At 44.1% G+C, this 122,608-nt stretch overlaps 4 protein-coding genes and 1 non-coding gene across 6 annotated transcripts; 2 read left to right on the top strand and 3 right to left on the bottom strand.

The window, feature by feature from the left end:
• Positions 1-2,492: 2,492 nt before the first annotated feature.
• LOC129063951 (calcium-binding mitochondrial carrier protein SCaMC-1-like) lies at positions 2,493-24,555 on the bottom strand. Its single transcript, XM_054565075.1, has 10 exons — positions 24,373-24,555; positions 20,577-20,703; positions 15,990-16,077; positions 14,971-15,082; positions 11,406-11,564; positions 10,122-10,274; positions 7,369-7,476; positions 5,861-6,028; positions 3,828-3,978; positions 2,493-2,665 (listed from the first exon to the last, which is right to left on the bottom strand). The coding sequence occupies exons 1-10, from the start codon at positions 24,553-24,555 to the stop codon at positions 2,493-2,495; spliced, it is 1,422 nt and encodes a 473-aa protein (XP_054421050.1).
• Positions 24,556-45,279: 20,724 nt separating this feature from the next.
• EEIG2 (EEIG family member 2) lies at positions 45,280-93,011 on the top strand. Of its 2 annotated transcripts, none has more exons than XM_054564737.1 (11): positions 45,280-45,533; positions 65,060-65,180; positions 69,051-69,080; positions 73,639-73,755; positions 76,491-76,537; positions 83,057-83,160; positions 86,086-86,181; positions 86,319-86,508; positions 86,609-86,736; positions 87,525-87,594; positions 91,525-93,011. In XM_054564737.1, the coding sequence occupies exons 1-11, from the start codon at positions 45,394-45,396 to the stop codon at positions 91,565-91,567; spliced, it is 1,086 nt and encodes a 361-aa protein (XP_054420712.1). In that variant the 5' UTR covers positions 45,280-45,393; the 3' UTR covers positions 91,568-93,011. The 2 variants fall into 2 exon arrangements, with proteins under 2 accessions (XP_054420712.1, XP_054420710.1); XM_054564735.1 differs by lacking the exon at positions 91,525-93,011 and adding an exon at positions 90,315-90,648.
• A 6,953-nt stretch (positions 93,012-99,964) lies between these two features.
• HENMT1 (HEN methyltransferase 1) lies at positions 99,965-104,864 on the bottom strand. Its single transcript, XM_054564758.1, has 7 exons — positions 104,847-104,864; positions 103,593-103,718; positions 103,055-103,167; positions 102,218-102,352; positions 101,721-101,900; positions 100,934-101,111; positions 99,965-100,369 (listed from the first exon to the last, which is right to left on the bottom strand). The coding sequence occupies exons 1-7, from the start codon at positions 104,862-104,864 to the stop codon at positions 99,965-99,967; spliced, it is 1,155 nt and encodes a 384-aa protein (XP_054420733.1).
• A 7,642-nt stretch (positions 104,865-112,506) lies between these two features.
• On the top strand, positions 112,507-122,100 carry PRPF38B (pre-mRNA processing factor 38B). Its single transcript, XM_054564686.1, has 6 exons — positions 112,507-113,057; positions 115,830-115,898; positions 116,181-116,332; positions 116,414-116,474; positions 118,958-119,181; positions 119,503-122,100. The coding sequence occupies exons 1-6, from the start codon at positions 112,776-112,778 to the stop codon at positions 120,353-120,355; spliced, it is 1,641 nt and encodes a 546-aa protein (XP_054420661.1). The 5' UTR covers positions 112,507-112,775; the 3' UTR covers positions 120,356-122,100.
• Positions 117,366-117,504, bottom strand: LOC129063984 (small Cajal body-specific RNA 11). The gene has a single exon (XR_008528414.1). It is a non-coding gene; the product is annotated as a small Cajal body-specific RNA 11 (non-coding RNA).
• Positions 122,101-122,608: the final 508 nt, after the last annotated feature.

Genomic DNA, 122,608 nt, shown 5'->3' with positions numbered 1-122,608 from the left:
CTATTTGACATTTTTCCACACAGATTTGTCTATTCCTTCCCACTTATTTATTCGTTCACTTATTTACATCAGTATGGACTCCTGGATATTTATTTCATGTGTTGGGTTATAATCCAATGCCACTTCATTAATTCTGTTGCTCAGATTCTTTTCGCTTTCATGCCTGGAGGCTCCTCTGGTTGGCCCCCGGGCCCCTTGGCTGCCTGCCCATCAATGTGCGTGCACACGTGTGCGTGAGTGCGCTTGGGCTCTTCATACATATTTCCTTCCCGAGTCCTAGAATTGGTTGTTTCTCCAAGGAGCCCTGCTGCCGTTATTGGAGAGTGATGTTAGAAACTCCGTCTGAGAGAGTCGAGAGGCTGTACCCTAAAGAACAATGGGCTAAATCGTCATTTAAGGGATTTTACATAATATCCGGGCCATAGCCAAGGGTAGGGCGGACAGTAGGGCCTTCATGTGATACAGAAGCCCGAGCGGGAGGGCTGGGCACAGTCCTTAAGGAAGAAGGAAGTGCTGAAAGGTCTGTTCAAAGCACTGACCTCTCTAAACTTAGTTCCTCAACTGAAAATTGGGATAATATCCCCAACCCTCCGGTACGAGCAACAGAACCTTTAAAAGTGCTTTGAAATAGTTCCTGGCACATAGCAGGTACTTAATAAATTTTAATTTTTTAATTTAAAAAAAGACAGCACTGGGCTTAGACCTCTGATATAATAATTGGGTCCACCTACTTTAAAGAGAAGCCCTTTTAGAAGAGATAATTTTATAACTCAGGCAATGGTTGTAAGATCCTCATTGTTCTCACTGGCTCTACTATGTCCTCTTTCAGTGGCTTTGTTCTGCTGTCAAGAGCACGCGGCTATCACACGATTCCAAGCTCTCCACGACGCGCCACCGGTCCACGGCCGTGGCCGCACAGCTCACTGTAGCTCCCCAGGCAGCACGTGTTTGAAAATGACCTGGCCCCTTGCAACTTCCCTAATGCCCCACGGACCTCCCCATTTCCCTGTTACTGCGCAGCCCACTCATCCGTTTGCAGGGCTTTGAAAAAGTCTTTCTGCACAACTAGCACCGTCCCTGAAGCTGCTTACACCCCCACTCCTGGACTTCACGTGAGATTTGCCTTCCTCCTTCGGGGGCCTGTGGCTGAGCGTGGCTCAAGTTCCACACTTCCCTCCTCCGACTCCAGGCTCAGGTCCTCTCCCTTGGGGACAAGGTCCCCAGCTCCTCCCCCTGTACCTGGGATGGGTCTTGAGGAAAACACTCCTCAAAAATACCTTCTCTTTGTGCTAATTCCAGATTGATCTTCTCATTACTTATTTGGTTTCCCAGGTCCTTTGATACCAGGGAATGATGTGCCCCAGAGAAGGGATGAAAGTATTCCGGCTCATGGGGAGTATGAAGCTCCACTCTAATTTAATAACTGTGTGTTGTGGTACGTATCTCAATCCAGTGAGTAATTTTTAATTAATCTATCACCAAGAAACGGATCATCTTGAGGAAATAAATAACGGCACATTTTTGGATCAGCCAGACTGAGGCTCAACCCCTGGAGTTAGATTAGCTAGGCAGTCCTTCACTGAGGCACATTGTGGCCAGGCAGCCTATCACCACCATCTGGCCATGCTCACATTTAATTAATTAAATAAGAATTAAATAGTTCCAACAGGGACTAGGATTAATTTTTTTTTCATAAAAGTGAAAAGAGATATTTAAGATGTGAAAGACTGGACTCACTCAACTCCTAAGTTTAATAAGAATTGCTTCAATAAGTATTAAATAATGGATTTAATTTTTAAAGTTCTTCCTCTCAAATTTTTAGTTTTTCTACTCTAAAAGAAAATTTGTTCAATGCTAATTTGTCCTCAATGCTCTCTTGTAACAGCTGAAAATATCAAGAATAAAAATGAACCAAAACTGTTTATATTTACAAAGAAAAGTACCCAGAGAGGTAAAAAATATTTTATCACTTTTTTCATTATCCCATCCACAATCTGATAGAAGGAATCATGAAATAAACTTTCCATTTTGCTTAAAGAAGAGAAATAGACTGATCATTTGCTATACTATTAATTTTAAATGCACTGATTTTTCTCTTAGTGTATAAAACATTTTCAAGCTCAGCTTTTTTAAAAAAAAAAGTTGTTTAACTACAAAAAGGTTAACACAAACTGCTACCACTGACCAAATGTTTCATAATGTTACTATGATATATTTAAACCCAAGGAAAAGAAGTTTCAAGTTAGGGTTCAAGGGAGAGTAGTGGGAAATGTAAACAGCATTCCATGGCTATTAAGGATTTTAAATTATTAAGGAACTTTACCAAAATGATTATTTTACAGATTTTTGTAATAAATAAAATAAAGAGAAAATGTTTTAACAATTATTCGATACTTTTTTCCTCTTAGGAAGAAATCAAGTTCTCTTTACAACCCAGGTATTACCTTACAATTAAGTGATTACAGTAATGACAAAAATTTCACATTTCACATCTAAATTAATCCAAAATACCCTTTCACTTTTTCATAAGTCACACAGCCGATGATTACTGCAGGAAGCACTTTCATGACGTTTGGGGTGAAACCCCTGAAAAATCCCCTTTTTCCTTCTTTGTTATATACATCTTGAATGAGATGGATCATAGTTGTTCCTTTTTCCTCCAGTGCTATGAATTAAAAAAAAAAAAAAGTGTAATTCACTATTTTATCTTTATGCATTGGGACAGTCCAGCGACTACTGGGAATTCACAGGGACTGAGGCTCCTTCAGAGCGCTCCTCTCCCCCTGCCCATAGACAGTCCTGTGCGGGCAACAGTAGTCACCAGGCTCACGTGGCTACTGAAATCCAAATAATAAAAATTAAGTAAAACTAAAAACTCAGTTCCTCAGCGACACAAGCAACAGTTGGTCAGGTGCCCGACAGCCAGGTGAGCCCTATGGCTACCGCACCGATCAGCGTAGATATAAAATCTTCCCATTGCTGCAAGAAAATTCAATGGAAGAGCACTTGAAAGTCTTTAATAAGAGATCTCAAAGGAGCACCGGGAATTGGGTGTGACACTTATTTTGATAGGGGGATGGATAGGTGAAGGGATGGTCAGAGAGATTCCTCTCCTGGACTGCAATATAAATTAAACCCAAAACCCTTCCCAAAAAGAAGGGAGGAAGAGAATGTAAATGAATATCACTTACCAGATGATCCCTTAAAGAGTTTATTCTGGAAGATAATAATAGGATTATGTGAGGGGTATTTTTCCTCCGTGAAAAGTAAAATGGGTATTTTCTTAAAATCTAAATTCCCGACAGTTCCCTTGAGAAGAATGAAGCAGATGCCCTGCCTCCCGTTTCCTATCTCCTCGCCAAGTGGATGGGAAAGCAGAACGATGGCGTTCAACTCCACACGCGTCTAAGTTCCCGAAGCAGGATATGACCGGGACATTGCATGTTCATCTTGGGTCACTGCTGAGCCAATCTGAGGAAAGCAAGCCTTTTCTACTGCTCTGCCTGGCACTTCCTAACTATAAACTCTGGAAAAAGACCATCAGTCGCCAAAGGAAGGTGGAGAGTCCCAAACAGAACTCTGTGGAAGAACTTCACAAAAGGCTTTCCAATAACACAATAAATTCAAGGTCATGCTTTAAAAATCAGAAAGTGAGCTTTCAATTTAGCAATTCTACAGTTTTTCTGATTTTGAAATCATTCATTTCTACTCATTTAAAACGACTTTTTTAACTTAGTTTTTATTGATTCATTAAATAATGATTTTATTAATTATTAATTTATTAACTTCTTAAACGTACTTCTTCGTTTAAAAACAACACCACTCACCTTGAGCCTGCATGCGTGTTCTGATGAGGTTCAGAGGGAAGCTGGCGATCTGACCGCTCGTGTGAGACAATGTGCTACATCCCAGCAAAATCATTATCCCAGGGTCTACAGAGTTGCCTGCATAGTGTTCCAGCCAGTAATTCTTCAAAAGCTGGAAGAGAGGAAGGCGGTAAATCTCCTTTAACTACTATGCAAGTTTAAGTAGAATAAGTTCATTGCTCACACAACTTCAGTAAACGTTAATGAGTAGCTTCTTGAGTGGAGAATTATATTGAGCATTTACATTGATGTGACCTCATTTAATACCCACAGAAACCTGAGAAGTCACTAGTGTTCTCTCCACTGTATGAATTTTGTAAGTGAGGAAACTCGTTCAGAGAGACTAAGTTATCAGGTCACAGAGCTGATCGGTGGGAGCCCAGCTTGGTTGCTTGATTTTAATAACTGTCCTTTCCACAATCTTTATGAACGACTGCCTGCTTCTTGTGCAGAGACGGCTGCCCTGCTGTGCCATCAGGGACAGTGTGTGCAGATGTTTCCAAATAAATCTACTCATACAACCTGTTTATATTCTCCTATGTTTGTGTCTGTGTGGGCTCTGTTTATTTTGGGTTTTGTTTTGCTTGATGGTTTGGTGTGTAATGATATTCAAAGACCCAAGCAAAATTCTGCACAGCCTCAGCGAGATTCACGAGAGGACTGCAGGAAAGACTGCTAATCCACTCTAAGTTAACAAAACCATACTGTCCCAGCTTTTAAGAAAGATTTCTCTTTCCAAATCTGCTTTTCCTTAATGAAAGTAGCTAGATGGAATTATTTCACAATAGTGGGTTTAAAATATCACTAAGTGCTTTTAGAACTGTTCATTTATTCAATTTATTAAATTACATACTGGGCCAATTTACTATGAAATGTACAATTTGATGCTTTTGAAAAAATAAATTTCAAAAATGTCTACTCAGTGTGCATTTATTACAGTATTACAATAATAAAAAGAGAAATATGTAATATCACTCTGGCATGAACGCAAAAGATATTGAAGTATAAAAATAAAAGAATGAAGGGAGGCTAACATTAAACAGGAGCAAAGAAATTGTTTTAATAAGATCACAGAGGCAAGAAAACAAAAAGGAAAAGAAATACATGTTATAATATTCAATACTTTAAACTTTCTTTACAAAGAAAATAAACACATCTTTTAAGTGCTAAATGAAATTGGCTCTCTTTCTCAGGATGCTGGAACCACCTGCCAAAAATACCGCTGAGCTTGTGCCTAGAGCGCTGTCATTCCTGCACTGAGAACGAATGGAAGTGATACTAGTATGCCACATCCTGTCACCTGGTTCTTATGACCAAATGGCACGTTGCTAAGATGATCTGCCTGAAAGGGATACATGGCCATAAAAATAAAATGACTGGCTGAGAGGGGAGTGACCCGGAGGCCTGCCTGCCCAGCCCACGCTCTTAGGGCGGCTGCCCGTCTCCATCCTGCCTCTCCCCCCACCGTGCTCCCCACCACTCCTCTCCTCGCTTCCTGTGTCCACAACTGTGCAATACTATCTGTTTTCTTTATCACAACTGCTCACCAGGTGCTCCAAGGGAGTCGCCAAACCTGAATCCCAGGCCTCTCCCCAGAATAAGTAAATCAGAATATCTTGAGATGCAGCCCAAGAATCTTATTTTTTATCAATCCACATATAGGTAATTCTGTTAAGATCCAGAGCTGAAAACCAATATTTGATCAGCATTTTGGTCTATAATTATTATTACCAAAATACCTCTCTCTCTCTCTCTCTCTCTCTCTCTCACACACACACACACACACACACACAAACACCAAACAAAAAAATTATTATTAGCCTACCAGACAACAAACATATAAATGAAAAGCCAAATAAAACCAGTCAATTCACTTCTTGGTCAGAAGCTACTTCATGAAAAGTCATTTATGACCAGTATTTTAGAATAAAAACTATTATGGTAGCAAATCTTCAAATCGAACACACACTGTCATACTATGAGAACAGACTCACCTCATAGACAGTAAGATCTACGCCTGCGTAAGGTATAATGCCCAGCACGTTAGCGACGTAACCTCTAAAAAAGGTTCTAACACCTTCTCGTTTCAGAAGCTTCTTGCCACAATCAACAATTCCTGAATACTCTCCAGTTTTGCCTATAGCCAGTCTGGTCTTTATAACCTAAATGTGAAAGGATATAATAAAAACACATCGATCAGCTAGCAATCAGGAAAATCCTATTATATCGCAATGTTTACCAATTATCATAGAAATCAAAAAATAAAGCAGCTCTAAACATAATTTTGATTTCATACTAATTGACTCAATAACGAACTGATACAGTATAGAGCTTTTTTATAAAAAAAATTTAACAGGCGAATATAACTAATCATTGTGGCTCTGATTGATACATTCATTAAAACTCCTTTAATGGTCTATAAGGCAGCATGTTCTGAAACAAATTCATTTGAGGCAACATTTTTGCTTCAGAATAAAGCAACGACAGCCAAAATTCAAGTTTAGAAAAAGTATACGGCCATGCTCATGTGGAGACAAACCCTCTGCATGCTTAAATACGTCCTTTAGGAACTACTGTAACAGTGAGGCCCATAAACTGTCGTTTACTGTGACCAGGGCTCAGGTGTCGCTCCTGAAGCAGTGACATGCGGGCTGTGAGGGCCACAGTGACTCCAGCAGGCTGTGATCCGTGTCCCCATGCTCTTCGTACTTCTTCTGCTAGAGCCTCGCTCCTCGTCCTCCTAACTTCCATTAATTTAAGGGGGCTCTCCATAGTATGTTGGGGAAATAACTCTCCAAAGCATCCAGGACTATTTTTAAGTATCAATTTTGTCGGCTGGGCAACCCGCACGTCCTGATGGGGCAGCCCCTGAGCGGCCAGGCGGGAGCCTTTGTTCCAGGGTCTGCTCTGCAGGACCCTGCGCTTCAGACAAGCCTGTTCTGAAAACCCCGTCCCATCCGGTGCAGCGCACTCTCTTCTACCCAGGACATCCGAATGTCCCGACTCTAAGCCAAGCTCCCACGTTCTATTCATGTCTTTCATGGAATCCCTAACTGGAAATAATCTCTGCCCTTTAAATTTCCATCGGTACTTCATGTTGATCTCCCTTCTGGAGTTTTTATCTTCTGTCCTGGACCATCATCATTGGTGTGTGTGTTTTATTCCCGCTTGACTATGAGAAGCTCCGTGACCAAGGCCTGCCTGACTCGTGTCTGGATTTGCAAGAGCACCTGACACCTAGTGGGTGTGCAATATTAATGAGTAAATTAATGAAACAGCAGACAATGAAAATGTTGTCTTCTTGGTACATCTACAACATACCTTTATTCTAAAAAACAACAAAAAATCAACTAAGGCTAATTGATACTTGCTGTGAATTTAAATTCTGTAGCTATAAAATTGTTTTTTGTACAAATTCTTGATCCGGGATTCATTTGTTTCTTAAAAGTTATAATTTGAATTAAAAGCATTACTTTAGTTAAAATTGTATAATAAAACATACCTCCATGGGGTAAATACAGGTCTGAGCAGTCACACCAGCCAATGAACCAGATATAAATCTCTCAATAATTCCTATTTTAGCGCCATCAAAACTAAGCCACTTCTTATACTGTATAAATAAAAGTGTTGGAATATATAATATTACTGAAATGGAATATATAGTGTTTAATTAGTACTATAAAACTATTTTTAAAAAAGCATTCTAGACACCTGATATTAGCATCTAGTAGAATACCTGATTTTATTTATTAGAGAGATGGGAAGGGAGGGAGAAATGGAGGGAGAGAAACACTGATTGGCTGCCTCTCACATGCCCCCTGCTGGGGACCTGGCCTGCAACACAGGTACGTGCCCTGACTGGGAATCGAACCAGCAGCCTTTCAGTTTGCAGGCCGTTGCTCAATCTACTAAGCCACACCAGCCAGGGCTAGAATACTTGACTTTAATTTTTATGCAATTGTCCAAGATCATAAGAACCTTTTCCCTTTTTTCTACAGAATAAGTTAGCAACATTAAGTCACTTAAGCATATTCATGAATGTAGTACTCTTTCATAACAGGCATACAAATGACATGGAGTGGGCAGGGATTGTATCTTTTATCTCTTTTCAGCCCCACCCCTTTCACGAGAAAGGCACTTAATATCTTTCAGTTACTGGGGAATCAGGAAGAGTAACTTAATGCAGAAGTCTCTTTTTGTTACAAGGGACAGCAGTTTACTCTGGTTAGGTCAAGAAACGGGGAGGTTATTGCAAGAGCACATGTGGAAATAAGGAAAACAGAAATCAGTGCAGTGGTCAGGCTTCACAAGAACGAAAGTCGGTCAAGGTTCATGACACCGAAACTGGAAACCCATTTAGAATCCCAGGCAGCCTTAGCAAGCAGCTGATCTTCCCCCCCACCCCCCACCGCCAGGCAAGATGCTTTCCTGTTTATCTTTTCCAGGGGTCTCTCATCAGTGCAACTGAGCTGCTCCCTGAGAACTACCTCTCCAGCTCTCGGACGCGCCGCTCCCCATCAGGGAGCGGGATGGGTTAGGGCGGCAGACACTGCTGACTGCGCCCCGTGCCCGTCTTCTGTTTAGTAACAGAGCCAGCTCAGCTACAAACTGCATTTCCCTCTCCTGCCTTGCAGCTGGGCTGGGTGGCCAAGTGACTCATTTTGGCTAATAAGATGGGAAGGGAAGTTGGGTATACAAATTCTGAGACACCTCCTTAAAGACGCTTGGACTCCTCTTTCCTCCACCTGGGAAATGGCAGGTGGCTGTGACCTCTGAAGCCGTGTTTTGAAGATACCGTTAGCCCTGGACCCCTTGCCTCTGTCGTATTTCAGCTACTGTATTTTGGTATCTCTTCGTTACAACAGCTCAGAATGAACCCTAACGGGTACAGAAATCGGTTACCAGATGTGGGGTGCTGTCATAATTAACACCTAAAAGGCGTGGCCCTGGCTTTGCTGTTAGTGGGACACAGACAGTGCTGTCTAAGGAGCTGGTGTTCTGTCTGATGCTTGGTGGCAGTGCTTGATGACACCGCCTGCTGGGATCACCTGGAAGGCAGACCATGTGCTTTCTGAGACGGAAGTTCCAGGAAAACTGATTGTGAAGTCACAGAATGCTGTCAGTGCTGCCCGCTCGGTGCTGCCTTTAGCAAGATCGAGGAAACGTGAGTAAGGCATCTCTCTACGTTTCTGCCTCAGGGCCTTCTCCAAAGCCAGTTTGCAAGCAGAGGTGGAAGGGAATAGGGCTGGACAGTCAAGAAATGTGGTTTTCCAAGTTGGAAAAGCCACCTGCTTCTGTACACAGAAGGAAGGAAGATTGTCCTAAAGAGCATGCCTGTCTGCAAAATTCAGATTAAGGGTGTTGTCATCTGATTTCAGCCTATTGTTTCAGTTGACATCAATGTAGCCTCCTATAAAGTTAACAGAGAAGGGGAATGACTGAGCGCAGGAGCTAGAAAACAAAATATCCCATGAGAGATTTTTGGATGTGGTTAGTTCACATGATGTTGACTGGAAACAAAAAGACAAGAAGTATAAAAAGGTTTTTTGGGAGGGAAAAAGGTATAGTTAGCAAATCCATAAGCATAGTCTCACAGATCTCTGAAGCAGGCCCCCAAACCTCAGCAGGCAGGCAGCTGGCCGCAGCGGGCACTTCGGGAGCCCCTCACCGCACCTGGGCAGCCCCGGGCAGACTCTCACTGACAGAGCCCATCCGAAGCCTCTCACCTCCCAGCCCTTCTGCCTCGGGGCCTTCTCCAGAGCTTTCAGAGCCAGTCCAGCCCAGAAAATGAGAAACCTGAGATGTGCAGAGAGCATTCTTGGACTCTTATGTGATGCTGATAATTTATACTATTTGAAAATATATAGAGCTCATCTCCAAGTGAATTATTTAAGAAAAACTAAAATCTTAAATCAGATTAACAAATTTTAAATAAACCACTCAAATTGCTCAAAAGAAAACAAATATTGTAATGTTTTTGTGAGGGCTTCTTGCACTATGACATTGAAATTTAAAGAACTACTAATACTCACCAGTTACGATAACATACTGTAATCCATGGAACATCCCTTATAAACAAAAGCAATATGAGAACAAAAAATGATCAAATGAGAAAAAATAAAGCCATTTATATTTAAATTGGCATCTATTGCTTGTGAACACTCTGGTTTTCTCTCTCATGACAGCCTAAATTTTTTCAACATGGAATTTAAAATGTGATCGTTCTTATAAATTCCACAGATAATAGCATTTTACCTGTTCATAGGCCCCAATCTTGATAGCAGTCTCTGGTGCAATTTTAAAAACATTTGCACCATTTCCTCGCCAAAGAGAAAGAATTCCACCTTCTTTTACCATCTGCTCAAACCCACCAATTAACCTCATTTTTCTTGACCCTGAACTATGAACCTAGAAGAAAAGAGAAGAAAGGTACTCCTGGACTAATTGATATGGTTGTGCCTCATCGCCTGGTGCCCAAAAGAGCAAACAGAATCTGTAGACCTTCCAATCTCTCTAGCAACAATGATGGCCACCAGTACGTTGTCAGAAAGCCCCAGAACAAAGAAGGTATGAACCCAAGGACCAAAGTCCCCAAAACTCAGTTGCATGCCGCTCCACATGGCCCGCCCACACAAACTTCGACTGTGGCTTTGAAGCAGCAGCACTGTAATAAAACTACAGAAGAGGCTCAGAGTACAGAGGCTGCAGAATTTGGCCAGGAAAATGGAAGAAGACAAAGAAAAATACCAGGAACAGATTGCCGAGAGATGGAAGCTGTCTGCTTTGACAGCTCCTACCTCTAAATCTGAGTCAGTCATAAGTAAGATTTTCTAAGATCTTAGAAAAGATCAGACATCAATTTAAAATACTATTCATAATCCACTACCGAAAGCCACCATGTTAGAAAAAATCCAAAAAGCAATAAAACACCAAGGTATGTAAATTTAATTACACATTTAAATTCACTAGATTGTGTACTACTAATTTTTGCATCTTTGCATACAAAGTATTTGGCAAATATTAAATTTAATTATTTACAGATTAAACCATGCACTATTTTATAACTACTGTTTATAATCCATTACTCAGTAAAATAAAAGGTAATTAGACAATACTACCTTTAATGAGATAATTCTAAGTAACTTATTTTCCAATTTTTAGAAATATTCTTAGTACTTAAATAGTAGAGTAGAACCATACTATTATGTAGGTGTCAGAGACTAGAAATAATAACTAATAAATTAGATTAATGGTGTCCTATCCTTCTTTAATAGATTTAGTTATATTTCTGAAAAAAACTTCCAATAGAGTGGTTCTGTTATTTCAAATAAAAATGAACTTAAATAGCATGTAAGCATCTTTAAAAAAATTAAGATATCTTTTAATATTGAAAATATTATAAAATAATTTACATTTTCAGAAAAATGTACAACTTTAATGACTAGTATGAAAAGTGCCAAAACATTTCTTTTGAAAATTATCAAGGACTTTTCAAGTTCCTTTAAAGCATAAGGGCCAGTGAACGCGTGCGCTAACCACCTGCATCATGAGTTTCAAGCGGTCAAAAGGCGCCGTGCACGTCCGTGAAACCGCGCCAGCTATTCCTCCTGCCACCAATCGCCGCCACCAGTCTCCAGAACGCTTTTCTTGCTCGGTAAATTCATCTGGGATAGCTATGCTCTCCCCTATGTCAATGATCTGATAAAATGCAAAAACAGAATTAGACGGTAGAAAAAAGTGTGAACACTTGATAAATTAAGAGGATAACTTTTTACAGAGACCAAAAACCACAAGACTTTTTTTCCTAGCTCATCTCCTGTTAATGGAGACTGACTGTGTTCTTAGCACTTGTACTAGACCAAAAGATGTTTAATAATGCATTCACATATAGATTTAATATAAAACCAACTCCCACTGATGAAAGAAATTAAAGAAGAAACAAATAAATAGAAATATATGCTGTGCTTATGGACTGGAAGAATTAATATTGTTAAAATGTCTCTACTACCCAAAGCCATCTAGATTCAATGCGATCCTCAAAATTCCAACAGCATTTTTCACAGAAATACAAAAGAAACCCTAAAGTGCACATGGAACCACAAGACCCTGAACAGCCATAGCAATCCTCAGACAAGAGAACAAAACTGGAGGCATCACACTGCTGCTTTCAAACTGTTCTATAAAGCTATCGTAATTGAAACAGTATGGTAATGGCATACAGATAGATACATAAATTAATGGAACAGAACTGAGAGCCCAGAAATAAACCTTCACATATACAATCAACTAATTTTTGACAACAGGGCCAAGAATAACTGATGGAAAAGGATAGTTAGTCCCTTCAATAAATTGTCCTGGGAAAATTGGGTCATCACATGCAGCAGAATGAGACTGGACCCCATCTCAGACCACTTACAAGAATTAACTTGAAATGGATTAAAGACTTAAATATAAGATCTTAAACCATGAAACTCCTAGAATAAAACACAGCGAAAAAACTCCTTGGCATTGGTCTTAGCAATGGTTTTTTTGGATTTGACACAAAAGTATAATTAACAAAAGCAAAAATTAATAAGTGGTACTACATCAAGCTAAAAACTTCTACAAAGCAAAAGAAATAATCAGCAAAATAAAAAGGCAATCTATGACACAAGAGAAAATATCTACAAATCACATAGCTGATATGGGATTAATATCCAAAATATATAAAAACCTCATACAACGCAATACAACAACGACAAAAACAATCCAATGAAAAAATCGTCAAAAGAACTAAAGAGACATTTTTCCAAGGAAGACATACAATGGCTGACATATATGAAAAGACGTTCCATATCACCAGTCATCAGAGAAATGCAAATCAAAACCACAATGAGTTATCACCTCATACCTGTGAGAATGGCTATTACCTAAAACACAAGAAATAAGTGTTGGCAAGGATGTGAAGAAAAGATGATGTGAATATGCATGCACACACACACACACACACACATACACACACCCCACATATACACGTATATACCCACACAGATATAAACATGTGTGTATATAATATAAACATATATGCATATATAATGTACATGTATACATATTATATATAATATATACACACATATACATATATATCCACAATGGTTTATTATTCGACCATGAGAGAGAGGGAATTCCTGTTACTTCCTTTTTTCTGGAGGGACTTTGAGGGCATTGTGCCAAGTGAAATGAGTCAGATAGAGAAAGACAAATAGTGTGTGATATTACTTGTATGCGGAACCTAAAGAAGCCAAAGTCACAGAAACAGTGGAATGGTGGTTACCGGGAGTGGAGTGGGGAGTGGAGGAAATGGAGAGGTGTCAGTCAAAGGGGCAAAAGCCCAGTTGTGACATGAGTAACTTCTGGGAATCCCACGTACAGCAATGAACAATGTAAGCATGGCGACTCTAGTTAACAATACGACATTTATTATATACTTGAAAGTGGTTAGGAGAGTAAATCTTAAATGTTCTTACCATAAAACAGAAATAGTAATTATGTGAAGTGATGGCGGTGTTAACTAACCCTACTGCGGTAATCATTTCCCAGTGTGTATCCTGTATCATGTTGTACCCCTTCGCTTACACAGTGTTATATATCAATTATATCTCAATAAATAAGAAAAACAAAGATACAAACAATGCAGAGAAAAACACATGTGAACATATAACATTTATATGAAGAAATGTATAAAATGCACTAGGAATCAATGAAATGCACATTAACCCAACAAGATACCACTTTATGCCCAACGGAATGGCAAATATCAGAAAACTGGATAATACCAATTAACAGTAATATGTAGAACAGCAGAAACTTTCCTGCATTGCTGAATGAGCTGGCCTAGCAAGCCATTCTGAGAAATAACACAGCCAGATGGTATTCCAATAAATTAAAACTGGATACCTACCCTAGTAAAATTTATAAATGCATGCTCCTTTTGACTCAGAAATCCAGGAGACATTTTTTAAGATACACAAGAAAAAAGCATTTTTTTGTGGGTAGGGAGCTGGAGAAAACCTACATTTCTATCACTAGGGGAGTGGATGAAGGAAGATGTGTTAAATGCATACTATATAGAAGATAGAAGCAATAAACTAGATGAATGTGTAGCAAATCTTAAAATCATAATGTACTGTGAACAATGTAAGAAGATGTGGCCTTTAGCACAATACTATCCATGAAAATTAAAAGCACACATATGAAACAACACTGTATGATTCCAAAGAATATATACATATCTAAGAACACAGGTGAGACATTAGAATAAGTGTCTATCATAACAAGCAACAGCTACTGAATACACGTTACCTGTTCAGCCCTTTTCTAAATACACTAATTCTCAGAACTCTTACCATTATCTCCAGTACATAATTGAGGAAACTGAGGCAGAGAGGGGTCCTATAACTAGTGGGTGGCAGATATGAGATTCAAACCTAGACAGTCTGACTCCAAAACCTGTGCCCTCAATCCTCCCCGAGTGTGTATGAAGAGGAGGTGAGAAGTCACAAGCAGGTACAGATAGGCAAACGTCATGAACAAAGGACTGGCTTAACCCCCTGCAAAAAAAAAGGGGGGGGGCCTAATTCCAAAATCTCATTCTTTCCTCACAACTCTGAGGCAAGTGGTTATATAAAAAGAGCAGGGAGATGACATATTTGATCCATTCTGATTCTAAAATTTTGAGCCTAATCTGACTTTGCATTTCCCATGACAGAAGCCCAAATTGAGTCCATCGTGAATAAAGAAAAGCACATTATTTTTCTACTTTTCTAGGACAGTGAACTGTAAGAGAATAATTTATTCTCAACACAAAGTAGGTCCCTTTCAGCAAATGGGTGGGTATCTATCTTAAGTTCCAGGTTTTAGCAAACGAAGAAATCGTGGTAGCTGTGTTTGTATGTATAACAGTAAGCTCTTTGCTAAATTAGCAAAACACTATTAGGAGGGACTGCTGTTAGGAGAGACTACTTTAGCCACTGAGGCTGGAAGTATTATAGGGATTATGTGATTGTGAAAACAGCTATGACATTTATGGCAAATAAACATAGAGTAAAATACAAAATAATCTTACAGTAGAACGCTTCCAGAAACCAGCAATTTCATTGATATTTGTTGCCGGATGAAGTAAAAAGTAGTACTTCCATTCATCCCAGTCTATTGTCATTGTTCCATCACTATCAATGCTGAAATTTAAAAGAAAAAAAAATAGTGCTTACACCATTTATCATGAGGTTGGCACCATTGTAAAAAGTAAGTCAATGCCTCTTACACATTTATTGTGGAAGCCACTCCTTCAGGCTTCATGAGTATTGCTGTATTTTCGTATTTGAACAGACTTTAGTGTTTAGAAGAATTGAGAATATAAGTTACACCCAGTGTCCCCTAATGGTAACATCTTACCTTATTATGACACGTTTGCTACAATTAATGAACCGATATTGATACAGCATGATTAACTGAAGTCCCCACTTCGCTCAGCACCCCTTAGTTTTTAAGTAACGCCCCCTCTCTGTTTCGGGGCTTCCATGTCCGCACCCTGTCGCCTCAGGTGCCTCTTGGCTGTGAGAGTTTCTCATGCTGTCCTTGTTTTTAATCAAACTCACATTTTACCATGTGAAATTGAGGATTTACTTAATTTTTAAGCATCTCAAATCAAAAAATACATCAGATGTCGTTTCTTTAAAGTCTGAGTAAAAGGTAGAATTAAGTGAAATGCTTTTTCAATTGTATCTTTCTTAATGAAAATTCGAAGAGACAAAATCCATTCTGCCAACAAAAAGATCAGTACGCCGTTCAGTTCCAGCCAACGAGAAATAATGGATGTAGAATTGATCCTCTCCCTATAAACAATTATGAAACTGTATACAATATACTGTATACATGGCCAGATGCTGAACTATGCGAGACTCCATCAGTCTGACAAAAGTAGTTACTAGAGGGCTGCGCGCTTCATGGGAATTCTGTAACTTAGCAATGTTGGAATAAAGGAAGTAAGGGAGAGAGAGAGGGAGGGAGAGAACAGCTACATTTATAGAAATTAGTTTCTAATGTGGAATATTAAACAAAAATGAAAACTATTAAAAGGCTGACCTTTGCAGAATATTTTTTGCCTGAGCTTCAGAAACATGTACACCCAGTAATTCCAAAGCAGCAATTAGTTCCGAAAGGTCTATTACTCCTTTAAAAAAGTGAAGAAAAAAAAATGTCCAGTTAAAGTACCTGAGAAGATAACAAGGCAAAATATACTTAGAACACAATAGTCTGAAACACTCCATGTGTTTTATAGGCCTATATTCACAGTCCTACATTCACAACCCAAAACCTAAAAAGCTCTAAAACTAAAAGACGTTTTGTCAATTATCCTTTAATGAAAAAGGGCTTTCCATTCCAGAATGAGAAAAATAAAAACAAAATGTAAAACGTTTTGTAAATGTGACAACAAAACCCACTTGGTGGCAAAACATGCCTTTACCTGATGTGAAGTTAATTTTAGTCAATTATTTATCTAATTTAGTGTTATTCTTCCTTTGTTTCACTGAAGGAATATTCATGGACAGTTGACCTTTAAACAACATATGACTGAACTGTATGGGTTCATGTATACACAGGTTTTTTTCAATAAATACAACAGGGGATTCACGTCCATGGGTTTTGTGTCCCCGGGTTCAACCAACCTCTTATTGAAAACAGTATTTTCACACTCCCCACCATGGCTTCACAAGCATGAACCACATGTACTGTTTTCAATCCACAGTTGGTTGGATCTGCGGATGTAAAGGGCCAACTATAGTTAACTTTTTGAAGACTCAAGAGTTATACTCAGATTTTTGACTGCATGGGGGTCAGTGACACCCAAAGCCCTGATGTTTGTCAACTGTATATAATTACACAGTGGTGCCCCAGACCCCACCTGGAGCATTAAATAATATATCATATATGCACTGTATTGCTTTTCTAAAAATTCAAATTCTAAGTTTCTAAACATATCTGGCCCCACGGGTTTCCAAAAAAGAAAAAAAAGATTGTAGATCTATGACAGATCTTGATTATTGTACCTACTTGAAAAAAGTAAAAAGTACCTACTTTACAAAGTAAAAAGCTGTTTCTGAAGATCTGAAAATAAGGCCACTCACTATTTCATAAGGAAAGCTTAAAAGGAAACAATATTCTTAAGACACAACACGACACTCTTTTTAACACAACCACATCCTATGTTAAATAACTCAAATCTAATAATATATTTAATACAAGCCTACTATGCATTTCAATCTCCCATTGCTGGATGTTGTAAGGGAAACATTAAGTACTCCATATCCTCCTCAAAGCCTAAAACACCTATCTAATCATGTCACTCCCCAAGTCCAAAGTATCTTGGGTTCCTCTCTTGGGTCAAACGAATAGTTGAAGATACTCAGTCTTTTAAAATAGGAAGACAACTTTTGTCATGTTAAAAAATTCAACTCTGGTGCCACCTAGTTTAAAAATATGCAATGTCAAAAAGCTACTATAAATTCAGTATATCTTCAATTTGTATTTGATCATGAGTATGCAGGCTGAGCCTGGGTCAACTTGCTGGTTCTTCTCCTGGTCTTGTTCTGGGGTACTCATGAGAATCCAATTCCATGGAGGTTCAACTGCGGCTGGAAATCCAAGATGGCTTCACTCACATGTCTCAGCTCAGATGGGAATGTAGAAGAGTTGGGGACAAGATGCCATCTCTCTGCATATGGTCTTTCCAGATGAGTAGTTAGTCCTCCTTTCTGGTGACTCAGAGTATTCAAGAGGGAGCATTCCAAGAGGACAAGCCCCAGTGTGTAAGGACTTAACAAGGCTTGGTAATGTCCTAATGGCCAAAGCAAGTCCAATGGCCACGCCCAGGTCAATGTGGTTCGGTGCTACACAAGGGCATAAATCCTGGGAGCTGTGACTCATGGGACAGCCAACAGAAAGAAAAATTACTTAATCCTCATTAACACTGGTATTCTCTGAAAAATACAGTTGCTCTGAGAAAGAAGATACAGAAGACAAAGTCGCCAGAACAGACATGGCAGACAGGAAGAGTCCAATAAATGGTAGTTCTTTTCCCACCATTTCCTCAATATCTACAAAACTCCATCTAAAAAGAGAATCTTAACGGAGAAACAATGTTTAATAATTACTTCCTTCACACATTTACGATAGCGTTCCATGGACACTGGCTGAACAGGAGCAGGGGCCCAGGCACTTCTTGGCGAGAGAAGTGAACGGGTCGGCCCACAGGCGCCTCAGCGCCCCCAGCTAGTGAGCCGGGTAATGCACAGGCCCACGGGCATCCTCTCCACCCCACTGACTACGAGGCCCAAAAGCCTCCTGGGGGAGCGGCAGGGGGGGGTGAAAATGGAATTCTGCCTACTATAATGTTTAACACATACAAAAGCGAGAGTCCCAAGAGGACCAATGATGTTGAGAGAGGCAAGAAGGGAAAGGTCTGATGCAGTGAGCCAGATCCAGTAACAGAATTTTGGGGGAAATGTTGGCTCCAAGGTCAATGAGTAACACCTATATCCAAAATCATCCTATTCTAACCAATGTGGAAGCCCTTGCACACTCGGGAGAAAGGGGCTGCATGTTCGCGTGAACTGAAAAGCTGAGCTCTGAGGCCCAAACTATTCTGGTATCCGACTCCGTCTGATTCAGCAACAAACCAAGACAGAGGAATGTATTAGTTCCCCAAGGCAGCTGCAACAAAGGCCACAAGTTCAGCAGCCTTTGTCCCTGTGACCAAATTTCCCCATAAGGTCACATCTAAGGCAGGGAGTAAGACTTCAACACATCTTCGGGGGGGACACAATTCAACCCGTAACAAAGAAGGGTATTTTCTTTCCTGCCCACAAAACCATCCAGGCTGAAATAAACGGGCTGAGCGCCACACCAAGGTAGCCACTGGGGCAGCCGCAACGACGACACCCGGAGCAGGCAGCTCCGTCCGAGCAGGGCCTCCGCAGGGCTGCCGGAGCCTGAGCTCTCAGGCCCATGTGGAGAGCAGCACAGGCAGCAACAGCAGAGCTTCATGCCTATGTTGCAGCTCAGGTGCTCAAAACAAATGAAGCCAATGGGACCTGGGACACTGGCTCTACCAGAGTGGTACCGCTGCAGGACTTCAGGGGTGAGCGGTGATGTCCCGGGTGGGGCAGTTGAGGCAGAAATCAAAGGATCTATATTGCTAATCAGTATGTCAGTATGTTACTCTGGGATTTCCATTCTGCCTCAGAAAGAGCATTCTCTGTTATTACCAACACCTACCAGCACTGGTATGCAATTTTACCAGGGACAATGGTAGCATAATATCTTTACCAGTGGCATCCTAATTTCATCGATTTATCTGACACGGAGGATTTCCAGCTTCCAAATGATGATCAGTAACCATCAACGAGGTAGTGAAATTCTAAAACAGCACAAGAGCGGAACTATTGGTCCTCAGTCAGCAGCAAATGATGACCAAGCCTAACTCACAGATATCACTAAGTAGCACTGCTAATGCTTCTGTGGCTGCTATTTTAGTACAAGGGCCCAGAAAGGCCTGAACTTCCTTCTGGAAAGTGAATGGAAGCTTGAATCGCAGTGGTTGGGCATTAAGGGACATGAAATTTAACCACGTGGGTGGTCAAAGGCCTCAGACATTCAGGTTATGTTTTGTTTTACCCATAAATACATCCGTGGAATCCCTAAATCACTTTCCTAATTCACTTGGAAAATTTTTAATGAACAATAATTAGAATTCACAAAACTTAAAAATTAACATGTTTCTGAAATAGGGTATAATTGGGTTCTGATTATCCCCAGTGGGTTGGCCAGATACAGATGCAGAAGTGGTCGTCTACCCCTACATTTAGTCTCTCAGATTTGAGGGTTTGTACCAAAGAAAAACAGAGCATATACCTTTCCTCTGCAACTCAGCATGGATATTGATCACAGCACTATGTATAAGAGTACAAAATTGGGAACATCCTAAATATCGAACAATATGGGAATGATTAGATAAGTCTACTCATAAATGGAATACTTTAGAGTCATTAAAAACTAGGCTTGTGAAACATATTAAGTGAAGTTGAAATGCTTACATTATAACATTAAAATAACAAAAATAGGACACCAAACTATACAGTGTGACTGCAATTTCATTCAAAGAGAGAAAAAGAAACCGAGAAAAAAAAAAAAACAGACAAAAAGTCTAGAAGAAAACATAAAAATATATTAAAATGCTAAACCTGATCTCTAGGCAGCAGGATTACAAGTAACTTTACTTTCTTTCGGGAGCTTGTCCATGTTTTCTAACTTTCTTGTACATGAAAAATTTTCAAAATCAGTAAGAAAACAATAAATGTCATTTTCAAAACTACCATGATGCTTTCAGCTCATATATTTCAAAAGAGTGGAGAGACCTTCTCACTAAGCCAAGAAACCATAAATTCAGAGGGCAAAATTATTTTACTAAAAAGATGGTAACCACAGAGAAATTATAATACTAATAAATATACTTTATATATTATTCTTAGGAATTAAAAAATACTGCTAAACAAGCAAGAGAATTGAATCTTTGATAGTAGGAGTTAGTTAAAGGCTAGTAAACCTATACTTTCGTACTGACAGTTATTATTCCTGTTAAGCTAATTGTGAATAAAACGCACACATACACACCATCATTATTTTTGTCCAGACTATTAAATGCCAGCCTCATTTTTTTCTCATGGTCTTTAAGGTATTGCATAAATTCTTGAAAGTCCAATCCTGAATCATCATTGGTATCTCCAGCTCTAAAAATGTCCTGCAAGAAAGGAGAAAGCATTGCAGACACATTGCAAGCAAAGCCCCTACTGAACATGGGCGTACTTCACGCGCGCCGATTTCCATCAGCAGCCACTGGCCTAGCTTTTCAGTCACAGCTACAAGGCTAAGGACATTAAGTAATTTTTTTCTTTTTAATTGGTGCAATACTAGAGTCAATAGCCACCATGTCATTCCAAATAACTACGAATGTTAGAAGTATTTACCTGAGGTTATCAATGAATGCTAAGTACCTTAAAAGAATGAAGATTCTAAGACACAAAGGTTTTGCCATTAGAGACCTCACACTCCATTAGTTAAAAGGGATAAAATATGTGAAATTCTGGTATGATCCACAGCTTCATCGCTTCAGACCAAGCCTTGTGAGGTAAGAGCGTATGTTCAAGTCTCACTGTGGTGTTAGGCTTTTGGAAATAAAAAATTAATAATTTTTAAATGCCTATCATCTGTATTTCCATGTCTTGTTCATCTTTATACCGTCAGTGCCTGCCACGAAGTATGGCACAGAAAGGCCCTTAGTATTTGTTGAATTGAAAAATACTGCAAGGTGGGCCCTGAACTAGGTGCTCAGGAAAGAAAGACAAGATACAGCTCTGCCCTGAAGGAAGTTACAGACTAGCAGAGACCGCTCACACAACCAAGGAAAAGCTATTAGGTGACATAATGGGAACGTCCTCAAGGCACAGTGGAATTTCAGGGGATTCGGGAGAGCCGTGGCAGAGGAGAAGTGCTTGAGCTGAGACTTGCAGAGAAAACAGGCATTAACTGGGCAGACAAATGGGAAAAGACATTGCAAGAATACGTGACAGCATTTGCAAGCAGGCAGAACTTATGTAAACCACAGCAGACACAATAATAAGGAAAGTCATAACAACAGCTAATATTTGTTGAGCACTTCTAAGCATTTTATATATAAACTCACTTAATCTTCCTAACAACCCTAAATAGTTTCAATTTTCTAAGGACAAAATACAAGGGAGAAAAGTAGGAGACAAGAGAGGAGGAGATATCATGAGAGGAGTTATAGTCCACAAAGGAATTTCCAATCAATTCCCAATGAGTATTTTCCAATGAGTGGAATATGGTTCTCACATGGAAATAGAATTAAATAACAGTAAGTCACAGTGTGAGAAAATTATCGTGTTTCAATTACCTTTCAATCCTTCTGATAACATCATGGAGAACATCTCAGTTTTGTGCTAATATGCCTCAATACTTGCCAACTTTTTAAAAAATCGGAAGATAAGCCTCAGGTTCACCTTTCTCAGACAATATAGAATGTAGCCAGAAATAAGTAACACTGATTTATTTTTATTTTGTTTAGTTTAGGTTTATTTTTAATGAACTAGTGCTCCAGCTATAGTAGTGTTAAATATTTTTTTAAAAACTCCCTGACATACAAATGAATGTCTTTACTCAAAATAATAGGTAACAGTAGAGTCAGTTCTTGATTACAGCAAACCTCATGAAGTCGGGAAAGATGGCTGTGCGTGACAGCGTTCTACTGATGAGCTCTGAGCAGAGAGGCGCCATGAGCAGTGTTAGAGAGGCCACTGCAGCCGTGGACTTTGGTGGGGGAGAGAAAATATCAAAAAATAAAAAGATTAGCAAGGAGACTCTTGCAAAAATCCAGGGGAGAAATGAGCCTCTGACCTAGGGGGGAAGACGGTAAAATGGCCGCAAGACACCAAAGGTCTTTAGAAAGTGGGCGGTAACTTGATCACAGAGACAACACAGTGGAAGGGAAAGACAGGAACCGAGAACTGTGAAGAGGCTCTTTGGGTTTCCAGGTATACAGTGGGATCTTTCTCCGAGAGCACTCAGATTTGCAAGAAAAAAAGAGTTTGATGCCATCATGTTAATTGGACTAAATGACCATGAAGTAGCAATATGTTGGCGGCCTTGTTAAGATACATGCACTCCAGAGGGTGAGAAATAATAGAGACAATGAAGGTTTGGCGGTGTACCATCTCAGTTAAGTATTTCCAGGACCAGTGGTAGGGAAAATGTTGCATGGAGTTTATAGCAAGCCCCTCAAAAAAGAATCCACAGCGGAAAATTTTAACAGTTCCCAGCATTCTATAGGGCCATGGTAGAAACAGAGTGCTTAACTACGGGACATCAAATGGCCACCTGGCCAGAGGTGCCTATCCTGAGTTGGGTTCTGTCAGACCCAGCACCAAGTCGTAGGTTTTGGTGAGCCCGGCAGCCACCCGTAGGATGGAACAGCACGGCTCCGATCAAACAGAAGCAGAAGCAGAGAGCACGAGCACATCCTCTAGGCCGGTGCTTGCCTTACTCGCCTGCCTGCAGAGCCTCGGTCATCAGGACAACCCAACCAACGGTTAACAAGTGTATACGTTACGCTGCCTCGGACCAAAGATCCTATTACATAACAGAGGGGCTATGTAATGACCACAGGACCCACCAGCCCTCGCAGACAGCACTATCCGGGAGCTCCTGGCCTGCTGCGACAGAATATGTGATCTTCTTCCAAGTGGCAGCTTGGAGATGATCACCTTCCAGAACAGGCTCCCATTCCTGAAGACACAGTTTACACCCTCTGTCGGTGTTCACGCTCCTGTTCCTATATCCCTACCATTCCTCTCTGATTCCTACCTCTCTCTCGGGTTTCTTCTCGGATACCCCTTCTCAGGTTAACAGAGGCCTGAGATACTTGACAGGCTGAGGTGCAGCGTCCTGGAATTCTGGGCTAAGAGAAGGAAGTAGAACCAGAGACTGTTCTAAGAGACAGGGCCAGAGGCAAACTAAAATAAATCCACGTAGATGGTTTGATTAAGTCATGGGTCCAAAGGGACTAAGCAGAGTGGGAGGATATGGGTATGACATAATGAGATAAAAATGAATTCAGAGCAGTAGGTTTTGGAGCACACAACTCTTTACATATCATTATATACCATGATATATATATTTGTGCCTATATAAAAAAAAGTTTTTATTTCCCCAAGAGCACAGGACTCTTAAGGAATTCCCTGAGCCATGCGAGTGTTCGGACTTGACACACACACCTCACGCGTACAGAGCTGAAACAAGCGGGGTAGTATCGGAAGGCTGTTTAGCATTGATAGGAGGGAAATAGGATAACTTTCTCTTGGTATCCTGACACTTCTCTCTAAACAGTTTGTAAACAATCAAGTCAAAGAGAAGGAAGACATCCCTAATTTAGGCGAGGTACTAAACAGTCGGCTGACGTGTAAACCCGTGGATCGAGGTCTGACTCGCCCCAGACCCCGCGGAGCTCAGGAAGGGGCGGCAGCTCCGGGGGCCCATCTGTGCCTGACTCGAGGTGCGAAGGTCCTGATTAAAGAAGCCTTTTACTCCTGCATGCACGAGGGCTAACACAGCTCCTGAAATTCGGGGCGGGCTCAGTAAATGCTGAGTGCCCAGGCACCCACTCAGCATCTCCCAAAGCCCAGGAGAAGGCTGCGGTCACTGCGGACAGTGACTGTCTTACGGAGGCTGGGATCGTGCTTCCAGGGGCTGCATTACTGGCCGTGGGGGGCTCGCAGAAGAGGATTCCACCCCTTCCTACATGGGCCTTTGAAAGAAATTCCAGAAAGGGCGCGTCTGGCTCCCCCTCCACCCAACGTCTGTCCAGATGACCAGTGCCACCTTCTCGGTCAGTCACCTTCTCCGAGTGCAGGCCAAACGTAGAGCTCCAGTTCTTCAGCCCTTCCCGCAGCTCCGTGATGTCCACCACTCCGTCCCCATTGCGGTCAAGGTCTTGGAAGAGGATCTCGTAGTTGAAGTAGTCCTCGTCATCCTGGCAGGCCGCCGTGGGCAGCACGAAGCCCCGCAGCCAGCGCAGCATGGCGCCTCCGGGGCCGGAGGGCGGCGGCGAGGGCCTCAAGGCCGCCTCTCCTCTGGGCGCAAGCGAGGACGTCCCGCCCTCCGGCCTTGCCACCCGCCGCCTCCTCGACGGCGACGGCGACGGCGACGGCGACGGCGACGACGCCAACGCCAGGAGGCTGGTCCCAGCCTCCGGCGCGGCCATGGCAACAGCCCGACCGAAAGGCTGCGGTTCCAGAGCCTCCTGGGGCAAAGGTACAGGCGCCTGGGTGCTCTAGGACACTCAGAAAGGACCCTCAGCCCTGAGGCGTCGTGGGAACCTGGCTGAGCGTCGCGAGAGTTGGCCCACCGGAAGCTGGAATTCAAGGCGCCAAACGCGGCGAACTTCCGGTCCATGGTGGACCCGGAAGCAGAGGGCTCTGAAGTGAAAGGAAGTCTATTCCCCTGGCGGCACCCGCGGAGCGTTCGCGTGTCCAGAGTCAATATATGGAAACTTATTAAATATTGTTTCTCGTAATGAATTTAATCAGTCTCCTCCCAAGAAAATTATTTTTACAAAACCTGGTGTCCCCTCCCCCTTCCCAAACTGTGTGTCTGTACACACACTCCCATCTGTTGCGGGGCCTGATAGTCGCCTAGAGAAGATTGAAGCACAACAGGGGCTTTTTTTGTTTTACTCCAGGGGGTCAGCTGATTAAAGGTACGGCTGTGGACATGAGGATCTTCAGAAAACACAACAATGAGTACTGATGTCATTTATTAAGCTTCATAAGTCTACGCTATAGCAAATGGTTTAAGGTTAAAACGTAGTAGAGACGCCTCCAAGGCATTAGATGAAACCGGAAATGTGAGTAGCAAGTGCGCCCACGGGAATGCCCTGAGGCGGAGCATTCCGGAGCAGGCAGCGCTCCGGAGCTGCAATTCCCCAGCCGGGGGACACCCTTGGGGAGAATGCAGGGTCAGCCATCTGCAGCCAGCCACAGACCTCTGAGGTTCCCAGGAGCTCTTGGAAGTTGGGCACGGGCCACAGGCAGTGGGCTCATTGGGGAGTTCCATGAACGTTGCAATAATGCAAGCAGGCTTTTGGCACGTTTCCATGGCTTGGCCCCCATTGAAGCAAGGTGGTCAAGCCTTCGATGTGTTTCACCGGAGCAGCTCATTGATGGCACACAAATGTATGGAAAGTGTTCCGAAAGCGGGGTGACGGTAAGGACATCATCTGTGCCCTGAGGTGCCCACCCGTATCTCGCTTTTGGGACACCCTCCCGCCCCCCGCAACTGTCCCTGCGGCCTGAACGCACCGCGGCCCACCTCCTCCCCCTGGCCCAGAGGGATGCCCATCCGTCCCCGTGGTGGTCCAGCTCCTGGGAAAGTGCTTCAAAAAGGCTGGCAGAACAGCATCCCTGGCCAGCCATCTGGGCAGCGGGAAGCCCTAAAACAGGCAAGGCACAGTCACCAGGTGCGCAGCGACCCTGAAAAGTGGGAAAGCCCCGGCCCAGGCCCAGCTGCCGCGCTGGATACCAGCTGCCAGAGAGACTGCGAGGGAGAGGCGCCTGCCTGCCGCCCAGCAACTGCCCCTGGAACACGGGCCCCAGCCTGTGGATTCCCAGTCAGGGGACAAGAAGGGCCCTCGCTTGTGAACAACCTGGGTTTCAGATTTGCTTCTGCCCGGTAGCTGCTTGGAACCACCCCCCTCCCCCCTTTTTTTTTCCAGATTACTATTTGGCCGGGGCTTCCCAGAAGCACAATTTTCATTCAAACTCCAAACTGGCTAAGGATAGTTCCATGGTTATACACTTTTATGGGAAATTTTTTTCAGTTTTGTGCTTACAGCTAAGGTGGCTATAGATCAGCAGCCATGGGGCCGTCCTGGGCCGGTTCTCTCTCTTCCTCTTACTAGGCCAAGGCTTCCTCTCTCACTCCATCAGCACCTTTGGTCAGAACTGCCAGAATACCGGCGTCCGCTGTGCTACTGTGACATAGAATTTATTCTAGTCCACTCCCCCAAAGGCTCTGCACCTGTTTGTTCTACTTAGTATACACAGCTTAGGCGGGATGGAGCAGTAAGACAGAATGAACAGACGACATCCACCTCTGGACTATGTTTATGTGAAACAGAAATAAACTCAGACAGAAGCCACCACTGTTTCTGGTCTTCTGTATAAACAATAAACATCCTTAATTAATAAAGCGCAACTAGTCAAAATAACGTAACCAGAAAAATGCCCAGCTTAAATTATACTCAAAATGACTATGAATCTAGCATTGAAACTGTTCAAATAAATTAAAGTTAAAATTAGCATTTTATATGAAATCAATATGTTGGAAATAACTGTTTTACTAATTTTATATAAATCCATACAGTAATGATATATATGAAACAAAGAACTTCATAGACTAACAATAAAGGAAGATTTGTATAATTATGCAAATTGCAAGGACCTATATTCGAGATTACTCTATCTGGCAAAGCTATCATTTAGAATGGAAGGGCAGATAAAGCACTTCCCAGATAAGGTCAAGTTAAAGGAGTTCATCATCACCAAGCCCTTGTTATATGAAATTTTAAAGGAACTTAGAAAGAGAAGATCAAAAACTATGCAGAGTAAAACAGAGGGGAGGGGGAGGGGGAAGAATAGGGGAGAAGGTACAGGGAATAAGCAGCATAAATAGTAGGTACAAAATAGGCAGAGGGAGTTTAAGAATAGTATAGGAAATGGAGAAGCCAAAGAACTTAGCTGTACAATCCATGGACATGAACTAAACGGGGGCGGGGGGGGAGTGGGTTGTGGGAGCACAGTGGAGGGGAATAAAGGGGAGGAAAATATGGAACTGTAATAGCATAATCAACAAAATATATTAAAAAAATAAAAAAATATGTAATTATGCAAATTGCCTCAATGTGTCCTTTATCCAAAATTTACTGAGTATGTATACTGTGCTAAGCAGTATGCTGGCTACTAGAGATATGAGGAGCTCAGACTGACAGTAGGGGAGACAGAAACAGATGAATTATGAAGTACTTATTTTAAGTATAATTTTTTAATTCATGAGCAGGTTTATTTTAGGTTTAGCAAATGAACAAAAGAATTGCTTTAGTTTTTATAAAAGAAATCTACTTTGCAGGGGGGAAGGTTAAATGTAATTTGGTTTACTGACCAGTAGAGGGGGATAGAACACCAGAGTGATGCTTCTATGGACCACGTGGTAAGAACTGTTCCATAAACATAATTTACTCAGCTAATATTTTTCCCCAAACTCATTATATACTTATCTGTTGGATATACAAAGTATATAGATCCATTCTAAATAAGATACTCTTGTCACTTAGAAAAATACAGTGAAAAAATCAACTTTCACTTCTGTTTTATTTCATTTCATTTTATGGGTTTTTTTTCTCTATGTCCTACAACACCGTGAAAGCTCACCAACCATAGAAATACATTGCATTAGTGTTCTATCATAAATATTGCAAATAGTGTTCATCTGTCTTATCAGTATCTTTCAAGAGTAGTCAAGTTAATGAAACTCAATGTAATGGACGAAGCCAGCTGTGATTCTTAACAGAAAATAAATTATAAAAATCTCTTTATATTCTGTGAGTAGTATCATGTTTGAAGCATGGAATTTGATCCCTCATATTTATGTGTTTCTCTGGCTATAATCAATTGATGTAATATTGAGATCAAAACTTATAAAATGCAACTATGATAAAAGCATTTTATATGGAACCACAGTATATTTTTTACAAGAAGGAAAGAAAAAAAAAGACAAAAGAAAAAGAAAATTTTCCCTTATCAGAAAGTTTTGTTTAAAATTATTGTGAAGGTGCCTCTTGTTTAGATTATTATTGACAATTCTCCCTTTTGAAGGGTCTCAATCGGCAGTTATTTATGGAGTACCCACTTAGATGCTCAATTTATGTGCTGTAACAAATTAATAAATTAACAAAAACTGGGTGGCTTAAAACAACAGATACTTACTTTCTCATGATTCAGGAGGCCAGAAGTCTGAAATCAAGGTTGGCTTCTCCTGGAAGCTCTGCAGGAGAATCTTTTCCTTACCTCCCTCCTAATTTCTGGTGGTTGCCAGCAATCCTTGACCTGTAGCTGCATCACTCCAATCTCTGCCTCCTTCTTCCCATGGTCGTCTCTCCATGTGTCTCTCTGTGTCTTTATATGGCCTTCTTATAAGGACACCAGTCACTGAATCTAAGGTCCACCCTAAGCCAGTGTGAACTCATCTCAACTAATTACATTTGCAAAGACTCTATTTCTAATAAGATCATAGTCTGAGGTTCTAGGTGGGCATGAATTTTGGCAGAACACTATTTAACCCAGTACAAGTAGTAATGCTATTTTTTATGTCTTCAAAGAAGTCTTAAAAGAGAAAAAAATAATATGGTTTTCTGTTGTGGAAATAATATGGAAACTGATTATTATATTCAGAATAGACATCTCCCAAAGCAGAATGAACGGACTCATTTTACTTTCCTTTCCTTAATCTTTTTACTTTACTTTATTTTACTTTTACTCTATTTTTATGTTCATGTGTTTATGCCTTGCCTTGTTCTATAATGCTTTTGAGGTATCTTGCAATAAAAACATTTAGATAGTAATGTGCACAACATAAAGTGTATGGGGCTCACTGTTAATAAGCAGTGTATGCTTATTTTGAGACCCAGTAGAATTAGAGATTTAAAAATAAAGGATACAGTAATACTCTCTCTATAAGTGGAAACCAAAAAGTCCCATCACATGAAAGTCGCACTCACATTATCAAAATGGTTAAGAAAACATCCCTTTTAATTAGTCTCCCAGTTATTATGTATTTTGTATGTTTTCATTTATAAGTAAGAATTAGACCAATTATTACAAGTGTACACCATTCACTGAACTGAGAAAGCCCCAAATTATCAGAAAGTAATCATTTTCTGATTGTTTACCCTGGTGAAGACACTACCTTTAACTGGTCCCAAGTTGAGAACTGCAGCCAGGTAGCAGATGGAAGCCAGCTGCCAACTGAGACATCCCAGTTTTAAGGTAGAGTAGAAAGTCAAGACCAGAGGCCACCGAGACACAGGTGATCAAGGGAAATATGATCAGTTGCACAGTTCTCATTATCAGAAAGGAGGAATCACATCACTCAGGAGAAGCCAACTTTTTTGTAGGGATATTTCATGGAGTGATAAAAGGAGAAGAGAATGTCCTTTAAAAACTTCTAAGTGATTGCAATGATAGGAACGGTTGGTCTTGTCAATCGTTTTATTCCAGCGGAGGCCGTAATGCTAAAAGCAACTCAGCCAAGGCTGTCGCTGAGGGCAAAGACAACCCCCAGTGATTGCTCCAGCTTACTTCAAGGACAGAAGGTAAAGGACCTGGGAGACCAGCTGAAGCAAATCTCCTCAAACATGCCTCCCAAAATACCACCCTGTCATGTGCCCTTTTGCCTGATACAGGCATGTAGACTCTCCAGCCTTGCGCTCACTGATGAGAAAAGAGAAAGCTAACATTCTGAGATGCCATGCTTTAAACTCAAGGGAGCAGATAGTAGAGTTACATTTTTAAAGAAAATCGAAGGATCCAAATGGAACACTGGACAAGTATTCTAAAAGTCCCTTAAACTTGGGATTTTCCACAAAGAACAATTTGGGAGGCTTCAAGATCAATCCGGTAAACCCAGCAAAAATGTCGTCTTCCCTCTTTCCCTGCCTTCTGAGACCCAGTGACAACACAGGAGCAAATCCAGGTGAGTAAAGAGAACAGAAAGAGGATGAGGAATGAAAACAAATACGTGGGAGATGGAAAGATTATTAGAAAGCTGCCTGCCATTGGGTAAGGAAGAAAGCGCAGCCCAAAATATGCAGGAAGGACTTCCAGTGCAGGAAGAGGGTCTGTGTCCCTGGTGGATGCCCCTGAGGCTTCGGCTGGAGCTGGCAGGTGCCTCGGAGTGCAGGAGACAGAGCGGAGGCTGAGGCGGGGCTTAGCTGGCAGCATGTCTAGCACAGGACTGAGCCAGACACCTGCCTGCACTCCCCGCTCTCGTCTCCCGTTCCTAAACACATGGAATACCCACTAGCATTTGACTTCTGGCCAAAAAAAAGTTTCTTGTCTTAAAAACCTGAATAAACTGAGAAGAATTAGGAATGCAAAAGCTGAATGCCAGTGCCCCAAGCAAAACTCTCTCCATTTTTGCATTTTGGATTGCCAAATCTCCCTCCACTCCCAGAAAACTAGAAGGCTCCAGAATTCCTACCCTAAAATGAAGGCAACCATGAATAAGGCTATTTATAGAAGCGGTGGCTGGCTGTCTACCAAGAATCTGTGCTCCTCGTTCTTTAGTGTGATGCTTCTTGGTGGGGGTGGCTGCCCAGCCAGGGACTGCTTCTAGCCTCTCTTGCAGGCAGGTGTGGTCATCGAACTGGTGGAATATGGGTAGAAGTATGTGGGTCACTTCCAGGCCAGGGCTTTTCTTTAACTTTCTGGCAGCTGGAAGCAGAAGACACCAAGGCCCAAGGAGATGCTAGCAGCCCCAGTGAAAGAGCCTAATCATCTAAATCATCACGTGCAAGGGAGTCCCGCCAATCAGAAGCATTTGCACTGGACTATGATACAGATGAGAAACAAACATCTACAGTGCAGTGCTTTGTAATTTGGAGATTTGTTTGAGTAACTAGCATTTCCATAATCAATTATCCCTCCCATATACACAGGACTATCCTACAGAAAAACACATCTGTCTATGCATCAATAAGAAGCTTCCCAAAGCTATCTAGAACATCCATCCGATTTTAAACATGACAGGCAGCAAAAGATCACAAGAAAGAAGACAAGCAACATAAAAGAAAAAGCCCGAGATAAATAGTACTGACCTTATAGAATGAGCAGAGATTATCTATGGACTAGAAAAAGATGCTTTAAAATTTTTACATTAGCATTATCAATGATATCTGAAAAGATGTTGCTTCCATAAGTTAGAACTGGATGCTCCTACCTTTCAGCCCACCTTCTCCACACACTCCAAAGTAAAAACCCAAAAGAAGAAAGAGTTCTTGGAAATTAAGCATGACTCCTGAAATTTTAAAGAAACAGTAGAAAGATTGACAAGCAAAGTCTACAACCTCTCCTAGAACATAAAGCCAAAGATAAAATGAGAGAAAACTTTAGAGAAAGACAAAACAAAATCCAGAAGACCCAGTATCCAGCAAATAGAAGTTTCAAAAAGAAAAAATGGGGAAGAATAAAATTGCTTTTTAAAATTATATACATTGTTTATATTTATCATATAATATTATATATAGTATTTTACTTTTTGCCCAGAAGAAATGAGTGATTCATTCTCCCACAGTAAATGCAGGGAGGGTTTTCTGTCATGAAATGAATTCATCAAATGTCTACTGAGCAGTGTAAAGATGGCACACAGTAATACTCTCAGAAAAATTGCAGTTAAGCTCAGTAGCTTAGATTTGAACCAAAAATGGCCCAAAAATGTATGCAAATGGAAAAATATATATAAATTCTGTTACCTCTAAAATATTGCTTATGGGACGCCCTCATAGTATTTTTTTAAAGTACTTGATAGCTTTTATTTTAATAAGACAGAGTGAAAATGAAATGTTTTAAAAGATGTCATCAATTTCTTATTCAACTAAGTACAGTGCGTTATATTGAATGAAATAATACAATTTCAAATCAGAACTTTCTTCTCAAGAAGTGGTATGAGGACATAACATTGATTTAATATACATTCTTCAACAGAAATAAAGTTTGCACAATTTACTGGGGGGAAAATGCACGTGGAATTTATCATGTTAGTCAATGTAATTCTCCACAGTCACAAGTATTATAGCTAAGAACAAAAGAACATAACAAAAAGTTAGATAAACCAATCAAGCTTAGTTACCCAATTTCTTAATTCACAAATAACATGTAACTGCCCAAACAAATCCATTCAATAACCATCATCACACTATATTCTAATTATAAAAAAAATGGTTAGACATCCATATAATATCAAGAGTCTTCAACAAAATGAATTTTATTTTGTTAAGAAAAAAGTAGAAAGCAAGTAGTCCTTAAATTTTCTTAGTTGTCCATAGCATGTATGTGTGTGTATGTATATTATATATATGCACCAGAGTAAAATACATAAATATTCCTAGTAAAGGGGACAAATAAGGGCCAAGCAAAAAGAATGAAAAAAAAAAGATCATCTAGATACAACATCGTGAAAATTTTAGACCCCCAAATACTAAGAGTTTTTTAAATTAATTTTTTATTGTGGTATAAACACAAAACATGAGAGCCATCTTCTTAGAAAAGTGTTAAATGTACAGGACAGCATTGTTAACTATTGGCACAACGCTATACAGCACATCTCTAGAATGTATGTATCTTGCGCAACTGAAACTACCAGGTTGAAGCCCCAGCCCTGGCGGACGGTGTAACCTTAGACACCAAGTTCTCAGGACACAGCCCGCCTCTCCCCAGGCTCACAGCCCTGAAGGACGTAGCCTCTCCTCCTAGAGAGCAGCCAAGAGGAAAATTCTGATGAAGAGCAGATCTGCAGCTACTCATGGCGCTACAGAACTCAAGGGCTGAGGCTCCGGCGGTCTTCAGCCGCTGACTCATTGGTCAGCCCTAACAGCTGAGACCGGTGACCTTCCAATCCCTTGCAAGCCTTGCGGGGGTGATAAACACAGCTTCGGGTGAGACCTCAGGCAAAAGAGGAATTCTGTTTCCCAGCGCTGTTTGTCACCAGACAGTAAGAAGAACAAAAAGAGTTAATACCTATAGACAAAGGGTTTCTTTATCTCCACAGCATCTCCTTAGGATGGGACTCCTGTTGTTACCTTGGTTACAAAGATCCATTTACTACAGCACAGGTAAGGTGACAGCCATTCAAGACAAGTAAACCAATGAGAACTAAAAGTTTATCCATGCATTTGGGTGTGCGTGCTTTTGAAAAAAAGACCTGAAGACTATATTGCAGCCCCCATTGGGTAAATTTTTTATGTACTTGATTGTTTATTAAACGGAGGACAATCCGAAGACATCTCTCAAAGATGACAATGTTAGTTTTAGAAGTGTTAATATTCTATCATTTTTTCTGACAACACTTACTATACAAGGATTGATTGCCCATTGAGGTCACCTTCGCTCTTGAAAGAAAAACCATATTATCACATAATTTACCTATCCCTACACCTCATTTTCTAAAATAGTTCTGAGGAAGAAAGGAAAGCTGAGAGTACTCACAGTAAAAAGTACATTCTTGAGAAGAACCTCTTCTTCATCCCAGCCTCTGGATTGGTCTGAGACGGCCATCTTCAGACGTCCGGTGTTCGGATAGGCGGCGGCTGGTGGCCTAGACACGTGAACATCCTGCCCTGAGTTTGGAGGGGTTTTCAGAGGGCTATCTATAGGGTTTGTATATCACTAGGCATTGACACACAACTTGAATGTTCAAAATTTAAGTCCTCAGACTAAGATTAGGATCATTTCTTCACACCTCAGGCTACTTGATTTTAGTTACTCAGCAGTTTGACTGTGGTGACTCTACCTCTCCACTCTCCTCACACTTCACTTTGGGATGTGGGAGTAATTGGGACTCCGGCTCCAAGTGGGGCAGAAGGAATCCCGTTTTAACATCCTGTTAGGCTAGAACAGCAGCCTGTCCATCGCTGTCAGGGCTGAACTCTAACCCCGTGGTGTGTCCTGTGGAGGCCACACAACACGGCCCTGGGCTGCCCCTCCGGCCTGTCCCACGCTCTCTCTCCTGGGCTCAGCCACATGGTCCCTCGGGTCCTCTGGGCTGTTTCCTGCCTCAGAGCCTTCATTCATGCCTAGAATGTTCTTTCTCCTACCACCCTTTGTCTTCTCATGTTTCAGGTCTCAGTTTAAATATTACCTCACAACAAGGGACTTTTCTAATAAGTTCCTCACCCTCACCCCACTATTCTCGTTCATATATACTGTTTTACTTTATAGCATGTATCCAAGTTATATAATTATGTGTTTACTAGTTTGTGGCCATATGGCTAGAGACTGCTTAAGTATTTCCCAAAGCATTTCTGTTTGCCTCTGGGCATGCAACTGGACTACATTTCCCAGCTTTCTTTGCAGTGACGTGCAGCAATGTGACTCAGTTCTAGCAAATGGAATGTAGGCCAAAAAGACCACTTGCAGGTGCAAAGCCATTCAAGTCTGGCTCCATCACAATTGTGAACGTCATTCAGGGAACCCTGATGTATAGGGTTCTGCCACTTACTGATTGTGTAACCTTGAGAAAGCTGCTTAATCTCTCTGTGCCTCAGTTTCTTCATCTGTGAAATGGAAGAATAATATCTACTTCATTGAATGGTGAGGTTTCAATAGGTGAATACACCAAAGTGCTTAGATTGGAACAATGCCTAGGACATAGTAAGTGCTCAGTAAATGCTGATACTGTTACTGTTGTTACGGAGTAACTGTAATAACAGTAAATATATGGAATAGCATGAGTATAGGTCTACAAATATATGGAATAAGAGAAGTACAGATTTGCAAGATTTAAACTGGCAAGGTAGAGAAAACAGACATTTCTCACATTATAAAAGAATTTTAAAAATCATAACCAATAGACAATGTATTAAGATTAAAAAGTAGGGCTGGACTACTTGAGAGGTAAGAAGTAGCAGAGAAATTTAAAGTCTTAGAAAGCTCTGCCAGTTAGAGATCAATCAGAAATGCAAGTAAAGGAGTTCTGAAAATATAACATTGCCATTCAGGTTTAATCAATTAACAATAAAAAATCGGTTTATAGGCAACTTTTCAGGAACACATCTACAGTGTCAGTTAAAGTATATCTATATTGTTTACTACAAATGTAACTCTAATCAGCGAAGACAGATGGGAGCCCTTCCCCCGCCCCTCCTCCCTGTACCACATAACCACTACATCCCCTCTACTAACGTCTGTATGGGGAAGTAGCATTATCATTCTCTCTCTGGCCCAGCCTTATCATATTAGTGCAAGCCTAATATATTTGGCCCCAAAAAGGTTTCCACAAAGTGCTTGAATGGCTTAGATATGTGTTAAGAAATCAAGTCTGCACTAAAAATAAAGCCAAAAATTGAAGCAAATCGCTGAATAATTTTGATAAAACCTGCTTTAAAGTCAGTTGTTCATGCCTCTACCTCAGTTTCCTTTCCTACATGTCTTTGGGGGGAAAATTTTCTTTTAGTTTTTATAATCCCACATTATCATTCTGCTTTTTGCTTGACAGTAAAACCATCAGGGTGAGATTTTGCTACAATCTCCTTCCGCCAAGCTGACTTAGGAAGCATGTAGCCGTCTTCGTGTTCCCACAGAGGAGCGGTTCTCAGCTAGAATTCTGAAGTATGACAAAGGAAGGAAATGGTACGAGGGCAGGGTGGGGGCGCTGGTTGTCTCAATATACCTAAAGTTTTGGCCCTCCTCTCCCTCAAAAAAAACTACAGTAAATTAAGTTAAAATTTTTACAAAAGCTTTATAAAGACAGCCCTTAAGATTTAAAATGAGTAAAGTTAAATATGGCATTCAAAGTGTCAGACTGAATAGGCATACTGCATATTCCAACTATCATTCTTTTCAGATTGAAAATAAACACCACAGATAACGGAGGAAAGTACTGCTTCCAACATTTTGTGTCAAAAATGGACTCCCTTTTCATAGCAGATCTCCCCTATCCATCTATTTAGAAAGTACTTTGGTTTGGTTTGAATTTGTAAAAGACTTCCTGAGCTTTCTTTGAGAGCAACAGTAACTTCTAACAATGGGTAAACCTTTAAAAATGTTGTTTTATCTTAACCAATTCTACTGAAATTTGAATATTTCTTCTTAGAAAGAATGTATAAATAAAGATTACTCCTACGAACTGAGAAATTCTATTTGATTGCATTAGTCATGATAATGATAGAAATTGTTTATGGCTTTTATTTGAAATACATTAATCATATCATATTTAATCTAGAAAGCCCTTAGTTTAAGTGTTCAAAGAGCATGTAAGCTTAAATCAAGTCCATCCATAGATGGCCACTTGCTGTTGTTCCTATTAAAGATAAAGATTTGGTGTGCTATTTTAAGAATCTCCTTGGTTATAAATGCAGCAAAAAATCTATACACCTCAGATACTGGGCTGGCTAAGAAGGTCAGGTTAAGGTTACGAGAGACATTTCTCTAACTCATCAGTCTGATGATGTAAATATACTTAGATAATGAAACAACACAGAATACAAGTAACCTGGACACTCGTCATCACAGTGCAGAATCCGGGATGTCCTCCGGCGCAGTGCACATTTTCATCACCAGCATCGGTTAAAGTGAACCAAATATATGTGTTTCCAGAATATAGTGTGAATCTATTTCTTCCTTACAAGAGCATATTTTCTGTATCAGTCTTAATCTGTTTCTCCTCCTGCATCCCCTAAATTTGCTTGAAGTACCAGCATCCTCTCTGTCGTGGAGCTTTATAAAATTGAAGTCATTTTTTACTTCCTCCCCTCCTTCCATCACCATCTGCAATAGTTTGCTGGGGCCTATTGGTTCAAAGCCTCATAACCTACTGTCTGCACAGCTGTAATAACTCACCTTCTAACTGGCCCCTCAGTTGCCTCTTCCCAGTAGGTATCTTAAACAATCTGCTCAGATTACTGTTCCTAAGGTACAGCTCTGATTTTTCATTCTCTTGCTCAATCAAATGCCTCACAACCTACCAAATAAAGTCTCCACTACCCAGCCTAGCACTTAAAGCCAGGTTCTGACCACAGTCTGTTTCTAACTGGGTTTTCCTCTACTCTTTGTAGCTATTTTTTTCCTTTGTTTCAACCCAGAGTCTTCTCCTCCCTAACTTGATGTTTTCCTGCCTCTCTGTCCTGGCTCAAGTCAAAAATGGTTTTTCCTTCCTTCTCTGTCTTTGTAGATCTCTATCTTTGCAGATCTCTTGTCTTTGCAGATGCCTGCTTCCTTTGAGGCTCAAGGTCTAGCTGAATGCCACATCCTCCACAAAGCCTGGTCTTAATTTCTCATCTGGAAATAATTGTTTCCTCCTCTCAAGAGCTCTGGTAGTTATTTATACAAATGCCTCTTTCTCAACTCTCTTCTGTTTCTCCTCCCCTCCCCTCAGCTTCTTGAGAAGATCTAACTCTTATTGGCTTTTGTATCCTCTAATTGAATACTTGCGTACTGGCCATTTAAATAAATAGTAGTTGAAAAAACAAATATGTACATATACAATAAATAAAAGGCACTTAAGGCAAATAAGAATTTTATGTAAAAGAAGACATGATCTAATGCATGGAAAGATACTGACTTGATTCTGTAGCCAGACACCAGTAAAGAAAAAAAGAACAATTAAAGGGAAATATATATTTATGTCTAGCTAACAATATAAAATAATCTTGTCTAAGAAATATCTCCTCAAAGTATTTATTTTAACTGATAAATTCTAATGCAGAACTTTCGGGTAGTTTGTGGGGGTTTTTTTTGAGGGGGGCTAGTTTTAAGTAGACAAACATGCCTAATCCTTTCATTTCCACTTTCTTTATTGTTAATACGAGTCAATGCTGCTGATTTGGCTCTAAGTAATTGAAATAATATTTGAAACACCATGAATTCTAAATGTGACTGACCAAAGTAATAATTTAAGCCAATAAATATATAATTGAATTGAATGGAAACACTTATCAACTCTAAATATAATCAAACCTATCTCCCGGTAATTTTAGTTCTTGAAAAATAAAGTCAAAGTCTGTCTTTGTTTCACTCTACACCTTTCTTTTCACTATACGCTTTTGAGATCACTTTTAAAACATTATCAAATTCATTTTTTTCACACATGCCTAGCAAAGTGCTTGGTACATAAACACTCACTAAATATCAAGTGGACAAATCTACAAAATAAGAATGCTGATAGCATTCGTCAGCTACTGTCTCTGAATGATAATGCTGTGCTCAGAAATCAGGCCAGTAATGCGCTGGAAAGGAAATAGGTGCTCAGTAAATATTTGTTGAATTTAACTCATACAGTTTTAGAGCTGGAGAGGATCTTAGAGATGATTCACCTTCTGGTCATTGTCCTTTATGTGCAGGGTGCTTTTTGCATCTGTTTACTAAAGCACATGCATTAACAAATATTTATCTAGCTTTTTCTTCTTGTTGACTCCTTGAAGGCAAAGACATTGTGATGACTCACCTTGCCCACAGAGCCTGATGTTTGGCAGATGACAGGCGTCACCTTCAAATGCATGCTGAGTGAGCGAGCATGAGAAGCGCTTGCTGTACAGTATGGTAGCCACATGTGACTGTTTAAATTAATTAGAATTATATAAAATTTAAAATTCATTTCCTTTGTCACACCAGTCACATCTCACATGTTGAGTAACACAGCATGTGGCTACCATATTGAACAAAATAGGGACTATTTCTATTATTACAGAAAGTTCTATTGGGTAGTTGTCCCTTACTCAAAATCAAGCCATCAGAAACCAGAATGCGATTAACACCTAGAACTTCTAAATCAATGTCCATTGTTGTTAAATCATAACTCTGAATCATTTCAGAATTCCAACTGTTTGTAGCCCTGACTTAGAGCTAGTGATATTATGGGAGGCATGTTCTTTGTCTTATGATTATCATAAAAGCTACTTTATTTTTGTATCATAATTGGTCAATCTGCATGTTTAGTGGACCAAAAAAAATTTTTTTAAATGTATCTGAAAATTCTATACCTCTGGGTGTAAAAGAAGAAAATAATGCTAATTTTAAATATGCTTTCCAGGTGCTTAGCTAAGGATTGGCTTCTTTAAACCATTTATTTTTGGTTTACTAATTTGTAAAAATTATTTGGATCTAAATCAACAGATCAGATTTGGGATTCAAGGTTGGTTTGGTTTGAGATCTTAAAAGATTTCCTCAGCTTTTTTTGAGAGCATCAGTAATTTCTAAAATGCTCTTAGAGAAAGAGGTTTATTTTCTAAAACTTCCATAATGTATTTATTTATGAAATTGGTATTTAGTGTTCTCTGGAAAGAGAAATGTAGGTCTTACTGATAGGAATAGTTCTGAAGAGGTGAGGAAGTGATCATTCCCATCAGCACCCTAACATTAGAACAAAGGAGGCAAGGAAAGGACCCACCAAATGAGAATCCAAGGAGAAAGATACTAATGACATCCGGTGGGTAAAGGCCAAGGATGCTGCTGAACATTGTACAATGCACAAGACACTTCCACAACAAAGAACTGTCTGGTCCAAGAAGTCAGCAGTGCCAAGGGTGCAAACTCACGGTGACCTATAAACTAAGAAGATCTTCCTCAGTCACATCCATTATACGCGTATAATGAGGAAGCAAATGGACTGTAGTAAACATGTCCAGGTAGGAAAGGGAGAAGGGGGAACACTGGCCCACTGGGAAGGTCAAATTTCGCATGGAGGCAGTGTGAAGGCCCGGGACTGGCAGGGTGGGAAAGTTCCCAGGCTACACCTCATTTCTACTTTCTGTAAGGAACCCCATGTCCGTTGTCCTCTGTGGTCATTGGCTCTGCCCTCCGAAGTTTTTCCTCTAAGCCCACAATGATGTGGATTTTTGGAAAGCATGACTTCCTTGTGGACAGACAAGATTGTCATGATTTCTGTAGCATTTCACTCCCTCAACCACCGAACAATTTCTGATCCATTTGCATCCAGTCAGTTTCACATGCCAGTAACACTAACATTTTTTTCCCAGAGATAATTCTTGATCCTAATTTATTTCTTTGTTTTTTCACCCCTATACTTCTCTTCTCAACTTAAAGGGCCATCAGACTTAACTGTGAAGGCCACGCCCTAAATCTAATTTCTGCTGCATGGCTCAGTTTTAATGGGCCTGTGTTGCTCAAAAGCTTTTTCAATCTCATTTCCTATTCTTTGCAGTATAGCGCAGCCGGTTCTTCCAATCCCTTGAGGCTCCAAATTTCTGTGCTCTCTATACGCCTTTACATTTATGCGTGCAAATCTGTTTATTATTGCATGAGCTCATTTTTCTAATATGTTTCTAAATGCAGCTAGTAAGCATAACCCACTAATGTTCCATTTCCCAGCTTCTTCTAGAGCTACAGACTTTGTAGGCACTTACATGCCTGCTGATTATCACAGACAACTCTTTTTATCAAATGTCTTGCCATGAATTTCCACTTTCTAGCTCCTAATGTTAGTTTCCATGCTGTCTACTGCCTGCCTGACTAGCTTTAGATTTTTTACGACAGCACGCTATTCTGTGACAATTTCTATTATTAGGGTAATGCTAACTGTTGTGACAAACATACCTCGAAAGGTCACAGTAAAAGTTTGCTTCTTGCTCACATCATAGTTCAATGCCAGTGTCCCTGGTCGGAGGTAGAGGAGTGAGGGAGGGGCTCTGGCCACACAGTCATGCAGAGACCCAAGCTCTATCATCTTCAGCACGTGTCTTCCAACATTTCCCTTGACATCAAATTCCAACCAGCAGATGCCAGAAGCGAGGGAGGTGATTGATGTTAACTAAAGCTATCGTAGTAATCATTTTACAATATGCACCTATATCAGATCCTTAGGTTGTACATCTTGGACTAATGCAATGTTATATGTCAATTATATCTCAAAACTGGAGCGGGGCTGGGGTGCGGGGAATTTACTGCTGGCGTTGGCAGTTCTCCACGTGCTGACTCGGTGATCCGGGCTGCTTCAGCCTTGTAGTCACTGCGTCTTAACCCAAGGTTTCCTCCATAACTGTCGTGGCAAGGAAGAGGAAGTCTAGAGGGCTGCTCAAAGGCTTTCCACGGTCTCCTCCTGGAAGTGACACACTGCTTTTCACATGTTTTTGGCCCCACCTAACTACAAAGGATCCAGAAATGTAAAGTCCCATGTGCCCAGGAGGTCATGGAGAACCAGGTATTAGTGAACACTGGTGATGTTTGCCACAGATGATGCGACCTTGATGAGTTCAGGGTCCCTTGGCTTCCAGTCCTCCAGCCCTTCCAATGGTTTCAGAAGCACTGAATTGTCTGGCCGACATCCCTTTGTTTTTTAAAATATCTAAGGGTTTTGTGGTGCTCCAGAGGACGCTGCCTGCAACAGGTGAGTGCTGGAAGCCCTGTGTCCCCTCACCGCCACCCACTCTCCGCCCCTCGTGCCTCCTCTGTGCTTCAGGAGGGCGTCCTCTAAGAGCTCCATCTTCAAGCTTCCATTGCCTTCCGGCTTTGGTTGGGTTTGGATAATGCCAGCTACCGCCAGACTGTGGGTCCCTTACCCTGCCCTATGAAGAGGTCTGTAAAGAGTCCTTTCATTAAACTTTTTTTATTTAAACACTTTCAGTACGCTGTCTGTTTCTTGCCTGGATCTTGACTCGTGCAAGGTGCTTCATAATCAAATGTGAATCTAAAAAGGAGCATTCGATTCCTTCCCTTCCTCCAGTTTTACTGCAGCTGGAGATCTTGATAAAATGCAAATCTGAATTTATTATCCCTGTCACCACACCCCACTCTAAGCTGCAGCCACACTGAACTACTTTCAGTTCCTTCTGCAACAGGGTCTTTCTTCCTCTGAGCCTTTGCACAGGCAGTAGCTTCTTCCTGGAAACCGCTCCCCGCCCCCCTTCTCATTGTTCAGACCTCAGCTCAACCGTCGCTGACCCCAGAGTCCTCCACAAACCTGCTTTCCTAGTTAGAGGTTGTTAGATGCTCCCACAGCAGCCTCTGTTTGCCATCACACATAGACCGAACTCGGTGTCACATTGTACTGTGACTGCCTGCTTGCTTATCTCCCATAGACTCTAGTACCCTCCAGTAGGATATAGAACAGACACTGCGTCCTGGATCTCCAGGACCTGCAAGGTGCTGGGCACCTAACAGGCTCTCAATCAATCTTGAGTAGTTCCTGAGTGTTACTGAAAAAGCTTGAACCTTCCCCCCTGCCCCGGCTCCTTCACCTACTGTCCTCTCTCTTTTCATTCAATGACAAAAACCAGAAAAAATCATTTTTAGTCACCCACTCCTCATCACTACCTTCTGTTCACTTCCCACACCATTTTAATCTTGCTTCATCACCACGTTTTATGGAGACTTCTGCCAAGATTATCAACGACCTGCAAGATCTTCAGCTGAACAGCTTCTTTTCCATTGTAGGAGAGGAAACCGAATTTTTCTTCTACCCATCTAGTTATTCTGGCTGGTCTAATAATAAAATTAACATGAGAGATTAACAGGAGAAAATAACTGATTTCATTACATATATAGACAGAGGTTCCATAGAATAGGGGACCCTGAGGACAGATAGGGCAGTTAAAGCACACAAAGCATGTATGAATGCTGTTCTGGACTGAAAGGTAGGGAGGCCTCAAGGCTTCAGAGGGAAGGCAGGTGTGAAAGTGTAAACCTTTGGTAAACAAATTCCTGCGCGGGGCGGGGCGGGGGGCACCCAGAAACAATGAGACACAGAGCGAGTCCAACAAACAGAGGTTGCTAGGTTCCTCCCTTTCTGTGACACTTAGTTTATCTAAGATAAGGTGATAGCTCCCTTCCTTTAAATGGGTTCTTCTATCTGAATTCCTTTAGGCAGGTAAGGGGGCAGGTCAAAGGTTCTTCCTGAGTTTTTTTATTTCTTGAAAAAAAAAATAGCTTAAGATAATACATATCCCAAATAACATAATTTGGGGTATTAAACCCTGCTTCTCGTCATAGTCCAAATCCTCCAGGATTGCTCTGCAGCACTTTCTGGAAACTTTCTGCTCTGCTCTCCATGGATCATGACGGTCTCTTTCTCATTCTCTTTCTCTCTGTCTCTTTGTGATCTGTTCGCACACCTACGTTGTCCTCATGTCTATGTTATCCTCCATTCATTTATAAGCCCCTGTGTGTTGTTCATTTCTATCATGGGTCCCCAGCATAGTGTCTGGCACATAGTAGGTCTTAGTAACCATGAACATTAAATGATTACAACCCTTTCTTGCCTCCCAGGCCATCTTTTTGGATGCCCTTCTCTGAGCGTTCTCAGGCACCTTCACAAGCTCCTCTTCCTCCACCTACCCCTTAAATGTTCTTCAGAGTAACACACTTTTACCCACTTTTGGGGCTTCCACCGTCAGCGAATAGTCTCATTCCCAAATGCAGAGCTCAGTCTTAACCTTTCGCCTGAGCTAAGGCCGCCCCATCTCTCCGCAGTTCCAAGCCTCGGCGTCTCTCCCACTCCCAACCTGCCCTCCTCCAGCTCCCACAGCTCGTTCAATGGAACTCACACCCATCTAGTTGTCCAAGCTACCAGCCTCAACGAGCCCCCTCAGCTCTTCCCACCGCCTTTCCCTCTCCTCCTGCTGGGCAACCAGCTTTACCCACTACCAAGCCTCCGGCCCCCAAATCCAAATCTCTGCCTCGGGGTCCACCCCTTTGTGCCAAATCCGGGTCTTTCGTTAAAATTCAGAACCCTGCTTCACTTCGATTAATCGCTTCCTCTTCTGAGTTCCGGACAACGTGCTGCTTCATTCTGAAGAGACACACCTTGATGCTAGGTTTTGTTTTCTAGTGACTGATTTACATATGTCTCCCGCCCTCGATTGTAAAAAATTTAAGGGCAGGCTTTTGTTTTCACTTGGGTTTTTTATCATGGGGTCTAGCCACTGACTGATATTTGAGCCTATTGCAGAAGTACTTTCCTATGGATGAATGCAGGAATCAATGAGTACCTGGGAACGAGAACCTCTTCGATGACACCCTTTCAGGGATTCCTGCGAGGGAATCCTTCCGCTAAAAGGACAATAATGACTCAGTTTGAAACCATGAGCGTTCTGTAAGCAAGCAGGCAGCATGCATTGAAACGACATATACCTGCGTATAGGCGGCAGGTAAGTGCTGTGCGTCTAGGGAGATTTCTTTATTTTTAGTTTTTTCTGCTCTCAGCACGCACAGCCAAATTTGAAAAGGGAAGCTGTTAGTTTAACCCGTTCTGTACTCTTTTATCCTGGGTGGCAGGAATTAGAGTACAAACGAGAGGAAAAGCGTGCAGCAGTCCAGCCAGTGCCTGGGCGCGTGGCAGGCCCCCAACACATGTTAATACTTCTGCTCTTTCCTATCTCGCCTTCCTTCTATATTTGAAGGCTTGTGAGTTTAGAGCGCGTAAGGGAAATTTTAGTTTTAGGATCTCCCCTTGGTAAAAACAACGTCGTGGAGATTCTGATGAATAATAGTCGCCCATGACTCTCAACCCCAGGCGGGAAAACACTCCGCTGGAGGGGGCTGAGGAGGAGGGAAGGGCGGAGCAACCCTGCAAAGAAAGCGGCGAAGAAGAGGGGGAGGAAGCTCCCTCTGGGATGGGTTGGCATTTTTTGAACCCCGGAGAGACTTGACGCCCTAACTGCCGTCGCGGCTCGCTTCCCCGCGGAGCGCCCGCCCCGAGTTTCCTCGCCCGCCCTCTGGCTTCCGCCGGGCACTGCGCTGCCGGCCGTCGCCGCTGGGGGCGCCCGGGGCCCGCGCTGCAGGAGGCGGCGGCGGCTGCGGCGGCGGTTCTCCGAGCGGCGCCTCTCCGGCTCTCAGATCAGCGGCGGCGGCGGCGGCGGCGGCGGCGAGCTGCGCCCCGACCCGGCGCCCACCGCCCAGGCGAGCTGCAGCACGAGCGCCCCCGCGCCGCGGCCGCCGCCGCGCTCCGGCCCGGACTGCCGCGAGGGGCGGCGGCCCCGGCCCCGGCCGGCTCGCGGCGCCCCCCGGCCGCGCCCCCGCGCGCAGCTCGCGGCTCCGGCCATGGGGCTGGGCGGGCCCGGGGCTCGGCCGAGCTGAGGCGGTGGCGGCCCGCGCGCCCCTGGGGACCGCCCCCTCACCCTGCTCGCCGGCGCCTGGCTCTCATGATGATGAAGAAGAAGAAGTTTAAGTTTAAGGTGGACTTCCAGCTGGAGGAGCTCTCCTCCGTGCCCTTCGTCAACGGGGTCCTCTTCTGCAAGATGCGGCTGCTGGACGGCGGCAGCTTCACCGCCGAGTCCCCCAGGTAAGGCGCCGGCGCGCCCGCAGGGCCGGGGTGGGGGCCCGCACGTCCTCCCGCGGCCCCCGCACTCTGGCTGGGCGGCCAGCCTCGTGGGCATCTCTCTCTCGGGACCGTCCTGAAATCGGTCCGCAAGCTATTGATCTGCACAAAGTGCTTCTCAAATGGGCTCATCTGGTCTCCTGCCCTCCTGATTCCAGATGCTTCCTGGGATCCGCTCTTCACCCCTAAATTCTCTAGGCTAGGGAGCAATGGCCAGAAGGGAGAGGATGCTTCTGGTTTCTTGTAAGATGTTTCCATGTTTGTGAAATGCAAAGTGGAACTTGAGCCGCTGTTAAAACTCACAGAAATAACCCAACGTACTTAAGCTCCGAGAGCGCCGGCTCGGAGCAGAAGCCTGTGCTTAGCCTGCCTCCTCCTCCCTGTCGGTTCCCGGGCACCTGGAGCCAGGGCTGGGCCTGGGCGGGCTGGTTGGAGGCTGGTGTTCGCGGGCGGACCAGACGACAGTCTGTGCCTCATCGGGGAGCTGAGTGTCCGGTTCTGCGCTCGCCGCCCCTGGGTGACCCACCTTGGAGTGGCCTGCAGTGGCTCTCAGTGCGAAGGACCTAGAACCAGAACGAGAGTCCAGACCCTGCCCTCCGCCCCCAAATTTGATATGAGCCCCTGGGCACTCAGAGAGAGTCGTTGGCAGGTAGCAGAATAAAATCAGGAGTCGTTCTTGAGTCATTTCAGGACTATATCTAGGTCGACAGATTCACTCTAAGCTAAGTGTTCCTTAAGAAAATAAAAAAATTACAGCATTTTCAAAATGGACATTTAAGTTCCTGCGATCAAGGAAAAGGATCAATACTTAATGCTCCTTTTGCCTAAATTTACTGTTCACAGAGTTTATTTTTATCCTAAAAATTCTACTTTCCTTTTATTTGTCATCCCTATTAATAATGTAAAGGACATAATGTCAATAGGTTGTGGAACTGGGGCCAGAAAATTGCCTGCAGTGACAGTATTGAAGCGTATGGAAACCGGAGACTGTACTGTCTAGTTGGCCGAAGCCAAGGATGTATGAAGCACTGTTGATTCTCAGAACTAAAACCTGGTCAGCTGAGGGCAGCTTTTAAAATTGAACTGTGTTCACAAATCTTCTGTGGCTATTCAGCTACTTATACTACAGTCATTTTCAACACAGACAAGAGAACAATGTAACTTAGAATGGTGCAAAAAATATTGTACCAGCTGTTTGGTCTTGAAAAGCCAATTCAGTCCTCAAATGACCTGCAGGTGCAAGTGACAATCCTACCCTGAACCTTACCCTGTTTTGCTCTAGGGTCACACCCAAGACTTCTGGCCGTTACACCCGTCTCCTTGGGCCAGTGGTGACACCTGGTGGTCAGGGTGTTTCCCTACCACCTCTTTGTCCCTCCATTATTGAGTTGGCTTGCTCCTCTCAAATCAGTTATTCTGATGCAGGTAATCATTTATTCAGCAGCTGTGTATAGGCTGGGTCTTTTAAATATGTTACCTTATTTAATACTCAGCAAGCCCGTGATCTAAGGACTCCCATTTTGCAGATGAATAAACTGAGACCCGGAAAGCATTACTAAACTTTCCCAAGGTCCCGGCATCTGGTAAGTGAAATGCCAACATTCTGATATAGGTCTGTCTAGTGTGAAATTTATGCTGGGTAAAAGAGAAAGTTGTATGCTCTGATGAATTGGGAGGTTCCTAATGGTTTTAACAAGCCAGCAGTATAATTTGATTTGGAAGTTGCACACATTGGAAAGGAAAAACATGAGTAACTGCACTAAACTTATCCCTTTGTCTTCCAACTAAAATTTGGCTTTAATTAGAATCAATAAGGTTAAGAATAGTGTTCCGTATAACCAAACCAACCACCCAGCCATCCCATATAGTTTGGAGGTAAATGACCCATAATAAAGAGCCTGTGCCTTGTTAGGTAGAGGTAGGGTTTGGAATTGGGTGGATCTTTGCCTAAACCCCAGCTCTGCCATGGGAAACCAGGGCAGGGTGCTTAGCTTCCCAAAACTTCCATCTATAAAATAATGACCATCACTGGCCTAAGGGGTTATTGTGAGATCCTGTACCTAGAACAGCTCCCACAGCCCTCTGGCACCCAATTAACATTTAAAGAGAATACCAGGAACTTGTCCAAGAGGGTTTGTTTCCTCTAGATGTTATACTTCCTTTATCCTGACAACTGGGAAAGTTTTGGTTTGAATATTACACCTCATTTACAAAGGAAAAAGAGAAACCTGAAATACCTCAAGGATGCGAATTATTTAAATTTTGCATAACTTTAATTCTTAGGCGCCAGTCTAGGCAGTGCATCTCTAATTAAATGCTAGATTTTAATTTTTTAAAAAATCACCTTAGAGACCTCTTACCAATCAGATATAGTTCATACTCAAACATTTCTCCCATAAACACATGAGGTGAACTACACAGCACACCCAGGACTGCTTTCCTTAGAAAGGCTTACAGTTGCTGGCACCTGGGAACTTGAAAGATCAGCAGGTGCCTACGCTGATGTTAAACTTCAGAGTGGCTCACTGCACCTAGGCTCCAGTGCAATTTATGCCGAATACTTTCTGGGAGCCTGGAGGTCTGTGCTAGGCAGAGGGTGCCTGTGTGGCCAGCCCAAAAAAAGCCATAGGCACTGTGTCTCTAACAGGCGTCCTTGGTAGACAGCAGGTGTTGTCGCAATTTGATGCTGGAGAAATTGTGTTCTGGGTGACTCCCTGGGGAGAGGACTCTTAGAAGCTTGCACTTGGTCGCTCAGGACTTTGCCCTGTGCACCTTTTGTTCCCTGTGCTTATCTGCTTTGACTCCTTTTGTTGCCATAAACCTTAGACATGAGTGTGACTATATGCTGATTCCTGTGAGTCTTCCTCCCGGTCACTGTATGGGGGTGGGGGGGTGGTCTTGGGGACCCCAGATGCATGAACCTACGTAAAATAATCATTTATTTTGTTAGAGAAAATCCTTAGAGGTGCACAGGAAATTATAAATATATTTGTGAAAAAACTCAAGAGGCTGCTTGTTCATTATTCATCAGATATTGAGGATTTACCAGGTTTCCAGCTGTCTGTGAGGGGCTGTGAGAAGTACAACAAAAATAAAGGCCCATAAGGGAATTGTGTCTGTTTAATTAACTTAGACCATAGACGTATAATTGCCTGATAGTAGGACAGTGTGATTTAGTGCCAGATCAATGAATTGGACAATTTGTGAGTGTTGTTGACTTTGTGAAGGTAGAGTTTATTTGCAGCTGTAATGGCTACTGAAAACCTGACCAGCTTTTCCGGTGAGCATTCTGAGAGGATGACTTTGCATCGACGGGGCCGGGGGTGGGCCGCTTGAGCCGGTCCTCAACGGGAGTCGGTGGGATCAGCCTGCTTCTGGCAGAGGGAGTTCACGCTCAGCTGCAGCAGAAGACAAGGACTTCAAGGCCATTACACAGCTTGCTTTCCAGCGCTCAGAGATTAATCTAAGATTCTTGTAGTAATTGTAATGTGATTATAGTGGTATTTAAGCTGGCTGGCAGGCTGGTGCTCTTTGGATTCAAATGGGGATAGATTAGAAATGGGGGGATAAATTAGGAGTCTATTAAAATAACCCAGGCAGAAGCTAAGAAGAACCTGAACTCGGAGGCCTCTCATGTAAGTGACTGATGAACTGAAAATGCTGTGACCAGTGCCTTCGTGACATGACAGTAAGATGTCAAGAAGCATCTTCGTTTTATCTCGCTTCGTTGAGGGGACTGGACTATATCGTGGCGGAGGATACGAAGCGCTCGTATTTAACAATACTACACGCAGTGGCAGCCTGAGGAGGCATGTTTATTGTGTATTCCTTAGATTCTGGTCTGTTGTAAGTAAGCCTGCTTACTGACCTTTTTCCTCTAGAGTTTCCTTACACTGCTTTTCCCTTTTACTTTTTACTTAATTACTTAAATTTATTTTATCTTATCTTTCAATTACAGTGGACATACAATATATTTGTTTCTTGTTTTGCCCTTTTAAAGATTATTAGTGAAAGTTATTTCTAGAAGGATTCAATTTCTCCTGGGAAGGTATGTCTAGGGAAGAGGTTAGAAAGTCTACAAAGACCACAAAGTATTTATTTGTAATGAATGTTATTTAAATGATCAGATATTATATACCATAGTTAATAAAACATTCAGAAAATACATTATATGATTATAGAAATTTGAAGCCAAATTATTGCCTAATAAAAAGTTTTGAAGATCTTTCAAAGGCAGAGTGTTACATTATTTAAATCTTTTCGAAGCACTCTTCCCTTTGTAAAAATGTTTAAGTCACTTTTAGATTCATTAAGACTTGTCAGAGCAAGTTTAATTTCTTGTCTGCTGTAATAAAAGGAATAATAAGAAAGTTTTCTTGTGTTTTGGGGGATTTCCACGTCTGCCTTGTGTTATTCATCTCTTTGGTGCCCATAACTGAATACCTCTCTCGGTTTCACATGGGCCTGTGGCAGAAAACCATGTGAATTCAGGGAGTTTTCCAGGAAGCCAATGAGCACATCTGTGTATTGGATCTTTTGCTTTGTAAACAGGCCGAAGGGATTTCTTGTCTTTGGCCAGAGCATGTGTTCATGTTTTCAAGATCTTAATTCACTGCACATGTTGTACTTCCTTTTAGTAGCTTTTTCCTTATTGCAAAAGTGATACAGATTCACGTAGAAAATAGGAAAGCAAAATGAAAAAAACAAAAGTTGCATGGAAATGAACCAGCTAGAGATAATCACTGTTACTAATATTTTGGTGTGCAACCTAGGAGTCTTTATTGATCTTTACACATACATATATACACACACACATACAACTTACCACATAGTTTTAAAAATGGGATCATACTGTATGTGCATGTTTGTTTCACAAACATGCTGCAGTGAGCGTCCTTACAGCCAAAGCTAATGCACATTCATTATTATTTATTTAGGATTAACACTAGAAATGGGATTATTGAGTCAAAAGGCTTGCAGGTTTTTAAAGCTTTTGCTATATATCACCAACTTGCCCTTTCGTACATTAAATTGACTTTTTAAGATGAAAAAATCACTAATGAGTAGCAAATATAAAAAATAATCAGCATATTAGAAAAGGCTGTTAGACCGTATGTCACAGAATTCTTTATACCCTGACCAGAAATGGGATTATCTATTCGCATTGCTCTAACAGCTTTGGTAATATAATAGTAGCTAACATTTATGGAGCCCTTTCCCTGCATTCCAGGAATCCTTCTAAGCCTTTACATCCTCAAAATAATCCTAGGAGGAAGGTACTATTACTTTATTACTATTATTAGTGCTGTTATCACTCTCATCTTATACCTGAGGAGACAAAAGCACAAAGAGGCGCCTAGAGTTATGCAGCAAGAAAGCACCAGAGCCACTCGTAAGCAATGTAACTCTGCTGCCCTCAAATTTTGTTATGTGTTTTCTCATTTTTATGGTTTTTTTAATCCTTACCCAAGGACATGCTTATTAATTTTAAACAGGGAGGGCGAGGGAGGCAGAGAGAGAGAGAGAAATACTGATGCAAGAGAGAAACATGGACCAGTTGCCTCTCATACAGCCCTAGCCAGGGACCAAACCCACAACCTCAGCGTGTGCCCTGACCGGAAATTGAACCCATGACCTTTCAGTTTATGGGACAACACTCTACAACTGAGCCACACTGATCAGGGCTCTCATTTTTATGTTTTAACAAAATAGTAGATACATACATATATATATGTATATGTGTATGTATCTGAATGCCAGTCTCAGAAAACTGGTTCCAATGTGACACCACTGAACAGGTCACAAGACCTGGCCCCTTTAGATTTGCCCTGAAGTTATTGTATGTGAAAGATAAGAAACACAGTACTCACCTATGTACCTTTTTTTTCCCTTAGGTGTGACTTTCCAATAGTAAGTCCTCAAAATTCAGTCCCATTCCTGGATAACTGCCTTGTAAAATTACTGTTGCCATTTTACACCAGTAAATTAATATTCACTGTTATATCACTAAGCCTTGCACAGTGGGCAGTTTAAAAATATTTATTGAAAGAATGCAGGTATTTGGAGAAAAGATCTATTGTAGCTTTGCTAAGGATGATAAATACACAGAGATCCCAAATTTAAATATATGGGGAAGCCACGTGGGCAAGTATATACTGCTCTGGGTATACAGCTTACTCATTCTTAATAAGCTTATTAGTGAAAGTTCATTTTAAAAGGCTCCATTGTACAACTCTTTATAAGCAGGACACATAGAACAGTTTATACTTCCCCACGTTCAGGTTGGGGTGTCGGCCTTTGAGGGATATTGTCAGATAGCCACCCAGGGAAGTACAGTACATGAGCATTCTGGGCAGTCGTGACTGATGCCGATAACAGGCTCTGAGGCGAGTCTCAAGGAAGAAGATGGTGGCCTTCAAATAATAAAAAATGAACTTGTAAATATTTTACATCCCTAAATTCATTTATTTCTTACAAAATCTCTTTTATAGAGGCGGTACCTCCTGTTGGGTGAGGATATATGCCAGGTACTGTAACACACATTTAAAAAAATAAGTGGCTTAAACAAAGTAGAAGTTTATTCCTCTCCTGTATAAAGCCCAAGCCGACGGGCTGGCTGTGCTGTCCAGTCGTCAGGGGCCCTGACTCTTTTTATCTTGCTGCTCTGCCGTACCCAGGGCATTGTTCTTGTCCATGTGGCCTGAGTTGGCTCACCCCACATCCGAATTCCAGCCTCTGGGAAAGGAAAACAGTCGTGGGGGCGGGGGGGGGTCCCAATTTGCTCACAGAATGTAAGCACAAAGCTGCATCCAGTCCCAAGAAAGGTTGAGAAAAGTAGTCTCTGCTGGGCACCCATGTGCCCATTACAATGCAGAGAAGGGAAGGACAGATATCAGGGGACAGTGAGCCTCTGCCACACCTCTCTTAGCCTCTTTTAGTGATGAGAAAGTGATCCTCAGAAAAGTCACATTGATTTGTTCAAGGTCTCACATCGATTCAATGGAAGAGATCTGAAAGACTGTCCCATGAGGAGGGGGTAGATTTATGCCGCATGGGAAGATGTGAAAGAAGGCATGTTTCTTTCAGTAGAACATTTAGATGTAACACGCAGTGTAACCGTATAGTATTCAGTGTAGCATTTAGAAGGGCGCAGCAGTGTACAGGGCTACCCCGGCGCCTCGTCCGTTTGTCGGGGATGCCATCCTTCGTTGGAAGGCTGGGTGACTTACAGGACTCTTAAGACCTCTTCTAGCTCCAAGGGTCTGTGATGAAGCTTTAAATTTTATTTCCGCATACTGCTCTTCCTAAACGTCCTGTTTTAGCCAAGACTGGTCAGCGTCTATTAGCCAAATAGATGTGCATATCTGTCTCCTTGGTTTTCCCTCCTTTTCCTATCTCTTCACCTTTCTTTTAGTTGATTCAGATTCCGACCGTTCTTTAAGATCGAGGTCAGCGGTGCCTCCCCGGCTTTCTGCCCACATCTGTCCCAGCCTACAGCCCACCGGCTGCAACACGGATCGCGCACACGTGTCCTTATGAAACGGTGGTTATTTGTTGAAGGAATGAAATCTTTCCTCGCTCCCTCACTGTGATCTCACCACTCAATTCCCGGAGTTCTCATTTCTACCAGTTAGTTCACCCAAATTAGTTTTTTAATTACCTCTAAGAAGAATGTTCACACTGTGTAAAATTTATAGTAGTAAAAATAAATACAAGGAAAGGGAGGAAGAAGAGTTGAACTCTTCTTTTCGCCGGGGGGAGGGGGGGAGGTGGGCAGAGGGCGTGGCATGGAAGAGGATGCCTTGCAAGGTTTTGAAAAAAGCCTAGCCAGCAAAGGAGAAGGGGTGGCCGGAGGGGTGGCCAAGCAAGGCGGGCTCCGCCCCCCACACCGCAGGGCCTGTTTGCTGACGTCCTCAGCCGTCCCTGACTGCCATATCTGGTCAGTATTTTCTCATCTGCACCTTTGTGTTCTATTTGAAATTCTTTGATAATTAGCCATGTTTTGAAACTTGACTATCTTGGCTTCCATGAACCTTATTCTCCACTGTAACCTCCCAGTATAATGATTCAAGATCTGTATTGGGTTGGTCAAAAAGTCCATTAGTTGTGTCCATAAATGACACTTTTTTTTATTTTCACCAGTCACTTTCATTGACTTGGATACTTTGAGTATGTCAGCTGTCTCCCGCTATTGGCTTCTAGGGGTTAGAGGCCAGGGGCGCTGCTAAATATCTTCCAACGCATAAGGCAGCCCCACAGCACAGAATTACTTGGCCAAAATGTCAGTAGTACCAAGAAACTTCATGAACCACTTTGGACATGTTCAGTCAGTCACAGCACCTTCTCCATACACTGCACAAGTCTTTTTCTGTGTTTCAGTTGCATTTTTAACTTCCTTGAAATAATAAAGCATAGGACACTGAAAATGTTGAGTATTTTCTTCCATCTTCAACATTAAAATGGCTACACAAAGTTTCACCAATTTTGATTTTGATTTAAACGCATCCTGATATGACAGCTGTGACAATACAGCCTAACAAAATTGTTTCTAATGAAGTTTAAGATAGCTAAGCATTACTAGAGCCATCTTAGGGGGAAAAAACTAAATGAACTTGTTGGCTAACCCACTGTATCGTGCAAAGTGATCACCACAGTAAAGGTAGTTAACATCTGTCACCAAACAGGCTAGTCACAAAATAAGTCTTTTCTGGTGAGGAGGACTTTTAAGATCTATTCTTCAGCAACTTTCGAATATGTAACGCAGTGTTAGTATAGTCACGGTGCGGGAGGTCACATCCGCACGGCATATCCCTTTGACCCCTTCACCGCTACACACGCTCCCCGCTCCTGGCCCCTGGCAGTCTCCAGTCTGTTCTCTGTAAGCTTGGTTTTGGGGTTCTGTTTTGTTGTTTTTTAAGATTCCACGTCTAAGTGAATTGTATGGTGTTTGTTTTTCTGCTTGTCTGACTTATCTCACTTAGCATAACGCCCCTCTGTGTTGTCGCAAGCGGCAAGGTTTCCTTCTTTAGGGCTGAATAATTTTCCTGTGTGCATCACATTTTATATATCCATTCATCCATTCAAAAAATACTTAGGTTGTTTCCGTATCTTGGCTATTATAAATAATATTGCAGTGAACATATGGGTGCATATATGTTTTTGAATTAGTGGGGCTTTCTGTTTTTTGTTTTTGTTATTTTTTATAATAAATACCCAGAAGTGGAATTGCTGAGGCGTATGGTAGTTAATTCTGTTTTGAATTTTTGAGGAACCTCCATTCTGTTCTCCTTCGTAGCTGCACTGGTTTTCAATCCCACCAGCAGTGCACGAGGGTTCCCTTTTCTCCACATCCTCATCAGCACTGCTATTTCTTGCCTTTTTGGTAACAGCCATTCTAGCAGGTGTGAACTGATACCTCATTGTATTTTGTGGTTTGATTTGCATTTTCCTGACATTGAACATCTGTATGTCCTCTTTGGAAAAACGTCTGTTCAGATCCTCTCTGTTTTTTTGTTTTGTTTTGTTTTGTTTTGTTTTTAAGATTTTATTTATTTGAGAGACGGACAGGGAGGGAGGGAGAAAGGGAGAGAAAGAAACATCAGTGTGAGACGGAAACGATGTAAGTGCCCTGACCCCCAGCCGGGGACCAAACCCACAACCCAGGCTTGTGCTTTGACCAGGAATCAAACCCACAGACTTTTGCCTTGTGTGACAATGCCCGACACTCTGAGCCACGCAGGTCAAGGCTCTTCTGTCCATTTTTTAATCAGATTGTTTGGGGTTTTCTTTTGCTATTGAGTTGTATGAGTTCTTTATATATTTTGGATATTAATCCCTTATCAGATATTTCCTCCCCTTTAGTAACTTGCCTTTCTGGGGTCTGTTTTGCTTTTATGGTTTTTCTTGCTGTGCAGAAGAAGCTTTTCAGTTTGGTATAGTCGCACTTGCTCATTTTTTCTTTCCTTGCCTTTGCTCTGGGTGTCAAATCCAAAAAAAGAAAAAAGAAAAAACAACCATTACCTAGACTGACAGCAAGGAGCCTGTGTTTTCTTCTGGAAGTCTCTTGGTTCCGTGCTGACCTTCGAGGCTTGAATCCCATGTGAGCTGATTTTCGTGCATGGCAGAAGGCGACGTCCAGTTTATTTTTGTGCGTGTGGCTGTCCGGTGGGGAACCTGAGGGAGTAGCTTCCCGAGCCGAAGCCAGGCTTCGGGCGGTGAGGAGTGAGCCGGGGGCACGGCAGAAGCCTGGAGTAGCCTTGTCTTCAGTTTGGAATGTTTGCTAATGTAAAGGAGAAAAGTAGAATTCAGTAAAAGGGGGGAAACAGGAACAAACAATCACAATTTTAGTTTACATATTTATTTTTAAGATAAACACTTGAACATGATTATAGGTTAGGGCAAAGGAATAGTGCAAGCTAAAATAGGGAAACAATATTAAAAATAAGCCCATGATTGAAAGTCTGGGGGTGGAGGCCCAGAGACAGCTTTCTATTGTCTTAAAGAAAAAAAAAAATCTGTCCTAGAACCTGCTTACTTTTTTCAGAAGAAGTTTTCAGGGTTTCCCTATTCAAATGGTATTGCCAAGCATTGTGCTTTAGAAACTAGTTTATACCTAAGATTTGTTTTATCTTAATGAAATGAGGAACTGCCCATAATATTGATTTTGGACTTTACATGTTTGCTTCATTTCATTTTAGTGAGTCATCAGTGGCATAGCATTCAATGCACTTATTTAGTGACATTTTCTTTCTAGCCACAATCTCCTATCTTTCCCGTTCACAGACTGCAGCCACATTTCAACAGCAATTTCTGGGGATACTCTGGTGCTAGTGTCTAAGTATGAAATTATTAACATTTTATCTTTGGTTGTTACCTTTTGAGGCCGATTCAGGAGCTCACATGGTATTGTGTTTCTAAAAGTATCACCTCTGTGTACCATCCTGGACATGAAGGTCTTCCCATTTTGGCCGTCCCTTAAGGAGCGGCTTCCAGAAAGCTCGGATGAGTATCTCACTGAGACTACCCCACGGGCAGCCCCGCCGCCTCTGTGCACACGGAGAGCGGTTTCAGGGAATAGCCCCAGGAAGGTGGTTAGGAAAGACGGTTCACACCCCTTGCAAAAGAAGGTAACTGGTTCCAAAATGTTGCTTGTAGGCCCATCAGAACCTTTTATAAGCAACCATAAATTTACCTTTATAATTTCTACTAATGAAGGAAAAATAAACTCAATGAGGTTAGTCACACAAATATGCATTTGTAATCCTGTACAGTTGAGAATGAACAGTGAACTCTCGTTACACTAATAAAGTGTAAACCTTCCTGAAGCAACCAGGAACTCGGTAGTTAATAGCTGCAATACAAGTACGTGCCATTTCCTAATTTGAGAGACAGGAAATTAGTGCCAGCTGACAGTAAAAATGAATCTCAGCCTCTGAGCTCTGTGCAGTTAGTCCCTTGTCCCTTTGTTTTTAAGAACTCTGGAGGACATACTCTCATGCCTTTGGATATAACCTGGTTTTAATTTCATGGGTTCTTGAAGGATTTTGACCTTATTGAAATTGGGAAGTTTTGTATAGTTTTCTTTTTACCAAATTTGCCTAGACTACATACTGTAATGTATATTCTAAATGTTTAGTGTGAAGTCTTAGATTAGGTTTTTTCTCTTCATTTTTTATTGTCTTTTTAATCTGTACTGTCCTTTCTAGAAGGTAGGGAAGTGATGCTATGTAGAATGTGTATGGTTATAGCAAAACAAACTAATTTTCTAGGATGATAAAATATTCTTGTCAAAAATACTCATTTTGATACATGGACTGACGAAATTTTTATGCTGCATAGCATGTAGCCCAACACTAGATGAGGAAACTGAAGCCCCACCAAGTTAAATAACGGATCCAAAGTCATTTGTATAGTTTATAATAGAAACATTTTGATTCTCTATTCTTTACTCTTTCTGTTATTCCCTACTGGTTTCCTTTCACTGCCATTAAGCTAAAAAGTTATGAATAGAAACTCTGTTAACTGACTGATAACTTGGGTGCGAGTCTCCCTTTTTTTATAAACTATTCCAGGTGTTTATCTTAAATGTTTAGAAATGGGATCAGAAAGTATATAGAAAGAATGACCCATAACAAGATATGAGGGAACTTAAAGGATTCATGGGTCATTAGGTGAACCTAAATTCATACTTCTAGTGTGAACACTTTTACTCATAAAAAAACAATTATTAACTAGTCTATTAGCATACTATAAAAATGGACATAACTTTGCATACCTTTTTAAATGAAATTTTTCCTTAGGACACCTGCCAAGTCACTGAATGGCAGCCATTCTTGCCTAAGGTGACCAAGATTTTTTGGTAATGCATATAGCCGATCATTCACAAGCAAGTGACCCCCGAACGTTTCCCTGAGAGCCTGCTGTATACCGAGCGGTGCTGTGTCTTACATGTGAAATTTCTCATCAGGGGCGCTCTGCGCAGCCAGCAGTGGTCTGCTGACAAGCTCGCCTGCGTTGGGGCTTGTTCTCCTCTCTTCCCCCTTCGTGGCGCAGGAGGAGCCCTCATCCTGCCCGAGGCCACCCCCCACCTGCGGCCGGATGCCGACCCCCTGACATGCTCAGGGATGGTCCCCTGGGTGCCGTCATTCACACCGGGTCGAATCTTTGGCTTGTTCTCCTCACCGGTTCTGTCCTGTCAGCACTAAAGCATCCTCAAGTCTCTTGCATGTCATGATGAAATCCTCCCTCAACCGCATGTCCCCACGTGGCCGCCCCCTAACTTTCTCCACTTTATTATCAATGTATTTGGAATTGATTGTCTGGGTTCCTTATCTCCATGTCCCATAGTTGTCTGCCTTCCACCCCCAGCTTTTCGCTGAAACTGCACTTACCAATGTTTTCAGTGACTTCGTTGTTACTTCTTCTTAGTCCTTATCTTACCCGACCTCTGGGCCACATTCGACATTGCTGAGCAATTCCTCCTTTAAAATCGTTCCCCTTGGTTTGGTTTCCATGATAACCGCATGTCCCTTGCTTCTCTCTCTGTTGACCTTTAGTCCCCTTTGCCGGCCTCCCGCCCTCTCCTGGACCTTCCGGAGTTCCCCAGGGCTCCAGACGCGGCTGTCCCCTCTTCCTGCGCTGCCCACGCTCCTGGAACGGCCCCCTCCTTCCTGTGCCCTCCCTGACCGATTGTTGTACATGCCGGGGCTTTCCCTCGTATCTACAGCCCCGTTCTCCGCTCGGAGTTCTAGGTCTTTGTCTGTCCACCTAGTGGACATTTCCAGAGGAGGCTCTCCTAGGCTCCTCAACCTTAAAACCTCCAAACCTGGATTGCCATTTCCCTCGCTGTCTCCCCACCAGCAGAAGGCATGAGTGAAAGGCACTCTTCTTGTGTTCAGATGTTTCCCACTGAATGATAGTGCTCTCCACGCAGTTACCGCCGCCGAAAGGTCCTCTTGGCTGTGAGAGAGTCGTTTATGCTGTGTTGTACTCTGCGCACCCTGGGAGTCTCAAAGTAGCTGCTTTTGCCTCAGTCCAAAGGCTTATTTTTCTCAGGATTCTGTATCTTTCATAAAGTGATGTTGAAAAAAATATCCTACTCATAAATGTAACCATTATTTCTCTCTGGAGGACACATGTAAATGGACTGAGAGCTGCTTAGATTCTTGATAGTAACCATTTCTAACATGTGTTATTGAGTCCCACTATAAGCCAGGCGCTGTCCCAAAAACCTGGCTTATGCCATGTGTAATACCACGTGTAATAATTCACTTGATTGTCCAAAATTCCCACGACGTTTGGGTACCATTACCATCCCTGTTTCACAGAGAAGAAAACGGAAGTTCGGGGAGGTTAGGGAATGTGCGCAGCATAACAGCTGCCAAGGAGCAGGGGTAGGATTTGAACCCCAATAGACTGGCTGTGGATACGAGCCCTTGACCTCCCGGCAACAATATTGTCTGGCAAAACAGCTTACATTCTTCACTGCAGTTTCTTTAATATCACCATTTCTAAAAACTTTAAAATACTTTGAATTACCAAGACATAGCACAGTGTGCCTCGAGTATACATATGCAAGGTATTCTCCAAATATGAAGTAATGCAATTTACTAGTACAGTAAGTAGTCACAAAAAGTAGATCCATAATTTTTATTGTATTTTATATTACTTTTATTTTTTAAAGACCTTTTAGATTTTATTTTACTTTTTTGAAGCATAAATAGCCATAGCAACATTTATCTTCTTTTACGTCCTCTGCTTACGTATTTCACAATCAGCATCTTTATCATTTTATCTTAGAAATACTTGGCTTTCACCAGACTCAACACAAATCATAGCCTGTTGCTTTCTTTTTTGAACGTGGTTAAGCAACCATGTAAAAGTCATAGGAAATTGATGACTCATATAATGGAAAGCATGTATTAACGTGGCGTTTGTTTCGGTTGCCAAGTAGTCTGAGTTTGTTTCCATGGTAACCTGTCAGTACAACAAATTGTCACGAACTAACTTTGCCACTTTGTTTGTTTGTTTGTGTAGTTTGGACAGCTTTCTAACAGCTGCGCGTGTGTATGTGTACGTGTGCGTGCGCCCTAAAGAATTTTTTATCACGAAAAAATTCTGAGTAATTGCCTTAGGCACAGAGATTTTTTTTTTCTTATTTGCCACAATTGTTTAATACTCCAGGGCTATCATTTTGGTATTACAAAATCTAAAAGAGTATTTAAATTAACATATCTATTTCTACTTGAGTTCCTGTTAATGAAGGCCATCGTTAACAATTATTTAAGCTTACAAATTTTTAAAATTCATTTACAGTATTCGTTCATCTGCAATATACGGGGGGAGCGAAAGCAGGTTTACAGTTGTGAGTACGTGAAACACAGAGTTTATTCTTGTATCATTATTTAATTATTGTATTATGTTCCATATGAACAGCTGTAAACCTTTTGCCCACCCCTCTGTGTAATCATAGGAGAATCTGCCACGAACAAGGCAGGGCAAAGGAAATTAGGACCTCGTCCTGGGGCATGGAGACTTACAGAATGACAGAGGAAAGCAAGCCAGCCAGTTCTTGCCAGCCCTTCACTGGTGACCATGTCCTCGGGCGGGAGTGGCAGGCACTGAGCTCCTCAGGGAAACCAGGGCAGCCGGACCCCAGAGGACACCAGGCTTTCACCTGGAAGCTGAGTCGGGAAAGGCTGTTAGAGGGAGGAGGTAATGATTAAACAGAAGGAGTTCAAGTTAAACTGGTGAACGAGGGAAGCTGAAAAGGGAGAGTAGAAGATGTACGAGGGAAAGAAAACATGAACGAAAGTATCCAGGTGAGAACTAGTGGGACGTAAATGGCGAATGACCAGCAGTAGGAGACAGAAAAGGTCGAGTCATCAGGCTGCGCCGGGCCTCGCACCGAGGGGCCGTGGGAGGGAGCTTGGGCCAGATCCTCTAGGAGGCGGGGAAGCGGAGCAGGGCTTTCCGCGGCCGAGTGGCAGTCCGGGTGTGCGCTCCAGAAGGCCTTCTGCGGCCGCAGTGAGAAGGTGGATGCGCGCGGACCGCCTGGAGGCCGTACTTCTGAGCAGCTCTGGTGAGGGGCTGAATTAGGGGCGCGGAGGTGGCGAAGTCACAGAGGCAAGACTTGGTAGCTGGCACTGTTCCCATGTGGCCGGTGCACGGCGTCAGTTCATTTACTCAACAGGTTTTACTGAGTGTTGACCGTGTTCGGCAATGTACTGCCCAGGGCGCTCGCTGGGCTCTTATTTCCTGTCTTCATCGGCTCTGGATTCCTCCTCCAATAGGGACCCTTGATCGTGTGACGTTGTAAGTTAATGAATGGACACGTTCCGTTCCGTAGCCCCTTTCGTTCCCAGCGGACCCCAGGCCCGCCAGGCGAGCCGGCTCCGGAGGCCGCCGGTGGTCCGTCTCGCGCTCAGCCGGCAGGCGGCGCCCCTGGGTCTGCCGGGTGTGGCCGCCCCGACCGGGCCGAGCTTACGGGCGCCCTCGCTGGGCGGGCCTGTGCCGCTTATGAAAAGTATGTACGGTAGGTTCCAAAGCATTTTATCAGTACAATAACTTACTTTTATATTTTAGCTCTATTGAGGTGTAATTGGCAAATTAATTGTATACATGTAAGGTGTACAACTGGATGTTTTGATATACGTATATTCGCTGTGAAATGACCACCACAGTCGAGTTAATCAACATCCATCACCTCACACAGTTTACTCTTTTTTTCTAGAACACTTACGATCCGCGCTCCGAGCGCATTTCAAGGGCACAATTCAGCGTCGGTGGCTAAGCCCTCCGCGCAGCACACCAGCCCTCCAGAGCCTGCGCATCCTGCATCGCTGCATTCTGTGCCCCTGGGCCCACACCCTCCCCATTCCTCCCACCCCCACCCCCTGGCAGCCACCAGCCTGCCCTCTGCTCTGTGAGTTGCAGTGTTTTAGATTCAGTTTGGGTAAGCTGTATGTTTCTAGGAATTTATTGATTTTTTTTTTTTCTAGGTTGTCTAATTTGTTGGCATATCATTGTTTATCATAGTCCCTTCAAATTCTTTTTATTTCTGAGGCATTCATTGTAATGTTTCCTCTTTCATTTGTGATTTTTGTCATCTTTTTTTCTCTTAGCCAAAAGTTTAGCCAAAAGTTTGTTGATTATTTTTTCCCCAAAAATGAACTCTTATTTTTGTTGATTTTTTTTTCCCTGTTCCTTTCCTGTTCTGTCTGGTTTATGTCTACTCTCGTCTTTATTCTCTCCTCTCCTCCGCTAAATGAAAAAGTCACTTCTGTCTCCCTGAGAGTCTTTTTTCTTCTTCCAGCACAGACTCTGCTTTATTAAAGGTGCCTTTCGCTGTTCGCTTCAGTCTGTCTTTCATACAAAGAGCCTTTCCTCATTTTTAACTACAAGGCACCAAAATTTCTTAGAAGCTTTGCCGACGTGGAGAACGGTTTTCGACTCAGGTTTTCACTGTAGGTTGAGCTGGTTGAGGCGTTTTTCCGGGAACCCTCACCGCCTGTCTCCTTCAATCTTTTCTTTGGGGCTGGTTGGATGCCCCAGCGAATGTCCTTCCCACATCTGGAGAAAATCCTCTGAAGAGTTCTCAGCCCTCAGTGAGCCCTCCTTGGTCCCCGAGCTCCACCCCCCCCCCCCCCACCTCTGGTCGTCCAGGCTTCTGGAGCTGCTGCCAGTGTTGCCCTTCGGTCGTACAGTCAGGTCTTGCAGAGACCCCTCTGCTTTAGTCCCCGGGAGAAGCAGTCCCGGTCTTGCAGCAGGAGCCGGGGAGAGGATCAAGGGTTGTTTCCGCAGCAGCTTTCAGCCCCTGCTCCACCCGCCGGTGCCCCTCCTTTGTTCTGGTCCAGCCCCACCTTGAGACCCCTGCTCCTGTCTTTCCCCGCTGCCAGTGTGAGGTTCGGCCTGCTCCAGTCTGCTAACTCAGGGATCACGTGTCCACCCCTGGCCACTTACTTTGTCTCCTCTCTGGTTCTCTTTGTCCTGGTGAAATGATGCCTTAAACATGAAACAGAAGGTTTTGGGGAGGGAGCATTCTCCTGCCATCTTTAACGAGAAGTTTTTATGTACTTTTTAAGGAAAGTTGCAATGTCGTCTTTGATTCCTGATCACACAGCAGCGGTCTGAGTGCCAGGAGCAACCGCGTGCCTTGAGGCCCAGCCCTTTCCCGGAAGGCCCAGTGAGCTGGACGGCCTGCAAGCTGCAGGGCCGTGGCTGAGGCCGCCCTCGGGTCTGGGGGCCCGAGAGCCTGAGAGGGGAGCAGCAATTTTAAAAACTGGCTTTTTTTTTTCCCCTCTTTGTTATTGCCATTATTATTCACTGATTTTTAAAGAATTTGTTTTTGAGTGTACAGGTGAGCTGCCGCGCATCGCACTGGGCATGCCTCCTGTGCCTGACACGCGTTGTACTTCCAGATCTGTCCTTGGCCGAATCACTTTCATTCGGCCTGTGCTGTCACCGTGGAGATAAGCTGTCCCCCGCTGGGCGTGCTCCTCAGGACACGTGTACGTTCTCTTCACAACGTAATTTATTAGGACAGAAGATATGCCCTCGGCTCCCATTTTTGTGTCTGTTTATGTGGATCTAAACACACACACACACCACACACAAACACGTGCTTGGGTTTTTATCGTATTTGGTTTTGCAATTCCTGTTCTTGGATTTCTGCATGTTGATGGAGTCATCCATAAAACCTGACGGTCTTCATGCAAACCCTTTTCTCTTCCCCTGAGGCAGCTACAAGTTGACTCCATGCCACATTTGCCACATCAGTTATTCCTAACTATGTTCAGCCTTTATCTAAATTTTCAACTCACTCATCAGTCCCCATTGTTCTGCAGAAGTAACCTTACCTGTCACTTTTCTAAGGAAATCAAAACCATTCCCCCTGGGCTCTCTCGCCTTTCCTTCTGCTTTTCTACAATATTTCCTTTGTTTTCCCCCATTGTCCTTTTCTTCTCATGTTAGAGTGATTCTCCTCCCTTTGTAAGGCCAAGCCTCTATATTTATGTGGAACAGTCAAGGGAACAGCATGTACAAAAAGGGCTGGAACCCTGAGAAAGCAGAGTTGTTGGAAAAATACAGATTTTTCCTTCGGGGACACGTGAGCTTTGGCGTTCGATGGGCCTGGTTTGAATGCTAGTTCCGCTACTTTCCACCTAAATGACCTTGAGTTGACTTCCTTCCTTGTGCCTCATATTCCTTGCCTGTGAAGTGGATTCCAGGCACTGCCTACGGTTGGTGTGAGGTTAAGTAGCAGTGGTAAGCTGTCAGCACGTGGTCGCTGCTGTTGCTCTTGTGGCTGGAACACGGAGTGAATGGGACAGGTGTTCCTTTTAGAATGAGTACTTGCTTATGTTTCTGTCTCTTACACCCACTGCGACCTATGATCCCTGCGAGAGAAGGGACGCCGCCCTTCTCACCTCCCTGCTCGGAGCGCTTCCCCCCCAGCCAGCGCCCCGAAGATGCATGTGTAGTGTGTGTCGAATGAATGGTGAAGCTTCAGTTTATATTGATTGACTTGATAAGTAAATTCACCCACTTTTCAATGTCTTTGGACAGTGAAAACCTTCAGAGATTTTGAGATCCCGATGTTAGGAATTTGTTTCCTTCATATTTCACTGTTTCCAAGTACTGGCTCTTATTATTACTATTTTTAAAGATTTTATTTACCACATTTATTTTTAAAGAGAGGAGAAGGGAGGGAGAAAGAGAGGGAGAGAAACGTTAATGTACAAAAGATGCATTTAACCGGTTGCCGGGGACCGGGCCCCACAGCCCAGGTGTGTGCCCTGCCAAGGAATCGAACCAGCAACCTTCCAGCTTGCAGGCCAGCGCTCAGTCCACTGAGGCACACCGGCCAGGGCTAAATATTGGCTTTTACTATATCCCTCTTGCATTGTAGGTTTGGGTGAAAGTGTGCATGTGCTTTTTTTATCATGTCATCAATAATAGTTCATTAACTGGTTGTTTTTTCCCCCCCTCAGGGAGGTGGTGCAAGCAAACTGTGTTCACTGGAGGAAGAAGTTCTCATTTATGTGCAAAATGAGTGCAAGTGCCGCCACGGGCATCCTGGATCCTTGTGTCTACAGGGTGTCTGTGCGCAAGGTATAAAAATAGCCTGTCAGGAACCATAATTAGTCCCCTAGTCACGGACGCACTTTATTTAGCTCCGCTTCATCCTCAGAACTGTTGTTACATGCGATTCTGCTTCACACTCACAGCAAAAACTCAAATTCCTTTGACAAATACAGTGAAGAATCTGAAGTTATAAATTAAGATATTCAAGAACTTTATCTCGCTGTCATGATACATATAAGTGTTAACCTTCTTTGTATTATTTGGGGGGCTGTGTATGTCTGCATCCTGCTCGTCATTCACTTCCTCTTTGTGAGACACTATTTTAGGAACCTTGCATATTATTATGTCTAATCACCCAAGAGTAGGGGTTCTTTTTTTCCATTTTCAGGACAACTCAGGCTCAGAGAGGTTGTTACTTGCCACAGTTCACATAGCTAGTAAGTGGCAAAGTAGGGACTCAAGCTCAAATTTTTCTAATTCCAAGTCCATATTTTCTTTTAAATAAAAATTTTATTTACTTATATTTAGGGAAGGGAGGAAGAGAGGGAGAGAAACATCAGCATGTCGTTGCATCTCACACGCCCCCTACTGGGGGCCTGGCCCACCACGCAGGCATGTGCCCTGACTGGGAATCCAACCCACGACCCTTTGGTTTGCAGGCCAGCACTCAAACCACTGAGCCACACCAGCGAGGGCTCTTTTTTTATATATTTTCTTTCCACGTGTCCGGTTGAGTCATATTACCAATAATCTACAAAAATGGCAATCTCAAATAGTTCAACTAAATCATACATAAATATACAATCCTGCCATTTTTCTGTGTGAAAAAGAAGACTCCTCTCATTACCACTACTAGCGAATTAAACTATTGGCTTTAAAATGTCAAGTTAACACAAATTAACCATCACAGACCTGAAAGTTAAAACACCCTGCGTGAGTTTCCTAGAGCTGCTGTAAGAAAGCACCACAAACTGAGCGGTTTACAGCAACAAAATGCACACAGGACCATACACAGATGATGCACTGTAGAACTGTCCCCCTGCAACCTATATAACTTGATTAACCAGTGACACCCCAATAAATTCAATAAAAATTTAAAAATTAAAATTTAAAAAAATTAATAGAAACAAAAAACATAGAGCAACCAAAATACAGCGTTTTAGAGTCCTGGAGGCCAGGGGTCCACACCAAGGTGGCGGCAGGGCCGCGCTCCCGCCGAAGGCGCTCAGGGAGAAAGCGTTCCGTGCCTCTCCCCGGTCTTCGGCAGCCTCAGGCGTCTCTGGCCTGCAGACGCGTCACTGCAGTTACAGGGCTGTCTTCTGCCTTTGTGTCGTCACGCCATCTTCCCTCCGTATGTGGCTGTGACTACATTAAAATGTCTCCTTTTTTAATCAGGACACCAGTCATATTGCATTAGAACCTCATTCTAACTCGATTACTGTTGAAAGACTCTATTTCCAAATAAGGTCACATGCTGAGGCACTGGACGTTAGGACCTCAGTATATCTTTTGTGGGGGAGAGGCCTACAATTTAATTCATAAAAGGCCCTAAGACTATAATAAACCTGGGGACTTATACTTCTGAAATTAATGGACTCACTTGTTCCAGATCACCCCTCCCTCTGAGAACAACCAGAAAAACTAGACAGCATGTTAAAAATAGCTGCTTGAAGGCATCAGAAGCTGCCAAGGCACTAGGGACTTAGAATCATAGACAAAGGAAGCGTGAAGAGCTGAGCCTGACCTTCGGCATTGCCTTTACCCTCAAAGCATGTGCTGATTTGCAAGCAGCGGTTAAGAAGCTGGGCCAAAGGTGATGGCAGAGAAGTTAGGAAACCAAACTGAGGTTGAAGGCCTGATTTTACAGGTCTGAAGGGGCAAAACTGGAGTTCAGGGCCCAGCAGCCGAAGGGGCCTCGGTAGACACCCCAAGTCTTTCGGTGGGGCTCTCTGAGTGTCAGCCTCGGAGGAGGAGCGCAGTGGATGTAGACTGGCCCGGAGAGAGACCAACTCAGCTTTAGTCGGCTCAGTCCCTGCTTGGTAAAGGTGGTCTGCCCTCTTACTACTTACCAGAAGCAGGTGTATATATTTTTAAAAGATTTTATTTATTTATTTTTTAGAGAGAAGGGAGGGAGAGAAACATCGATTGGTTGCTCCTTGCACGCCCCCAACCAGGGACCTGGCCCCGCAACCGAGCCATGTGCCCAGACCAGGAATTGAACTGGCCACCTTTTGGTTTGCAGGACGACACCCAACCTACTGAGCCACACCAGTCAGGGTGCAAATGTATATTTTCTATGAAGGAAAATAACATTACTCTGAACCTCAAATTATTTCTTCAAGTTATCATGCACAAAAATTACCAAACATACCAAGAGGCATAGCTGCATGACCAAAAATCCAAAGAAAAAAATAGGGAGATCCTTTGGCTTTAACAAAAGGGAAGGCCATGGGCAATCTTAAGAGCTATTGCAGCAGGAAACTGAGGACAGAAGCCAGTTGGTTAGACTGAACAGAGACTGGGATACAACAAATTCAGTTAAGTCTTTGAAGAGTTTGGCTGCAGAGAGGAGCAAAGAAAAGAAGTAGCCAAAAGAGACAGGGATCCTCTGAAAAAAGTTTTGTAGGCTTTTTTTTTTTTTTGCTTTAATGCAGAATGTTATTAAGGGATATGACAATAACCTAAAAAAGAAGAAAAATGTGGTAATTCCTAAGAGGGGGTAGACATAGTGACATGGCCATGCCTTATACCAGTGGGACAGGAAGGGGAGGGGCAGCAGATATTTATAAATAATAGAATTTACTGCCCTGGTGGTGTGGCTCAGTGGATTGAGTACCAGCCTGCAAACCAACGGGTCGCTGGTTCGATTCCCAGTCGGGGCACATGCCTGGGTTGTGGGCCAGGTCCCCAGTAGGGGGTGTGCAAGAGGCAACTGCACATTGAAGTTTCCCTCTTTCTCTTTCCCTTCCCCCTCTCTAAAAATAAATAAATAAAATCTTTTAAAAGATAGAATTTACCATCGATTGCTTCAGAACTTATTTAAATTCACCACTTTAAATACGGAAATGGTAGATGATACATTATGTATCTGGTTGATGCAAGAAAGATAAAAGCCAACTCCATCCAGCAAACACATTTTTAAAAGTCGTGGGGTGGAGGAGGCTTTGACTCTAGTTAAACACATACAAACAGTGTTTATCTTGTGCTAGGCATAATTCTAAGCGTTAGACACTTATTTTCGCAGGTGTGTAGATCCTAAATCCAGAGATTTGTCAAATTAGTGCAGAGTTTCATATTTTAAATTCATCTTAGCTATATATTATTTTTATTATTTTTTCACTTTTGCCAGTCTTGTTCACAGTAGATAACAGGAGGCATTGCCATATATATATGGTAAGGAAGGTGGAACAGTAAGGTGTATATAGTATGGTATCATTTGAGTAAAAGGGGAACCTATCTGTCTGTGTATCTATGTGCATTAAGCATCGTTTGGACAGTTCCTAAAAACTGATAACAGTGGTTGTCTCCAGGGCGAGGGTTTTGACTCTTACTAAAATCTTTCTGTAGTGTGTTAATATGCTTAACTAAGTAATTTAACCTTTCTTTGGAGATTCAGTTGCTTGCAATGAGTCTAAAACCTTTTTTGGCAATTTCTTCAGCAAGTAGATCAAATATTAGCTTATTTTCTCACCATTTGTTGCTTTCAGCTTTAAGTTAAATTCTAAATAAAAATTCTGGGCATTTGGAGGAGCATCAAAATAGTTGGATTTAAGATCATCAGAATTATACTGTCTACATTTGCCAGTATGTAAATGCCTACTTAGAATTATTTGATATACATTTCATTTTAAATTCTTAATGGTGTGATAAGCTAATAGTGTTTTCTATCTTTGGCAGGAATTAAAAGGTGGAAAAGCTTATGCAAAGGTGAGTAAATAGTCTTTAACTCTTTTGGAATGTGTAATACCACTCATTGCTATTTTTAAACGTAACAATTAAGTAGTTTGCTCTTCTAATTGCTGTTCAAATAGCATGTTTTTAAATAAAGCAACTTGGAGATGGAACAGTTGGCTTCAACAACTAATTTGGCATATTCTCTGTAAATGCCGAGTATGGGATGTTCTTGAGTTTCAGTTTCCCACCTGGAGGAGCTGTTTTGCATTAAGCAATTGCATCTGTTGATTCATTCTCCCAGGAAGTACTTCCAATCCTACCTCCCCGGCTAGAATAGGACCCTTCCTCGCTGCCCTCGTACTCTCTGTATGTACATGATCTCTGCTGTGCTTTATACTTTCAGTACCTGTGTGGAATTACTAAAGAATGCATTCGCCGTTCTTGTGGAATGGAAGGAATTAGTAATACTACCAGAAACCCACATACTCCTCTTTTATTCCCAGTTTCTGCGATGGTATCTCCATCTATCGGTCACCTAAGCCAACGCCCAGGCACTAGTTCCAACCATCACATCTGCCTAACTCCCTAAGACCAGCTGGTTGCAGTGTCAGTTAGGATGCTTTTTGCTACAAGTAACAGAAAACCCTCCTCGCCCAGAGGATTGTTCATCTCACAGAACAAGCAGATGTGAGGTGGAGCTGCTCCGGATTGCTGAGCCCACCCACTGGAGAAGGTCATCAGGAACCGTGCCGCCTTCCTCTTAGGCTTTCACTCTCTCCGTGCTGCCTTTGTCCTTGGCCAGCTCTCCTCATGGTCACCAGGGGAGTGGCTGCTAAAGTTTTAGTCAACACATTCACTTAGGACAAAATCCAGCTGCTTCCCCATGCACTTCTTTGGAGTGAGAAAACTTTCCCTGAGTGACCCCAGAGGACTTCCCCGTACCTGCACTGGCCACCGCTGGATCGTATGTTCGCTCCTAAACCAGTCGTGGGCAGTAGGAGTGGGTTGGCGTGGTTCGCTTAGACTGAACACAATTTAACAAGGAGCTAGAGGCAGGGAAGCTTTCCTTGTGTGCATGGATGAGCTAAGAGTAGACATTGGCGTAAAATCAGGGCTCTGCTGGCGAGGGATGTCAGGGCATTGAATGGAGGGCGGGCAAACAACAGAGTTGCTGTGATTGACAGATCCTCTTGCTTTCTCCCTTCCAGAAGCTCTTAAAACCATCTCCGCTCTCCATTCCCAAGGGCGCTGCATCAGGTTCTGCCGTGTCTTTCTCATGTAAAACCTGCCTTGGCCTGTTTTGTGCTCTCTCGTGTTGTCGCCCTCCAGCCCTTCCTCAGTTTCGCCAGAGTGATCCTTCTCAAATTCAGACATGACCGTTATTGCTCCCTCACTTTTCATTTGTCAGCCGCTGTCTATTTCCCGTAAAGGAAAGTGAGGTGACGTCTCTAACCCAGCACATTAGACCCATCTTGGTTTTCAGATCATCTGCCTGCACATGCGTGTACACACACACTGGGGCATACACCCCCCCCCCGCATGCGCACGCATGACACACCAGGCAGGGACTCGCCCTGTGCTCGGAACTAGCCCTGTGCTTGGATGCTCTGCCTCCTGAACTCCCTGCAGTGCGCCTGCTCTTTTAACCTCTTCGTCTCGTGACTTGTTTTTCCTGCCGTCCCTGCGCTGCTCCCTTCTCTTGTCCTGCCAGCGCAGGTGTCACTGAACCCTCAGCTTACTCATCCCTCCCCGCTGCGAGATTTTCTTTTCCTCCCTCTTGCAGTTGCACCCTCTGCTGGCACAGCGCATAGATTTTTTTTTTATAGGAACTCCTCTGTCTTTCCTTATTAAAAACTGTGAGCTCCTTGAGACTAGGAATGATCTATATATATATATATATATTGCTAATGCCTAACATTCGCTGGAATGTAGATGCTCAAAATTCTTTTGGAAAATGAAATAATAGCGACCACAGATACCATTTTAATGAGACGGTTATCTCAGTGAAGCCAAAGAGAAAGTCAGGAGGAAATGCAGGCTGTCTGGTGCCTCGCCTGAACGTAAGCCCTTTGAAGACAGCCCTTATCTGCCCTGTTCATTGTTCTCCGGTGCCTAGAACAGGGCCGGGTGCACTAAAGGTGCAGACTGAATGTCGACCTTCAGCGGGAAACATACCCCACCTTGTGACGTGCTTCCTTAATGGGGACCGACCAGATTCTTTAACTTTCTTTATGCTTAATAACACCCTAATACCAGCATTCCAACAGTGGGTGGGAAGCCAGCGGGCTGTTTTTATTCTGTAAATATGTATTGACTGCGTACCATGGGCCAGACAGTGTTCCTGGCACCGTTCTAAGGACTGGAGACATAGCAGTAAGCAAAGCAGAGAAAGCTCCCTGCCTTTGCGGAGTTTACATTCTATTAGGGGGTTGGGGGAGGGGACAGACAGCAAACAAAATAAATAGGAAACGTGTATGTACGTGATGGGGTAAGTACTAAGGGGCAACATAAAGCAGATTGGGGTGAAAGGTGCCCACGGCAAAGGAGAGCGAGGTGCCCTTTAGAGTGGTCAGGGAGGGCCCCTTTAGAGCGATGACATTGGGACATAGGCCTGAATGGAGTGAGGAAGAAAGTGACAAGAAGATCCGAGGGGGACTCTGTCAGGCACAAGAGTAGATAAAGGCCTTGAGGTACCCCTGGCATTTTCAAGGAAAAGGACCTTGTGTCTACAGCAGGGAGATGAAACTGCTGGGGTGGCCAAGATCAGAGGCACCAGCGACCTGGGCGACTTTTTCAAGGAGCTTCGGAGGAAAGGGGGAAGCAGAAAATTAGTTCAGTAGACTGGAGAGAGATGCGGGGGGAGGTCCTGTTTACTTTTGTTCGTTAAGGTGGAGAAGATCCAGCATGTTTTCCTGCGGGCGGTAATGATCCACCAGGGAAGACACATTTCAGAACGCGAGAGGGGAGGCTCCCTGGAGCCACGTGGGCCAGAGGAGGGCAGCCGCCTACCTCGGAGCGGAGCCCAGCCGGCCCGCTTCCAGGACGGTCAGGCGATGTGTGGGCTCAGCGGGCAGGCGAGTGGATGTGGCCGGTGATAAGAGCTCAGGAAAGCTCGGTGCTCTGTTGATTGCTTTTATCTTCTGTGCAACGTAAGATGCAAGGCGTCAGCACAGAGTGCAGACGCGAAGGAGGGGGGCCAGGTTTAGAGAGAAAGGATAGTGTATGGAATAGGGCACGTGGGTGATGTGTGACCAGATGGCCACATGAGTCCTCATGTGCTCCCTTGGATGTGACTTTGACCTGGACGTACCCAGGCTCTGTGGCTGATCTGTTGAACCCCCTAAAAGAGAGGCAGTAAGACCGTAGTAACCAAGTGAAAATTAGGTAGACGTGGCCTGCGGCGTGATGGGTTCTCACGGCAGTTGGGGCTCGTGGCCCTTCAGCTGGGCTCTTGCGTTCTTATTCTTCATTCTTTTTGTACCAGTTAAAAGCTACTAAAATAATGCTCTAGTCTGCACTTAAAATCTTCATCTTGAATGTCATTCATATTTGCCAGTGTGTTGTTAAAATCTTAAAGTGAGCAACTTATAGCAGTGTTTGAAATGGTCAGTAGTCTTTATATGCATTCAGGGAAACGTGCTTAATAATTCTAGACTCAAAGCTTTTTTTTTGATAACAAAAAACTGTATCACTTGGTCATGTAGAATAGACTTAATTTGTTAAAAAAAAGAAAAAAGAAAAAAAGATATGATGAGGTTGACCACTTGGAAACAAAAACGAGGGTTGCCCCAAATCAGAGGAAAGACCGGAGGGCGATCTTTGGTAGCAGCGGAAAGTGGTGCCCAAGCCTTGGGGGGGGGGGGGGGGTTCAAGGGAGGAAGAGGTTGGAGCTGAACGTCTGTAGAGCAGCCCAGAGAGCTCAGCTTGGGGGAAGGGAGGAAGTCGGGTTTTTCAAGAAATATTCCGCTCGAGGGCAATCAGCAAGACAAGGTTATGGGATGTGCTGAAGGAGAAGGGGTTGGTGCCAAAGAAAGGGTGTGACATACACTTAAGTCATTCCAGTGCTTGTGTGGAGACAGTGGATTTAACAACCTGCAACTGCCCGCAGCCCCCTGTGGCTGCCCGAAAATAGAGGCAGGACCAGAGTAGGGAGAAGCCAGCCTGGTCCGCGTTCTGTGTGCATATGCAAATGATCCTGGTTGGCCTGCTAGTATTTCCTCTAGTTTAAGTTCCCCTGCTCCTTGCAGCAAGTTTAGTTGCTGAAAATGCATTATTTATTTTTACTACCACAGTTACATATTTTAATGTGCATATGAAAATATATTTTGGACATCACATCCGTGATTTCAAAGATTGCATTGCTTAAGATAAGAAAACAATATGTAATAAATGTTTTTTACCAAAAGTGAGCCAATTTAAAGACACATGTTAAGCAAATAATAGAACAGGTATTGTTAAGATGGCAAACATTGCCAAGTGACTGAAGATTGAGATATCTTGTCTAGAACATGGATTGAATGTTTATTTTAAGAAGAATATGATAGCAGCCTAGTAGATATTCTTATTAATATATTCTTTTTTCTTTTCATAGCTGGGCTTTGCAGATCTAAACCTGGCAGAGTTCGCCGGATCAGGAAATACCACTCGTCGCTGTTTACTGGAAGGCTATGATACCAAAAATACAAGACAGGATAATTCCATTCTTAAGGTAAACACGTTCAAGATTTACTTGTCACCAAAATGAGGTGCTCTGCCTTTAGATAAGCCTAGTTATCTGTATATTGGCAAGGGCAAGAAGGGCGTCAACACTGATACCATCAGCGGAGCACAGCACTGAAATACCCGCCACTTAGGGAAAAACTACCCCCGTCACAGATTCACAGATGCAGTGAAAAGTAACAGAAGTTCACCTTGGTGAGCCGTTTCTCTCTGGGGCTGCGACTGTTCAGGGATGGGCACACACAACCACTACGGCCTCAGGGCTCGTGCGCAGAGGGAGCGTGGTGCCCGAGCACCTAAAACTGCTCATAGTTCCCAAACGGTGATTTCCAGAGCAGCTGCAGCAGCCACGTGGACGCCACTGGGTCCTCTTCTCACCAGTGAATTCATAGTTGGAACTCACTTTGGGCGTCTGCCCGCCTGTTTCCAAGTCCCATTAGGAGCTAGACATTCTGGTGTCCCCAGGCAGCATATACTTATCCAATGAGACCGTGTGAGAAAACGTTTGTACAGGGCCTTGCACCTGGTAAGATTCACTGGGCAAACTTTTTGCTGTATTTCAGTTAGGTAACCCCAGGATGGTGTGTTACCTGATGATAAGAAATGGAAAGTGCCCCTCCGTGCTTTGCCCTCATCTCCCTCCATTGCTGTCCCCTGAGAAATGCCCAACCCTAATCAGACCCGGCTGTGCTCCGGGGGCCTGTGTCCCAGCTGTCGAACGTTGCGGAAGGAGTCACCGGTTCTAGCTGGAGTTACTAACACCGTGCTCACCGCCGTCCAGCGGCCTCGCTCTGCTTCCTTTGTAAGAAGCTTCCTTTCCCAGTTACCTACGTGTTCTTTTCCTTTTCTTCTTTAATCATTTTTGTCTTTCGGTTACAGTTGATATTCAATATATTCGTTTCAGCTGTACACCCAATGATTAGACATCATTATAAGTTACTAAGTGATCATCCCAATAAATTCATACCCATGGGACACCACGTGTAGTTATTAGAATATCATGGACCGTATTCCCTACGCTGCACATCCCCGTGACTGTTCTGCAACTACTAATTTGTACTACATGATCAATTCACCTTTTTCACCCATCCCTCCAGCCCTGGGGCCTTTTAAGCCACTTCCCTGGCTGGAGCTCTGAGAGAGTGAGACGGAGTTAAGTCCGTGTGCGGGCCCTTTAAGAGGAAGTGTCTGGGTCTCCAGAAGCTCTCCGTCCCCTCAGCCACAGCCCCCGTGGGTTTCTGCAGCCAGACCTAGATATTCTTTTTCATAGCTTTTCTCCTCTTATCTACACACAACACTCTTGCCCTCAGCTAATGGTTCAGTTTTATCCTTTATTGAGAAGACAGATGCCATTAAACTCAAATTCTCTCTCTCCCTTCCTATCACAGGATTTATGAGTCTTCCAGCCTCTCCAGCCCTGTTATCCTTTCTGCCTCCTCTTACGGTGAATGAAGTGTCCCTCTGCCCGTGAGAAGTCTGTCCTTCCTCCTAGGTTCTAGAGTCCAGAGCTGGCTGAGTTGGGAGCTATGCCCCTTGGAGGATCCCTTTGCCTGACCATCTCTCCCTGTAATGAGCCGTCCTCGTTAACATACAAAGCAGCAGCTCTGGCAGCTTCTCCTCTCCTCCAACCACTACCCCTACTCCATTCTACCTCCCAACAGCTTCTTGAAAGCGGTCCGTGCCTTCTCCATCTCTGTCTCCATCTCTGTCTCCAAAGTGCTGTTTTGATGGCGCTGGAGACCAGATCGTCGAGCTCTGTGTAAGGAGAGGCGATGAGGAAGCCAGCACAGCACACGTAGGTCGCACACTGGCTGAGCGTAGCCTTTAAGGAGAAAAAGCGTAGCAGCGGAGGCCCTGGGGCGAAGAAATAAGAATGAGAAGAGACTGAAGAAAAATACGTGTCAGCCATTAGTGGACAACATGCAGTCTTTATTAAGACCACGCGTTTTAGTAATAGGCAGTCCTGGGTTTAGACCCCTTCACTAGCTGCCTGATCTTGACAGTATCACCTAACCTCCTGGGCTTAAAATGGAAGTATTACTCTCTCAATAGAAGTATCTTCTTAGAAGAGAGTAATCTTCTTCATAGAAGTATTGAAGATTAGATGAAATAATGCACATAAAACCCTTATCTCATGGCTGGCATATAATAATTCTCCAATCGTGATCATTGTTAATGTTGTTACCATTGTCAGTCCCAGGAGAACATAAGATCCATGGCTGATTCTTAAAGGCAGTCAGCAACTGGTGAACAGCAGCATGTCAGGAAACATCCGCAGCACTTTAAAGTCTGATCCAAAGCTGGGGGAAGGGAGGGAGCATTCTGCTCTTGCCAGCCACCAGCAGGCACCCCCTGCAGTGACAGACAGCAGGCTGGAGGGGAACACCCGGGAGGCCGGAGACAAACTCGCTGCGCGGGGCTGTTGCTGCTGAAGCACTTGCTTTCTGTTACTGTCTTTTCCACCCTGGTATTTGCAATGACAAAGTTTTGAGTATTAGAAATGATTTTTAATCCATGCCTGTATAAAGCAGCAATTCAGTATTGGATGCAATCCGAGTCTGCAGTCATTTTATTCAGCCTTTCTAAATAGGACGTACCGGGCGGGCGGCTGCGGGGGCGGGGGCTGCTGCGGAGGCTGCTGCGGAGGCTGCGTGAATCAGCAGAGCCGGGTTTCTCCCATCAGGAAACTTCGCAGAATCACAATATCTTTTTCTTCACTTTTAGGTTCTAATCAGCATGCAGCTGATGTCTGGTGACCCATGTTTTAAAACGTAAGTCGATGCCCAGTAATTAAGTTGTTTATCTGAAAGTATAATAGTGATTTCCTTGTTTCAATTTTAACATTCCTATTTTGTAGTGTTCCCAAGCTAATGCCAGTGAAGGGACAGTTCCTCACCCTGGTGACTCACCTGACCCTCAGGGAAAGTACTCGTACCTGTTACCCAGGGAGCTCTGCACACCCTGAGTTATTTAACCTGTAGACTGTTTGTCATCTTCAGGTTTTGGGTGAAATTATACAAATTAAAATTTCTCATTTGACCTCTCTGGACTTGCTCATGTTTTCAGCAAATACCTAGGGCCTTACCATGTGCTAGGCCGTGTTCTAGACATGACAGAAAGCGCAGGAGAAAAACAGACCAGGCCCTTGGCATCTTGGAGCTTATACTCTGAAACAAACAACAGACTAACAAGTAAATTTGTAATCTAATGATGGCCATAAGAGTGCTTCAGAGAAAAGTAGCGCAGGGTAGGAGGACCGCAGTGGAGAGAAGTGTCACTGTTTTACATGGAGTGGCCACGGAAGTCCTCTCTGTGGTATTTGAGTGGAGACGTGGAGGTGGAAGCAGCCACGCACGTGTTTGGGGAAAGAGTGTTTGAGGCAGAGGTAAGAAAGGCAAAAGGCCTTCGGGGAGGAGTGGGCTTGGCATGTTCAAGTGACTGCCAGGAGACCCGTGTGTCAAGAACAGAGTGAATGCAGAGGAGGGTAATAGGAGATGAGACCAGATTATAGAGAGTTTTGTAGGCCATTATAATAAGTCTCCTAGGCGACTTACAATCTGAGTGTGATAAAAAGCTCCCGGAGGGTTAGAGCAGGGAGTAAGGTGACCTGGCGTCTGGCTGCGTCTGGCTGCCGGGCAGGGAGCAGTTTGTGAGGGCGTGAGGCGGCGGGGTCGGGGGCGGGGGGCCAGGGAGACGAGTTAGTCAGCTGTTTTCATCAATCCCAGGCTCGGGCCTGAGGAACTAGGAGAATGGTTTTTCCATGTATTGAAATGGGAGGGTCTACAAGAGGAACAGGTTGGGCGTTGGGTGTTGGACACGTTGAGTTTGAAATCCTTATTTAACATCCAGCCAGCATGTCAAGTAGGCAGTTGGATATATCGCTACAGAGTTTAGGGGGAAACCAGGTTGGAGATACAAGCTTGGAGATCATGGCATCGGCAGCACCTAGATAGATACCCCCTTGAAGCCATGAGATTTGATTAAATGACCCAGAGTAAGTGAGTATAAATGAAGACAGGGACAGCAGTGTGGGAAACTCCAGCATGTCAGAAGTTGGGGAGCCAGGGAAGAACCAGCAACGGAACAACCAGGGAGGTAGGAGGAAGGAGCCCAAGGGGAATCTGTCCTAAAACCAAGGGAAACGCCTGTTTCAAAAAGGAGGAAGTAATTGACTGAGTCACTTGCTATGGAAGCAGACCCCAGAAGTGGGAACTGAGGGTCGACCTTTGGCTTTTGCAACACAGGCGCTGTTGGTCACCTTGACAAGTATTTCTGTAGAATATCCTTAGACAACAGCCTTCTGGAAGGGAGTCAGGATTTTGGAAGAGAAAATTTGGAAACAGTGAGTACTTGCTCACTTGTCAGATCTCAGATCGACTCTTAATATCACAGTGCTTGTATACAGATAACCCTGATTGAATTGTTACAGTTCTATTTTATTATCGCTTATTGCTGTTAATCTCTCACAGTGCCTCATGTATACATTAAACTTTATCATAGGTATATATGTACAGGAAAGCAGTATATACAGGGTTCGGTGCTATGCGCAGTTAGAACGAGTCCCCCGTAGACGAGGGGGGACCACTGTGCTGGTTTACGCCTATGAATGGTCCAATCGAGAGGGAGAAGCGTGGTACAGAGGAGGAGAGGGAACGCAGCTGGAACGGTGCCTTGGCTTCCCGAGGGGACGAAGGCAGGGAATGTGGCTGCAGGTGCAGATGCACGAGAGGTGGAAGCACATAGAGGTTATTGTCAGATTGCTCCTGTTTCTTAGTGAAATAGGAAACCAGGTGACCGCTGAAGAGCAGGAAGGTGAAGTGTGGAGGGGGGTGTTGAGGAAAGAGGAAAGATGTGTACGAGGCTTCTCAGAGGGCGGGCGAGGGAACAGAATGGGAGCACGTAGGGGGGGCCTGACGGCCATCCTGAAGACGCTTAATAATTAAGCATGAAACTTAGATATTATTTAAATATCTGAGAAAAGTGTTAGAAAAGTAAACATGAATTATGTCCCTATGCATCAATTTCATGTTTTTAATAGCAGCATCTATATAGTTCTCATTACATACTGTTTCATAAGGATGAAAATATATTTTTTAATACATTTTCATTAAAACCATGCGTTTTCCTCTAACTTAGCCTTCCTGTGCCACCATCTTTCAAATCATAATTTCCTGGCTTTTTCTTAATTTCCCGTTCTCTTGGGACTAAACCATTTTTGCTATACTATTTTTGATCTTGAGTGACAATGTTTTCCTATGGAACTACTTTAGGATGAAATGAGAAAATGAGTAGCAAAACTTAGTGGGAGAAAGTCTTAATGGGAGAAAGTGAATTCATCATTTCTTCTCGTGGACTTTTCCTGAGTAGCCTCTTACGGGCCCTTTCTCTGCCATTTTCTCTCTCTGCTTGTGAAACTCAAATGCTGAAAAGCTCAAAAATAAATCGCCTTAGGTTCTGTATTAGCTCCATAAATGCAATTTGGACAGTCCAGAGTTTATATTTATCGAGACATTTATAATTTATTAGAATAAACAGGCATTACCTCCTCACAAGAGAAATAAAAATATTTCTTAGGAGAATCAAACCCCCAATATTTATTTTCCCTTTTCTCTGAATGTCTGCAATTGTGCAACTTAAGCGGAAAGGGGGCACCTCCCCACTTACATGCTGAGTAGGTATTGAACAGGAAAATGATTGAACAGATAGAAAAGGTAAATTTTTTATCAAGTTATATTTTAACATAGATCAAATCTGTAAAATCGCAGTACTACTTTAGGGCTGAAAAGAATGTTGGAAGTTATCTAGTTTGGTGATTTTTTCTTCCAGAATAGTTAGCCACAAATTTTTTTACTCAACTGTGTTGTGAATTCCTGTATGTAACATTTTTCTAATGAGGGGCAAAAGGCGTAATACCCTGCTGTGCCTTCATGAAGCCCGTTCAAAAGTGTTTGTGTAAGCCAAGTCCAAGGCGCAGAGCAGCTGAGCCACCTGACCGTCTATCTCTTGGACACATTTAAATAACTGCTGGAGAGGCTCATTCTATTCTTCTCTCCGCTTTTGTCTTTGAATTTTTCATGATATACAGTTTTTAAAATCTAGAAAAACAAGAGGAAAAAAAAGATTTAAAAATGCAAAAACAAAAAGAAAGGGAAAAAAATTCCAGGGGGAAAAAAACCCAACATCAACAACAGCCTAACAAGAGTAGAGCTGACCCTTCACATTCTCAGATTGAAATGCCATTTTGGATGTTTTATGAGCTGAGGATCTGTGACATAGATTGTGTCACTGTTCTGAAACAAATTTTGTACTATAAGGCCAATAAGTACGAAGAAGACAGCTGGGAAGTCAGCCTCTAACCGCCTGCCCTAAACTCCATTTTGTAGTTCTCTACAACTCATCAAATACCCACCAACTCTCATAAAAGACTGAAAGTTTTTGTTCTCCCAAAAAGAAAGCCAGCCGCTGGTGCTGATGGCAAAGGGAAGGGGCGTTTCGAGGGGACGGTTGTACACTCCCCTGGCATTCGACAACAGTGAAGCAGCCCTAGGGGCAACATGGCCCGCGTGAGTCTAGCACGCAGGAGCGTTCATGTTCTCGAAGGGAGGAAATCAACATGTGTCACAATGATTTCATGACTACTGCTGTCTCCCAGTTTAATCCTTAACTCTGATTTGAGCATTCGCCATGTTTTTAAGTGAGGATATTGAGTCTCAGGGTCCGGGGATGCACCCCTTCTTTCAATACATGTGCGTCCATTGCCTACCGCGTGCTGACATTTACCACACGGAGCTGAGACCGGCCACCGCTCTGGAGGACTCACTGTTTCTGTGGGAGTCGGACATGCAGCACATGGTGGTACTGAGGCATGGGGAACAGGGTGTCTGACGACGTTTCTGGGAGGACTTCACTGAGGGAGGGACACGGAGCGAAGTGTTAAAGGATGAAGAGGAGTTATGAAGTGAGGGAGGCGGGGAGAGACATTCCAGGGGGAGAGCGCCACCTGCCCAAGTTCGTGGCACCGTTACAGGGCACGGAGCGGTCACACAGTGCCACGTAGTAGGATTGTCATCACAGGAGGTCATTTTTCATATGCTCTTAACATGACTGTGACATTAAAACAAATAACCCCATTTCTTTTGTTCCATAATTGAGCTATATTAAATCCTGTCCGGTAAGGGATACGAAAACATTTTCAGAACCAAAGAGGGTGCTCAGTGGTGGCTGATTCAGCATGGTGAGCTCTCCAGGGAGCTGCTGGGGCCCTGCTAAGCAAGCTCTTAGGTCCTGCGTTTGCCTTCGCACTGGCCCTGTGTGATGGGCTCTCTCTGCCGTGCCTGGGGGCCCCAGTATTAGAGCCGTCAGTGCAGGGCTGAGATTATCAAGGGCTGGGTTCTCCAGGCATCCGAGGCCGCAGGCCACGGGGCGCCACGCTGAAGGTGTTGCTGGAAGTGTGGCGCTGTGAGGTCGGCCGGACAGGAAAGAGCGGATGGAGCCCGAGGGGGAGGGAGGGAGGGAAAAGGGGAAGGGGCCGGGGCAGGCGCCCCAGCACTGGGGGCAGGTCTCAGAGGTGGAGGGTGCAGGCACCCGTCTGTGGAAGGAAAACCGAAGGAGCTGGCCTTACGAAGATAAGAACTTAAAAAAATAAAAAAGAGTTTAGAGAGGCAGGCCTGGGCCACCATCAGTGATTAATGACTGACTGTAGATTCCCTTCTTCCCATTTTCTTTTACATTAGTTTTTCTTACAGAAAATTGAATGCAGGGTTTTTTTCACCAAGCTGTTTTACAGTACTTTGCAGCAGGTCCTCTAATAACATTGTTTTGTTATAACATTGATGAGATAATGTAGGAACTGAACCTTGTCTATATCAGTCGGCCCACTGTGAAATTGGTCTTGTTCCTCTTAAAGTGCAGAACCAATCAACGATGTTAAGTGAAGACTTACTGTATTAAAAGTACAGCTTTTGGTCATTGAAGAGGTAGGTCTGGACCAGGTTGCACAGGGCCTGTATTGCCATTCTATGGAGTTTGAGCTTTATCCCTGAGGGCCTTTTGAAGTGTTTTAAGTCAGAGAGTAACCTGTTCATGTGCCCATTTCAGAAAGAGCACAGTGGCAGTAGCAGGCACCGGGGCGGGCAGGCCAGCTAGGGGACGCGCGTCACCATCCAGGAAAAGGACAAAGGCAGACTAAAGTCCCTCGGGCAGGTGGCGAGGAGGTGATGAACAGGAAAACTACTACACGCCTATTGAGAGAGAACCTGAGAGTTGGACAGGGACTGGATATGGAGAAGCGTGAGGAGGAGGGAGACAGAGGCAGACTCTCTAGGGCTCTCGTTTGGTGACTTCGCGGATAGTGATGGCACACGCAGAGAGAAGGACCGCAGAGGGGAACAGATTGAGGTGGGGTTATATTGACTTTGATGTTCCTTCAGGGTAAATACTTGAAGATTTCTCACTGGGATGTGGAGTTTTGGAAATTAGGAGATGCTGGGGTGTAAGTAACCTGTAAATAAAACAGGGGTAGTGGCAATCTTATGTGTCTGTGTCCCCAAGGCCCCGAGTCAGCTCCATGATCCCTGGGCCACCTTCCTAGTTCAGCTCAGGTCACCAAGTCTCGAGGAATGTGGTTTTCCTCTGGAAAATCAACCTCAGAAGTCCAGGGATGTTTTATTAAAAAAGAAAAAATAAGTCCTGTTAGAGCTCAAACTTGCCCCTTCCTGCTTCACAGCTTCCACATGGAGGTGGGAGCCTTGACTTAGCCAAGAAAAATACACCCTTGACCTGCTTCCAGAGAATCCAGCCAAAAAGCAAATCTTTACACACTCTCCCTGGAGGGAGGGGGGGTGAACCGTTTTCAAGAAGAAGGTGGATCAGAAAACCATGGACTCTAATAAGAAGTTAGTGGAGCCATCGAGATGGTGTAGACACCGAGGCAGCTGGCACAGGGCAGCGCCCTGCAGCCTCAGGCCCGAGGGACTGGGAGCCGCTGCCCCTGTGCCTCGGGTGGGCGGACGGAGCGCCCTCCACTGACAGTGCAGGGACATGCTGGCAGAGTCCTTGTCTCTCTTCCAGACTCTCTCTCTGGTCTCTCATTTTGTGTTGTGGAAACCCCCCCTGCCCCCTGCCATGAATTGTATTCAGGTTTGAGGATGCTTGTACGTTAGTTGTTGATTTTTAATAATGCCACCTTCAAAGACGTGACATCCCAGGCACCTTACTAAGGCCGTGTACTGACTACGCAGCCGGTCTCACCTGTAAACCAACTTCTGACCCTTCAAAATGCTCATTCACAGGCCTCCTTCTACGTCAATGTCCATACCAATTGCTGGGGAAGCCGAATCTCTGGAAGAAGATAGAAAAGGGGGAGAGACCCTCAAAATCCATCTGGGAATAGCAGGTATGGGTGTGTAGTTGACTGGTTTTTTAATTTGTGAGATTCCCATCGTCCCTCCCAGATTTAATATTCTGTGGGTATATGACTTGAAATAGATCAGTGAGTCTCAGAGTTTCAATTATGCAGTTTTTGGTTAAACACTTTATCTCCTCTAAGGGTTATCCTCTGACCAATGAAAAGCCTAAGGTTGCAATGATGCCCCCCTCCCCCCTCTTTACGTGCTTCTCCGCCACACACACAGAGCTATAACAGGGTACTGCGGGATTGGGGTCCACGTGTCCTGTGTGTACCTTTAACCTTGCCATTCGTTCCTCCTTGTGAGGTATTTTTAGAATGTTATTTATTTATTTTTAGAGAGGAGGGAAAGGAACGAGAAGGAGAGGGAGAAAAACATCGATGTGAGAGAGAAACATCGATCGGTTGCCTCTCACACACACCGCAAACGGGATGGAACTCGCAGTGCAGGCACGTGCCCTGACTGGGAATTGAACCAGCGACCTTGCAGTTGGCAGGCCAGCACTCAGCCCACTGAACCACACCAGCCAGAGCTGAATTCTTTCTCGTATTGAAAACACAAAATTTCATTAATTAGCCCTACATCCTTTTCTATCTACTGCTCTTCCACAGGCTCTTGCTCTCCTCCTCCCTCCCCCTCTCTCTCACATTTTTTATAGCCCAACTTCCAGAAAGAACGTACTGCCCTTTTATTCCCAAACATACATGCAGCCTGGACTCTACCTTCTGCCCTCTCTTGATGATCTCAGTCATTGCCTTTGAGTACTTCTGTTCTTGCCTGACTTGGCCACATATTCCTTCTGGAAGCTTTCGCTTCCTGGGATCCCATGCCTCTGGCCTTTCCTTTTCTAGTATCTTGGAGGCTTCTTCATCTTCTTTCATGTTCTGTTTAAATATTAAATGTTCCACAGGGTTCGGTTCCCTGCGCCCACTCTCCCTGGACAGTGTCATCCATACCCTCGGATTTAACGGCCACAGGAATGTAAGTGTGACCCTGGCAGTGAGAGCTCCGTCCTTTCGGGTCACACGTTTGTGTTGCCTCCCGCCTCCGTCCTGAACCCCGGGCGCACGTCCCCAAATGCAGTTTGGAAAGGTCCGCCTCAGGTCCCGTGTGACCCCGCAACCCCGCCGTGCATCTTTCCCCTCAGCCGGAGTCTCCGTTCCTCACCATCGGGTCCTGTCGCTGTGCCCCCAGCGCAATGCCAGGGACGCAGCAGAAATTCAGTGGGTGCTGAGTGGGTGTCCTCAGGTGTCTCAGTCCTGCGTGTCCAGCTCAAGTGTCCCCACCTCCTCCTCCTGCCTTTTTACCTCGGTTACTGGATGCGCACATCTGCTTAGGAGTGAGCCCTGTCGTCCATGCCCGCTGCTCACCTCTCACTCACGGCTGGACCATCGTGAAATCCTGACCCGTCCGCCCCCTGCTCATCCTGCTGCCACTGTGCTCTCCCCAGGATGCGGGTCTGGTCGTGTCACATCCTTCTTGGAACTCACAGAAAGTGTCATTATCAGGCGCCCACTCACCTCCCTGTTCCCTGCAGCCATCTCAGCCTGTGCCCCGCGTGCAGGCTTTCCCAAACAAGGTGCTGTCCCCGTGTTTTTGCACCCTGCCTCGCCGAGGAGCTCCTGGCCACGAGCGAGGCCCTGGAGTTAACCTACCCCGCCCCCGCACCCCCCCCTCCTTCGCCACGGCCGGCGGTTCCCGTAGGCAAGGCCTTGCGGTGCTTGTGCACATTTCCGCACCTGCCACTGCTTCTTCCTCTGAACTCGGAGCATATGTTCTGTCTTATTTATTTTGTACCCCCTATATCTTATACCCTATTGACACCTGGCCTCGTAAAAGCTTAGTAAATGCTTATTGAGTGAATAAATGTTGTAAACCAATAGATAAATGGATGAATTAAGATCAGAGCCCACCCTCAGTGAGAGTACAGTTGATAGTCCTGCATAATTTCGATCTGAACCGACTCTTTGAGTTCAGATTTTGTCATGTCTGGTCTGCAGCTTCAGGACCCCTGTAGAGCAGGACAAGGGTGCTGGTGTGGACGGTACCTTCCTGTCTGTCCAGAAAGGAGAGCCCTTTGCAGAAGGGCCAGGCCGCCCCCATGCCGCCCATGTCTGGCAGCATGTGTTGGTCGGACTGTGTTCAGCATCATTTGCAGAACTGTTGACATAATCGCTGTGTTTCCTCTCGCCTCGAAGTGGAAAACAAAACCAGTTCTGTTTCCAGATTTCCCCTTCCCCCACCAACAGTGGAAACGGTGGCAGATCTGCATCCAGTGGGGGGGGGCGGGGGGGACCTGGTGCTGGAAATATGTCACTGGCACCCAGAACATGCACGTTATCAGGGGATGACTAGAAATGGCCTTGGCACCGCTTTTTTGTGCATTTCCTTTAAAGCGGGATGCTGTATCAGTTTCTCACAACTTTCGTTCTGTGCCACACTCCGTGCTGTGCCGACTTCGAGCACAGCCTCTGCCCAGTCATCGCCTGGCACCGGCCGCACGACGGCTGCCGCGACTGCGTGCTCTCAGCGCCCTGCTCTGGAGGGTTTCCGAGGGCGAGATTTCCTCAGAAACGACACCAGACCCTGGCAGTGCTGTGGGAATTTATGAGACTACATCTGACTCATTTTTTTATTAGAAATACTAAACAATAAAAACTGAAAGTTTTATTTAAGGTAGAGTTCTGTTAAATCTTGTGAAAAACCCTCTCTATTCAGTAAACGAAGGTATTTCAGTTTTTTACTTTTCTTGCAATACAGTTGTTTACATAGTACTGACTTAAAGGAATGTCTTACACTTTGCAACTTGCTTTTCTTGGTAATGAACTTGGAAGGTTACAAAATCCGCAGAGTAGAATGCAGCTGACCTTGACTCGGCTGTAATAGTAACATTATGTTATGACATTTTACAGATCTTTCGGCAAAGAGTGCCTCTATTCCAGATGAACTTGGTGCCTGTGGACACTCGAGAACGTCCAGCTATGCAAGCCAGCAGTCAAGAGTATCAGGTAGAGGCTAAAAGTGAAGCTGAGTTCCCTAGACACTCATTGCTCTCACGGGACTTGACCTGGCTGCGGCGCGGCCGGAGAGGGTTTGACTGCAGTGTCTGGGTTAGTATTGTATCCACAGTGACGTTCTCTGACAGGGTACAGCTCCTGCCACTCCCGGTCTTCGAGCTTCTCCGAGGCCTGCCACAGGAGGAACACGTCCGTGGGAAGCACGTCCACGGGGATTGAAAGTACCCTGGAGCCCTGTGATGAAGTGGAGCAGAAAGGAGCGGAACCAAACCTGGACACAGCTGACAGGGAGGACGCAGCTGCCGAAGCGCTCAGCAGGTGCCCTTCTGGGCTCAGCGGAGGCGGGGGCTGCGGAGGGGGAGGCTTTGTTTTCATAACTCGGTACAAAGGAGGATATTTTTTAAAATTATTTTCAAAGATGCCCCGTGAAACAAGATTCCGTAGAATCTCAGCTGAAGCGGGTGGACGACACCAGAGTGGACGCAGACGACATTGTGGAGAAGATATTACAGAGCCAGGACTTCAGCCTGGATTCCAGTGCGGAAGGTGTGTGGGTGGCCCCTAGGGAAATGCAGAGGCCTCCTCCGGGTGGGCGTGGCCCCGGGGTCGTGGTAAAGACGGGCGTGTTAGAGGGGCCTGTTACGGTTCTCTCTGTGGCACGCCAGCACAGGGGGAAGTCAATTGTATACCCATAACAATCGGAAGATAACTTTGTAGCTCATTTGTTTCTGAGAATGGGTATTAAATCTGGTGGAGAATGAACTTTACAAAGATAACTTTAAAGGAGCTCTTGCTGTATATTTTAATTATGCCTCAGCGTCTACCGTGGTTGTATACCTGATGATAGGTATTTACGTTTGTTTTGTCCTCACTGGACATGAGTACCTCAAGGCGCTATTGTCGTTTGGAGGCTGGGTTGTGGACTTGAAAGGGTAGTGAACAACAGAGCCCTTCGTTCCCTCCTTAGCATTTTCACTAAAGCTGAAAAATTTACATGCCACCCATTTGAAAGGTGTAATTATTCATGCTGGTGTGACTAGAGAACAGTTAACAATGGCCTTGGTTTCATTATATGCGTGGTTGTAAAAGGAAACAATTAAACCTCCCTTGTGGAAATGTGTAGGAAGAGCTGTCTTCCTCACTTAGTTTTAAGAAAAAGGCTTTAGGAACATGGATGAGAAATAACTATTAGGATAACTCTTAGATTGCTTTAAAGCGACATAGCTTTTTAAAATTTCTTTAATAAAACTGAAATGTAAAATATGACTTTATTACAATATGACTGTTGGTTGACGATATTAATTGCGCCCACAATAAATGTTTTCAACATGCAGAGGAAGGACTGCGGTTATTCGTAGGCCCCGGGGGAAGGACCACCTTTGGCAGCCACCGCCGCGCAAACCGGTACGTAGTCCACAGAGCCCCTTGTTAAACGGTGGCCAGGCTGACTCTTTCTTTTAAGTGTCCGTGAGTAGGAGATGAAGGTTACAAAGCTGCATTAGACCGCGGCTAGGAAACACAGACTGTAGTAGTTTCACAGGAAGGGTTACAGCTCCTGGCATAGCCCTCAGTGTTCCTTATTCTGAGTAGGTTTGAAATTATATTTTATACATCTATTTGTTGATGTCCTTAGATGTATTTTTAGAATGTGTTAGCAGAGGACCAGTAGAGCATTGGACAAGATGCAATATAAAAAGGACATTTAGAAAAGAGTTCTTAGTTTGATGTTTTAGAAAGATCAAAGCATAATCGCGTTCTCAGTCAGTGGTCTTGTCTGTTAGGAGCTGTTCTGTGGCCGCTGAGCAACAGACCTGATTTAACCTCTCTTGTGCTCGCCTTCAATTCAGCTCTCCTTCTAGTACTGCTTTTATTGAGTACTTCCTATGTGCTCAGCACATTGCAGGGCCCAAAGGGTACACAAAGGGATTTTGGTGTGGGAAACGACTAACTGCAATCAGATGTGAGAGGTAGGGGAGAGAGGAACACGGGAAGATGCTGTGAGGAAGGAGTTCACCGAACAGAGGCATGCAGAGGATGTTAACACAATTGAGACCTTGCGTAACTTTCATTGACTTACCTGGTCATTCAATTCAGTAAGTCTTTATCGGGCCAAATTGTGGGTAAGGTCACAAAGAGGAGAGACCGGGCTCTTACCTGAGCTGCCTCACGTCCTAGCACATGAGTTGGCAACGATAGCCCTAGGACCCAGTTGGGCCACTGCCTGTTTTTGTAAATAAAGATTTATTGAAATACAGCCACACCTGTTCATGCCTTGGGCCGCAGTAGCAAAGTAGTACAGCAGTGACCGAATGGTTCGCCAGGCCTAAAATACTGACTACCCGACCTCTCCGAGCAGATGAGATAGACTTTCTAATAGTAGGATAAGTACTATAATATAGAGAAGTAAAGGAAACTCAAGAACAGAGATGGGACCTCACTCAGGCAGAGAGAGCTTCCTACAAGAGTTGGCGCCTGCAGAGCATCTCTGGGAGAAAAGAAGACAGGTGGGAACTGCCAGGTGGCCATGAGGAAGACACATTCCTGGTGGTAGGGACGGACCGAGCTTATGGGCTGATCATTATAATTACATCATAATAAGTATGTTTCATTCAGCTCTCACATTATCTCTTTAAGGACTCACAACATACTATTGTTAGTTTTTAAAAAGGGGAAACAAAGATACAAAGAAGTTAAGGTATTTTACCCAAGACCTTCAAACTAGTAAGTGGTAAAACCAAGATTCAAAACCAAGACTCAAACTCTTGTCTCTTTGATTCCAACACCCTTTCATTGTACTTAACCATTACACTTGCCTCCTCTGCCCCCCACCAGGCTTATGAATAAATAACCTACTTAGAGAACTACCAGTAACAGGTTCGTCTAAAGAAAGAGGCATGTGAAATGGAATTGCAGGACGTGAGGTTGGCAAGTTTCTTTAGCACTGGTTTTTAAAAGTTTTCAACAAATCTGGAAATTTTCCAGCCGTTATTCCCCCCACTCCTGATATCCTGACCTGTAGTTCTAGCCTCCAGCACCGCAGAGCTGCGACCTCTGAGGGCCACCCAGAGGGACGGCCTCCTCAGCGAACAGCCCCAGGCAGCCAGCTGGGCGGTGACCCGGCTTCCTCATTTATTTCCCTTCTCGGAGGACGGCCCTGGGCCGCCCATCGTCATGTGTGGAAACTGGCACAGCCTAGATTCTGTCCAGTGTTGTTGTCGGTAGAGCGGGAGGGGAAGTCTGGCTCCTGTGGCTGCACCGTGGCGGGCAGGCCACTGCAGCGCGTCCCAGAGCCGGTGCGCGGTGGCGGTCACCAGGCCCCTCCAAGCCCGGCCGCTCTGCGGCTGCCGACAGGTGTGCTCCGGTGCGGACGCCCTGTGAGGACGTCCCTGTTCCTGTCTCAGGCTGAACCTGTAAGAACAGGAATCTCTGAGCAGTCAGCTGAGTTTATGGCAGGCTGGTAACCGCAACTGTACTTCCTTTGTTAGAATTTCCTCCTAAAATTCCATTAAGAGCAGAGACCAGTCATGGTCCTTCCGGTTGGGCTGACCCCCGGCATATCCCGTGAAGTGTCGGGCAGTAAGGCACCTCTGACGCCTTGACAAGTGCGCAGATGAGCACCTGGTGACAACCTGGAGTCGTGACGCCCTCCGTCCGTGCAGCCCCCCCACAGCCCTCCTCCTCGTCACTCGGGGGTCGAGGAGAGGGTGGAGGGAGCCGCATCCAAAAATAAACTGTCCTGCCGTCACAAGACACTGTGTGTTTACAGGCATGTAGAAAACCTTTATCCTCCCCAAAACAGGAGAGCCTGTGTGTTCGTGTCATTGTACCGTAGGGCCGAGGCACATCAACAATAACAAAAAGAAAAGCCCTCCTCTAAGCCCTTTATTCACAAAGCTTGCAAATTCTAAGTGTTTTAGGAATTTCCATATTTTATTAATAGAGGTCGGTTATTAATAGAGGCATATTAGGGCGAAGGCTAAGCTGCTATGACAAAGACACCCCAAAATCCAGTGGCCAGGCTGATGGGACCGCTGTGCCCCAGAAGTGATTCATGACCCAGGTACCCCCCATTTCGCCCTTCACCCTCCTCCTCACCGGTGTCGTCCGCGCTGGGCTGCCCCCAGTCCAGGGCAGGCAGTTTTCCTTCAGCGGCTGAAGCAGCACCAGGCCCTGCTCCGTGCCATTCACGGTCCCTGGGGAGAATTTAGCCACGTGACCACACCTGTCTACAGCGGAGTTTGGGAAACATTATCTCGGGCCAAGCAGCTTCTTCCTAGCCAAAACTGTGAGCGAGGGGAAGGTAGATTCAGGCGTGCAACCAGCAGTCTGTCAAAGCAAACTAGTGAGGAAGTAAACCCCTCTTCAGGATCATTTTCCCTTTGAAACTACATTAACTAGATATAATTACAGTACAGACCATGGACAAAGAAATTTGCATATTGAGTCAAAGAATTGTTGCCCTTCCTAGGGAAGTAGTACATTAAGATACGACACTACTGCCCTGGCCGGGTGGCTCAGTTGTTTGGAGCATCATCCTATACACCAGAGGGTTGCAGGTTTGATTCCCGATCAAGATGCATACAGGAGGCAACAGATCGATGTTTCTCTCTCTCTCTCTCCCCCCTCACCTCCACCCCCTCCCTTCCTCTCACTCTAAAATCAATAAACATATTCGCAGATTATGTTTATTGATTTTATTTGTTTTTATGTTTTGTTTGTTAAAAAAAAAACACATTAAGTCAGCTAAAAACTATTATCCAGCGCTGGCTGGTGTGGCTCAGTGGATTAAGCACAAGGCCTGCAAATTAAAAGGTTGCTGGTTCGATTCCCAGTCCAGGCACATGCCTAGGTTGTGAGCCAGATCTCTAGTTGGGAGTGTATGAGAGGCAACCAGCTGATGTTTCTCTCTCTTTCTCCCTTCCTTCCCCTTTAAAAGTAAGTTAGAAATAAAATCTTAAAGAAGAAAAAACCTGTATTTCATTATTTCTGTGCAAGACCCGAACTGCCAGAGTCAATGTATGTTCTTGGATGAGATTGGTTTTAGGATTTATATATAAACATTTTTGCCACCATGTGTTGATAGGGTAAGAATTTAGAACCATTACTAGATTATTGTGGGAAAAGATCAGGGACTGGACTAATCAGTATATTAATTATAGACGTTTAATATTTCAACTATTTTCTATCTGTGATATCTTTAAAGCCTGTGGAAATAAGTCTAGTAGAAAATGCCTAATGCTCTCTCTTTGGAGCCCAGGTTAACGGGCACAATGTCAAACACTACTGCCTGAAATGGTAAAGTTGTTCCCCCCCGCCCCCCCGCCTCTGTTTCAGGGTGGTGTCTGGAGCTTATGAACAAGTTGTGATCAAGCGCTAGAAGCCAGGCTGGGGACCGGGACCCTCGCTGGGGGTCTGAGATGTGGGCTGTTGAGCTGACAAGGCATTGATTCAAGCACATCTGAGAACACGAACCTCTTTAAAGGGAGCCTGTCCCCCACCCCGTCCAGAGGAGAGCCAGCACTGGCTTCCTCTCTGAAGAGTGCGCGCTGCTGTCCTTCCTCGCCCCGGGAACACCGGAGCAGTGGGATGGAGGCCGTGCCGCCTGCCTCCTGAGAGGTCCGCGGCTTCCGGGGTCACGGCCCGTGGCACAGGAAGGACTGCTTGTTCCTTCAGAGCATCCTGGTCGCGAGAGCCGCACTCTCCACCAGAGTCTGGCTTTGCTGCCGAAGTACAAGACCTGCAACTGAGGTGCTCAACAGATTCGGGCTCTTGATTATTTAATCTTATGTTTGAGAGACAATAAGTGAAGATAAAAACCCAATAGATTCTGTCAAGAGAGTTGCGATTCCTGTTAAGGAAATCCACCATGTTATACTACCTACAGTATTGTACTAAGTTTATTAACTCTTTTCAATACAATAATTGATATAAAAGTGGGGGTGTTCATGCTTTGAGAAAAAGTTATACTACAATTGAAACATGTAAAATGCTTGCTTAATCTAAATGTATCAATCATAAGATGAAAAACAAGTGGATTTAAGTCTGAGATCCATGAATGGGTACGATGCCGTTATTACGCAGTATGTGTTGTTACTCCTTAATACGGAATGAGCTGCAGAACACCCACCAGCGCTATGTACACAATTCAGGAGAAGTCTAGTGTTCAGTGTAAGGCGCCCAACGTAAGGGCTGTCTTAACTAACTGAACAATGTCTGCTGGTTTCAGGAGTCAAAGTTTAGAACAACTGGAGGAAAATGGTGATAGGATGAAAAACAGAGCAGCCTTTGTCTGTAAGTTCACACTTTCCTGAAATTGAAAAGGATCCCAAGGCGGGAGTGGCTAAGATGGGACAGCTGTTTGACCTGGACCCGTGGTCTTCTATCTTAGCCCCTCCCCCTCCCAAGACTGGCTACTATGCTTTCTTCTTACTGTATCAGAGATCAGCTGTTTTGAGGCAAGAATAGACTATAACATACATCAAACAGAGCTTTTAAAGTAAGGAAATCTTATCAGCACAGCAGATAAACCTGAAGAGTTTTTCTGGTTTTATGTGGCAGTTTCTGTGTGGAAAGATCTTAATTTTCTTGGAATTGCTTAGTGAAAAATGTAGATTCTATAAAACCAGAAATTCCCAGTCTTTACATTCAAAACCATGTCCCAGTAACGTAATATGTTAGAATTACTGTGGTCTAGGTATTTTCATGTTGGCAAAATAAGGGGAAAATGTTATTTTTTAGAAAATAGTATTTTAATATCCAAATTGAGAGGTTGGAGAACATTTGAATAGTTTGTCCTAGGGCTTTTGGGTCTTTTTTTTTTTTTTTTTAAATATTTCAAGGATTGGGTATTCCAAATAAACCCAAAACTACTTTTACAAACAGATTCTGAGATTTTTAAAGAGATGACACCCCCAGGTAGGAGTTTTCTGAGCCGTCAGACTTTCTTTTTCATGACTCATTTTGAAGGAAAAAAATTGCCCCAAAGATTTGTTTAACCAAGAAAAATGTTGTCTCAAGTGATAAAGACCCACTGTGTTTGAGTAAACAAGTGAATGACTCATTCATTTTGTATTATAGAAAAAAAATCAGAGTTTTCAATAGAGATATGAAGATATTATTTAGAGATTTACTATAGCATGTTTTAAAAACCTATTTTTCTACTTTCAAAATAGTACTCCTAGACTATATTTTTTATTGGCGCTTCTGTGAACGGTGGTGCAGGTTTGAAGTGATAACCCACAGCCAGACGGCAGGCGGGTTCAGCGAGGACCTTCATCGGTGGCGCCCGTGGCGGCGCTGCGACCCGGGCACCAGCCCTCCAGCGCTCGCCTGGCTGCCTTTGGCCAGGACCTTTATACGAGACTGGCTCTCTGTGTTCAAAAATGATACAGAATTCTTTTTTAAAACCAAAACGTGGATTTTGAAAAGCATAAAAATCACGCCTCTCTGAATGTAGCAGCCACCAGGTAACATCTTGACCTATGCATGAGTCAATGTAACAAACACTTTGATAAGTAGAGACTCTCGGGAGAAAAGAGACGCGTGCCCTCTGCCGTCGGTGAAGTCTGGACGCAGTTTGCTCTCGTTCCTGCCAAAAATCTGCTTATTCAATACCAAGTCCACTTTTGGTTTCATTCTGAGTTTAGAAAATTGAATTTGAAAACGTAGATCTTAATACGTTGATTTCTAAACATTAAACTCCAATTTCAAATCTCCCAGTCTTTGGAGAATTTGCGGATGTGTAACATTTTCAAATCCTATGCTAGAGAAAAAAGATGAATGGTGTTTTAAAGCTCATATTTGTGGTAAGAGTCTTAGATGCCTTGTTTGGGGAAATGACAGAGGAAGCACGTCAGGAGCCCCCTTCCTGTGACCTGTGCTGGGGACCGTGACCACAGGGAATGTGAAAGGTGGCAGGGGACAGAGCAGGCGCTGTGGGCCATCAGTTCCCACTTTGATGGCTGACTCCTCTTTGGGCGACGTTGAAGGCTCTGTGTACAAATAGCTGGCGTGGATTAGGATTTATGACCTGACCGAGTCTTGACCAAGAATCTTAAAGCATCTACTAGCCTCCAGCCAAAACCTAGGCAGGTAGCAACGAGTTTTAATACATTAAATCACCCAGAAATAATTTCAGACTTTTACGATTTCTATGCTAACAGCCACTTTGTAAACTCAAGCTAACAGTATTCCTAAATGTGCTACTGAAGTCATCAGAAGAGCTAGACTTCCAGGATATAGACTAATGCTCTGAAGAGCCTGGGCTCGTATGATGGGTTGTATTTCGTTTCAGCAGGTCTTTAACTGGGGCGATTCAGGAATTGTGCTTGGTCAGTTCTCCTAGATGGTACATCATGTGAATATAATCAGGTACTGTAGTTGGCTGTTGTGTTTTGACGCCATTTATATGTTGGCTTAGGTACTATGCATAATTTTAATAGCTGAGATGTTAAAGAATAAAAATATAAAGGATGAAATATGCCTGTATTAACCCTGTTTTAAGACTGCTCTGGAAATAAGGCCTTATTATTCCCTTACATATGTGACTTTTCACAAGATAATATACCGGGGTGGGCAAAAATAGGTTTACCCAACCTACTTGTTCATGTGGGAAATAATAGAATAATCAATAAGTAATAATCCAAGAAGAAACTCTAGGTTTTGCGGAATCACAACTGTAAACCTACTTTTGCCCCGCCCGATATACACAGCGCATGTTAGATGGCTGTGCAGCGATTCCCAGCCGCTCCTCTGTGGGACAAGGCTGGTGGGTTTTACCCTACGCGGGCTCTGTGCTCTGAGTTTACAAATGTTCATGTTCATCATGTGTACAAGAAAACGCTCTTGCTGGTATTCATTGACCAAACCCCTTGCAGAGGAAGGCTTTTCAGATACATTGTTTGATTTTTTTTTTTTTTTTTTTAGAAATACATTTTATTTGGGGGATTGCCTTTGTTTTGTGCATTTATTTGTTCCTGTGGAAGCTGATACAGTTGTGAGCAGTCATGTAAATGTTGGTGAAAAAATTGTTATTGAAGTGATTCCATTAGTATTCAATTTTGGTACTTGGAGAATGACCTTCATTGTCATATATTTCTTTGTTTTACTTGCACAACCATAAATCCAGGAACTGTTTTCTTTCCTTTTTTTTTTCACAAAAACTAATTTTTTTATTGTAAAGTATTTGTAATAATGTAAAGGTGAATCTTAGACATGTTCAATAAAAATCGTATCTTAAAGTGTAGTGTTGTTTCTACTTCAAAATGTCAGGTGAGATTCTGTTACTTGCCAAGGAAAGAAAGCAGAAGGGACCAGGGTGCCCTGCGCCCCGGGGCTTCCCAGGGCAGGGCGTTCCTGTGCGCCCGGAGTGGCTGCCGCGGTGGCGTGGTCCTGGGCCTTAGAATGAGAGGCCTGGGTCTACATGTACACACCCCTCTGAGCCTGGTTTCTGATGGGGGTGAAGAGAACACTGTTCTGGGTGGTAGGGTGGTAGGAATGGGCCACTGGTAGGCACTCTGTGTTTTATCAAGCCCAGAACCGGCCCCTGTGTAGATCTACATACGTGTCTTAACTAGACCCCCAGGCGACCATCAGGCCGTGTGCCCCTGTGAGAGGCTAAGGCGTCACTGAAATGATGCTGCCACCACCCCCTGTGAGCCGTCATTCCCTCCGCGAGAATGCCCTCCCAGAGGAAGAGCAGCGCCAAGGCCTTCTCTCTGCTGATGCTCAATGACAATGGCAACTGAAAGGGACCCAAGAGTTGTGGTTCAAGAAGAGTCTGGTGGCAAGTCTCTGCAGACTGTCCCGGTTTCCTGGACAATGCAGTTATGAGAGGTGATTTGAGTGAAGGCGAGAGCTCCCTGCTCGCTGGCAGAAGCGGGTGGGGTTTGGGTGCTCTCAGGAAAACGCTCAAATTTCCTCCCCAGCACACGGGATCATGCGGATCAGCCAGCGTAATTTGGTGCCAGATCATAGCACAGGGCTTGGCAGCCGCCTGGTCTGGCCCCTCGATCCCTGTTCCACAGTGGGGTGCCCAGGCGCAGCTTCCTTGTAAGGACTCAACGCCAAGTGTTTTCTCTCCCTTCCTCCCTCCCTCCTCCCCTCTCTTTTACCTTATTTTACCTCTTGCTTTCTGAACATCATATACCTCTTAGCAGCACATAAAAGGAAATGAAATCCTTCTATTTGCATGACAGGCAGTCTTCAGTGGAATTAATCCACCCCACATTACACAAGACACAAAACGGAAAAGGCCTACATTTAGACCGTCCGTGAGTTGGTGATCTCTATTCCAGGTGGACATGTGTGACGAGGAAACGTCAGGCCTCCCTGGGTGGGTCGGTTTAGACCCGCTCCTGTGCGGTTACAACTCAGGTAGGTGGCCGTGTCTTCCGAACCATTTCTCTGTAAAACTGAACTTCACCACCAGACATTTAAATCACTTCGGCTGTGACTTCCCTGTGTTGCAAAAGCTTCAAACCTCCATAGAAATTGACATGGCTAAGTTTCGTTGTTGCTGTTTTGTTTTCACTCTCTATCAGGGAGTCCTCAAAGCAAAAGAATGCATTTATTTGAAGTGAGAAAAGTGTGCCACCTTCTGGTATTGGACTTCAGAGACTGTTCAAACATTCCTCTCCCACGTGACCCTGAGTCGACCCCTTCTTCCCCATTCTCCATGTTATTACGACCAAAGGATAAAAAAATTTTCAGTACTGAGTTTAAGTAATTTGAAATACTTTGCAAAAATATTTGGAAACACTGCATACTTTGCTTAAATAGGGTAAACGGGTTTCCCTTTAGCCCGGGATTCGTGGAAGATTCTGTAAATTCAGTTCCATGGGGGTTCCCACGTGACAGGCCCGGGCGGTCAGCATAACAGAGTGCTTCCAGCCAGGGGGCCACGGCTGGGCAAAGACACAGCAGTGGGAAACCAGCCTATTGATGGAAGCACGGAGTCTTGAGTCAAGGATGAGGAATGGAAGTAGGGGGTAAGGCAGTGTTTGTAGGCGAGACGGTACAACGGTGGGCGCTTCCTGTGACTAATCCCAGCACCTGGTCACAGCAGGCAGGATGGAATGGAGCGGGCTGAGCAGGCAGAGTGCATACAATTCAAAGGGAGCGTTAGGAACCCACGAGCATTAGAAACCCACGAGGGCACCGAGTTAGTTTTCAAAAGTTAAGTGTGTAACTGGCACGCCAGGGGCTTCAAACACTGGTTGCAAGGTGAAATTAACATCGTACACATTGATGACTTCCAGCTCCTACCAGCTTGTTAGGTCCCAGCCATACTCACACATGTCCCCTATCTTTGGGGATGTCCCCAAAGACGTGCATCACATACGAGATAAGCTGTGTTTAACACTTTGCATTCCAGACGAAGGTGCAATCAAGACTTCCTCCTGCAGCCGCAGCCGCGGCCGCCGCTCACTCCTGACCTCCTGGCTACAGCCCAACACACACAGGACCCTCCGCAGTGGCAGGTGTGACAATGTAATTTCACTGGCATCTGAACTCTAGCTGAGGGAATTACTATTATTTGGAATTATTCCTTGATGGTCACTCACAGAAATGAGAGCCCCAGGGGGCAGAGAGCAATACTTGAAGGAGAACTTAACTGCTGGGTGTGGTGTATATGCAGAGATTGGAAATGGCTCGGGGTAGGAGGGAGAAACCAGACTGGAGGGGAGGAACGAGGCTCACAGAGGCAGAGAGGTTGACGGGGCAGGGTCACACCTCCGCCTGAAGACGGGCAGCTGGGAGTGTCTAAGCCTCTAGGAAATCCCAGAAATCGTTGAAAGGGTTTTGGAGTTGCCCAGACATGGAAATAGGAATCAAAGGCAAACCTTAACTCGGATCTCAAGGGCCAGGAAGGTTCCGGGTAATACATGTTGTACCTCCTCTAGGGGGTGGCCCGTGGTGGCAGCGGGAAAACGTTTCCTCCAAGAAAAACCTGCAGGTCCCTGTGTCCGATGGAGGCACTTTCCATTGCCGCGCAGCGCAGCTTCATTCCTCGGAGCCAAGACACCCTCACCCCTGTTCTTGAGGCCTCCACTTGATATTTCCAAAACTACGTGATGCATTCAAGTGGTTCTCCTGGGAAAGTGCCGTTGGTTCTTGCAAAACTGAAATCTATTTGTAATTCTAATCGGGAAGAGACCTGTGAACCTTGAGAGTTGTCTAACTGGTCTCAGAAAACAGGTGTTTACCCCCTGGGATCCCACAAGGAATGAGCAGGTAAGCGGGCCTGCTCCTTTGGAGACCGTGCGTCTGAGAGGCAGAGAGCTCACCGTGGCGCTGGACGGCACGCTGCTGCTTTAAATGCCACAGAGTCCCGAACGGTCTTATGCGGATGGTATTGCTTTCGTAAATTAGATTTTAAGTTAGTGAATGGATACATTATTATAGCGCCTCGGCACTAACACCGAAGATCGATGCTGGGAAGACAGCCATGGGGCGAAAGCTGGGCGGAGGCCGAGAAAAGCAAGGACGGAGAGACGAGAGGGCCTGGTGGAGAGTGGGGGTTGGAAGCAGCGCCGCTGGGTCGTGGGCACTCGGGAGGGAAAAATCATTGGAAGGACAAAGCGGGGATGGGGAGGGGACAAGCGTGTGATGGAGCAGCTGATGAAATGTAAGGCAGGAACACCTGGTTAACATACAATGACTCCTCCAGGGTCGCTTTTCCCCTTCGCCAAATCCACGTGCTTTCCCCTTCCTGGGAAGTGGCCACAATGTCCTTTCGCTCCCTGTTCCTTCACAGAAGACCACTCAGTGGGCACAACTCCCAGCTTCTCTTGTGTTTGGAGAGACACACTGGTCAAGCAGCAAGAATTGGGCATAACGATTGGTAAAGCTCTCCGGACAGCCAGCAGTGCCCCGAGTCCCTCGCCTGCCTTCTCTCCCCTTTCTGCCGGGTTGGGACACAGGCGGTGGCTGCAGCATCTCTCTCGGTCCCCAAGGAGCACGCCAAGCGGCGCAGGACCGCAGGATGCTCTCGTCAGTCCCTGCCGTGGCAGAGCGGTCCTGCCCGGTCAGCCGGCCTCCGCGCTGCCGGGCCCCCGGGGGCTGTGTGCCTCCCGAAGTCACCGTTGCCCCGTCAGGTGAAGCTGCATGGACGCCTCCCCTCCACTGCGGCTGCCCCCCAGTTCCAAGCAGCAAGTGGCCAAGGAGGGAGTTGAAACACCACGGACGGCGTCGGCATCACGCAGCTCCTGTTTCCTTCCATCACTCGCACTCCTGCTTTGTGTGATGTGTCAGGCTCAGAAAGTCAGAATTTAGCCCAAAGGGGGTCGCGAGCCCTAGAGGGAGTTGAAAGCTACCCTTATCCCCTGGGAAAAAATTTTAAACACTAATTTCTTTTCAAATTTTTTAATGTCAACACATGGCTCCGACAACAACAAAAACAAGCATCTCAGAAACTCTATACACACCCTCAAACAAAATAAGCCTATTTAAAAAAAGAAACAAAGAAAAAATTAAGTAATTTCAGAATGAAAAGTTGCCCTGGCCAGGCAGATCAGTTGGTTAGAGCGTCATCCCAATGTGCCAAGGTTGCGGGTTCAATTCCCTCTCAAGGCACATACAAGACTCGACCAATGAATGCATAGATAAGTGGAACAACAAATCAATGTGTTTCTCTCTCTCTCTCTCCCCCCCCTTCCTCTCTCTCAAATCAATACATTTTTTTAAAAAATTAAAAGTTACTTGAATTAGGACCACAGAAAAAATTCTCAGTGGGCCCACCCATTGCTGTGGCCCGCGGTTCAGGACGGGAAGCTCACTGGCTCTCATCCTGCAGGTCCAGCGTCACTGCGGAGCTGTCCCTGCTCAGCCTCACCGAGCCCGCAAGGAGCGCCCTCATCGTCTCTACGTTGTCACATAAGCGGTTCACCTTGGGATACGCAAGGAGCCTTTCCAGCGGCACGTAAAACTTATTTCCCAGACAGAAAGGCTTGGGAGACTTCTCTATGTTGAGTTTTTCCAGTTCTGTGAAGACCGGTCCAGAGAAGGCGGTGAGCCCGTTGCCCCTCGCCTCTGGACGGTGTGGGTCGCCTCTCTGCGGTCCACTCAGGCTCGAGATGTAGCTCTGTCTCAGGCTCTGCACTTGTCGAGACACCTCATTCACTAAGGCGAGTTTGCGGACTTCTTTTTGCTGTAAACTCGGGTACGAAACTGAATAAACCTGGAAGGGGCAGAAAAATCACTTAGAATGGAGGGACAGGTTCCCAACTATTAGTAGTAACTTTATACCCCATGAAGAATTAACTGTCCATGCAAATGTCAAACCTGACTCATCATAAATGCCACGTCTATGCTGGGAGTCAAGCTATTGGCACGCAGGGTAAAAGAAGGAAAGCTTTGCTCATTGGAAGGAAAACGTGTCTATTCCTCACCGCACCCCTGAAACCAAGGGGGCCTGAGAAGCGCGGGCCCACTGCCCAGCCCTCCTCTGTGCCCACTGTGAGGCCGCGCCTGGCGCTGCCTCCCTCTCCCCGCTGAGGAGTCTGCGGCCGCGCCGAAGAGGGGTGCTGGCCCACACCGCTCAGAGGTCATCCTGGCAGAAAGCCGGGCCGGCTCCAGGGCCACACTGGGCCTCTGGCAGCCATGGGCCGCGCAGGCGTGTCCCAGGGTCAACCTCCTAGTAAGGGTACTATTTAATCTTGTCCATGGGGACTCCTGGTAAGAAGTTCCCCATCCTAGTAAACGCCTTTCTGGTCCCGACGGCTGCCTCGCAGAAAACACTCACAACTTTATACACATGCTCGCCGCACTGCTCCTTGGCGCACGGTGTGGCGGCCCGCGCCCCGATCTTCCGGAAGACCCCTATCTGGGTGCAGTAGCCAACATTCCCAGCGCCTTCCGGTGGCTCCCCCACGCCGGTGAACTCCACGGAGTAGTTGTAGGAACTGGCCACACCTAAGGCCCTGAAATCCAAACAAGGAGAGAGAGCTTTTTGTCCCTAAACTTAGAGCTGCTGTTAAAGAGACAGCCATTTCCAGTAGAACAGAATGTGAAAAATACAGCCAACAAAAAATCCTTCCTAGTCACCAATGGTTGTGGCACCAGAGGACGACACCGCGCAGGTTCGCCTATTCCTCGGAGGGGCGTTGAGGCCATGACTGTGAGATCATGAACCACAAGAACGTGCAGAAAAGGAAAGTTGTGGAGCGGAGTCTAGGGGTGACCCAGGACACCATGGAGGCTAGAATCCCGACTCGGATGTCTGTCAAGCCCCCGGGAGGGGCCCCCGAGCCGGGGCACACGGAGCCCCACAGCACCCCTTCCTTTCGTTGTGTGGCCTGGACGCCCACCCCCCCTTGCACGGGCACATCCGGGGCCCACACGCCCTTCCCCCACCTGCCTGAGACCTGACAGACAGAACAACGCTCCCCACTTACCTGCTCAGCTGTACTTTGGAAATCAGTTCTATCACAAGGAAATAAATCATCGCAGTCATGTATGGATGAAGATTTGCTTCACAGGATTTTAAACTTCCATGGGGTCCCCCAAAACGAAAATGCTCACGAACTCACCAGGTCTGAAACTGCTCCCTGTTCCACTCAAATTTGTGGTCTGCGTCTCGTAGGGTCACGACGGGAAACAGGGGGTTGAAATCGGAGTTGGGTGTGCTGATGACGACCATGGCTGGGGACAGGTACCCGAACACAACTTTGGGAAACCTGGCCAGGTCTTGTGAGTCCAAATGTTCTATTCTGAAATGGTTAATGGGGAAGATACAATAAAATCTAGCTTCCCTTGCAGGTATTTTCCTAACTAACTTAGCAAAACAATTTCTTTCTCTACATTGATTTATCCCTTCTTTGAAGATGTAATAGTGACTTGAAATAATCTCATCCTCCCCTTTGCTGATTCCGGATGGGACAGAATGGTAAAAAGCCAGCCCCAAGTGACAAGAAATTTTCTTTACAAATGAAAATTAAGATCATATTTAGGATACAAAGTTTACTAAAGCTAAGTCGGTGGGATTGTTCTAATGAATTTATACAGAAGGAATCCATTTAATACTTACAACTCGATACATGTCACTAAGTCGAATCCAAGCAAACGAGAGTCTCTCTCCACAGCGGAGCCGTGATACAAGATGATAGACAAATTCAGATCCCGGGGACTCAGGTAATCCCCGGAGAACGGAGACAACTTACACCTGCAAAAGCGTGATTGTAAAGGACACCTTAATGCGGACTGTTTAGAGTTACCGCAGCTGCAGTACTGAGGGTCATCTGCCTACAGCGAGGCGTCCGGACATGGCCCGTTCCCCACACTGCGCTAAGCAAGCACCGGGTCACAGAGCAACTTCCTCTCACGGGGGAGTAACGGGACAATAGGAACAAGACTGAATATGTGACGTCGCTCTCACTTTTAATACTTTGGGTCTCCAAGCTCCCTTTGAATCAATGATTTTCAACTTTTTATTCTTTCAGAGAAAAACACCCTTGAAACTAATGCACATCAGAGATTGGAGGAGAGTCGCTGTTCCACGCCGGTGGTGGCGGGTGGTGGCGTGGCCTGGAGCTCCGCTGTTACCATGCTGTAGGACATGGAAGTAATTACATTGTTGCCATTTGAAGCTGAGCTGGCAATGCTTTGACTGCTACAATGACTTCATTGAGGCTGTGCTTTTTACCCTGTGGAAAACGGGTATTATTCCCAATGTCTACAGTTAATTAGTATTATGACATAGTCATTCTTCAGTGAGCCTTGAAGCTCTCCTAGTGTGGAATGTACAACACATTTTAACATTTTACATACTTCAAACATTGCCTAAAATTGACACTTCCTCTAAGCATGTTTAATAGTGCCACTGGTTTTAGATTAATGCACAGTTCTTCCAGAAACTAGGTATTACCTTCGTGATACTATTTTATCTTCATTGATATCCACTCCAACAATCAGTTCAAGGCAACTGTGTGATTTAATCGTCTGTATGAGCAAAGCATTACCACACCCCAAGTCTGCAACCTGTAGATGAGACGGAATGTTACTTCAAAGACGGCATTTATAGCCAGAGAAGTCAAATATGATCAAAGATTTTGTGTAGGGAATGGGTATCAAAAATGAAACCATAATAAAACATTATGTGGAAGGATCTTTTTGGCAGAAAAAGTGCACAAAAGGAAATTAATCTTCAGACGTTATAAGCCTAGGGGTGGGGGGATGCGTGCTATTTAACTTCACATTAACCAAATTTTTACTACACTTTCCTCACCCAGCTCTTCCGAGCTTAGTTTTCTTTCTATAACCCTTTCCTCCTTGTAATAACCTTTTTTTTTTTTTTTTTTTTTGGTAATAACCTTTTTGAACAGTCTCTGCTTCCTTACTAACCAACACCTCTGTAGTTGACAGAACATTTTATGAGACAGTTTTAATTGGAAACAAATACCTACCTTCTTGGGTTTATGTTGATTCACTAGATCGTTAACGAAGCTGTAACGCTGCCTGTATAATGGAGGGAAAAAATTAATTGTCTTCTTGGTGGGAAGGTCAGAATTGTCATCGGCCACATTGTTGCCCTGAAAGTTTACAAACGAAAAGTGCTCTAAATCATAGGGGAAAAAACGGCTTTATTTGCCCCAATTAATTGGCAAAACAAATTGGCCATTCAGCCCCCTCTATTTTTTTTTTTTAAAGTTTAAAGTGAAAGAGGGTTTATTTGCAAAGGATGGGACAGAGAGATGGCCACCCCATAGGCACAGCAGCCCGGCGGCCACTTCTGTTCTAACGTCACTGGATTTCCCCTACTATTCATCCTGTCTCGTTAAGAACCTCACTTTTTCCTTCCTACAGCTCAGAGTCCGCTGAACGGAAAATTCCTTGGGAATGCATTTGATAAAACAACGATAAGCCTCCCAGCCCCAAGGGACCATTAGGGAACTTCCAAAGCCTGGAGTCCCCGCAGGCAAGAGGCTGGAAACCAGTCATGACTAAGTCTCGCCATGACCACAGAGAAGTCAGGTTCCTTTGGGACCTTGTCTGACTAGGCCTGGGCCTGGACCCTGTCCTGTCTTTGGCCTGCCTAGACCAGCTGTAGCAAGATTCCTACTCCATCAGTTTAGAGAGAATCCCCTACCCCTGACATGCATCCAACTCCACCTCTCATCAATTTCCTCATTTCCCACCCATGATACTGGACCACCTAGGCCTGCCTTCAGCAGGAGTCCTCCTTTTAAATCTGCAAATCCTTTGGCAAGAGTCCCCATACCCTTGATACCTTCTTTCTTTCCCCTCCACTCACCTCCCCGCACCGCCCCCTGCCCCCGCCCGGCTCTGCTCAAAGGTTATAAAGCCATTAGTCTTTGTTGTATATGGAGTTCAGTTGAATCTCACCCCTACTGCAATGCTCTTGTTGCAATAGTCCTAATAACTGTGTCAGAATGTTTCTTTAACATGACTCCCATTAGGAAAAAGCAATTATGATTAATCCCTAAAGTATTCCTGCTCCTAAATACCAGTGTTATAAAGGAAGACCGTCCAAAGGGCACTTCTGTCCAAGAGAAATAAAATTGCAACTTCCTGGCAGCCTATTTTTAAAAAAACATTTTTGAAGTGTAATTGTAATATTTTATAAACGCGGTGTATCTAAAATTGCCAGAATTAACTCTTGAGAGTCATGCAAGGGAGTTAGGAAGAGCAGCAATCACCTCTTTATTCTGTTCCATTTTGTCTCAAAGTTTCCTTGAAACAAAAATGTAGATGTATCCTTCAAGTTCCAGAAATCAGCAAGGACGGGGCTGTAAATACAAAATATCAATTATAAAAAGGAGCCTGGACGAAATAGTTGCCCAGATCAATAGGGAAGGGAGAACGCAGGCTTTCTGCGTTCTCTTTCCGTGTTACCATTTAACCCGCAGAACTGATTCAGTAAGTACTGCTTCAGACAGCCGCCAGCAGCTCAGGAAGCCTACCTAACTGCGCTGTGCCAAACCCAGCTCAGCGCAGCCCAGGGTACCCCTACCTAAGGCACTGTTGTTTCCTCTTCCTGTTCTTTTACTTTCAAACAAACGGAACAATCCTATCAATTTGACTATTTCATTAAAGCCCTCCCCCTCATTCAAATCGTTTGTAATTACTTTCACACATGCCAAAATGAAATTTCGACCAAACTAGAGGGGTTCCAACATCTATTAAGTTCATGGATGAACCTGAAGTTAAATTTTGGTCCTCTATTTCACGCCTGTTTCTGTCAACAGCTTGGTCCAAAATGTAGGCAACACGACATTCGCTCATCTTTCCGAGTAATTTTCTACAGCCAGGGGTGTCCAACCCGCTACCCTGTCGGCCCAGGCGGCCCAAGACAAAATCGTAAATTTACTTAACACGTTTGGTTTTGGTTTTGTTTTTGCTCATTAGTTTTCGTTAGTGTTTATGTATTTAATATGTGGCCCAAGACAACTCTTCCTCCAGTGTGGCCCAGGGACGCCAAAAGGCTGGACCCCGCTCCGTCTACCTTGAATCCCAAAACCGGCCTCCGCTACCCAACAACGTTAGGGTCCTGGGCCCCACCGATGCCTGTCCCACGTGTGCGTAAGAAGCAAGTCCAGGCGGCAAAGCCCGTCAAGGACCGCGGGCGGGGATCCCCGGCCGCAGGTAACTTCTGGCCACGCATTGGATGACCGCGCACGCGCAGTCTCCTTACGTGGCGTTACCTGCCCGGGGCCCTCACCTGCGCTGCCGGGGCCCTCACACTGCGCCCTAGTCCTCCTCCTGGCGCTCAGCCCATTCCCTTCAAGCTCCCAGCAGCAGGGCGTCGGTTTTGTGTCTCTTAACGGCCGCAGTTGCGCGTGGCCCGACGCTGTTCGCCGGCCGCGACTGTTGGCCGAGCCTGGCGCCGCCCCTCCCCGCGCGCATCCGCGCGTCCGCGAGGCGCGAGCCGGGCGGCGGCTCCGGCAGCTGTTGGGTGCGCTGCTCTCCTCGCGCGCGGCCAAAGCTGGAAACCGTACCGGCAGGAGGAGCGGCCGGGCTGAGCACGAGCTCCCCGGCCACTCAGTCGCCTCTCAGGTCCCCAGGACAACCCACAGGGGCCTTAGGGGTGCCCTGGGCTGGGTAAAGTTGGTTCATTGCATCTGAACTCCTAGAAAAACTTTCAACCGCCAACCTTCCAACTGGCAACTTCTGCATGCCGGGACGCAGCTACCTGATTTCTTAGAAACATCACTGCATGGGGTCCTCCCTCCCCGGCAGAGATTCAACTCGACACTTTATTTTTGAACTATTTTTTATTTATGTATTTATTTATTATTGATTTGAGAGAGAGAGAGGGAGAGAGAAATATGGATTTGGTTTTCCACTCATCCATGCATTCACTGGGTGGTTCTTTTATGTGCCCTGACCAGGATCGAACCCACAACCTTGGCTATGATATGACACTGTAACCAACGGAACTACCCGGCCAGGCCTCAAGACACTTTATAAATCAATATTTCTTTTTTGGTGTGTGATAGTAGAGTTTAAGGAGGGGAAGAAAGAGACACGAAGCTGCCGCCTTTGGGGGGGGGGAAATTTTTTTAGTCCTATTTTAAAAGACAAAAGCCAGTGTGTACTAATGATTGAATGACCCATTAATATACCACAAATAATGTGTCAAAAGTATATTTTCACATAATACCTACAATATGCAAAGCTAACAGCTTTGGAGTATCACAAAGAAATTACATAACTCTTGCTTTTGGTATGGGGAGGAGCTCAGATTGAAAAGTAACTCGAGATAAACTTCACTGAGGGGCTCCTGTTGGCCTCCAGACACGGCAGCTTAACAGACTGTCTTCCTTAAAAGAGCATATTCCTTATTGCAGAATATGTCATTTAAATAGAACCATTAAAAGTTAATAAATGGCCCTGACCAGGTAGCTCAGTTGGTTACAGCATCATCCCCATAGGCCACGGTTGCAGGTTGGTGATCTGGGCAGGATTCCTGACTCTCGAGTTTTTGACCCACCTGCTTGTTGGCTCTTTTATGAACTTGAATGCTCCCGTCCAGCTCTCTCTCCAAATGCGCCTATTTCATCATTCTCCCGGTCTCCTACTATTTCAGACGCTGGAAGCAATCCTTGGCTCTATCCCTTCGCACCCTTCCCACACTTGGACGTTCACTTCTTGGACATTCACCTTGACCTCTTCAAGCTGTCAGTTGCATCTGTCCCTTCCTACAGCCAATACCTTAGCTTACCCTTTGTCATCTTCATTGTTTCGTTACACCTCATCTTACCTTCCCCCACGAGATTCTAAGTCCCCACTGAGATACAGGCCATGTTATACACTTCCAGAATGCGTTTTAAGCCAAACAGACCTTACATCCTGATTTGACTATTACTCCCTAACCTCTGGAAATTTACTTACCCTCTGTGAGTGTTGATTCATTCCGTTGAAAAATGAAAATTAACTAAGATTGATTACCCATTCAATAATTATGTATAGTGTGCCAATTATGGACCAAGTACTGGTTTGAGTGAAAAAGACAGATAAAGGTCCTTCTCCCGTGGTTCTTCTAGTCCAGCAGGTGCGTCTGTCCCGCAATAAGTGTACAAAAGTTATCCTGTGGACCAGCTTGAGCCTGATTAGCATAAACTATTGGGAGGACTTGAGAGAAGACAATTGTCTTTGCATACAAAAGGAATGAAGGTAAACAGTGTGTGGCCAGAAGGAAAATTGTGATGATTAAAATGCACAAATTCTTTGACACTCTTCTTGAGACATGGGGTCTGTTTCTTTTCCCTTTGAATCTGGATGGCTTTTGTCGTTTCACCAATGAATAGAACACCAAAGTGCCAGGTCCAGGCCCAGATGTTAACAAACTGGCAGCTTCTACTTCCTGTCTCTTGGAACACCTACCTACCAGTGCGCCTGGAACCCAGGTGCCAGTCTGTGAAGGAGAACAAGCAATGCCCATCTTCCCGCCGGAGGCCCACAGCGAGAGAACCCAGATGTGCCCCACCCCCACCCCAGGCTGCCAGCATCCACCTGTCCTGCAAGCCATGGGAGTGAACCGTTTGGAAATAATCCTCCAGCCCCAGCTGGGCCACTTTAGCTAACTGCCTGAGGGCTGCTGGAGCAGCTTTGCCCACCAGCACCCAATGTTGGGAGTGTCTGAGAAGTTACCCTCCCCTAGGCAGCGGTTGTTTTTGTTTGTTTTTGTTTTTACTGCACAGTTCCCCTCCTGTGGCAGGCTAAAGCAGGTATCCGCAGGACTTGACCCAAAACTGCACCATTGCAATGGCTTCTTCCCTGCCCTGCCTCTCCCGTCCCTTACCGGCTTCACCTGGGAAGATTACTGATGGACACACAGGGCTTCCTACCTCAGGGTCTGGCTCTGGGAACCGGACCTAGGACATCCATTCTGGCTGTTTTCTGGAGAATGAATCAGAAGGTGTCAAAACTAGAAGAAGGTGACCATTCAGAAGGCCATTTCAATGAGTCGGGAGAGGTGTGACAGTGGCCTGGACTCTGTGACAACAGTGAAGGCAGAGTGATGTAGCAGAATCTAGATGTGTCTTGAAGGTAAAACTCAAGACAAAGGACCTCATGCTCTTGCCACCCAAGCCTATGCCTTTCACCCCCACCTTGACAAGGCCCTTTCTCTTATAAGAGAAAGTATCGCTAACAAACCCTGCATACATGCAATCAACCTGCTGATCTGTAATTCTTCACTGCATCGCCAGGAAGAACGGAGTTTTTCCTGTTAACTGTTGCAAGAAATTTATTATAGGACATTGAAATATCACCTAATCTCTCAGACACTAGAGAACTGACAGTTGGACATAGCCTGGAACAATGCCCAACCACCAAAGGGATTCATTATCAGAAATACCTGGCCCATTTGAGGCTTAGAACTGGCAGACAGGAGAGGCAACCAACTGATGTTTTCCTCCCTCTCTTTCTCCCTCCCTTCCCCCCTCTCTAAATATAAATTTAAAAAATCTTTTAAAAAATAAAATGTGAAGTTTAAGGTGCATTACAAGTGCATTTTTGATTTCTGATATTTTCAACTTACAATGAGTTTTTTGGGATGTAACCCCATCATAAGTCAAGGGTCATCTGTATATTTGGTCTTCACCCCCAAGTTGCTGAAACAAGGGCTTATAGACCCAGCCAATGTCTGGGATGACAAAATTCCATTTTTTGTATGTTAATGAAGTGGCTCTAGGTGAGCCTAGATAGCTTCAGGTGGCAGCTGGTTGCCAGATAAGCCAAATCATATGATTAGAAGGTCGGAACTTTCAGCCCCTCCCATGACTATGACCCCATAATTTAATCAGTCTGTCATTCTACCAGAGCTTCCATAAAAACCCTAAGCAACAAGGTTCGCAGAGCTTTCAGGTTCATATGTATCCTTTATAATAAAGGGTAATGTGCTTATAATACTCCTTGTAATAGTTATTGGAGTGTTTCCCTGAGCTCTGTGAGCTGTGATAGCAAATTATTAAGCCCAACAAGAGGATCGTGGGAACCCCTGATTTGTATTCAAGTAGCACAGAATTATGGGTAACGTGAGGACCACCTCTTACAATTGGTGTCCGAAGTTGAGTGTAGTCTTTTGGGGGGCTGAGCCCTTGACCTGTGCAATGTGCTAACTCCAAGTAGTTAATGTCACAATTGAATTAAGTTATAGGACACCCAGTTGGTGTCCAAAGAGTTGGTATGGGGAGAAGCCCTCACACATTTGTGGTCAAAGTGTTCTGAGAGAAAGTTTTCTTTTCAATATCTACTTAATAACTACTAAGTGTCGATCACTGCGCCTAGTGCTGAGAATGATTAAGTGAAAGGCATAGAGCCCCCCTGTAGTGACTGAAGATGACAAATAAACAGACAACTGCAGTATATGCAGGGCTAGTATTCAGCCGGTATGTTAACGATATGGCTTACTGGTTTTTCCTATCATCCTGGAAACAAATGTAAGTACTATAACAGAAACAGTTACCCAAACACATGATCTGTTCTTTCATGCCGCGGAGCCTTTGCACAGACTACCCTAAGTAGAATATCCTTTCCTCTTTATTTGCCTGGTAACTCCAAATAATTCTTAAACTTCAACTCCTACCTTTTCTGACTCAGTTCTTTGAAGTCATAACCAAAGAAATAGGAATAGCTTTGTTCAACACCCTTGATTGTTCAGAACAACCTACCGGTCATATAAGGTTTTTAGTTCTTGGGTACTTTATACAATGGCTTCTTAAGTTACTCTAGATTCATGGTGGTTTTGAACAATAAAATGTTCAGAACACTAGAACATTTGTTATTTTAGTTACACGTGGCAATTATTTTAATTCGTAACTCATTTATTCATTCATAAACACCAATTGCATGCCAATAGGTAGGCTTATTTTTTTTTTAAAGAAATTGATGGAAATACAAAGGACTTAGAGTAACCGAAGCAATTTTTAAGAGAAAGGAAAAGTTGGAAGATTTCACCTAATTTCAAAACATAAAGCTACAGTAACCCAGATGGTTTGGTATTGCTGAAAAGATAAACAAAGATTAAGGGAACACAGTAGAGTCCAGAAATAGACCCATATATGGTGAGTTAAATGATTTTTGACAAAGGTGCTAAACCAATTCAATAGGAAAAGTCTTCAACAAACGGTACTGGATCAACTGAGTATCTGTGGACAAAAATTAAAATCAGCTCTACCTCACACCATAGGCAAAAATCAACTTGAAATGGTCATAAACTTAAGTGTAAAATCCCAAGTTATAAAACTTTTAGAGAACATAAAAAGCCCTGCCAGGTAGCTCGGTTAGAGTATCATCCCAGTATGCCAAGGTTGTTGGTTCGATCTAGGTGGTTAGCCAAGAGAAACAAAAACATGTCTGCACAAAGACTAGTGCACAGATGTTCATAACAGCTTTATTTGTAATAGCCCAAAATCAGAAACAAAATGGCCATCAAAAAATGATCGGATAAGCAAATTGTGGTAAATCTGCACAATGTAATACTACTCAGTAATAATATTTTATTTATACACACACACACACTCATTCACATAGCCTGTTGGTACAAGCAACAAGAGAGTTTCAAAATTATGTTGAGTCTAAGAAGCCAGGCAAAAAAGAACAATGTATGACTCCATTTAAAATTCAAGGAAACGCAAACTATATTGACGGAAAGTGATTGGGAAAGTGACTGGGGACGGAGCCAGAGGGACAGATCTTTTGGAGGTGGCGATGGTTAATGTGTTTTGTGGTCTGAATGTGCTCTCCCCAAATTCGTGTTAAAATCCTAACCCCCAAAGATGATGGTATTAGAAGGTGGGGTCTTCGGGAGCTGCTTAAGTCAGGAGACCTGAGTCCTCATTAATAGGATTAGTGATCTTGCGATCCGCAAAGCTCCTTGATTTAAATGTCACTGAATTCCTGTCTTATCTTAGCATTCTAGGAACTTCAGGGGCCGAATTCCTATCCAGTACGACTCCCCCATAATCATATTTCCTGGCTACAGTCACCTGGGCTGTTTACTCTCTAACAAGCCTTGACCTTCCCTACTTCTACGTATATTCAGGCTGTTCTCTGCCGATAAAACCGCCCAGTCCATTCCCACCTGCAAAAGCTTAAGTGTCTTTTGTAGCCTTCCCTTAACTCTCAAGCACCGGAGACTCCTCTAGGTTAACAGTGGCTTTTGAGAGAGAAAACAGATTCTGACTCATTTTTACACGTTTTTCCCACTTCCTCCCGCCCTCTCTGGCCCCATTTCGGTGCCTTGCCCAATATTTACTAGTTGTGCATCCGCAAAATTTAAGAACTCGAGTAGGAAGGCTCGAAAACGCTAACAAACGCCTGGGGCATTCTATTAGGCCCTCCAGGTATAGTAGCTCTTTTAACCACCTAGCAAGATGTTATCTCGATCTTAGCTTAATACATTTAGGCTCAAACAAGACCACTGGTCGGACACTACAGCTCTCGGGAGGACGAAGAGACCTTGCACCGCAATCACACCGCGGGGTGAGGTCCCGGCCATTATCCCTTCCACAGAATCTTAAAAGAGCCTCGGATACTCTGCAGGAGTCAGAGTCGCGATCTGTCGCGATAGGCCCCGCGAACCCTCCCCTGCCCGGCTTCCCAGAGGAGAGACCAGGGTCCCGGTCCAAACACGAAAACATTCGAGTCGGACCTACATCGCCTTCCCCCGGCCCCCGAACTCCCAGGGTACAACTAAGAGGCGGGCGCAGCCGGCCACCGCGGCGCCGTAGCGCGCGGAGAACGCGCGGCGGAAGCAGGAAGAGGAGTCGCCGGCCCACCTGGCTGGCTACCGGCGGAGCTTGGAACGCCGGGGCGGTGGCGTCACATCCGCCGGCCCGCCATCTTGTTCCCAGGGGCAGTTGGCGGAAGAGATCGCGCTCCCTGGCCGCCGGCTCGCCTTCTGCCGTGAGTTCTCGCGGCCAGCCTCTCGGCGTCTGCTCGCCACCCGGAGTCCGTTTGTCGGCGTCCTCGTCGCCCTCCCTCACCCGGCTGGGGCACAGCGAGGCGGCCCTCTCCCGACGGCGTTCCATGGAGTAGGGTCCCGGACCGTTGTCCCGAAGAGCGAGATCGAGCTTGGCCCCCTCCCCCCCTCTTCCCTCCCTCCTTCCTTCCGCTGCAACATGGCTAACAACAGCCCCGCGCTGACAGGCAACTCGCAGCCGCAGCACCAGGCGGCCGCGGCCGCGGCCCAGCAGCAGCAGCAACCGCCGTGCGGCGGCGGCGCCCCGACCAAGCCGGCGGTCTCGGGCAAGCAGGGCAATGTGCTGCCGCTGTGGGGCAACGAGAAGACTATGAACCTCAACCCCATGATCTTGACCAATATCCTGTCGTCGCCTTACTTCAAAGTGCAGCTCTACGAGCTCAAGACCTACCACGAGGTGGTGGACGAGATCTACTTTAAGGTACGATGCGCCTAGGCCTGGGCAGGGGCTAAGTTCGGAGGAGGGAGCACGGAGGAAACGGGCGGAGGCGGCCCCCGAGATCTGAGGATTTGGGGTGGGGGCGAAGGTTCGGTGGGTGGGGGCAGCGGTGGCCGGTAGTCCGCCAGGGAGAGGGGGCCGCCCTCGTTTCCTTCTCAGATTTTTAGGGCCGGGAGAGCCCGCTGCTGTCCATCTCTCGCGCCTCCTGCCCACCCCTGGGGGAGTTGGACGAGAAGGGTCGGGGAGAGCCGAAAAGAGTAACTGACGCCTCTCCAGTTCGCAGCTTTCAAATAATTCCTTTTGACGCGGATCTACTCCGCGCCAACTTGTGGGTGCTTCTCCCGCTCACCCTGAGCCAGGGCGTGTATTGACAGCAATGTTGGCCTCGTGTTGTTGGTGTTCACTTTACGGACAGGGAAGTGGTCAGTACGGGTGGGGTGGGAGGGTGGAGGGTGGAGAGGTGGCAGTACGAGAGGTGTAACGGAAGGCCTGGAAATTTTCCCAGCAGGAAGTCAGGAGTGAGTGGTCTCAGTTACCTGTGCGTTGGGCTTACGAGAATTATCTGGGCCCTGGGCTTCTGCGGCAGGGTCGGTGCTGGCTTGGCTGTGCTGGGGAGCTCACCTGGCGCCTCCTCACTGCACTCTTGTCTCAGTTCTTGTTTCGTTAGCAGGATTGACTCAGTCTTGCAGCGAGGCTCGGAGCAGCCCAGGGTCGCAGGTAGAGGTATGCACTATTAATCATGCTCAATCGCCATAAATGCATTTCCCTGGATTAAATGAACGGCTAATTAGATTTTTTTGGCCATTGGTTTTGGTCTTTTAACAACTAGATAGGCTTTCACCACTTACCTGCAAATTATGTAGTTTGAAGAAAATATCTTCCGGGCCTCCTAAGATTGTATTTTAAAGAATATTTATAATAGCCTTACTGATCTTTAAATATTTTAGCTAGATCGTCTAATGTAATACAATTCGTTTTGGCTAGATTGACTCTTAAAGCACTTGACCACGAAGTATTTTCTGAGAGCTGAACATATCTGGTGTTAACAAAAGTAAATTTTTAAAATCTGCTGTTAGGTTATGTTTGTTCACCTTTTCCCCAATTAAGTGACTAGTATTGAAGGTTTTTGGTTTTTTTAAAGGTCAGTTGCTTTCAGTAGAAAATCATTTTGAGAATACAGTTCAATTGTGGGTATAAAAAGTATACTGATATTCTCCTGCAAGATTATTGTAATACTATTAATTAGTTTTTTAAAGATAAGGCTTTTTTCAGCATGGACACAGTGCTGTGAATATTCACCCCTTAGCTTTATTTAGTACTCAACCTCAAACAATTGAAAATAGGGTTCCTGCACTTTTTGTGGCAGGGTCTGTTTAAGATCAGGCAGATGTTAATGGGATAGAAGAAAAGGTTGTTTTCTAATTTCAAATATGGTGTTTTGAAACAACTTTAGAATTCTACTAGAAATTATTTAAATTTAGTTACAACACTAAAGCCCCAGGTTTTCTCAGGAGACAGAAGATCTACTGACCATTGAAATGTGCAGCCCTCCGGTTTTGTAAGTCCATTTTGCATTGCATCCACCCCTTTGGCCAGCCTTTGAGGAATTGAAACATCTTTTATGCAACTAGCTAGGGGGAGGAAGTGAAATGAAGCAGTAAAGCCCCAAGCCCCTGCAGGAGTCAGCTGAGCAAATAGTGTAGTGCTTTACATTTAAATGTATGCTTTTTCTGTCTGAAACCACTGAAAAAGACTAAAATGTAACTGACTACAGTGGAGGGAAATAGTTTTAGAAATATGTAGTGAAAGAACAGGATTTATTTTGTTTTTAAGAAATAGTAGATCTTTCCAAAAGGCCTTCTTGAGTTCTATCTTTTGTAGAGCCTTTCTTCCCTGTTTTTCCCCCCTTTATATTTTAGGTAAAGTATGTGGTTTTTATAGAGTCCCCACCTTAGCAAGGATGATACTGAACCTGGATATACTTAGTGTAATAACTAATCACATTTATTCAGTTTTTGACACAGTTTATATGGGGGAGGTGGAATGAGTTGGTTCACATAAATAAGTTGAAAATAAATTACACATTGACCAACAAGAATGATCTGTGTAGGTGTAGTCTTTGTAATCTCATCTTTAATCAGGAATTAATACAATGTTCAGTCATGGTGAAAACTGAATAAAATTCCATAATTTTGCATCAGAAATAACTTGATGTTGTTTAAGCATACATTCTTCAAGTCATTTTTATTTTAATGTTGACTTTTAAACTACTATAAAAATGGACTATTGAGGTTATTATAATGATTTTTTAGAAAAATCATATTTATGCTTTAAGTGGGAATTTACATCCATTTTAAAAAGAGAATTTTTATTTTTTAAGCAACTCATAAAAAACTCTAAAGTTGGTATATTATCAGATATTTTTTTACAAGTTCATGAGACTGGAAATGTTGTGGCTCCACATGTACCAGCTTCCTACAAAGCCAGTGGGATTTCTGCGCTGTTAATCTGTTGAGATTTTATTAAATCCTAGTAGCTTTATTGGTGCTCTTTAAATATGTAAGGGTGTGTTTGTTGTTTTTTTTAAGATGATATACATACTTAATGTGTATAAATAAAATAAATACATCATGTCAAAATACCCATTCCAAACTTTTGGAAGAGCTGCTGTGTTATGGACTTGGTTTACTTTAATCATACTTGTAAAAAATTCGAAGTATGAATGTTTGCTGTGTCCCTCTTTTCTGTTTTCAGGTCACACATGTTGAGCCATGGGAGAAAGGAAGCAGGAAGACGGCAGGCCAGACAGGGATGTGCGGAGGGGTAAGTAGAAGTACGTGCATTTTTCAGTTTTTCTGTGTCTGATAATAAGTTTATATTTATGTCAGTTACACACTCAAATGACAGTTGGCAAATCTTAGAAGTTTAGGTTTTCTTTTTTTAATCTAAATTCAAATATTCAATGAGTGGAGTTAGAAAAGTTATTTTCATGTGTTCCGTTCTCAGTTCTGAATTATATCCTGTTAATAATACCTATCAGGATTAATCAGTTGGTATTAAGTAACTTTGTTAATTTCCTACTTATTAAAAATTTTCCCCTTAAAGGTTCGAGGTGTTGGAACAGGAGGAATTGTTTCTACAGCTTTCTGCCTGTTGTACAAGTTATTTACTCTGAAGTTAACTCGCAAACAAGTGATGGGTCTCATAACACACACAGACTCTCCATATATTAGAGCCCTCGGATTTATGTACATAAGGTGAGCATGCGCTTATCTCCATTTTTCAGTCTGGATCTCATTTTAATTCACATAAGCCTAATCAGTCCTCTGTAATTCTAGGTACACACAGCCCCCTACAGATCTCTGGGACTGGTTTGAATCCTTCCTTGATGACGAAGAGGTATGTCAGCAAGGGTAATAATTAGTTTTCTTTTGATTACTTCCTTGTTTTTAACATCTTTTATTTATTGGACATTTAATGTCTTCCAGAATTTTCTGTAGTTAAATTTCTCTCATACTTTTTGAATTTTTGCTAAGACTTCGTGGATTTTAGATATCTTAGGTTAATTTTCTTAAGTTTTATATCCTAATTTTTAAGGTTTTTTTGATAACTGTTAAGACTTTTGTCTTTCTACTTATGTTACATGTATGGTATTGATCTTGTATAGTCAGTAATGACTTTTTAAGGTGGACCATGCTCAAGAGGGAAGAGATAAGATATGTACATAGAATACTAATTAGCTTTTTCTTGGAACTTTTTAGTTGTTTATGCTCTAATTTCTTCCAAATACTAATATTTTCACTTGCTTAAAAGTATAGAATTGATCAGCTGGGTGGGGCTTAGGTAGGCTGAGAGTTAAGATCACTTTTCAAGATGACCAAAATGTTTTGATGTGAGCTTTTTGACTCCTAGTGTACTATATACATTCTTAAAGCTAGTAAACTTTTTCTCTAAATTATTTTATATTGTTTTCATTATAAATTTAATTTACCATTCAAGCTTAACGAGATTGAGCTTGTTACATACGTTCAGAAAACAAAAGTTACTTTGGGAAACTTTGTCAGGTTTAAGCCATACATGTATTATTAATATGCTTACATCATGAAGCCCAAGAACTAAAAAGAAACTTAATAATGAGCTGTATTGCCCATATAGATCCATATATGTATATACATATATATCCACATACATATATATGGATATATATGTCCTTACCACTACTTTATATTCTCAGGTTCATAAGCAAACTTGGAGTGTTACGTAGTCCTGTTTTCACTTTATTTTTTAAGCATTGTCCTTTTGTGCCCTTAAGAGCCAGCCCTGTACCCAGGATGGCCCTTCTAAACTGAGAGGGAAACTGCTGTGTCCCGGCAAACCTCCCCTGCCAAAACTGAGCACAGGGGTGCGAAGAAAGCATAGGGCAGGACAAAGTCAGCAGTCCTGTTTTTAAAGTTTGTGCAAAGAATTTGTTGAATTGAAGAATAGTTTTAGTAGAAATCTTTGTAGTGTGTTACTATTATTATATGCACACCTAAAAAAAAATCTCACTTGTATAAACATGGAAGTTTTTTTTTTTAAACAGTCCTTTATTTATTTACATTTTAGAGAGGGGGAGGGAGAAAAAGGGAGAGGAACATCAATTGGTTGCTTCTCGCATGCACCCCATCTAGGGACCAAACCTGCAGCCCAGGCGTGTGCCCTGACCTGGAATCGAACCAGCAACCTTTCACTTCGCAGACTGACGCCCAACCAAATGAGCCACACTGGTCAGGGCAAACATGGAAAATTTTTGTCTACATTTCTTTTGGCCTGTTTACTGAGCTGTTCAGTATCTCAGGAGAAGCAAAAAGTGTGTGTTTGGTGATAAACCACAATCTTTAATTTTTTTTCTTTTTTAGAGGAGATTTTTTAGGCTGAAGCACTTCTTCCTTTTACATTTAAAAAGCATGTCCCTTTTCAGAATTGGTATTGTATTAGGTTTGTTTCTGAATGCTTCTGCGTAATGTTTTTTTAATTGTATTCACAAACCTGAGAATCTCTATTTAAGCTAACTTATTGTTTTTTTCCTTAGATATCTGCAGCGATTATATTTGGAAATACTGTATATCTGAACACTTAAATGTGTGTGAGTGCAAGCAGTTTTACCTTTAGCTCTTGTTTTCCTGTTTAGATAACAAATCTCACTTTCCTTGTGTGCTTGCACTATAGGTTTGGGACTGACAATAGCTGACTAACATGTCCTGAGCTGTGAGAGGGCATAGCAAGAAGGCCTTCATGCGGTAATGACCCTTTTCAGAGACAATGGTCATCATGGATTATGCGTTTCCAATTATTTGTTCATTTATTTATTTTCTACATAACTCTAAATTAGGAACCTCACTGCTTCATGGCAGTTGGTTTGCTATTGCTTCCAGTTTTATTAGGGCTTCATTGTATATTAGAGCTGTTACGAGATAGCCCGTAGACAGGGACTGTCTTGAGTAGTTGGTATATAGCTAGGTCACAGTGCTAGGAATGATGTGTGCAAACGTTTCCGCAGAAATAAACGTACACTTAGTAGGTATGCGGAATGCAAACTTAAGTTGATTGCTCCGCATAGTTAAGTAACAGAAGGGGCTGATTCTTATTCTTAACCAAGGGAGGTCGGTTCTCCTCCTGCCCGGAAGTTGCAGGGTTTGTTCGCACCTGCATGCACACACTTAAGCCCAAGTATTTCTCTGTCATTCATTGTGAGATTAGAAGGGTACACAAATTAAAATTGTTCTGTTAGAATTTTTTTTTTTGTATTTGAGATTCCAGAGATGGTAATTTTTTTGTAGTAGTCACATATGTGCTGAAAGGACTCTTGTGTGACGGCCGGGGCATCCTCTGTGTTTCTGTAGGACCTGGACGTGAAGGCCGGCGGCGGCTGCGTGATGACCATTGGGGAAATGCTGCGGTCCTTTCTCACGAAACTGGAGTGGTTCTCCACCCTGTTCCCAAGGATTCCAGTTCCAGTTCAGAAGAATATTGATCAACAGATTAAAACCCGGCCTAGAAAAATCAAGAAAGATGGAAAGGAAGGCGCCGAGGAAATAGACAGACACGTTGAACGCAGACGCTCAAGGTAACATAACTCTTGAAGTAAGTTTATTTTAAAAACATGCTTTTTACAGAGGTCCTTGGAAATCAGTGGCAAGTTCTGTTTATAGTGTTCATTTTATGAGTTTGTCACTTTGGTTCCCAAAGGCTATTTTCTGCCTTTCGTGGCATTTTCAACAAACTTACCCATCTGTAAATGTGAACACACAAATTTTCCCCTGTAACTATTTTTGACATGTTTATGTCAGCTGGGGGTCTACATAAGTAACACTGATGACAGTTAAATTTTTTACACTGTTCAGTTCATTCAAATTTTCTTCTTTCCTCCCCCTTTCTGAAATACTAGGTCTCCAAGGAGATCACTGAGTCCACGGAGGTCCCCAAGAAGATCACGAAGTAGAAGCCATCATCGGGAGGGCCATGGGTGTTCTAGTTTTGACCGAGAATTAGAGAGAGAGAAAGAACGCCAGCGACTAGAGCGTGAAGCTAAAGAAAGAGAGAAAGAAAGGCGAAGATCCCGAAGTATTGACCGGGGGTTGGAGCGCAGGCATAGCAGGAGTAGGGAAAGGCATAGAAGTCGAAGTCGTGATAGGAAAGGAGATCGAAGGGACAGGGATCGGGAAAGAGAGAAGGAAAATGAGAGAGGCAGAAGACGAGATCGTGACTATGATAAGGAACGAGGTGATGACCGAGACAAGGAGAGGGAGCGGTCCAGGGAACGGTCCAAGGAACGGAGAAGTAGGGGCGAGGTGGAAGAAAAAAAACACAAAGACGACAAAGATGATAGACGGCATAGAGATGACAGAAAAGATTCCAAGAAAGAGAAAAAACACAGTAGGAGCAGAAGCAGAGAAAGGAAACATAGAAGTAGAAGTAGAAGCAGGAATGCAGGGAAACGGAGTAGAAGCAGGAGTAAAGAGAAGTCCAGCAAGCGTAAAAGTGAAAGCAAGGAAAAGTCCAATAAACGAAGTCGAAGTGGCAGTCGAGGAAGAACTGACAGTGTTGAAAAATCAAGAAAACGGGAACACAGTCCCAGCAAAGATAAGTCTAGAAAGCGTAGTAGAAGCAAAGAACGTCCCCACAAGCGGGATCACAGTGATGGCAGGGACCAGGCTGACAGACACGATCATCGGAGGAGCCAAAGCACAGAGCCCGAGAGCCAAGAGAAACAGCATAAAGACAAAGACGAGACTGTGTGAACGTTTTTTGTGAAAGTGGATCACATTGAATCCTATAAATGTTTGATTAAATCTGCTTTTTCCCCTTCCCAAGTTGAGATTGTTGCAGTAGTACGCACTCTTCAGGCTCCCTGTAGGCAGCGTTTTCATTTCCTCTTTCGTGTAGGGAAGTGCCTTTGTAATCCCATTTATTGCATTGATGTTTCCACCCAATTGTTGAGTTTGACACCTGGTGCACAGGTTGTTCTTGCATTTTTACTGTTTAATTGTTTTTGAGGTGTACAGTCTGTACATATGTCCTGAAAATGTTTTAATTTCTTTGGCATGGTCGCCATGTTGGTTAAATTTGTATAAGGCAATAAACTGCCACTGATTCTATTTTTGTTCTGTAGGTGTGGGGTTATGGTCTGTGTACTGAAGTCCGCATGGCTGTGCTTTCCGTAGTAGAATGCTAAAGACTTGGAGAATGGCTCTCGGATGTTCATCATAGGAGAATTATGTGTTTGCGATGTACATGAAGCCAACAGTTGTAGGATTAACATTCTTACCCACTGTATATTATCTTGGAAGGCTCTTGTTAATATGTTACACTTAATATTCTCCAGTTAACTTTAGAGAGAATTTATAAATAGTTTTCTGATACAGAGGTTTAAATTAGGCTGTGATGTGATCAAAAGTCCTTTTAGCATTCTACCTCAAAGGGACACTGTTAGTATGCCTAAAATATATTCACTTCGTTTTCTTTTTTTATTTGAAAAAGTACATGACATGTATTCTTTTCTTTTTTTTTTTTTTGGATTCCTCAGATTTTAAAGTACTATATTAAAGGAAAAAAAAGTCTAAGGCCTAGCATTCTTGCAGCAGCCCTACACTAACGAAATTGGGAGAGGGTGGGGCAGATGAGTAGAGACATAGATTCAAGCCTCAAGCTTCCAAAGCATTTTTATAAATGGAAAATACTTAAATTATAAAACAGCTTGATAGTGTCCTTTTTTTAAAATTCAAAACTTTTTTATTGATAATGAAGATTGCTGTTTGAGTTTTTAAACAATCTAGAACAGAGAAGTATTAAAAGTAATGCTATGCTGCATTATTTAAGATTATTGGCAAATTATTTGATAGATTGTTATGACTTGTATTCTGATTACAGAGAAGGATCATGAGTGTGGAATAAATACTGGATTAAATCCTTTATCCTGGGTGTTGGCTTTTCCCCTATGTGTTGGGTTTTTTTTTTTTTTTTTTTTTTGGAAGTATTTTTGTGGAAACTGGTAAAAAGTTAGGAGAGCCACACTTTGTGTAGAGAGAGATTTCAGTGAATCTTAAGCCTGTAACCTTGAATTGGATGTGCACTGATGCTCAGCAATCCTTCCTCAAGTTCTTCCCGGCTGTCCCCTCCGTCTGTGGGTGTCGCGTTACTGGATCATTCTTTGGGTTGGGTGATTACTTAGGTTCCTATCAAAGGTGCTTATGGAGGTACTTTGCACTTGGATTATATAATTAGACTTAAAGGAACTTTTCTAAGTTAACTCATTTAATTCTTAGAACACAGAAACAGGCTGCGAGTGGTTTTGTCCAGAGGGTGCCAGGCCTCCTGTGAGGGTCCTCAACCCTCCCGCATTAGCACCTGTTTCATCTCATCATCCTGCTGGCGACAACGGGTCACTGAGACGCCACCTGGCAAGGGTGTTAAATGGGGAAAACAAGTACTTTTGAAGAGCCGAGCCCTTCATATGTGGGCTTAGCATTTGTATCTGCCTAACTCCAGAAAAATCTCATTAAATGAAATTTCTCTATGAAATGCTACGGGTTGTTTTTGGTTTTTGGGTTTTTTGGAGAGTAGAAGATTCAGTTGTCTTATATTGAGATCAAGTAAATTAACAGTAGACCTGTAGAAAGTAGGAAACTTCATTTTTAAGAAAGTTTTTTTTTGCCCTGGCTGGTGTGGCTCAGTGGATTGAGTGCTGGCCTGTAAACCAAAGGGTTGCAGGTTCAATTTCCAGTCAGGGCACATGCCTGGGTTACAGGCCATGTGTAGCCCTGGTAGGGGGTGTGCAAGAGGCAACTGATGTTTCTCTCCTTCTCTTCCCCCTCTAAAAATAAATATTAATTTTTTTTTTTTTTTTTTTTTTTTTTTTTTGCTGATTAAACATGGATTTGTTCTACTTATGCATCCATTGATTGCTCCTTGTATGTGCCCTGACTGGGGATTGAACCCTCAACCTTGGTGAATGGGAACAACAACCAACTGAGTTATCTAGCAGGGGCCACCTG

The sequence above is a fragment of the Pteronotus mesoamericanus genome, unplaced genomic scaffold (assembly GCF_021234165.1).
Source record: "Pteronotus mesoamericanus isolate MK-2021 breed Mesoamerican mustached bat unplaced genomic scaffold, CSHL_Meso_final scaffold_99, whole genome shotgun sequence".
Taxonomy (NCBI): domain Eukaryota; kingdom Metazoa; phylum Chordata; class Mammalia; order Chiroptera; family Mormoopidae; genus Pteronotus; species Pteronotus mesoamericanus.
The sequence above is the reverse complement of the archived record's forward strand: the minus strand, read 5'-3'. Positions and strand labels throughout refer to the sequence as shown.

Coding starts and splice junctions, on each gene's coding strand:
- HENMT1 (XM_054564758.1), bottom strand. Junction 103,168..103,592: donor ATCAACATAAACCCAAGAAG/GTAGGTATTTGT, acceptor TCTCATCTACAG/GTTGCAGACTTGGGGTGTGG. Junction 100,370..100,933: donor GCGAGCATGTGTATAAAGTT/GTGAGTGTTTTC, acceptor TGCCCCTTCCAG/GTTTATTCAGTTTCGTACCC.
- LOC129063951 (XM_054565075.1), bottom strand. CDS start 24,555: ATGCTGCGCTGGCTGCGGGGCTTCGTGCTGCCCACGGCGGCCTGCCAG. Junction 7,477..10,121: donor AGATTGGGGCCTATGAACAG/GTAAAATGCTAT, acceptor TTATTTATACAG/TATAAGAAGTGGCTTAGTTT. Junction 3,979..5,860: donor TAGATCTTACTGTCTATGAG/GTGAGTCTGTTC, acceptor CCTCTCTTCCAG/CTTTTGAAGAATTACTGGCT.
- EEIG2 (XM_054564735.1), top strand. CDS start 45,394: ATGATGATGAAGAAGAAGAAGTTTAAGTTTAAGGTGGACTTCCAGCTG. Junction 69,081..73,638: donor GTGGAAAAGCTTATGCAAAG/GTGAGTAAATAG, acceptor TTCTTTTCATAG/CTGGGCTTTGCAGATCTAAA. Junction 83,161..86,085: donor AATCCATCTGGGAATAGCAG/GTATGGGTGTGT, acceptor GACATTTTACAG/ATCTTTCGGCAAAGAGTGCC.
- PRPF38B (XM_054564686.1), top strand. CDS start 112,776: ATGGCTAACAACAGCCCCGCGCTGACAGGCAACTCGCAGCCGCAGCAC. Junction 115,899..116,180: donor AGACAGGGATGTGCGGAGGG/GTAAGTAGAAGT, acceptor TTCCCCTTAAAG/GTTCGAGGTGTTGGAACAGG. Junction 116,475..118,957: donor CCTTCCTTGATGACGAAGAG/GTATGTCAGCAA, acceptor GTGTTTCTGTAG/GACCTGGACGTGAAGGCCGG.